General features: G+C 42.3%; 1 protein-coding gene across 8 annotated transcripts; it reads right to left on the reverse strand.

The window, feature by feature from the left end:
* Positions 1-26491: 26491 nt before the first annotated feature.
* On the reverse strand, positions 26492-107414 carry LOC141048683 (uncharacterized). 8 transcript variants are annotated; one of them, XM_073544521.1, is made up of 25 exons: positions 107227-107414; positions 86865-86953; positions 86359-86397; positions 84353-84459; positions 82656-82717; positions 81894-82045; positions 80979-81377; positions 79571-79653; positions 75035-75093; positions 72615-72760; positions 66645-66881; positions 64533-64691; positions 62344-62871; positions 59063-59800; positions 56619-56933; positions 53733-54473; positions 51004-51726; positions 47373-48110; positions 44637-44951; positions 43480-44220; positions 40236-40298; positions 34474-34611; positions 30444-30538; positions 29093-29161; positions 26492-27265 (listed from the first exon to the last, which is right to left on the reverse strand). In XM_073544521.1, the coding sequence occupies exons 2-24, from the start codon at positions 86896-86898 to the stop codon at positions 29126-29128; spliced, it is 6648 nt and encodes a 2215-aa protein (XP_073400622.1). In that variant the 5' UTR covers positions 86899-86953; positions 107227-107414; the 3' UTR covers positions 26492-27265; positions 29093-29125. The 8 variants fall into 8 exon arrangements, with proteins under 8 accessions (XP_073400622.1, XP_073400619.1, XP_073400621.1 ...); XM_073544518.1 differs by having other exon boundaries at positions 40143-40298; positions 79571-79650; positions 107227-107413; XM_073544520.1 differs by having other exon boundaries at positions 40143-40298; positions 64533-64649; positions 107227-107413.
* Between the last annotated feature and the right edge of the window lie 36765 nt (positions 107415-144179).

Raw genomic sequence — 144179 nt, forward strand, 5'->3', positions numbered from 1 at the left:
TTTCTACTGTTATTAGAGCAGCACTTGTCACTATTTCTGGAGCAGTAGTTGCTACTGTTTTTGACGTTGAAGGAGCCACAGTTGTTATCTCTCTTTTTGTAGTTACAGCAGTTTTCACTGTTTCTGGAGTTATTGGAACAGCTGTTTTCACTGCTTCTCTAGCTATGATAGCAGCATTTGTCACTATTTTTGTACTCTTGGGAGCAATGTTTGACACTGCTTGTGTAGCTTTCGGAGAGGATGTTTTCACTGTTTCTGTAGTTACTGGAGTAGCATTTGTTTTCTCTCTGCCTTTAGTTATGGGAGCATCAGCAGATGTTGTCACTGCTTCTGTTGTTATGGCAGCAGCAATTGTTACTATTTCTTTTGTTGTAGGAGCAATAGTCACTGTTTCCTTTGCTAAAGGTGCAGCAGTTGTCACTGTTTCTTTTGTTGGAGGAGCAGCAGTTGTTCTCCCTCTTTCTTTAGTTATGGCATCAGCAGTTGTCACTGTTTCTGGAGTTACTGGAACAGCTGTTGTCACTGTTTCTGGAGTTACTGGAACAGCAGTTGTCACTGTTTCTGGAGTTACTGGAACAGCTGTTGTCACTGTCTCTGGAATTATTGGAACAGCTGTTGTCACTGTTACCTTTGTTACAGGAGCAGCAGTTGTCACAGTTTCTTTTGTTACAGGAGTAGCAATTGTCACTGTTTCTGGAGTTAGTGGAGCAGCAGTTGTCACCACTTCTGTAGCTAGTAGAGAAGCAGTTTTTACTGTCTCTGTAGCTATGAGAGCAGTAGCAGGTATCATTGTTTCTTTAGTTTCAAGGCCAGTAGTTATCACTGTTTTTGTAATATTGGGAGCAGCAGTTGTATCTAGTTTTTTAGTTATGGGAATACCAGTTGTGATTGTTTTTGTAATTATGGAAGCTGAATTTGTAACTACTTCTTTAGTTTTGGCACTAGCACTCGTCATTGTTTCTGTAGATTTGGGAGGAGCAGTTTTCACTGATTCTGTAATTTTGCCAGCAGCAGATGTTGTCACTGCTTCCATATTTATGACAGCAGAAGTTGTCAGTGTTTCTGTAGTAATGGGAGCAGCAGTTCTCAGCGTTTTTCTACTTACTGGAGCTGCAGTTGTTACCAGTTCTGTTTTTATGAAAGTAGCGGTTGTCACTATTTTTGAACTATTGGGAACACTGGTTGTCGCCTCTTCTGTAGCTATTGGAGGAATAATTTTTACAGTTTCTGTAGTTGTGGGAGCAGCACTTGTCACTGTTTCTTTAGTTACGGGAGTAGTAGTTGTCACTGTTTCTGCAGTTATGGGATCATCAGATGTTGTCACTGCTTCTGTGGTTTTGGCACCAGTACTTGTTGCCATTATTCCTGTAGTTGTGAGAGCAGCACTTATTCTCTCTCTTTCTGTAATTATGGGAACAGCAGATGTTGTCTCTGTTTCTTTAAGTATGAAAGCAGCAGATGTCAATATTTCTGTAGTTATGGGAGCAGCAGTTGTCACTGCTTCTATAGTTGTGGGAGCAGCAGTTTTCATTGTTTCTGTAATAATGGGAGCAGCAGTTGTCACTGTTTCTTTTGTTACTGGAGTAGCAATTGTTATTGGATTTGTAGTTATGAGAGAAGCAGCTGTCACTGTTTTTCTAGTTATTGAAGCAACTGTATCTGCAGTTATAGGAGCCGCAGTGTTCACAGTTTTTCTAGTTATTGGACCTGTAGTTGTTACTGTTTTAGTTGTTATGGGATCCGCAGTTGTTATCTCTTTTTCTGTAGTTACAGCAATTGTCACTGTTTCTGGAGTTATTGGAACAGCTGTTTTCATTGCTTCTCTAGCTATGACAGCAGCAGCAGCATTGGGAGCAATGGTTGACACTGGTTCTCTAGTTATGGGAGCAGAAGTTGTTGTCTCTCTTCCTTTCGTTATGCAAGCAGCAGCAGTTGTTGTCAATATTTCCATTGTATTGGGAGCAGCAATTTTCACTGTTTTTGTAATTGTTTTTGTAGTTTTGGCACCAACATTTGCCATAGTTTCAATATTTATGGGAACAGCTGTTTTCACCACTTCTGTAGTTATGACACATTCAGCAGTTGTCACTGTTTCTTTTGTTGGAGGAGCAGTAGTTGTCACTGTTTCTTTTGTTGGAGGAGCAGCAGTTGTCACTGTTTCTTTTGTTGGAGGAGCAGCAGTTGTCACTGTGTCTTCTGTTGTAGGAGCAGCAGTTGTCACTGTTTCTTTTGTTGTAGGAGCAGCAGTTGTCACTGTGTCTTTTGTTGTAGGCGCAGCAGTTGTTCTCCCTCTTTCTTTAGTTATGGCATCAGCAGTTGAAACTGTTTGTTTAGTAGTGGGAACAGCAGTTGTCACTGTTTCTGTAGTTATTGGATCAGCTCTTGTCACTGCTTCTGTAGCTAGTAGAGACGCATTTGTGACTGTTTCTTTAGTTTCATGGGCAGTAGTTGTCACTGTTTTTGTAATATTGGGAGCAGCAGTTGTATCTGGTTTTGTAGTTGTGGGAATACCAGTTGTGCTTGTTTTTGTAGTTATGGGAGCAAAATTTGTAACTACTTCTATAGTTTTAGCACCAGCATTTGTCATTGTTTCTGTCCTTATGGGAGGAGCAGTTTTCACTCTTTCTGTAATCTTTCCAGCTGCAGATATTGTCACTGTTTCTGTAGTTGTGACTACAGCAGTTGTAACTGCTTCTGTAGTTTTGGCACCAGCACTTGTTATAGTCTCTATACTTATGGGAACAGCAGTTGTCACTTTTTCCGCAGTTATGGGAAGAGCTGTTTTCACTATTTCTGTGGTTATAGCAGTATCAGTATTTGTCACTGTTTCTGTTCCTATTGGAAAAGTATTTTTTACTGTATCTGTAGTTATGGGAACAACAGATGTCACTGTTTCTGTTGTATTAGGAGCAGCGGTTGTGCCAGTTTTTGTAGTTATGGGAACAGCAAATGTCACTTTTTCTTTTGTTTCGGGAGCAGCAGTTGTCACTGGTTTTGTAGTTATGGGGACAGCAGTTTTCTCTGTCTTTGTGGTTATTGGATCAGCACTTGTAACTGTTTCTATAGTTTTGGAAAAAGCACTTGTTGTCCTAGTTTCTGGACTTTGGGGAACAGCAGTTGTTGTCTCTCTTTCTGTAGTAATGGAAGCAGCAGCAGAAGTTGTCACTGCTTCTGTAGTTATGGGAGCAGCAGATATAATTGCTTCTGTAATTTTGGCACCAGCACTTGTCATTGTTTCTGTAGTTATGGGAACAGCCGTTTTCATTGTTTCTGTAGTAATGGGAGCAGCGGTTGTCATTGTTATAACTTCTGTAGTTTTGGCACCAGTTCTTATTGTTGTTTCATTACTTGTGGGAACAGCTGGTGTCACTGCTACTCTTGTTATGGCAGCGGCAGTTGTCGCTGGTTTTATATTTATGGCAGCAGTAGTTGTCTCTCTTTCTGTACTTATGGGAACAGCTGTTACATTTGTTCCTGTAGTTATTTCAGTTGGAGTTGTCGGTGTTTCAGGAGCTGTGGGTGCTGCTGTTTTCATTGTCTCTGTAGATATAAAATTGCATGTAAACATTCTGAATATTAACTATTGAATTATAGCATAAACCCATTAAAAGGAAACTATCACTAGATTCATGCTGCCCAAACCACGAGCGACACTTATCAGAGCCTTTGTGCACGATTGCAGCCAAATATATTTTTTCTCTAAACCAAATTTGTGTGTCAGCAAAAACATAAGTCAGTGATTATAAGAGGGATCTGATTAGTCCTTTGTGCCGACCTCTTCCTGGTTCAGTTTTTTTTAACAAGTCTCTCCCTATGTACACACACGAGAGAGACCTTTCAAGCTACTGGAGCATGGCACCGAGAAGCCAGACACGGCCTACATGGTGCTAATCAGGTTTCTCGCTATTGTCCTTGGCTGGCTTTTCAGACTATGTGTTTGCTATGTACTCTGAGGGCAGCATAATGTAGGGCAAATGAGCCTGATTCCAACTATGTGTTACTTACTGGGCTGTTTGCTGCAGTTTTGATGGAATCCCTGTTTTCTCTGTTGTAGACTTAGCAGTGCGTGGAATGCTGAGCTGTTTATAACCCCGCCCCCTCCCCTGATTGGTAGCTTTCTGTGTACACTGTCAGCAAGATGCCAATCAGTGGTAAGGGCTGGTTACACAGATTAGCCTGACTGCTGTGCACGTGAGACCTAGTCAGGCAATGATAATCTCCTACTGAAAAAAAAGTGATTGTATTGAAAACGCAGCACATATACCCAGTAAATGACACATCCCTGGAATCAGGATCTCTGCACCAACATCATGCTGTTTTCTGACTGGATAGAAAAAAACCTGATGACAAATTTCCTTGATGCTTTACTTGTGGGTGATGCAGAAGTAAGGGAAGGCCAGGACCGTAGTCGTGACCTGTACTCTGGTGGCAGCTGCACCCAGCCCTTCCCCTACATGAAATAATACTATGCTTCTCGGCATACCTGCATCTCCAGATACATCTTCACCCGGGCACTTCCCAGGCCATAACAGTCCCTCTTCTAGGTGACTCACATCAAGGGAGACACAGTCCGAGACAACTTTAACACTTTCATTACTTTGGATTTCGCACGTTACATCCACAGTTGGTACATTATAACATTTGCTTGCTTCCCAATCTTTCCCTTGCTTGCTGTCACTTCTGTGCTCTACACGCCCGGACCGTACTAGACTGCTTCCCAGTTCCTTCCAGGTCTGACCTAACTACAATGACATTTCCTTCAGCATGTTTCACCCCAGAACTGAATTCATCAGTCACTAAGCTTGGTGACCCCCGGTGAAGCATCTGTCTGTACCGGACTTGTCGAAGTGCCAACTCCTTTCATCTTCTTAGTCCAGCCAACTTCTGCCCTAAAAGCATTGGCCCGGGTGGTAAGACACCACATCTTCCTTTTCCTGTTCTGACCCACTGCTAAGACCTGCAGCGGCCGTGGGTAACGTGGGCAATAATGACTTAATGTTATGTGACTGCCAAGCTGTCCGGGCCTATAGTCCATGTGGACTCTTGGGCACCCTGGCCCCGTCTGACTAAACCTCCCTTCACCAACCTTACTCCCGGCAGCCCCTCCTACAATTAATCCTCTAAGAACCTACTACCAGGCCCCACTAGTATAACCCCACCTAGTGGCCCGCAACATAATTACAACTACCCAGACTATGGGGAAGCTATATACTAAGAGTGCCCTCTTCTAATGTCCCAATAAATGATGCACTAGCTTTCCCTAACTATACATACACAAATGACATATAATATACACGCACTATTGTCATACAAGAACATGATGCAATATATACAGTTATCATACAATGGTAACACATTTAAGTGGCAATACCATACGTAATGAGCGGTAATACATAATTATACATGTAGAGGTACCGCAGGCAATAATCATAAAAACACATTTGTAAATATTGAGGTCTGGAAGACAATCAGAGGGAAGGGAGGCATAGGAGACATCATATCCTACCCCCTTACACAGTTATTGAGATTTTTGTAGCAGATTGTTCTGTTGATGATCACACAGTTGTGATTTGTGATAAACTTCCTCTACTTGTAGTATTTGTTTGTGTATTTTTAGTAAGGTGAGTTTGTGCTGCTGTATTTGGCAACAATTTTGTGGATGGTGTTGCTCCTGAAGATGTGTTTGCAACAGGAGAAAAATGTATTCTTGTTGCAATTGTTACTTGCACTGCTGTAATTGTGGGTGATTTAGGCTGGGTTCACACGTAGCGTTTTTTTTGCGTTTTCGCGGCGATTTTAAATGTGCAATTTTGCCGCGAAAATGCAAAAAAAACAGCATCCCATGCAATCCTATGGGATTCCGCAATGCTGTGCTAATGCTGCGGATTTTCCCCCGGTGGAATCGCATCGCAGTAAAATACACAGCATGCTCATCAGTTTTGCGGAATCGCGGCGATTCTGCCCACATAGGAATGCATTGTTCTGCTTACTTTCCGCATGTGGCTGTGCCCACCATGCGAAAAGTAAGCAGAACATTTGCGGATGGTACCCACGGTCCAGAGGAGAGGAGACTGTCCTCCGGGCTGTGGGTACCATATCCCTGTAAAAAATAGCCTTCCCGCCTCTCTCCACGCTCTCGGCATCTTCCGGTCCCAGTAATCCTTTGCGAGAATGACCGCGATGACGTTGCGTTCTCGCGGGAGCGCGACGTCTCGCGGTCATTCGCGATGACGTCGCAGGAGCGTGACGTCTCGCGGTCATTTGTGCAAAGGATTACTGGGACTGGAAGATGCTGGGAGCGGGGAGAGATGTGGAAAGGCTGCGCGGGACGCCGGAAGGTGAGAATAACAATATTTTTTATTTTTTTTTAATTATTTTTTACATCCTATCTTTTACTACTGATGCTGCATAGGCAGCATCAGTAGTAAAAAGTTGGTCACACTCGTCAAACACTATGTTTGACGAGTGTGACCAACCTGTCAATCAGTTCTCCAAGCGATGCTACAAATCGCTTGGAAAACGCTAGCATTCTGCAAGCTAATTGTGCTTGCAAATCGCTAGTTTTTCCGCGGGAAAATCGCGGGAATTTAAAATGCGATTTTCCCGCGGAATGGAATTCCGGAATTCTCGCTGTAACTTCCGTGGGAATTCCGCTACGTGTGAACATACTGTATATGTTGATGTTGAAAATTCTGCATCGGATTTTATGGTTTTTGATGATTCTGCAGCCGTTGTCTGTTTTATGTTTGCACTAGTTACTAGTAGGTTTGGTGCTGTATTAGTTGGCAGTGATTTGTTAGTTGATCGTGCTCCCGAAGATGTGTTTGAAGAACCTTCTTTTGATTTCATAGTTGTTTGTGCGTCTAACATTGTGGGTAATGTAGTGGTTGATGGTGAAATTTCTGCAGCAGATTTTATGGATGATGATGATTCAGCCGTTGGCTGTTTGACATTTCCACTAGTTCTAGTGCTTGCTTTTGCTCAGGAGTTGCTGCTCTATGATGTGGTGATTGTAGGTGATTTTGAATATGTGTTTGAATTAGTTGAACCTTTTTTTATTTTAATAGTTTTTGATAGTTTAGTTGTCAGTGATGCTGTTACTAGGATTTCGGGAGCAAATCTTTTGTTTGGTGAAAATTCAGACATTGTTGTTTGTGATACTGTTCTAGTGGTTGTTGTATTTATTTGTAAAATTGTTATAAGATGTGATTGTGCTGCTGTAGTTGGCGATGATTTGGTTGTTGGTGGAATTCCTGATGATATATTTGTGTAAAAAATGAATAATTTTCACTTGTATCAAATTCCGTTGCTGTCGTTTTGATTTATTCAGTTGTTGATGTTTAGATTTTTGCAAAAGTTTTTGTGAATGATGATGATTTATCAGTTGTTTGTTTTAAGCTTCCACTAGCGGTTGTGCTTGTTGTTGCATTTCCTGTAGTAGGTGTTCTTCTTGCTGTAGTTGGTACTGATGTGGTTGTTCGTGGTGCTGCTGGTGAAATATTTGCAACAGTTGAGGAATTTTCATTTGAAACAAATTCTGTTGTGGTTGATTTAATTCTTGATTTTGAGATTTTTGCAGCAGATTTTGTGGTTGGTGTTAATTCATCAGCAGTTGTGTGTTTTATGTTTCCATTAGTTTCTTGAGTATTTTGTGTACTGGGAATTCTGTAGCTGATGTTGAGGTTGGTGATGATTTAGCAGTTGGGGTTGATTCTAGCTTTAATGCTTGCTTCTGTATTTGTTGTTGTTGCTACTGTAGAGGTGAAATATCTACAACAGGTGACAACATTTTCTCTTGTATGAATTCCTGTTGATCTAGCTGTGGTTAATTGAGTGATTGTTGTTGTGATTTCTGTATCAGAATGTTTGGTTGATAATTCAGCAGCAGTTGTCTGGTTTATGTTTCCACTAGTTCACTGTGTATTTGTTGTAGTTTCCGCTTCAGTAGATGTGGTTGTGTGTGATTCAGTTGTTGATGTTGAGATTTCTGTAGCAGAATGTGTCGTTGAGGATGACTCTGCATCAGTAGTCTGTTTTGTGCTTCCGCTAGTTGTGATATTAGCTTGTGTAGTTGTTATACGTGTTGATGTTGTTACAGTTGTCATTAATTTGGTGGTTGGTGGTGCTCCTGAAGATGTGCCTGCATCAGTTTAAGAGCTTTCAAGTGTTGCGGTAATTGTGGGTACTGCAGTAGGGATTTCTGCAGTAGATTTTGTAGCAAATGATGTTTCCATTGTTGTCGTCTGTTTTCCACTAGTTTTAGCACTTGCTTGCGTATCTGTCATAGTGAGTGTTGTAGCTACCATAGTTGACTATGATGTGTTGGTTGGTGTTAATTCTGAATACACATTTGCAAAAGATGAAGAATTTACTCTTGTTAGGCTGTGTGCACACAATGCGTTTTTTTGCAGAATCCCCTCGCGAGCATGATGTCATCTCAGGTCCTTCGTGCGAAGCATTACTGGGACCGGAAGATGCCGGGAGCGTGGCGGACAGGCGGGAAGGCTCCGGCGGCCTTCGGAAGGTGAGAATATCACTATTTTTTTAATTATTTTTAACATCCTATCTTTTACTACTGATACTGCATAGGCAGCATCAATAGTAAAAAGTTGGTCACACTTGTCAAGCGCTATGCTTGACAGGTGTGACCAACTTGTCAATCACAATTCTAAGCGATGCTTGGAATGTGCAAGCATTCCGCAAGAGAAAAACGCTTGTTTTTTGTGTTAAAAACGCATGTGAATTAGCATGCGTTTTACCCGCAGCGGGAGTTGCGGAAATGTTGTGGAAATTTCTGCAGCATTTCTGCAACGTGAGCACATAGCCTTAAAGTTTCTGATACGTTAGTTTTGGTAATGCAGTTGTTGACATTTCTGTAGTAGATCTTGTGTTTAGTTATGATTCTACAGTTTTTGTTTTTGTGATTTCTTCAGTCAACTTTGTGGTTGATGATTATTCGGCAGCAGTTGCCTGTTCTAAGTTTCCACCATTTCTAGTGTTTGCTTGTTTTTTTTTATTACAGCTGTGGTTGTTTTTGCTGCTGTTGGTAATAATTTGGAAGCAGTTGGTGCTCCTAAAGATGTGTTTGCAACAAATAAAGCATTTTGTACTGTTGCAAATGTTATTTGTGCTGTGGTTGGGTGTGACACATATGTTGCTGATGTGAAGATTTCCTGCAGTCTTTTTGTGTTTGTTGATTCAGTGATTGCTGTCTTTGTTGAGTTTCCATTAGTTATATTATTAGCTTGTGCATTTGTAGTAATAGGTGTTTGTGTTGTTGTCGATGATTTCTTGATTACTTGTGTTCTTGAAGATCTGGTATCAACAGTTGCAGAATTTTCTCTTGTGATTGTTTCTTTTGGTGTACTTTTAGGTGGCACAGTTGTTGATGTTGAGATTTCTGTGGCAGATTTTGTGGTTGATGATGGTTCAGTTGTTGTCTCATTTACGTTTCCATTAGTTTTAGTGCTTACTTGTGTGTATGATGTAATAAGTGACTTAGCTGGAGTTGGTGATGATCTTGTAGTTGCTGGTGTTTCTGAAGAGGTATTTACATCATTTAAATAATTAACCTTTGTGATAGTTTCTGTTGATGCAGTTGTGGCTGCTTCAGTTGTTTATGTTGAGATTTCTGCAGCAGATGTTGTGGTTGTTAGTGATTCAGCAGTATTATTATTCCCTTTTAATCTCCTACTAGTTGTAGTGCTCGATTATGTGTTTTCTGTAGTCGGTATTGTTGATGCAGCTCTTTGTGATGATCCGGTGGATAGTTGTGATTCTGAATATGTGATTGTAACAGGTAAAGAATTTTCTCTTGTTATAGGTTCTGATGCTTCAGTTGTGGGTGATGCAGTTGTTTTGATTTTTAAGCAGATATTGTGGTTGATAAAGATTCAGCAGCTGGTCTTTGTGATAAAGTTTTACTAGTTTTAGTATTAGCTTGTGTATTTGTTGTAAAATATGTTTGTGATGTCTATTTTGGTAATGCTTTTGTAGTTCATGATTCTTCTGAACATGTGTTTTCAAAATGTGAAGAATTTCCACTTGCTGAAATAGTTGTTTGTGCTGTTTTAGTTTGGGTGCTGATGAGATTGTCTGATCTGATTTTGTGTTTTGTGTTTCAGCAATTGTCTGTGTTACATTTGCAGTACTTGCTTGTGTACTTGATGTAATAGTTTTCTGTTTTAATGTAGTTCTTGATTATTGATCAGTTTGTGCTGTAATTGCAGGATAAGAATCAGTACAAGATAAGATATGAACTTTTTATACACAGTGACTCCACTATCAGAATAGTGAGTGCAGCTCTGGGGTATAATACAGGATGTAACGCAGGATCAGTAATGTAAGTATGTACACAGTGACTGCACCAGCAGAATAGTGAGTGCAGCTCTGGGGTATAATACAGGATGTAACTCAGGATCAGTAATGTAATGTATGTACACAGTGACTGCACCAGCAGAATAGTGAGTGCAGCTCTGGAGTATAATACAGGATGTAACTCAGGATCAGTAATGTAATGTATGTACACAGTGACTGCACCAGCAGAATAGTGAGTGCAGCTCTGGAGTATAATACAGGATGTAACTCAGGATCAGTAATGTAATGTATGTGCACAGTGACTGCACCAGCAGAATAGTGAGTGCAGCTCTGGAGTTTAGTACAGAATGTAACTCAGGATCAGTAATGTAATGTATGTGCACAGTGACTGCACCAGCAGAATAGTGAGTGCAGCTCTGGAGTATAGTATAGAATGTAACTCAGGATCAGTAATGTAATGTATGTACACAGTGACTGCACCAGCAGAATAGTGAGTGCAGCTCTGGAGTATAGTACAGAATGTAAATCAGGATCAGTAATGTAATTTATGTACACAGTGACTGCACCAGCAGAATAGTGAGTGCAGCTCTGGAGTATAATACAGGATGTAACTCAGGATCAGTAATGTAATGTATGTACACAGTGACTGCACCAGCAGAATAGTGAGTGCAACTCTGGAGTATAGTACAGGATGTAACTCAGGATCAGTAATGTAATGTATGTGCACAGTGACTGCACCAGCAGAATAGTGAGTGCAGCTCTGGAGTATAGTACAGAATGTAACTCAGGATCAGTAATGTAATGATGTATGTACACAGTGACTGCACCAGCAGAATAGTGAGTGCAGCTCTGGAGTATAGTACAGGATGTAACTCAGGATCAGTAATGTAATGTATGTACACAGTGACTGCACCAGCAGAATAGTGAGTGCAACTCTGGAGTATAATACAGGATGTAACTCAGGATCAGTAATGTAATGTATGTGCACAGTGACTGCACCAGCAGAATAGTGAGTGCAACTCTGGAGTATAGTACAGGATGTAACTCAGGATCAGTAATGTAATGTATGTGCACAGTGACTGCACCAGCAGAATAGTGAGTGCAGCTCTGGAGTATAGTACAGAATGTAACTCAGGATCAGTAATGTAATGATGTATGTACACAGTGACTGCACCAGCAGAATAGTGAGTGCAGCTCTGGAGTATAGTACAGGATGTAACTCAGGATCAGTAATGTAATGTATGTACACAGTGACTGCACCAGCAGAATAGTGAGTGCAACTCTGGAGTATAATACAGGATGTAACTCAGGATCAGTAATGTAATGTATGTGCACAGTGACTGCACCAGCAGAATAGTGAGTGCAGCTCTGGAGTATAGTACAGAATGTAACTCAGGATCAGTAATGTAATTTATGTACACAGTGACTGCACCAGCAGAATAGTGAGTACAGCTCTGGGGTATAATACAGGATGTAACTCAGGATCAGTAATGTAATGTATGTACACAGTGACTGCACCAGCAGAATAGTGAGTGCGGCTCTGGAGTATAGTACAGAATGTAACTCAGGATCAGTACAGGATCAGTACTATTATATATGCACATAGTGACGGTACAATAGATTTACTGTTAGGTTTTGTACATTATATATTGTCATTAATGTTCTCACTGTGAGATCTTCAGATTTGCTGCCAGATTACAGTCATGAGCAGACTAATCTCTTAAATTTAAAATCTGTCTTCATATTGGCTTCGCCTTTGATGTATTTACCATATTTCCTTACATCAAGAAATATTTTCATATTAATTAGCCATCAGTCTGTAATTATCTCTGTCTTACCTGCCAAAAGCATAAGACACAGCCATAGCCACAAACATCTGCTCCTGTCCATCTTGAGCCGCGGCCGCAGCCTCGGTCACTCTCTGCAAGCAAAGAAACACGTCCTTCATTATAGTGTATACAAGCGGACATTTTTAATTTATCGTAAAAAAAATCATTGCGGAAAGTAAGAAAAATGGCAAATGTGAAAAATGAAATGATTTATACTTAAGAAATCCATTCTTTGTTTATTAATTCACAAAGTCTCAGCGGCAGATGATTGAGTTATTGATATCTCATATGGTTTGATGCTCTTTTTGTTTATTACAGAGCTCCATATGATATATGATAAATCTTCCAGCAGCCATCGCCGACAGGAGCAAAGAATTCTTTTTGGATGTGAATGGGAGCTGTATAAGTCTGTTTACAAGGAGCTCCCCCTAGTGGTGGCTGCATGCAGATACAATGTTATTTTTTAAGCTCTGGATCAAAAAAACAGATCTCAGCTCTGATCTTTGTTGTCAGGTCTGCAGTGGTGGCGTCATGTCTGGATGTGACTACTATGGCCGTCTACCGTAGCATCACTGAAGAGCCCAGAGATTGTCCGAAAACCATTAAATGGAATAAGCGAGACTTCACTTTTCCTTACCCATAAAAAATAAGAACTGGGGAGCAGCAAAGGGAAAGTACATTATTATTATTAGCCATCATTTTGACGGAAATCAGTCATCTCCATCTATGAATCGTGCATTCCTGGCCGGTCCAAGGAAAAAAATCTCAGCATGCTCGAGTTGCATCTGATATTCAAATGGCGCTCAGCAATTCATGTCTACGGGTCCATGGAAATCATCGGTCTGCACTCGAATGACATCTGAGTGCAGTCCGATTTTCACGGACTGACAGAAAGGAGAATTTTATTTTTATTATTCACATTTGAGAATCGTATCACACTCTGATCAGAGCTTGATCGTGGTATAATTGGCATAATCGAACCAATTTTCCCAGATAAGAAAATAACGGTCATGTTACTCTAGCCTTAGGGTAGGTCATCAATATCAGATCAGTGGGGGTGCGACACCCGGCTCTCCTGATGTTCAGCTGTTCCCGATGCCAACTGCAGCCAGAATTACGCAGCTCCATCATCTGTATTGTGGCTGCGGCCAGGTAGTCACATGAATAGTCGTGGATCTGCAGTAATGTACGTTAGCCTGTGCACATCCCTGTAAATATAATTTGCACCATTTTTTAGGGTTACAGATATAAGCGCAGCTATAGGGGGCACAGATGAAGCGATCGCTCCTCGGCTCCACTGCCAGTGTTATAGACGACTCTTAGTAGTGGGGGCCCTGGTACAGATTCTGTATTGGGGTCCCGGAGCTTCATCTTACACACATGATTGTGACGTCCATACAGCCAGTCATTGTCAGGGAATTAATAGTGTTTAATCTTAAAGGGAACCTATCACCAGGCTTTTCCCATATAAAGTACTGTAATGCGCATGCGCGGGGAAAAAGCAAAGACAGCGCGCGCGTGCGCACTACAATACTTTGCTTTGCCCTCGACAGGGCAGAGCAACGTACGCCTGTGCAGGAGCGCGATGGAGCACACTGTGTGGATGACGCAGGATTTGTCATCTGCATGAAGCAAAAAGGAGGACGGCGATCGCAAGAAGAGAGGAGGCACCGGATCAAGACCAAAGACACCCATCGGACCGCGGCGTATGTGAGTATAATAAAAGGTCTTTTGTTTGTGGGGACACATATACAACATTCTACAATGCTGTATATGAGGGTGTACAGGTGCTGGCCCTACTTTATAGGGGAAAAGACTGGTGACAGGTTCGCTTTAAATAATATGAGGATTCAAACCCCATTGTAAACATGCAGGAAAGTCTCCTCCTGATATCACGCCTTCTCCTCCTGATATCATGCCTTCTCCTCCTGATATCACGCCTTCTCCTCCTGATATCACGCCTTCTCCTCCTGATATCACGCCTTCTCCTCCTGATATCACGCCTTCTCCTCCTGATATCACGCCTTCTCCTCCTGATATCATGCCTTCTCCTCCTGATATCACGCCTTCTCCTCCTGATATCACGCCTTCTCCTCCTGATATCACGCCTTCTCCTCCTGATATCACGCCTTCTCCTCCTGATATCATGCCTTCTCCTCCTGATATCACGCCTTCTCCTCCTGATATCACGCCTTCTCCTCCTGATATCACGCCTTCTCCTCCTGATATCATGCCTTCTCCTCCTGATATCATGCCTTCTCCTCCTGATATCACGCCTTCTCCTCCTGATATCACGCCTTCTCCTCCTGATATCACGCCTTCTCCTCCTGATATCACGCCTTCTCCTCCTGATATCACGCCTTCTCCTCCTGATATCACGCCTTCTCCTCCTGATATCACGCCTTCTCCTCCTGATATCACGCCTTCTCCTCCTGATATCATGCCTTCTCCTCCTGATATCACGCCTTCTCCTCCTGATATCACGCCTTCTCCTCCTGATATCACGCCTTCTCCTCCTGATATCACGCCTTCTCCTCCTGATATCACGCCTTCTCCTCCTGATATCACGCCTTCGCCTCCTGATATCACGCCTTCTCCTCCTGATATCACGCCTTCTCCTCCTGATATCACGCCTTCTCCTCCTGATATCACGCCTTCTTCTCCTGATATCACGCCTTCTCCTCCTGATATCACGCCTTAGCCTTTATCTTTCTCTGATGTTTCTGTAGTCGGTCAGTGAGTCACTTGTGTCTTCTCGATGATCTATATATTGTTTTATTACACACCCTTGTAATAAAGCGAGCAGCCCCTCTGGCGTTACAGCGATTTCCGACTTTTCCAGTACTTTCCTTTATTCTACTTATACAGTAAGTAAAGCATGAAAACATCAGGAGTGACTTCATGTAACTCCAATAATCCGCCTCCCAATACTGCACTCACAGGGTCCTGAAAAACTCAGAAATCGGGTCTTGCTTCACGAGGTCCCAATAATCGTGCATTGTAAACAGGCTGACGATCATCTGCAGAATGGGCAAACCGCTCGATCGATGGGTGAAATGATTCTTAAACTGTCATAAAAATCGTCATTCTCGACAGCACATCGACCTGTGCAAACAGGACATGTGCTGCCGAGAAAAAGAACAATCTATAACTGATTTATTACAGGTTACACTGCTGCCCCGCTGCTTTACTAAAAGTGTGTTTACTGGGAGAATATGATCTTTTTTCCTCTCAGGACCCACCGGCTTTCAGTTATGGGGGCATGCACAGAGCCATTACAGTCACCGCTCACTATACTATAAAAAAGCAGCTGGAAAATCATCCCGGCATTTTGACTAACAGTCAGCTCTGCAGCACCTCTGTGCACACCTCGCTGTCTACACTGTGCATAGGCAGAAAGCTGCCAATCATTGATGGGAGGCATGGTTCAACTACCTGGAATCAGGGTTTCTAGTCCTCTAGTGATAATCTCCAGCTGATAAAATAGTGATTTTATAGAAACTGCACCAAGCAGCCCAATAAGTGACACATCACTGGAATCAGAGTCTCTGTCTCTACATTACGCTGCCCTAAGATTAGGTGGCAAAAACCTGGTACAATTTCCCTTTAAGGGGCCCTCTACATACCAAAATACTTAGCTGGTTTTAGTTCTGTAGTTCTGTAGTTTGAAGTCAGATCTTTCCATTTTGAGTCCCCAAAAGTAATACCCATGTATGCCTCCTATAGATGAGCAAATTGCTTTGAGATAAATCGAATTTGCCTTGAATTTCATTAAAAAAAAAATGCCAGAATCTGATTTTTGTTTTTGCAATTTGATTTGCACAAATCCAGGAAAATGGCGGATGGATGCCTGCCAATTTGCTGGATTCAAAAGGGCTAGGTAGGTCTCACACATGTCTTCTTTGGTCCAGTGACCTCAGTGGTCTTCAATGCGCCAAATTTTACGTCTTTTGGCGTTTTTGTTGTCCCTTGTGCTGACTATGCTGCAATGTAATGACAACACGGGACATCATGGTGTCATAACGTTGTGGCCGGAGACGTTGAAGATGTCGGGTATCGGAAGTTGGTGACGGCGGCCCATCGGAGACTGCTCCGTTGACTGGACTGAAGAAGATGGCCTGACAGTAATGGGGCTGCGTGGCAGGACTGCTAAGAGCCAGGGGATTGTAGCTTTTGGTATTTTTATTATTTTTATTGTGCTGTAGGGTCTGGAGAGCCTTCAGGACTTAATAATGCACATTCGATGCAAATCTAATTTCTAGACCAAATTCAACCCGGCCACTGAATTTCAATTTCAACAGATTCGCTCAAAACCGCACTCTACCTATATTGGTCTAATGTTTGCCTTGTAGGGCCTGTTCATGTCCCTCAATCCACACACATAGGATGATTGGACATACCCTAATACTCCGCTACTAACCCCTACTGGTATGTCCTATGTCCATGAGTCTGTGGGTAGAGCAGGTCCAGGAGCCACAGCCTACCCCATAACCGGCAGGTGCCAGCAGTGTTACACAGCCGTCATCCATTTCTAATAGCTGGTGTTAGTCCCATAAATTCCTCTGCCAATCTATTATAGCGGCATTTAAGGCGTGCAGTCTGGGGGGCACCGTTCCCTGCATCCTTCGTCCAGCCTTGACATTATCGCAGGGTGCCGATATATTGCCATAACAGCAGTTGGCATGCTGTAAGGCCCCCCAATGGCTGCCATGTTGATGTTTCTGTAAAGCTCAGCCATTATTGTATTCCAGAATGTAAAATACTTTTTTTTTCTTCAAGTTTAGGAATTTTTTTTATCGCCTCTCAAAAAAACCCTTATACGGTAATTTTGGTGTCACCGTAATCCTACTGACATGGAGAATCATGTGTGAGGGTTCAGTTTTACCACTCAATGAGCGCCATAAAAACAAATAAAAAAACAAAGGAAGGATTGATTTTCTACATCACTTCGGTGCAGTTGTAATTATTTCCCGCTTTTCAGTCATGTACTGTATATGGTAAAATGAATGATGTCATTCAAAACTGCAGCTCGTCCCACAAAAAAAAAACAAGCACTTCTGCGGATACGTGGAGGTAAAATATAAAAAGTTAGTGCCCTTAAAAGAATGGGAGAGAAAAAAAATGATGACTGCCCGGTCTTGAAAGAGTTAAAGTAAGATCCATAGAGATCCCAATAAAACTGCATGTCCCGGTCACACAACATCAATGATGAGCCAAGAGGAAATAGCAACTGGTAGAAGCCAAATATCATGGAGAATAATGTATCGTAACTGGCAGAATAAATTCAGTTCAGGTTGAGAATAAAATTAATGATTTTTAAATATTTAATTTATTAATCTTTACAGTATTAGTAATTAAAATAATCATGTAGAACAAGACTGAATTGTAGAAATTCCAAAGAAATTGCTAGAATGTAGACGATCTGGGTCGTCTCTTGTTGGGGCTCAGGTCACTTACACAACCTTTTAGTCTATAAAGATGACGATAAACCTCATGACTGTCCCAGAGGAATCTCATAGCGTAAAAAGAGTCCAGATCGCACTGACCCCAATGGACTCTCCTCTGTCTCCTCCTAGCTCCTCTTTCCCCAGCTGACTTCTTTGTCTCTTCCAGACACCTTTGTCCACTCCAAACTTTTTTATTTACCTACTGACTCCACTAATCCCTACCGACTCCTCCTTAAAGGTCCCGTTACATTTAGCGATGCGACAGCGATCGCGACAGCGATACGACCCGGTCAGGATGGCTGGTGAATCACTAAATGGTCGCTAGTGAGCTGCCACACAGGCAGATCTCACCAGCGATGCAGCAGCGGTCGTTACCTGTCAGACGGCAGCGATGATGACGTCTTCTGCCTGCGTCTATGCGTCACTCATCAGCGCCAGCAGGATTCCAGCCAGAAGAAAACGGCCCAGGATGTTCTCGCGTGATCAGCGATATCCAGCAGGGGGCCGGTCGGAGGTAGGTGTCACATGTAGTGAGACCGCTAGCGATATCGCTGTCGCGTCACAAAATCGGTGACGCTTTAGCGATATCGCTATGTGTAAAAGGCCCTTAACGCCTCCATCTTATACAGATTCCCATATACCTCTAATCTCTTGTGACCCCTCAAAATTCACCAACAAGTAAAAGATTTGGGCATTTTTCTGATTTCTTACATCTGTAGTTTGGACATTCCTATACACATGGTCGGTCACTCCTGACAAAATTGCTGCGTTCAACCATTGTTCTCCTAATGTCTATGGCCAGCTTTAGTGTCTATGATTTACTGTACAGTTTGTCTCCAGCCATGGCCCCCCCCAAGACAATGTTTCCCAACAATGGTTTCCAGTTCATTGGATACCCCCAACAGCAAGAGCTGTACCTTTTACAGTAGAAGCGGATCATACCTGTATAGGGGCTAAGCTGTCACCCAGTCCGGGCCAGATATACAATCGTAGAATGCTTCACCTATCCCTACATCAAGGGTTTGGAGGTATTTTTAAGTAACAATGAAGGATTCCTTAGGAGTGAAAGTTTTTTCAAGTCTCCCAAATGGTAATAAGATTGTGAAAAGGTCGGTTTCACCTCCAGTTTTTTGCAACATTCAACTCATCCTTTCCTACAAAATGAAACCTATAAAACTTTACACTCCCAAACAACTTACATGTACTGTGCATTTATGGGATATTGTTTTCATTTTATTGTCAAAAAACCTACATAAATTAACCCCTCCCGACATGGCTAGTTTCCGTTAGTTCGTGTTTGGTTTTTCCTCCCCTTCTTCCATGAGCCATAACTTTTTTTTTATTTCTTCTTGACGAAAAGCTTGTGTTTTTGCAGCATTATCTTTGATTGACATCATCCATTCTCCCATGTGTTGTTTTGAAAAAGGGGGGGAAAAATGCGCCCTTCCACAATTGTTTTCCAGATTTTCTTTTTTAGAAAATTCATTGCGCGTTAAAAATGACAAGAAAATATGATTTTCCATGTCAGAATGATTGCGACTATAACAAACATGTTACACGTACATCCAAAGTGGGTAAAAGATTAATAGATAAAACTTGTAGCGTTTTATGTCATATAATAAGATATTTCAGCTTTTACAATTAGAAACTGCATCATGAGATTTTCTGAACGACACAGGGAAGCCATAGAGTCAGGAATTTAAAAATTCACATCTCTATTAAATACTTTTAGCCACCTGTTATTCCATGTGAGTTTTCATAATAAGCTGAGTACAGGAGGAATAACACTGACTATTCTGACCATTATATGGATTTTACCTTTCATTTTTCACTGGCTTTCTCCTTCTACAGGCGTTAGCTCTAATTTTCAGTTCTCTGTGCTGTTGGGTGGAGTCTAGCTGATATAATGTCTCCCATACACATCACACAAAGTCATGAAGGATTCCTGGTCTCCTGTAACTTTATAGCACATGTTCTGAAGCAGTAGTAGCATGGATGATATTATGCAGCAGTACTGAGCAGTGTAGCTGTGACTCCAGCTCTGGAATGAGATAAACTCTTCCTAGAATACAGCTACATCTCTTTGCTTCTCTCTCTCTCTCTGACCTCTTGGCTTTTCATCTCCATTCTCAAAATAGCCTTAGATAAGCAGCAATATAAACACCAATGAGAAACAGTGTAACAAGTCCGGTGTAAAAATTGAAATAGAAATCTTTATTGTAAACAGATGAGGCACAATAGAGCTAAAAAGTGACACAACAAAAATGGCAATGTATAGTGAGCCACAAATAATAAATATATGGATAAAGTAACCCATTGGCAGTGTGAAAACAAGTATTGTATAGGCAAAAATGATACATGGAAATGCCATCCAAATAAAGGGAACAATCCCTGGCTAGACCATCAAGAGTGGAAATGCTGCCTAGACATTGAGACATAGACGCCCCCTGAGGAAGGAACTTCTCCGAAACGCGCGTTGGGGTACGGCTGTGTATACTGAGCTGCATTTCCCATTATGTATGTGATCCTACTAACTCAATGTCTAGGCAGCATTTCCACTCTTGATGGTCTAGCCAGGGATTGTTCCCTTTATTTGGATGGCATTTCCATGTATCATTTTTGCCTATACAATACTTGTTTTCACACTGCCAATGGGTTACTTTATCCATATATTTATTATTTATTTGTGGCTCACTATACATTGCCATTTTTGTTGTGTCACTTTTTAGCTCTATTGTGCCTCATCTGTTTACAATAAAGATTTCTATTTCAATTTTTACACCGGACTTGTTACACTGTTTCTCATTGGTGTTTATATTGTATATATATATACAGTGTGTCCTGCACTGTCTCATGATGTGCTGGAATCTTGATGGTGGTCACCAGTACATTTAGCGTTAATATGTGGTTGACTAAGTTTTCCAGCTCATTTTGCTACCATTTGTTCTCATTAGATAAGCAGCAGTAAGGTGACCCTTTGAGATGATTTTAGCAGTTTTTTTTTTAAATGGATAATATGTTTAATATATGGGGGGTGGGTAGAAAAAGTGGATCATAAATGGAGAAAGATGCAGCTTTCCCTGCACCTATGATATTAAAAGGAATGGGAAAGAAATCAGTTTATATTTAATAATAAAGGAGTTTTCATATCACAGACATCTAAGGTAATTATGCAACATACCGCCCAACTCTAGGATTCTAGGAAGTTTCTATAAAGCCCCTAGGATTGAATGGAGAGGACACGACACATCATACATGGCCACATCACTCTTCACCAGCCAGGACGATGGTTAAGAGAATAGCCTTTTTGATATAGACATATAATTGTAACCTGCATTAAAAGGCACATTTGTGGCAAAACCATGAATGACTCTTATTGGATTAGCCCCTCAAAAAAAAAAATCCCTATAAAATGTTATAAAAAAAAGTCAATGCATCTTCCATTTTGGCCACTTACCTGTCTGTCTCTTAGAGTCGCCCAGAATAGTCCTCTCTCTTCAGGCACAGCCAATTGACCGACGATAAAGATGGCAGTGACTTTTATAAATGGGGGACGGACCAGGCGGTGACAGATATCAGCAGGCATGGGCAATATGTCCTCCTCCAGTGATAACACCGTGAGCATCGGATCGTGATCTCGCACCTCGGTACATCGTTAATTGTAATTTATATAGGAACGTAATAGAGAAGAATGTAAGGTATGACAGGTGCATTCAGGAACTGTAAAATCAAGGTCATCGTGTCACTGCTTCCTAATATACAGTATATACTGTATATATATAAATCAATTTTATTGCTTTAAAACCTCATATGCATTTTTTAAAATATTTCCATCCTCCAAGTGACTGTTTTTTCCCCTTCACATTGTGTCCTCTTCTGACCTATATTTTCTCTTTTTCTTCCTTTTTTTTTATTTAAAATAGAAAAACTTCCCAAAAACATTTATTACCTATCCACAGTAAGGTTCCTGGGGGTATCCACTAATGGGACCCCCCAGTGATTACCCACGTCCTCTTTCTGAAGGTCTTTAAAGCGAGCATGTGTGACCCCTTCGAACACACTTCCCAAAAGGAACTTTGTTTTATTGACACGTGAGGGTTCCAATGGCAGAATCTCCGCTCTGTTTGTCACCCACCCTTTGAATATAGGATAAATGACTTTTTTTGTGGGAAAATCTATTCAAAAGGTTTTCTGTCTGAACTGATTGAAGATATACATTTTTTTTCAGACTGTAATAATTCATGAATATGTTTAGTCACATTGGCTATTACACCAACAGTCTTCTTCAATGGAAGGGTCTTAAATGTGCTCTCCGGAAGAAAAACACTGCTTATAGTGACGTCATAGAGTGATGTCCCCCACTAAAGCGCCAGAACAGAGAGACACTCTACCGATGCCATTTTGGCAGACTTAAAGGAGTTGTCCACATTTATTTATTTATTTTTTTTGTTACAAAACTTGTCCAATATGGTAGTCAAATTTAAAAAAAAAAGTTTACTCTCGTACCGATACCCCACTGCGCATCCCCCGATTGGGAATCAGATCAGATGCTGAGTAACTTTTTTTATTATTTTTTATGTGGTCATCATGCTGGACATTTTTTTAAGGGGTTGTTAACAACCCATTTAACCCACTCTTGTATTGCATGGAAGACACCATTCATCTGGTTGCAAGATCCCCTGCAAAATCAGCCGGAAATCCTTTATGGTATCTGATGATGAAATACTGCTCTAGGGGAAATGCACCCCTGGCTGTGACTTCCCCTGGCAAAATCAGCTATTTTCTGGGGTGTGGCGACTGGACTGGGTAGTAGATTGCTCCAGGGTTTATAGTGTTTTCTCTTCAATTTATATGCAGAAGTTATTTTCAGGAAGGCTGAACTTGTCAAGGAAGAAGAAGGAATCAAAATTGTTGGGCGAATCATCAATAACCTTAAATACGCAGATGATACAACATTGATAGCAACAAATTATGGATTGTCTAGATGGAAAGCTTGAACATATGAATCCTACTCAACATAAAGAAGACAAAGCTATTGTTAGGAGTCAGGTTCCTGCGTCTGCTCTGCAGGAATCCAGACCCTTACATTCTGCAGTCTCTTGCTCTTTATCTACCGCAGAGGAGATTGCCTTGCAGCAAATCTCTCCAGGGGCTGAGTCTCTGTGTCCTCCTACTGAGCATGCTCATGAGACGGTTTCCCATTGGAGATCGGGAGTCATGTGCTCAGGTCCTGCTCCAGATCTCATTGGTCCATCTCGGAGATCTGGAAGCTCCCAGAAGGTCCCGGCTGCTATAAAAAGCACACATGGCCGTTCCGCCATGCGCTAGTATAGACTATACTGCTGTGTGTGAATGGTGACAGATGTGTGATTCAGGTGACTGACTTATTATGAAACCCCTTCCCTCTAATATTACACATGTGGTTAGGGACTTAGTTCAGTAGTCTGCGCCAGTCTGTGGCAAGCCTTAGGCCACTGTGCACACCGCACCTCTGCGCTAGCGTCCGACATAGCGCCTGCTTTGTAGCTGTGTCGTCCAGCGGCAGTGTCCTGCGCCGCGCTGCAGTTGTAGCCCTTCTTGGCGTTCGCAGTAGCGACGCCGCACACACGGTAGGTCTAGAGGGACGCAGCTCCTCTGTCTTAGTTCCTGCTCCTGTGACCTTATACCGTGTGTGCATTACCTGAGGCCTGTGACTCTAACAGGCTCAGCCTTTTTGTATGTTTTTGTTGCGGCGCCTCTGTGTGTGAACAGAGCCCACTCTGCGCACTTCGGGTGAAGTTGAACCCATGCACATTATATCGCCATATTGCTTGTCTGCCATTACTCAGCAGCGGTTGTAACACCTACTGCACGGTGGACCCCGAGCGGCGAACACACTTTATTATTATTTTTATTTAGTGCGTTCCGCCGTTCCTAACAGCTATTGACTATTGCCGGGTACGACCAGGACACATTTGAGATGAATGGCAACAAAATGGAAGTTGTAAAGACCTTCAGCCTACTTGGATAATAATCATTCAAGATGCAGCGACAACACGGTATGTCAATAGGAGAAAAGCTATGGTCAAATCAACAATAAAGCTACTGGACAAGGTCTTCAAATCGAGGAGCATTTCACTGGCGTCAAAGACACAGCTCTTACATAGTTTGGTCTTTTCAATGATTATATACAAATGGGAAACCTGGACAATAAAGAAACCGGACAGTAGAATCTACGCCTGCGAAATGTGGAGCTGGAGAAGGATGCTACCAATGCCATGGATGGCAGGAAGAACAAACAAATCAATTTTAGAACAAATCAAGCCAGACATGTCACTAGAAGCAAGGATCACCAAACTACGACTTGTCTTCTTTGGACACATCATACGGAGAGAGCGATCATTGTAGAAGGACATTATGGTCAGAAGAATAGAAGGAACAAGTCGAAGCGGAAGACCGGCAATCTAAAGGCTTGATACTTTCAAGATAATGGTGGAGAAGACCCTGGTGGACCTATCTAGGCTTGCACTAGATCAATCTACCTATACAGCGTTCATTCATCAAGTCGCCATGGCTTGAGATTGAGCCAAAGTCCATTAATTAATAATAACTATAGGGTTAAAGAGATTGTCTCTTCATGTTGGAAAACCAAGACTTCGCAACAACAAAAGAAAAATGTAAGATCAGCTCACCCATCCAGGAGTGCACAGGATCTAAATTCCAAAAGAAAACAGTCCACGTGAAAAGGGTGAGTAAATCCAACACTTCAAGTAAAATGCATAAAATTATTCAAGGAATAATTCATCCATAAAAATATAATTCCATAGAAAGTCCACATGAATAAATGGATAAGTAAAATATCCAAGGAGAAAGTCCCAAACGATGAAACATCCTTGGATATGATACTTATCCATTTATTCCTGTGGACTTTCTATAGAATCATATTTTTATCGATGAATTATTAGTTGAATAATGTTATACATTTTACTTGAAGTTCCGGATCAACTCCTCATTTTCACAAAAAAACAAGACTTTCTTAGACCAGCCAGCGTTTGACTGGCTTACAGGCAACCACTAATAAAAAATTTTTTAATTTTTTTTTTTTTTTTCAAAAATTGCCCCTTAGAAACTTTATTTTACATTCAGATACAATAGAGATTCCAAAAGATAAACCTTGTCCATTCTAAAAAGAATTGCATTCAATGTGACCAGCTTCCGTCGTGCGTGCATAACCTCTTACTCATGTAAAAGAAAATGTCTCACTCATATAAAAAGAAAATCTCCACATTAAGCCCTCTAACCTTCCTCATTCATAGCTCGGTTACAATGTTAACAAGCGTTTGTCATCAGCAGCATATTAATAGGAGAAATAAAATCCAAATGGATGGCTATTAGAGAAGAGGTGCTTATTACACCACACCAAGAAGAACGTGTTCTGCCAGATAACTTCTTTCAAGGATTTCACAAGCAAATGATGGGCCAGTAAACAAAATTTACAGCATTTTTTTTCACAATGCTATTTTTCCTAAAGAGCAAAAGATACAGAAGAAATCCAGTCAATTGGTATTTCTCTTAGGACCTTGTGGGGCTGTCACAGCTTTTCTGAACGTTCTATATTCCGGGCTTCCTGATCTAATGCCAGCCTTGCGTGATCGAGTTTTCCTCCAAACCAACCTGTTTGAGTTTATGAGATCATATGGAAGTCATAAAGGCACGGACCCCCCCTTAGTAAGCCAGGATGGAGGGCGGCTCTGCTCTGGGACACGTAAGCTGCTATGTGTTACATGGATCGCCATTCATCTGACTTGTCACCATGTAATAGCACATTTCCCTTTAGTCGCTGGCTGGGGCTTCTGACGTCAGGTGTGTGCCGCATCGGCTCATTTATATAAAAAAGGGTCTGTCTTTGAAGGATCAACCCATTCAAATATTAATTTAAAGGGAATCTTTCAAAATGGTCATCCCCCATCCAACTTTATATATGGTCATTCTATTGTATGCAAAATGAAGTCATCCGTCTATCCTTTATGCTGTGGTCAGCACGGCGGCTCAGTGGTTAGGTCTGTTGTCTTGCAGCGCTGGGGTCCTCGGTTGAAATCTCACCAAGGACAATATCTGCAAGAAGTTTATATGTTCTCCCCATGTTTGCGTGGGTTTCCTCCGGGTTCTCCTGCTATCTCCCACACTCCAAAGACATACTGATAGGGAATGTCGATTGTAAGGCCCAATGGGGACAGTGATGGCACTACTATATATAAGCAATGCATAATAATAATAATACAAATAACAATCCTTTGCTTATGTAATCTGTTGCTCCTTGGCTGAAAAATCACTTTTTTATGTCATATGCAAATTATACTTTAAGTGCTCTAGTCGTGATCAGAGCACTTCTGAAGCCTCTGACTCCATGGTTCTCTTCCCCATCTTCATTTGCTTAACTAACAGCTCAATGGCTAGTAGATAAGTCAGTTAAACAAAGGAAGTGGGAGCTGGACAAGGAAGAGAGCCAGGGGGAGGCAGTGGCTTGGAAAGTGCTCTGACCATGCCCAGAGCACTGAAGACTAATTTTCACTTGTGTAATAATTCACAGGTTGAATTGTTTATTATAGGCAATTGCAAGGCACAAACAAGGAAAAGCGAAGGCTTGTCAAAAGTTAAATTCCTTCTCTCGCCCTTGTGCAATGTGTTCCAATGGTCACACTGCTCTACTCTCCTCCAGAAGGAAGCAAGAAAGTGGTTGAACGAGCAATGTTTCCGAATGTAGGGCTGTCACGATGTAAACATACATCAGGAGGAGAATCCCTGGGTTTATTGGTATTGATATGACTGCTTTTGCCCAGTAATTGTAGCAACTGATTGATATGATAATAATATATGACTTCCATCTATTCTATAAAAATAAATTACAACAAATACGAATTTAAGGACCAGATCATTTATTGTCTGTATTCATCCTGCTTTTTGTTTTGTTTTCATTCGTTATCTCCGATATTGATAATCATTCTTCCGTCAGTTACTTCTAAAACAAAATATTTTCATTTCATAAAATTATGAATAATAAAACACTTGATACATTGTACCATAAACTATAACATTTCTATACATTAATAACACGGTGATTATGAAAAATCAGCGTTTTAGGTGACTTTATTTTCTTTTTGGTACTTTTCACTACTTTCAAAGATCTCTGCTTGATGATGAAACATCTTTATTATCTGTGTCTTTTTCACATGGTATTCATATTTACTGTTAAAATGTGGTATGTACGTTATATCAATTTGTTGCTGTCTTCTCCTTTATACATTTTGAACTTGCACCAACAGTTTGTTATTGGCTTTGTGTTAAACAGATGTCAGTGCACAGCCATGTCACAATTCGGCAGGGTAGAAATGATTTTTAAAAAATGTCACTTGAAAGTAAAAATACCCATTTTTTTAAGTTCCCTTTTGCCGGTTTCAGGCTCAATCAGGTTGTAGAGCGGGTAACAATGTTAAGTTATGTGATGACGGCGTTTGTCTTAAAATTTGATGGCCTGGTTTTACTCCCAAGGGGTCTTATTGCACACTAGCAGTGCGGTTATCTGGTTGCTTCTTTGATCCTTGGATTAGTTAGATCCTTTGCAATCCACATCTTAATTTAAGATATTGAATGGGTTTCAAACATGTGACTTCAATGGGTGAAGAATAGACGGATCTGTAAGACAATTGAAATATTTGCTCAGTGATTGTTTATCAAAGTCCAAATAATATCATAAATGCACACAGTGGCCAAATAAGAAACCATAGAGTGACCAAATAATACCCTAAACAGATAATACCACCACACAAACTCCAAACAATACCACCGTATTTTATTTAAAGGCCTTCAGCTAGATCTCGAGCCAAGGCAACTTGATGGATGAACACTCTGTAGATAGATCGATCTAATGCAAGCCTAGATAGGTCCACCAGGGTCTTCTCCGCCGTTATCTTCATTGTATTAAACCATTGGGTCGCTGGTCGTTCTCTTCAACTTGTTCCTTCTAATCTTCCAACCATGATGTCCTTGTCCAGTGATTTCTCTCTTCGTATGATGTGTCCAAAGTAGGCATGTCGTAGCTTGGTGATCCTTGTTTCGAGTGACATGTCTGGCTTAATTTGTTCCAAAATTGTATCAGCACATTTCAAAGGCGTAGATTCTTCTTCTGTCTTGTTTCTTTATCACCCAGGTTTCGCATCCACATGTTACTACAGAGAAGACCAACTATGTACCGGCCATGTGTTCATCGCCACGGAAGTGTTCCTCGTTTTGAAGACCTCATCCAGTGACTTCATTGTTGATTTGCCCATAGCGATTCTCTTATTAACTTCTGGTGTCATCGCTGCATCTTGAGCTATGAGATCGATATGAGTAGGTTGAAGCCTTTTTGTCGCCGTTCATCTCTAATGAATCCTAGTCATATCTGTCAGTAGTCAATATCTTTGTCTTCTTTGTGTTCATGCTCAAACTGTCCATCTTGACACTCAGTAGTTAGTCCGTCATTCCACCTACGCTTGTTGCCATCAGTGTTGTATCGTTTGCGTATTTAAATTGTTGATCATTCGTCCAGCAATTTTGATTCTTTCTTCTTTTTTGGAAAGTCCAGCCTTCCTGAAAGTAGCTGCTGCATATAAATTGAAGAGAATTGGTACCTTGTCTGACACCTCGCTCTTCGTTGAACCATGCCGTGTCGCCATGTTTCATCCGGAAATACTATTCAGTGGATAAACCATGCAATCACACAGTGCACACATAAAACCACCATACAGCACTTACAAGCTCTTTGCTATGGAGCATGCAAGTGCTGCTCTAAAGCTGGGCAGATCTCTGGATTCAGCTACTTTCAGTGCTTTCCTCAGAGACAAAACTCCCTCCACTTGAAGCATCAAAGAGCTCACAGTTCAGACTAGTAACTCAACTATGTCGCTGGTCAAAACTGTCTATCAGTCAGGAGGGCGCAGACACCTCCCCGGCTAGCAGGAAGCCTGGAGGTAGGGGAGAGGGCAGCATTGAGTCAACCCTTTAGGGTATGTGAATACGTTGTGAATTTGGCTGCTGATTTTCCAGCTGGGATTTTGCTGAATCCGCAGGTAAAACGACCTGCGTTTTACCTGCGAATTTAGTGCAGATTTACTGTGGATTTTCTCCAGATTTTGTGCAGATTTCACCTGCGTTTTTACACCTGCGGATTCCTATAATGGAAGAGGTGTAAAAACGCTGCAGATTCCGCACAAAGAATTGACATGCTGCGGAAAATAAACCGCAGCAAATCTGTGTGGAATTTTCCGCAGCATGTGCACAGCAGATTTGGGTTTACATGGTACTGTACACCGCATGGAAAACTGCTGCGGATCCGCAGGGCCAAATCCGCAACGTGTGCACACACCCTTAAACTTTCCTATCGATCTAAATGCCAACAGCCCTATACACAGTAGTACTTTCAATTTCCTCTCAATTGATATTTCTGGAAACACTACCAGATTTTTTATTTTTTATACTTACTCTCCAATACAGCTGTCTCATGATCCTGTAGAACTATGCAGCAGCACCAACCACACCGGTGAATGCGATCTGCAAAAGAGAAATATTTCTTAGCCATCTCACATAAGAAGTAGTATCTGTTACATCTTATCTTAGGCGCTCACTGAGAGCTACATCGTAGCTGTATAAATCTGTATGTAATCAGCGCTCCCTAGTGGTGGAGAGAGATTAGAGCGCTAAACATTATAGACCACGCTGAATCTTGAGCTAGAAAACTATAGGATCACTTTAAATATTTGATAAAATTTAAGAATGCAGCCATTAATAAATTATTACCCCTAACCATAGTTGTGCAAAATACTGTTAAAGTTTCTTAAAGGTCTGGAAATATTATTAAACGATGCAATAAGGTAATTTCTAGCAGAACATATCTAGCTGATTTGGTGACTTGGCTTCTTGGATATGACAATCATTGGCTTCCAAAGTAGCCAAAAATGTTCATTTTGCTGATCTCCAATCCATACTGAAAATCTGGAACTGCATGAATTTGTTTTTTAATGGTGCTTAAGATAGGACGATAAGCTCAGAAGAACATTTATTGTCCCAATGCTACCAGACTGACATTTTGAACGCGCGTCTTGATGAGGAATTTGCTGGAGTAGAAAGCGCCAAATGCATTCGGATGTGTGCGTGTGTTAATCAGTTTGGTGCATCTTTCAGCTTCCGTGCTCTACAAGAAGTGTTCACGAGTCTGGGAGGGAAGTACATTTTTATCCTAATTTATGCCACTTTTGGAGCGTAAATGACGTTGAATTCCCACACTGTGCTCGGCCACGTAATCTGGGAAAGTTTCAACAAACTTTCCAAAAGTTGGTGGAATAAAAACACCAGAAGTCGTCAATGCTTTGTGCGGGTACATAACTATGAAAAAGTTTGCAACATTTCGAACAGTTCTAGCCCCGAATTAGATCAGAACTGTTTGATGAATTGGACTTTTTTTTTTCCACATTTAGGATTTCTTGGGGATTTTGACCTTGATTCTCAGCATAAAATTCTTTCATACTCCAGTGACATTTTGCATCTCATGTAAGAAGATCGTGTGTTTCATACCCATTTACATGCAGCGTGAAACATGCAGCGTACTGTTTGTTTTCACCAGTGAAAAGATACGGATAAGCCTTATTGAATGACAATGGGTCTAAGCCTTGTATGGATCTGCTGAACGCGTAAATGTGGATTGTGAGGGCCGAAAATTCTATCAAATTGTAACATACTCCACAACTAATGGAGGAATAGTCTTTAATCATAAGATATTGGGATCCTGGAGCGTCTGTACGTCTGATGCATTGTGCACAGTTAGTAGTTTACTTACACAAACGATGACTAACGGACCCACGACCATTACTGCCGCAAACAATCCAATCAAAACCTTGGCATATACAGGAAACGTGATATCTTCAGAAAGTGCTAGAGTAATAATAAAAAGGAGTAAATTAAAGAAAGTCAAGATCAGTACAAGGCATAGACTGTGACTGCACCAGCAGAATAGTGAGTGCAGCTCTGGGGTATTATAATACAGGATGTAACTCAGGATCAGTACAGGATTAGTAATGTATGTACACAGTGACTGCACCAGCAGAATAGTGAGTGCAGCTCTGGAGTATAATACAGGATGTAACTCAGGATCAGTAATGTAATGTATGTACACAGTGACTGCACCAGCAGAATAGTGAGTGCAGCTCTGGGGTATAATACAGGATGTAACTCAGGATCAGTAATGTAATGTGTGTACACAGTGACTGCACCAGCAGAATAGTGAGTGCAGCTCTGGGGTATAATACAGGATGTAACTCAGGATCAGTAATGTAATGTATGTACACAGCGACTGCACCAGCAGAATAGTGAGTGCAGCTCTGGAGTATAATACAGGATGTAACTCAGGATCAGTAATGTAATGTGTGTACACAGTGACTGCACCAGCAGAATAGTGAGTGCAGCTCTGGGGTATAATACAGGATGTAACTCAGGATCAGTACAGGATTAATAATGTATGTACACAGTGACTGCACCAGCAGAATAGTGAGTGCAGCTCTGGAGTATAATACAGGATGTAACTCAGGATCAGTAATGTAATGTATGTACACAGTGACTGCACCAGCAGAATAGTGAGTGCAGCTCTGGGGTATAATACAGGATGTAACTCAGGATCAGTAATGTAATGTGTGTACACAGTGACTGCACCAGCAGAATAGTGAGTGCAGCCCTGGGGTATAATACAGGATGTAACTCAGGATCAGTAATGTAATGTATGTACACAGCGACTGCACCAGCAGAATAGTGAGTGCAGCTCTGGAGTATTATACAGGATGTAACTCAGGATCAGTAATGTAATGTGTGTACACAGTGACTGCACCAGCAGAATAGTGAGTGCAGCTCTGGGGTATAATACAGGATGTAACTCAGGATCAGTACAGGATTAATAATGTATGTACACAGTGACTGCACCAGCAGAATAGTGAGTGCAGCTCTGGAGTATAATACAGGATGTAACTCAGGATCAGTAATGTAATGTATGTACACAGCGACTGCACCAGCAGAATAGTGAGTGCAGCTCTGGAGTATTATACAGGATGTAACTCAGGATCAGTAATGTAATGTGTGTACACAGTGACTGCACCAGCAGAATAGTGAGTGCAGCTCTGGGGTATTATAATACAGGATGTAACTCAGGATCAGTACAGGATTAGTAATGTATGTACACAGTGACTGCACCAGCAGAATAGTGAGTGCAGCTCTGGAGTATAATACAGGATGTAACTCAGGATCAGTAATGTAATGTATGTACACAGTGACTGCACCAGCAGAATAGTGAGTGCAGCTCTGGGGTATAATACAGGATGTAACTCAGGATCAGTAATGTAATGTGTGTACACAGTGACTGCACCAGCAGAATAGTGAGTGCAGCTCTGGGGTATAATACAGGATGTAACTCAGGATCAGTAATGTAATGTATGTACACAGCGACTGCACCAGCAGAATAGTGAGTGCAGCTCTGGAGTATAATACAGGATGTAACTCAGGATCAGTAATGTAATGTGTGTACACAGTGACTGCACCAGCAGAATAGTGAGTGCAGCTCTGGGGTATAATACAGGATGTAACTCAGGATCAGTACAGGATTAATAATGTATGTACACAGTGACTGCACCAGCAGAATAGTGAGTGCAGCTCTGGAGTATAATACAGGATGTAACTCAGGATCAGTAATGTAATGTATGTACACAGTGACTGCACCAGCAGAATAGTGAGTGCAGCTCTGGGGTATAATACAGGATGTAACTCAGGATCAGTAATGTAATGTGTGTACACAGTGACTGCACCAGCAGAATAGTGAGTGCAGCCCTGGGGTATAATACAGGATGTAACTCAGGATCAGTAATGTAATGTATGTACACAGCGACTGCACCAGCAGAATAGTGAGTGCAGCTCTGGAGTATTATACAGGATGTAACTCAGGATCAGTAATGTAATGTGTGTACACAGTGACTGCACCAGCAGAATAGTGAGTGCAGCTCTGGGGTATAATACAGGATGTAACTCAGGATCAGTACAGGATTAATAATGTATGTACACAGTGACTGCACCAGCAGAATAGTGAGTGCAGCTCTGGAGTATAATACAGGATGTAACTCAGGATCAGTAATGTAATGTATGTACACAGTGACTGCACCAGCAGAATAGTGAGTGCAGCTCTGGGGTATAATACAGGATGTAACTCAGGATCAGTAATGTATGTACACAGTGACTGCACCAGCAGAATAGTGAGTGCAGCTCTGGGGTATAATACAGGATGTAACTCAGGATCAGTAATGTAATGTATGTACACAGTGACTGCACCAGCAGAATAGTGAGTGCAGCTCTGGGGTATAATACAGGATGTAACTCAGGATCAGTAATGTAATGTATGTACACAGTGACTGCACCAGCAGAATAGTGAGTGCAGCTCTGGGGTATAATACAGGATGTAACTCAGGATCAGTAATGTAATGCATGTACACAGTGACTGCACCAGCAGAATAATGAGTGCAGCTCTGGAGTATAATACAGGATGTAACTCAGGATCAGTAATGTAATGTATGTACACAGGACTGCACCAGCAGAATAGAGAGTGCAAACTGGGGTATAATACAGGATGTAACTCAGGATCAGTACAGGATTAGTAATGTATGTACACAGTGACTGCACCAGCAGAATAGTGAGTGCAGCTCTGGGGTATAATACAGGATGTAACTCAGGATCAGTAATGTAATGTGTGTACACAGTGACTGCACCAGCAGAATAGTGAGTGCAGCTCTGGAGTATAATACAGGATGTAACTCAGGATCAGTACAGGATTAGTAATGTATGTACACAGTGACTGTACCAGCAGAATAGTGAGTGCAGCTCTGGAGTATAATACAGGATGTAACTCAGGATCAGTAATGTAATGTATATACACAGTGACTGCACCAGCAGAATAGTGAGTGCTGAGCTCTGGGGTATAATACAGGATGTATCTCAGGATCAATACAGGATCAGTAATGTAATGTATGTACACAGTGACTGCACCAGCAGAATGTGAGTGCAGCTCTGGGGTATAATACAGGATGTAACTCAGGATCTGTAATGTAATGTGTGTACACAGTGACTGCACCAGCAGAATAGTGAGTGCAGCTCTGGGGTATAATACAGGATGTATCTCAGGATCAATACAGCATCAGTAATGTAATGTATGTACACAGTGACTGCATCAGCAGAATAGTGAGTGCAGCTCTGGGGTATAATACAGGATGTAACTCAGGATCAGTACAGGATTAGTAATGTAGTGACTGCACCAGCAGAATAGTGTGTGCAGCTCTGGAGTATAATACATGATGTAACTCATGATCAATGTAAAAAAACTGTATTTAAAAGGGTTGTGATATTGATTTCATATTAATGACCTATGCATGGTAGGGTTCCTAAATATCATAAGTATCCCTGCAGTGGATCCCCACCGATCAACAAGTTATTACGTCTACTGAGGTTATATGATAATAACTTATTTTCACTGGACAACTTACTTCAGCTTACATAACGAGGATGTTGCATAGTGTCAGTGTTACAGTCAGTGGTACATGGTATTATTGTTACATGTATACATTTTATTTTGTTCCTTTGCTTTGATATTGATGACATTTACTAGCAATAGAATCAAAGTTGAGAAACAACCCTTTAATTCTATGTGTAAACTGAACTTTAACCTGGAAATGTCAGTAATCTTATGTAACTAAAGTATGAAAAACGTAAATAAAAAGCTTGGTTTTATAGATCATCTCCTTTTTACAATAATAGTGTAATGATATTTTATCAGGGAGTGGCACCTGCTGCTGCTGCTGCTGCTGTTGTTGTTGTGATTCCTGCTGTTGTTGTTGTGCTTTCTGGTGTTTCGGTTGTTGTTGCTTTACTTCCTGTAGGTGATGTTACACTTGCAGTGCTCCTGGTGCTCACTGAATTTCCACCTGTAACAGTTGTAGTGGAAACATTAGAAATATTCTTCGCAGGTAAAGTGATTCAGTTCTGGTTTGTCTCTGAAATCATTTCCTTCTTCTTCTAAATTCCTTATTATTTCCTTTATGTTGTATAATTAGCATTTTCTATTACTGTATATGCAACTAGATTCCTGTATTAGACTGTGGTCCCACACAGCAGTTATCACCGTGGATGCCGTCATGTGAGACCATCGCTACGTGACACCCCAGTATTACATGCACACAGGCTCATATTGTTATTCCCCCTCCCAGGTGCTTGTTCACACAGGGATGCGCTTATATTCTTATATGGTATACAAGTCTCACTAATACACTTTTGGGTACATGAATACAAAGGTTCTTGATCTATGGAAAAATATTACATGATGTCAGTGTTGTATGAAATATTGTATCATGTCGTTAATCTATTAATGTTATCATAGTTACATCACATGTTTTATATGTTATTTATATTACATAATATCTGTGTTAAGCCGAGTTCACACAAGTGTATGCAAAATCCATCCATTTTATCAATTGTATCCGTATGTAAGTTTTGTACATGAAAAATTTAATAAAGATTAAATACAGGTTCCTATCTATAATTAAGGTGAGTCTGTGAAAAACGCATGGTATACGGATGGTAACCCAAATGTGATTTGTTTTTTATGCACCCACTTATATAAAATGGGAGAGTCTATTCCAGAATACAGATCAAAGTAGAGCAAGCTGCGATCTTTTACATGCAGACCATCAGTCCATGTGTAATAATGTTGAAGCAAGCTAAAAAATTGATTTGCATTTGTCCTCATGCTGTAAGTGTACTGTCAGGTCTACAAAAGGACAACACACAGACATTATAATACAGGAGGTAACTCAGGATCAGTAATGTAATGTATGCACACAGTGACTGCACCAGCAGAATAGTGAGTGCAGCTCTGGAGTATAATACAGGATGTAACTCAGGATCAGTAATGTAATGTATGTACACAGTGACTGCACCAGCAGAATAGTGAGTGCAGCTCTGGGGTATAATACAGGAGGTAACTCAGGATCAGTAATGTAATGTATGCACACAGTGACTGCACCAGCAGAATAGTGAGTGCAGCTCTGGAGTATAATACAGGAGGTAACTCAGGATCAGTAATGTAATGTATGTACACAGTGACTGCACCAGCAGAATAGTGAGTGCAGCTCTGGGGTATAATACAGGAGGTAACTCAGGATCAGTAATGTAATGTATGCACACAGTGACTGCACCAGCAGAATAGTGAGTGCAGCTCTGGAGTATAATACAGGAGGTAACTCAGGATCAGTAATGTAATGTATGCACACAGTGACTGCACCAGCAGAATAGTGAGTGCAGCTCTGGAGTATAATACAGGAGGTAACTCAGGATCAGTAATGTAATGTATGCACACAGTGACTGTACCAGCAGAATAGTGAGTGCAGCTCTGGAGTATAATACAGGATGTAACTCAGGATCAGTAATGTAATGTATGCACACAGTGACTGCACCAGCAGAATAGTGAGTGCAGCTCTGGAGTATAATACAGGAGGTAACTCAGGATCAGTAATGTAATGTATGCACACAGTGACTGCACCAGCAGAATAGTGAGTGCAGCTCTGGAGTATAATACAGGATGTAACTCAGGATCAGTAATGTATGCACACAGTGACTACACCAGCAGAATAGTGAGTGCAGCTCTGGGGTATAATACAGGATGTAACTCAGGATCAGTAATGTAATGTATGTACACAGTGACTGCACCAGCAGAATAGTGAGTGCAGCCAGTGGCGTAGCGTGGGGGGGGGGCGGGGGGGCGGTCCGCCCTAGGCGGCAAGTATGTGGGGGCGGCGCCGCGTGGCAGCAGCAGTTCCTCTTCTCTCCTCTGCCGTGGAAGAAGCGCGGACTCCGCGGAGGCACAGTGCAGGCGCAGCTCAGCCTCAGGCGCTTTCTACCTTGCTCTGCTGAACTCGGACTCGGAGCCCCGGCTGCTGTCCGCTCCTGAGCCGGTGCTGGGCGCACTCAGGTGAACGCCCATCCGCTCCTGGAGCCTGGACGTCGGAGGAGGTGTTGGCCGCGGGTCGGAGCTGCCCGAAGAACACGTGGCTGCTGAGCTGAGGTGACGCAGGAGCAGATCCCGGGACACAGGAGCCGGTGAGTGAGGGGGACGGCGGGAAGCGCTGCCCAGCCTGCCCGGGATATCTGTGAGGGCCCTGAGGGGAGACACTCAGACTGTGACACCTGCTGTGAGGGCCCTGAGGGGAGACACTCAGACTGTGACACCTGCTGTGGGGGCCCTGAGGGGAGACACTCAGACTGTGACACCTGCTGTGAGGGCCCTGAGGGGAGACACTCAGACTGTGACACCTGCTGTGGGGGCCCTGAGGGGAGACACTCAGACTGTGACACCTGCTGTGAGGGCCCTGAGGGGAGACACTCAGACTGTGACACCTGCTGTGAGGGCCCTGAGGGGAGACACTCAGACTGTGACACCTGCTGTGGGGGCCCTGAGGGGAGACACTCAGACTGTGACACCTGCTGTGAGGGCCCTGAGGGGAGACACTCAGACTGTGACACCTGCTGTGAGGGCCCTGAGGGGAGACACTCAGACTGTGACACCTGCTGTGGGGGCCCTGAGGGGAGACACTCAGACTGTGACACCTGCCACACCGGCTGTATTATACACCGGGGTCCATCAACCCCAAATGTTCTGCTTTGTGTGGTCGGATCAGTTACTCATTTTCCTTTTTCTGGTTGCTCCAATGCTGACACTAAGGCCTTGAGTCCTGGAGATTGGCGTCTTCTACTCCAGCTGTAATGTAGTCAGCGCTGGATACAAACGCCTCGAGAGCAGATATCAGCGTCCTAAAAAAATGCCACAACTTTTCAACTGCTCTGGACTCCACCGGTCACGTACGCGGCACGCCTGTCATATTCGCCAGTCATTTATGCCAGTCATGTGCACAATGTATGTACGCCAGTCATATACGCCAGTCATGTAAGCCAGTCAGGTAAGGTAAGCCAGTCATTTACGCAAGTCATGTATGCCAATCATTTATGTCAGTCTTGTAAGCCAGTTATGTAACCCAGTCATGTACGCGAGTCATGTATGCAAGTCATGGAGGGCAGTCATTTACGCCAGTCATGTACGGCACCAGTGAGCCTTTTATAGAAGCTATGTACACCTGTATACACCTCTGGAAGCCACCTATCGAAGCTATATACAAGTATACACCCCTGGGAACACCTATATATGCTATATACCCATATATAAGTCTAGAAATTTAGAAATAATAACAGAAGAGTTAGTAGCAGACTAAAAATTAGATCTTTGAGTGTAGTGTGGGCTCTTCGGATGCTTCCGGATTATCAACGACCAAAGGGGCGGCAAATTTTTCGACCGCCCCGGGCGCCACAAACAGTTGCTACGCCACTGAGTGCAGCTCTGGGGTATAATACAGGATGTAACTCAGGATCAGTAATGTAATGTATGTACACAGTGACTGCACCAGCAGAATAGTGAGTGCAGCCCTGGGGTATAATACAGGATGTAACTCCGGATCATTAATGTAATGTATGTACACAGTGACTGCACCAGCAGAATAATGAGTGCAGCTCTGGTGGATAATACAGGATGTAGCTCAGGATCAGTAATGTAATATATGTATACAGTGACTGCACCAGCAGAATAGTGAGTGCAGCTCTGGGGTATAATACAGGATGTAACTCAGGATTAGTAATGTAATGTATGTACGCAGTGACTGCACCAGCAGAATAATGAGTGCAGCTCTGGAGTTATAATACAGGATGTAACTCCGGATCAGTAATGTAATGTATGTACACAGTGACTGCACCAGCAGAATAATGAGTGCAGCTCTGGTGGATAATACAGGATGTAGCTCAGGATCAGTAATGTAATATATGTATACAGTGACTGCACCAGCAGAATAGTGAGTGCAGCTCTGGGGTATAATACAGGATGTAACTCAGAATTAGTAATGTAATGTATGTACGCAGTGACTGCACCAGCAGAATAATGAGTGCAGCTCTGGAGTTATAATACAGAATGTAACTCAGGATCAGTAATGTAATGTATGTACACAGTGACTGCACCAGCAGAATAATGAGTGCAGCTCTGGAGTATAATACAGAATGTAACTCAGGATGAGCAATGTAATGTATGTACACAGTGAGTGCAAGAGCGGAATATTGAGTGCAGCTCTGAAGTATAATACAGGATGTAACCTAGGATCAGTAATGTATGTACACAGTGACTGCACCAGCAGAATAGTGAGTGCAGCTCTGGAGTATAATACAGGATGTAACTCAGGATCAGTAATGTAATGTATGTACACAGTGACTGCACCAGCAGAATAGTGAGCGCAGCGCTGGAGTATGATACAGGATGTAACTCAGGATCAGTAATGTAATGTATGTACACAGTGACTGCACCAGCAGAATAGTGAGTGCAGCTCTGGGGTATAATACAGGATGTAACTCTGGCTCAGTAATGTAATGTATGTACACAGTGACTGCACCAGCAGAATAATGAGTGCAGCTCTGGAGTATAATAATGCATCTTACTCAGGATCAGTAATGTAATGTATGTACACAGTGACTGCACCAGCAGAATAATGAGTGCAGCTCTGGAGTATAATACAGGATGTAACTCAGGATGAGTAATGTAATGTATGTACACAGTGACTGCACCAGCAGAATAGTGAGTGCAGCCCTGGAGTATAATACAGGATGTAACTCAGGATCAGTAATGTAATGTATGTACACAGTGACTGCACCAGCAGAATAATGAGTGCAGCTCTGGAGTATAATACAGAATGTAACTCAGGATGAGTAATGTAATGTATGTACACAGTGACTGCACCAGCAGAATAGTGAGTGCAGCCCTGGAGTATAATACAGGATGTAACTCAGGGTCAGTACAGGATAAGTGATGTATGTACACATTAAGGCCAAAATATGCTGTATATTAAAGTTTAGAAAGTTGAATAAAATAATACATTGATATCTGTGATCGGATGTCGAGAATTCCAAATTTTTCTTAATTTGACATTGAGCTGCTAAGAGTATACTTGAAATGAAGGTGGCATTACCAGTGTGAGAAATGTAGCTCGGGAGAGCAGAATGTCAGTCATTACATTTCATTAAGTTCTGGAGGCAGATTCTCAGGGAGATCTATGCCCCGCCCATAGATCTTAACAGCTAATTTACATATTAAGACAAACGTGGCTTACTGTGTAATAAAACATCAGATCGCATATATCAAGATATCATTTTATTCCACTTTCTATGACCTACATGCCAATATAGACTGTTTATCAGGGTTGATCCTGCTGACAGATTTGCTTTACTTCTTTATGTGAACTATACATTTGTTTGGGATGAACTTACACTTGAATATGCCCATAATCTGAAGTATTGAAAGTATGTAAAATGTAGATACATATAGTCTCTTTTACAGTTAGAATGTAATTATATATTTTTCAGGGTGTGTCACCTGTTGTTGTTGTGATTCCTGCTGGTGTTGATATGTTTGCTGGTGTTACTGTTGTTGTTGCTACCACGGTTGGTCCGGTTTTCGTTGTTTTACCTTCTGTAGATGATGTTACACTTGCAGTGCTCCTGGTGGTCTCTGAACTTCCGCCAGGAACAGCTGAAGGGGAAACATTAGAATTATTCTTTGTAGATACATTGCTTGTGTTCTGGGTTTGTCTTCCATCTGTGAAATTATCTCAAGAAAATAAATTACTTGTTACTGCTTTCATTTTATGTAATCACAGTTTTCTGTTACATGTGACTATATTTCTGTATTAGACTGGGGTCCTGTATAGCAGTTGTCTCCTTGAAGGGTAAACTGAGGTACGGAATTTAAAGAATCCTTTCATTTTTCGCATTATTTTTTCTTGTAAGAAGACTGTCAGGCTTCTCAGACTTTTGAGTATTCGTCAATTAATTGGAACTGTGAGCAGAGATTGATTGGTAGCACAGGAATGGGAGTCAGTTTACAGTTCCAACACCAGAAGATGTAGTCTGTAGTCAGGACCAGATGTTAGATTTCAGAAACAGTTGATAAACCAGAATCAAAAGCGAAGAGTCCAAACCAGGAGATGGAAAAAAAAGTTTAGAACCAGATTACAAACCAATAGAATTAACCATTGTGAACCAGTCAGGAAGAGAAATACACCCAGGATTACACCAGAATCCAAACCAGGAGACAATTGAGGTCCAGATCACAGAACAATAACAGAACCAAGTTAGAACCAGAGTTAGATCCAGAGTCAGAACTAATAGATGTTATCAGAAGTCAAGAAAAATCTCGGTGCACAGTCAGGCTGTAGATAAGGCACGGAAATAGCTAGAAGAAAACAATGCTTCAGGACACTGCAGACTTAGGCTTCTTTCACACATCCGGCTTTGTGTCTCCGGCGCCATGCGTCGAAAAGCCGTAGGGGCGGATCCGGGATGTGCCGGAGACACCGGATGCCTGTGTGGCCGGATACGGTGGCGCCCACATTTAAAAGAGCAGCATGAGACTCACAGTCTTCGCGCATGCGCTGTGAGAAAACTGGTCCGGCGCTGTAAAAAAACGTTGCAGCGAACGGACCGGTTTTTCTCACAGCGCATGCGCGAAGAATGTGAGTCTCGCGCTGCTTCTTTAAATGTGGGTGCCACCGTATCTGGCCACACAGGCATCCGGTGTCTCCGGCACATCCCGGATCCGCCCCTACGGCTTTTCGACGCACGGCGCCGGAGACACAAAGCCGGATGTATGAAAGAAGCCTTTTGCAGACGCCGAACGGCTACTTCTTGCCGTATCCGGCAAAAACCGGATGCGCCGCATACCCATCCGGCACGGTGCGGCGACAATACACCTCTATGGGACAAAACCGGATCCAGTGCCGGATCCAGTTGTTCCAAATTTCGCCGCATCGTGCCGGATTCAAAAAGCCAGATGTGTGAAAGCAGCCTTAGAGAGGACCTGTCACCGGGTCAGAAGTGGCCAGTTTTTTGCTTAATTTTGAGTATTATTTTTCTCCTTAAAAACCCACCATTGGGTCCCAGAGTTATGGGCCTTTTTATTTAGCTCTAATTTTTCTGGTCAATTAGTATAACCATACAGAACAAAAACATCGTCAAATGTGCACATTTTTAATAGAACAAAAAACAAAGACTCCTCAGGGGAGCAGCAAAAATAAAATAAGTGCAAAGACTGGCCACTAATGACAGTGTTCACCTGCTCACATGTCCTCTTTGAGGAACAGTGATTTTTTTTTTGCGCTTTTGTTTCTTCCCCCTTCTTTTTCCAAGACCCGTAACTTTTATATTTTTTCAAATATATTTTTGGAAGGATGAGTTGTAATTTTTTTATACATTGTACTGAAAAAACTGGGAATTTTTTTTCGAGTGGGATGAAATTATGAGAAAAATGTAATTCCACCCTTGTTTTTTGGGTTTTGTTTTTACCACATTCATTGTACAGTGACAATGAGCTGAAAACACGATTCTCTGGGTCAGTACACTTGCAGCGATTCTAATTAAACGTCTATTTTTTTTTATTTACGTAATGGAAAAAAATTCTGAATATTGTTTTGTATCCGAGATCGGTAACGTTTTTATTTTTTTATTTATGGGACAGAGTGGGGTTTTTCGTTTTTGTGCGTTGATTTGACATTTTTAGTTTTACCAATTTTTCTGTACATTTGATTATTTGATTGTTTATGATTATGTTTTTTAAGGAGGTGAAATCACACAAAAAGGAGCAATTCTGTCATGTAAATTGCTTTTGTTGTTTACGACGTTTACAGATTAGGATAATGAATATTTTGATATCAAATATGTTTATTTTTTATTTTTCCCTTTTTATTTTTGTTTTCTATGTTTTTAAAATGGGGGTGACTTGAACTTTTAGATCTACATTTTTCTTACATTATTTTTTAAATTATCCCTTATGAACATATATAATCAGTCTGCCCTTTTTCATAAAATTAAATCATTCCTTGTTGAGGGCCATTAGTCCAGGCTTTAAATAAGACTAATATTAGATGAAATTAAGACAGAATTTCTCATAAAATAATCATGTATAATAATCTGTAGCCTGTCCCTTCTACCTACTTACACTGATTAGCATCTTCCTTAAACTGTTTTTTTTTTTTTTTATTAGATTTCGACACCTTTAGAGCGTCTTTATATTTTTTTTAAGTTAAATGCATTTTTTGGGGGATAAAATTATTTTTTGCAATTGGGTTTCAATAAATATTTCTAACCATTTGTCACATACCGGCTCTATAGATACAGAAACCGTCTGGCAGCAAAAAGTCATAGTTGTAGATCCATCAGTAAGCTTTTTCTGGTGGTAGTGTTTGTAACTCTTAACTTCATCCACAAAACTACTTTGACCTGATTTAGGACTACACCAAGAGTGAGCCTTGATGTGGATGAGAGTAGCGCACTGCAGCTTGCCGGTTGGTGATCCTTTAGTAGAATGTTTACACACAAGCCGAACCTTCCTCGGCTTCAGATGAGCGCTGAATGATCAGTACTAGATCTGTAATAGATCCCTCAATGAACATCGGCTGCCATTGTTCTCAGAAGAGCGAGTCTGTCTACACAAGAACGATGATATCTTGTGTAGCACAATTCTCCATTTCAATCAATGAATGAGTGTTTCGCTTGTTCGTCGAGTGACTGGCAGCCTGTTTAAAAAGTGCAATTATCATTAACGAGCATTCCTAGGACCTTTGCAAACTCTACCACCGAAACAAGCTCATTGACTAATTTACTTTTTTTGCAGCCAGCAGGGATTTTTACATTTCCAATTATATTAATATTCGCACCTCCCGTAGTCTTCCCAGATGCTGGAGAAACACTTGCTGTGGATTGAGTGTTTCCGGTCACATTTGGTTTAGTAGTCTTTCCTGATTCTGGTCTACCACTTGGGTTAGTAGACACACTACTTGAATCTCTTGTTGTCTCTCCTGATACTGTAGGAACACTTGCCCCAGATGTGGGTTTTGAGCTCCCACTTGGAATGGTAGATGCACTATTGCCTGATGATCTTGCAGTCTCTCGAGTTACTTGAGGGCTACTTGTGCCGGATTGAGTGTTTGTCATCACATTTGGATCAGTAGTCTTCTGTGATCCTGTAACACTACTTGGGTTAATAGATACAGAACTTGTTATCTCTACAGGAACTGAAGCACCACTTGTTCTAGATGGGGTTGTAAAGCTTAGGCCTGGACTAGTAGGTGGACCATGTGTAGATGTTGTAGTCTGCCCAGATGCTGGAGAAGCACTTGCTGTGGATTGAGTGTTTCTGGTCACATTTGGATTAGTGGTCTTTCCTGATTCTGTACTACCACTTGGGTTAGTAGACACACTACTTGAAGCTCTCGTTGTCTCTCCTGAGAGTGTTGGACCAGTTGTCCCAGATGTGGTTGTTGAGCTTACACTAACACTAGTGGAGGACCCACTATCTGGAGATGTTCTTGTGCTCGTCCCAGGTTCCTGAGTAGTTCTTGTTCCGGATGTGGTTGTTATTTCAGACCTAGGAATAGTTGTTGAACCTGTGACTGCAGCTGCGTTAGTTGGAAAATAGGAAGAAGACACGAGTTAAAATTTAATTAACTTGATTAAGTCTATCTGCAGTATATATGTGCTGGTATGTTCACTGTTAGGCAGTACATTTTATATACGGTATATATATATATATATATAAAGCTCTGCTGTACTTTAAAGATGTACAGAAGAATTGCAGTTTTCTGGAATAAAGGAGAATTGCAGACATTGTATTTTCAGCAAAAAATAAAAATAAAATAATATATATTCATCTTTTACATTTTAGACTGTTTAGTCTGCTTGATTATTATTAATGAGCGTTCTTAGGTCCGTTACAAACTCTTCCACCAAAATGAACTATTTGATGTATTACCTTTAACTATTCCTGCAGCCAGCAAGGATTTCTAAGGTTTTACAGTGGGATCATTATACGCACCTCCTGTTGTTTTCCCAGGTGTTGGGGAAGCACTTGCTGTGGATTGATTGTTTCCGGTCACATTTGGATTAGTGGTCTTCCCTGATTCTGTACTACCACTTGGGTTAGTAGACACACTACTTGAATCTCTTGTTGTCTCTTCTGGTAGTGTTGGACCAGTTGCCCCAGATGTGGTTGTTGAGCTTACACTAATGCTAGTGGAGGACCCACTATCTGAAGATGTTCTTGTGCTCGTTCCAGGTTCCTGAGTAGTTCTTGTACCGGATGTGGTTGTTATTTCAGACCTAAAAGTAGTTGTTGAACCAGTGATTGCAGCTGCGTTAGTTGGGAGAAAGGAAGAAGACACATGAGTTATAATTGAACGAAGTTGAGTAACTATTTGCAGTATATATGTGCTGCATTTTATGCTGTTAAGCAATGTTTTTTTTTAAAGCTCTGTTGTACTTTATAGATGTACAGAAGAATTTCAGTGATACGTTTCATGGAGTAAAAGAGGATTAAAGATGTTCCTTTTAGCCTCCGGTTATTGCACCATTGTTAAACATTTGCATTGCTTTTACTATTTTAACTTGTTAATTCCATGAAACCATCCTTTCAATTTCCCTCTATGGAAGGTGTGTCTCATTTGGTTTTACCATTAGATGAATTGGCATTAGACAAGGCTGTTCTAGACCCTGTACTTTGAACAGGTTGACACAAGTCCGGCAAAATTGACGTCCAGAACTTAAGGAATCCTATGATTTTATTTTTGCATTATATTTTTCCTGTAAGAAGTCTCCCACAGAAGTTTGAGTACTATCCGAATGGTTGTAACTGTTAGTAGAGATTGAGTGGTAGCAGCAAGAACCAAAGTCATCCTACAGTTCCAGAACCAGAAGATGTAGTCTGTAGTCAGGACCAGATGTTTGACTTCAGAACAGTGTAAACCCAGAATAAGAAGCAAAACCAGGAGGTTGTATCCAGTGTGGAACAATATTGAAACCCAACAGAATTTATCAGTGTCAAGAAGTGAGGATGAGAAATACACCCAGGAGAGAACCAAAATCCAAACCAGGAAAGAATTTAGGTCGAGATCATGGACAAATAACCGTATAAGAACCACTTAGAACCAGTATTAGATTTGAAGTCAGAACTAGTAGATGTTATCAGAAGTTGATACAGAAAATAACAGGCCCCAAAATGTTGCTGATTAGGGCTTTAGACCACAAAAAGTGTACAAAAAAACCCTAGTTACACAGTTAGGCTCTGCATAAGCCACCGAAAGAACTAGAAGAAAACAATGCTTCAGTATTTTCCAGACTTAGAGACAACTTGTCACTGGGTCAAAAGTTAACAGTTTTTTGCTGCTCCACTGAGTAGCACTGGTTGTTTTTTTTAAAGAATCCATCAATTGTTCCCAGACATATGGGTCTTTTTTTTAGTCTTTACTAAGGGTGCGTTAATTACAGTGTAACTATGCAGAGTGATAAAAATTGGGCGTGCTAAATAAAATAACCCAGATCTCCAGGTCTGAAAATGTTTAAGTTGTTAAAAAGCAGAATACAAAAGGGAGCAGCAAAAATAAAATAAGAGTAAAGGCCCCGTCACACACAGCGATATCGCCAGCGAGATCGCTGATTTTGTGATGCCACAGTGATCTCACCAGCGAGATCGCTGTGTGTGACGGGCATCAGCGACCGGCCCCCCTGCCGGGTATTGCTGATCGTGCTCCATCGTCCTCGGCCGTTTTTTGATCGTTGGTCTCCCACTGGCCAGCACACATCGCTGCGTGTGGCAGCGAGAGACCAGCGATCAGTGACGCTGGACGCTGGTTTCCAATGTAAACATTGGGTATCCAGGAGCCGCGCGGCTCTTAGATAACCGTGGTTTACATTGGAAACCAGCTTGCTCGCTAGTCCTGATGGCGGGAGGGGCTGTCTAACGATGTCCCAGCGATCCCATCCATGTCGGATCATTGGTGGGATCGCTGGGACATCCTTATGTGTAACGGGGCCTTAAAACTGGCCACTTTTGATAATTTTGATCTAATGGCAGGTCCTCTTTATGGTCTATTTACATGGGAAAGTAATTGGTGAACAGATGGACTTAACATTTATTTCTAATCCTTAGCCTATATGAACACGTACATATTCGATCAGCTCTCATTCAAGGACGTAAATCGGCGCTTGTAAGTGGATCTTTAGTCTAGGCTTTAAATATTACTAAACTTAGATGTACGAATTTTGAGCTAAAATCTATTTTTACAATTGTGTTTCATTAAACATTAGTAGTCATTTGGCTCCTACAGGCCCTATACTGTATATCACAGTACACGTCTGGCACAAGAAAATGGTAACTGTGAATCTATCAGTATACTTGTTCTGGTGGTGTTTGTTATCCTTAACTTTTATCTACAGAACTCCGATCTTTGATGTGGATACACGAGCCGCCCCGGAATCAGATGACCACTGAATAATCTGTGATAGATCTGTAATAAATCGCTCAGTGCACATCGGCTGTCACTTGGCAGCATGAAGATATTTTGTGCAGCACAACAATTGTTTCAACTGATGAATGAGGGGTTTGCTTGTTTGTCAGATTATTTGCAGTTCGTGTAGACTGCTCGATTATCGTGAACGAGCGTTCCTAGGATCTTTGCCAACTCTACCACCAAAACAAGCTCACTGATAAACTCACTTTAACTTGTTCTGCAACTAGCAGGGATTTTTAAGTTTACAATTGGATCATTATACGCACCTCCTGTAGTCTTCCCAGATGCTGGAGAAGCACTTACTGTGGATTGAGTATTTCCGGTCACATTTGGATTAGTAGTCTTTACTGATCCTGGACTACTACTTGGGTTAGTAGACACACTACTTGAAGCTCTTGTCGTCTCTCCTGATACTGTAGGAACACTTGCCCCAGATGTGGTTTTTACGCTCTCACTTGGAATGGTAGATGTACTACTACCTGGAGATCGTGTAATCGGCCGAGTTACTAGAGAATGACTTGTGCCGGATTGAGTGTTTACAGTCACATTTGGATCAGTAGTCTTCTGTGATCCAGTAACACTACTTGGGTTAATGGTCACAGAACTTGTTATCTCTTCAGGTACTGAAGCTCCACTTGTTCTAGATGGGGTTGTGAAGCTTAGACCTGGACTAGAAGATGCACCATGTGTAGATGTTGTAGTCTGTCCAGATGATGGAGAAGGACTTGCTGTGGATGGAGTGTTTCCGGTCACATTTGGATTAGTAGTCTTTCCTGATTCTGGACTACTCAGGTTAGTAGACACACTACTTAAAACTCTTGTTGTATCTCTTGGTAGTGTTGGTCCAGTTGCCCCAGATGTGGTTTTTGAGATTACACTAGCACTAGTGGAGGACCCACTATCTGAAGATGTTGTTGTGATCATTCCAGGTTCCTGAGTAGTTCTTGATCCGGGTGTGGTTGTTATTTCAGACCTATGAATAGTTGTTGAACCTGTGACTGCAGCTGCGTTAGTTGGGAGATAGGAAGACACATGAGTTATAATTGAATGAAGTTGAGTAAGTCTATCTGCAGTATATATGTGCTGCGTTTTATGCTGTTACCCAACGGTTTTTGTTTTTTTTAAAGCTCTGGTGAAATTTAAAGATATAAAGAAGAATTGCAGTGATACATTTTCTGTAGTAAAATAGAATTGAAGATGTTCTTTTTAGCTCTTGGTAATTGCAGCATTGTTAGACATTTGGATTGCTGTTACTATTTTAACTTGTTAGTTCCATTAAAACTTCCTACCATTTCCCTCTATTGAAGGTGCGTGTCATTTGGTTTTACTGTTAGAAGAATTGGGGTTAGTAAAGGCTGTTATGACTGGAACATTTTAGACCCTGTATCTTGATCAAATTGGCCAAGGGCCGGCAACATTGAGGTCCAGAATTTAAGGAATCTTTTGATTTTATGTATTTTATCTTTCCTGTAAGAAGCCTCTGCGGCTTCACAAACTTCTGAGTAATCTCCGAATGGTTCTAACTGTTAGTAGAGATTGAGTGGCAGCAACAAGATCCAAAGCCACCTTACAGTTCCAGAATCAGAAGATGTAGTCTGTAGTCAGGACCAGATGTTTGACTTCAGAAACAGTGTAAACCCAGGATAAGAAGCAAAACCAGGAGATTGAATTCAATGTGGAACCAGATTTCGACACAACAGAATTTGTCAACCAGTGAGGTTGAGAAATACACCCAGGAGAGAGCCAGAATCCAAACCAGGAAACAATTGAGGTCCAGATCATAGAGAAAGAACCGTATAAGAACCACTTAGAACCATGATTAGATTCAAAGTCTGAATGAGTAGATGTTATCAGAAGTTGATACAGGAAATAACAGACCCCAAAATGTGGCAGATTAAGGCCTAGTTTCACACTAGCGTTTTTTTGCGCAGCATTTTTGCGCAGTGCAAACGCATACAAAAAACGCATCATGCATTTTGTATGCGTTTGCTGCTTTTTTGCGCATATGTTTTGCCATTTTTTAGCCATTTTTACTGAAAACGCATGCGTTCCCATAGACTGTAATGTGTTTTTTTGCGCATTCCGTGCGCATGCGTTTTTTTGAGACAGGTCGGACGGACCAAAAATGCAAGAAGTTGCGTCCGGCGCGCTTGGGCGTACACTACAAAAAACGCATGCGCACGTAAAACGCTTACGAACGCATGCAAACGCTAGACCATGTGCACCCATGTTAAAGATAGGGGAAAAGGATGCATGCGCATGTATGCGCAAAAACGCAGCGCAAGAAAACACTAGTGTGAAACCAGCCTAGACCACAAAAAGTGTACAAAAAAACCCTAGGTACACAGTTAGGCTACATAAGCCACTGAGAGAACTAGAAGAAAGCAATGCTTCAGTATATTCCAGACTTAGAGACAACTTGTCACCGGGTCAAAAGCTAACAGTTTTTTTATTTTATTTCTGCTGCTCTACTGAGTAGCACTGGTTGTTTTTTTTTTTTTTAAAGAATCCATTAATCGTTCCCAGACATATGGGTCTTTTTTTTTTTTTTGGTCTTTACTAAGGGTGCGTTAATTACAGTGTAACTATGCAGAGTCATAAAAATTGGCCGTACTAAATAAAATGACCCAGGTCTCCAGGTCTGAAAATGTTTAAGTAGTTAAGAAACAGAATACAAAAGGGAGCAGCAAAAATAAAATAAGAGTAAAACTGGCCACTTTTAGTGATTTTGATCTAATAGTAGATCCTGTTTATGGTCTATTTACATGGGAAAATAATTGAACAAATTGACTTAAAGGCCCCATCTCACATAGCGAGATCGCTAGCGAGATTGCCGAAGAGTCACCGATATTGTGACGCAACAGCGACCTCGCCAGCGATCTCGTTATATGTGACACTTGGCAGCGACCAGGCATTGTCGCTGCTTGTGCTCGAATGTCCTGGGCCATTTTTTGATCGCTGGTGTCCCACTGGCCAGTGTGCATCGTGTATTTGACACCGACGAGCGACCTGGTTAGCGACTCAGAAATCATGGACGCAGGCGTGAGTCGTCAGAATCGCTGCTATGTGACAAGGTCCCAACGACCACCGAGGTCGTTATACAGAACGCTGGATCATTGCTGCATCGTTGGGTAAATCTGACTGTTTAGCAGCTCACTAGCGACCATTTAGCGACGTACCAACGATCCTTACCAGGTCGTATCGTTGTCGGGATCGCTGGTGCGTAGCTAAGTGTAACGGTACCCTAATACTTATTTCTAATCCTGAGCCTATATGAACACGTACATATTCGATCAGCTCTCGTTCAAGGATGTAAATCGGCCCCTGTAAGTGGATTTTTATTCCAGGCTTTAAATATGACTAAACTTAGACATATGTATTTTGAGCTAAAATGTATTTTTACAATTGTGTTTCATTAAAGATTAGTAGCCATTTGGCTCCAACAGGCTCTATATCTCACAGTACACGGCTTTCATCAGAATATGGTAACTGTGAATCTATCAGTATACTTGTTCTGGTGGTGATGTTTGTTTCTCTTAACTTTTATCTACCGACCTCCAAGCTTTGATGTGGACACACGAGCCGCCCCAGCTTCAGGTGAGCACTGAATAATCTGTGATAGATCTGTAATAGATCGCTCAGTGCACATCGGCTGCCACTTTTCTTGGCAGCATGAAGATATTTTGTGCAGCACAACAATTAATTCAACTGATGAACGAGGGTTTTTTGCTTGTTCATCAGATTATTTGCAGCTCGTGTAGACTGCTCGATTATCGTGAACGAGCGTTCCTAGGATCTTTGCAAACTCTACCACGAAAACAAGCTCACTGATAAACTCACTTTAGCTCATTCTGCAAATAGGGATTTTTATGCTTACAATTGGATCATTATACGCACCTCCTGTTGTCTTCCCAGATGCTGGAGAAGCAGTTCCTGTGGATTGAGTGTTTACCGTCACATTTGGATTAGTAGTCTTTACAGATCCTGGACTACCACTTGGGTTAGTAGACACACTACTTGGGGCTCTTGTCGTCTCTCCTGATACTGTAGGAACACTTGCCCCAGAAGTGGTTTTTATGCTCCCACTTGGAATGGTAGATGCACTACTACCTGGAGATCTTGTAGTCAGCCGAGTTACTAGAGAATGACTTGTGCCGGATTGAGTGTTTACAGTGACATTTGGATCAGTAGTCTTCTGTGATCCTGTAACACTACTTGGGTTAATAGTCACAGAACTTGTTATCTCTACAGGAACTGAAGCACCACTTGTCCTAGATGGGGTTGTGAAGCTTAGACCTGGACTAGATATTAAAGTCTGCCCAGATGCTGGAGAAACACTTGCTGTGTATTGAGTGTTTCCGGTCACATTTGGATTAGTGGTCTTTCCTGATTCTGTACTACCACTTGGGTTAGTAGACACACTACTTGGAGCTCTTGTTGTCTCTCCTGGTAGTGTTGGTCCAGTTGCCCCAGGTGTTGTTTTTGAGCTTACACTAGCACTAGTGGAGGACCCACTATCTGAAAATGTTCTTGTGCTTGTTCCAGGTTCCTGAGTAGTTCTTGTTCCGGATGTGGTTGTCATTTCAGACCTTGGAATAGCTGTTGAACCAGTGATTGTAGCTGCGTTAGTTGGGAGATAGGAAGAAGACACATGAGTTATAATTGAATGAAGTCGAGTAAGTCTATCTGAAGTATATATGGGCTGCATTTTAGGCTGTTAAGCAATGTTTTGTTTTTGTGTTTAAAGCTCTGCTGAACTTTGATACATTTTCTGGAGTAAAAGAGAATTGAAATTTTTCCTTTTAGCCTCCCATTATTGCTGCATTGTTAGACATTTGCATTTCTGTTATTATGTAAACTTGTTAGATCCATTAAAACGTCTTTCCATTTCCCCCCTATGGAAGCAGCGTCTCATTTGGTTTTACCATTAGATGAATTGGCATTAGAAAAGGCTGTTGGACCCTATACTTTGACCAAGGGCCAGAAAAATTTAGGTCCAGATTTTCAGGAATCCTATGTTTTGTTTTGTTTTGCATTATATTTTTCCTGTAAGAAGACTCCCAGGCTTCACAGACTTCTTCGTAATCTCCGAATGGTTGTAACTGTTAGTAGAGATCGAGTGGAAGCGGCAAGAACCAAACACCTTACAGTTCCAGAATTAGAAGATGTAGTCTGTAGTAAGGACCAGATCTTTGACCTCAGAAACAGTGGAAACCCAGGATAAGAAGCAAAACCAGGAGATTGATGCCAGTGTTGAACCAGATTTTAGAATTACGGTAACCAGTGTGAACCAGTCAGGATGAAAAACACACCCAAGAGAAAACCAGAATTCAAACCAGAAAACAACAGCAGTCCAGATCATAGACAAAGAACAGTATCGGAACCACTTAGAACCAGGATTAGCTCCAAAGTCAGAACTAGTAGATGTTATCAGATGTCAGTATCAGAAGTGGATAAAGGAAATTACAGCACCCAAAATGTGGCTGATTAGGGCTCTAGATCACAAAATATGTTCAAAAAACCCTAGGCCCATAGTTAAGCTCTAAATAAGCCACCAAAAGAGGTAGATGAAACAATGCTTCAGGACATTCCATATTTACAGACAACCTGTCACCTGGTCAAAATATGCCAGTTTCTGCTTTTATGTCATTTCTGCTGCTCCACTAAGTATTTTTTTTTTATAAATGAATCCATCAATCGTTCCCAGTTATATGGTGCTTTTTATTTTTTTTTTTTGTCTTTACGAAGGAGGTATTAATTACAGTGTTACTATGCAGAGCGATAAGATTTGTGCATACTAAATAAAATGATCCAAGTCTCCAGGTCTGAAAATGTTTTAAGTAATTAAAAAAACAGAATACAAAATGGAGCAGCAAGTATAAAATATCAGTAAAACTGGCCACTTGTGACCTGGGGGCAGGTCCTCTTTATGGTTTGTTCACATGGGAAAATATTTGTTGAACAAATGGACTTAACATTATTTCTAACCCTGAGCCTTTATGGACATATACGGTAAATATTCGATCAGCTCTCGCTCAAGGACGTAAATCGGCCACTACAAGTGAATCATTAAAGCTTTAAATATGACTAAACTTTCTGTAGATTTGTGTATTTTGAGCTAAAATGTATTTTTATGATTGTGGCTCCTACAGGCTCTATATATCACAGTATACGGCTGGCAGCAGAAAGTGGTAACTGTGAATCTATCAGTATACGTGTTCTGGTGATGATGTTTGTTACTCTTAACTTTTATCTACCAAACTCGGAGCTTTGATGTGGATACACGAGCCGCCCTGGCTTCAGATGAACACTGAATAATCTGTAATGGATCTGTAATAGATCGCTCAGTGCACATAAGCTGTCTCTTTTCTTGGCGACACATGTCCTATCTACACGAAAACAATAGTCTTTTGTGGAGCACAATAAAATAATTTCAACCGATGAGCGAGGGTTTTGCTCGTTCGTCAGATGATTGGCAGCCTGTTGAGACAGCTTCATTATCGTTAACATGCGTTCTTTGGACCGTTACAAATGCTACCACCAAAAAAGCTCACTGGCAGACTAACGTTAGCTCTTTCTGCAGCCAGCAGAGATTTTTACATTTACAATTAGATCATTATACACACCTCCTGTAGTCTTCCCAGATGCTGGAGAAGCACTTACTGTGGATTGAGTATTTCCGGTCACATTTGGATTAGTAGTCTTTACTGATCCTGGACTACTATTTGGGTTAGTAGACACACTACTTGAAGCTCTTGTCGTCTCTCCTGATACTGTAGGAACACTTGCCCCAGATGTGGTTTTTACGCTCTCACTTGGAATGGTAGATGTACTACTACCTGGAGATCGTGTAATCGGCCGAGTTACTAGAGAATGACTTGTGCCGGATTGAGTGTTTACAGTCACATTTGGATCAGTAGTCTTCTGTGATCCAGTAACACTACTTGGGTTAATAGTCACAGAACTTGTTATCTCTCCAGGTACTGAAGCACCACTTGTCCTAGATGGGGTTGTGAAGCTTAGACCTGGACTAGTAGATGGACCATGTTTAGATGTTATAGTCTGTCCAGATGATGGAGAAACACTTGCTGTGGATTGGGTGTTTCCGGTTACATTTGGATTAGTAGTCTTTCTTGATTCTGAAGTACCACTTCGGGTAGTAGACACACTACTTGTAGCTCTGGTTGTGTCTCCTGGTAGTGTTGGGCCAGTTGCCCCAGATGTGGTTTTTGAGCTTACACTAACACTAGTGGAGGACCCACTGTCTGAAGATGTTCTTGTGATCGTTCCAGGTTCCTGAGTAGTTCTTGTTCCGGATGTGGTTGTTATTTCAGACCTAGGAATAGTTGTTGAACCAGTGATTGCAGCTGCGTTAGTTGGGAGATAGGAAGAAGACACATGAGTTATAATTCACTGAAGTTGAGTAAGTCTATCTGCAGTATATATGTGCTTCATGTTACGCAGTTAAGCAACGTTTTTTTTTTTTAAAGCTCTGCTGTACTTTATAGATGTACAGAAGAATTGCAGTGATACGTTTTCTGGAGTAAAAGAGAATTGAAGTTGTTCCTTTTAGCCTCCGGTTATTGCTGCATTGTTAGACATTTGCATTGTTGTTACTATTTTAACTTGTTAGTTCCATTAAAACTTCCTTCCTTTTTCCTCTATGGAAGATGCGTCTTTGGTTATACCATTAGATAAATGCTGTTATGACTGGAGCATGTTAGACCCTGTACCTTGACCAGATTGACCAAATGCTGGCAAACTTGAGGTACAGAATTTAAGGCATCCATAAATTTTTTTGCATTATATTGTTCCTGTAAGAAGACTCCCTAGCTTCACAGACTTCTGAGTAATGTCCGAATGGTTGTAACTGTTAGTAGAAATTGCATGGCAGCAACAGGAACCAAAGTCACCCTACAGTTCCAGAACCAGAAGATGTAGTCTGTAGTCAGGACCAGATGTTTGACTTCAGAAACAGTGTAAACCCAGGATAAGAAGCAAACCCAGGAGATTGAATCCAGTGTGGAGCCAGATTTAGAATTAACCAGTGTGGACCAGTCAGGATGAGAAACACACCCAGTAGAGAACCAGAATCCAAACCAGAATACAATTGAGGTCCAGGTAATAGATAAAGAACAGTATCGGACCCAAGGTCGAACCAGAGTTAGATCCAAAGTCAGACCTAGTAGATGTTATAAGAAGTCAGTACCAGAAGTTGATACGGAATATAACTGGACCCAAAATGTGGGCATTTAGGTCTTTAGATCCAAAAAGTGTATAAGAAAAACCTAAGCACACAGTTAAGCTTTAGATAAACCACCAAAAAAGTTAGAAGAAAACGATGCTTCAGGACATTCCGGAATTAGTGAGGATCGGTCACCGGGTCAAAAGCTGACAGTTTTTGCTCTTATTTTATTTCTGTTGCTCCTCTGAGTATTTTTTTAAAGAGTCCTTCAATCATTTCCAGAGATATGGGCCTTTTTTTGGGTCTTTACCAAGGGGGTGTTGATTACAGTGCTAACTTTGAAAAGTGTGATAAAAATTTGGCATACTAGATAAAAAGACCCAAATCTTGGAATCTGAAAGTTTTTAAGCAGTTAAAAAAACAAAATACAAAGGGAGCAGCAAGAATAAAATAGGAGAAAAAATGGACATTTTTGACAAATTTGATCTGGTGGCAGGTCCTCTTTAAGGTTTATTTACATGGTCAATTAATTGGTGAACAAATGGACTTAACACTTATTTGTAATCATGAGCACATATATACATATGTGTAGTCGATCAGCTCTCGTTCATGGACTTAAATCGGCCCTTGTAAGTGGATTTCTAGTCCAGGCTTTATATATAACTGTAATTAGCTGAGGTTAAGACAGAATTGATCATCCAATAATCATGTATAAAAAACTTTAGCCTGTCCCCTATCTACATACACTGATTTGTATCTCTCTTAAACTTGTTATAGGATCTTTTCCTTTACTTAAATGTCTGTATTTTGGGCTATAATTCCTATATTTACAATTGAGTTTCATTAAACATTAGTAACCATTTGGCTCCTACAGGCTCGATATATCACAGTACACGGCTGGCAGCAGAAAGAGGTAACTATGATTCCATCAGTAAGCATGCTCCGGTGGCAGTGATTGTAACTCTTATCTTTCATCTAGTGAACTCCGGTCTTTGATGTGGATACACGAGCCGCCCCGGTATCAGATGAGCACCGAATAATCTGTAATAGATCTGTAGTAGATCGCTCAGTGCACATCGGCTGCCACTTTTCCAGGGAGCACAATGATCTGTTGTGGAGCACTAAAAAATAATTTCAACCGATGAATTAGCTTTTTGCTTGTTTGTCAGTTTATTTGCAGCTTGTTTAGACTGCTAAATTATTGTGAACGAGCGTTTCTAGGACATTTACAAACTCTACCACCAAAACGAGATCACTGAAGGATTCACGTTGACTCATTTTGCAACCGCAGGGATATTGAAGCTTACAATTAGATCATTATACGCACCTCCTGTAGTCTGCCCAGATGCTGGAGAAGCACTCGCTGTGGATTGGGTGTTTCCGGTTACATTTGGATTAGTAGTCTTTCTTGATTCTGAAGTACCACTTGGGTTAGTAGACACACTACTTGGAGCTCTTGTTGTTTCTCCTGGTAGTGTTGGACCACTAGTCCCAGATGTGGTTTTTGAGTCTACAGTAGCACTAGTGGAGGACCCACTCTCTGAAGATGTTCTTGTGCTCGTTCCAGGTTCCTGAGTAGTTCTTGTTCCTGATGTAGTTGTTATTTCAGAACTAGGAATAGTTGTTGAACCAGTGATTGCAGCTGCGTTAGTTGGGAGATAGGAAGAAGACACATGAGTTATAATTGAATGAAGTTGAGTACGTCTATCTGCAGTATATATGTGCTGCTTTGTTCACTGTTTGGCAGCATTTTTTTATAAAAGCTCTGATGTACTTTAAAGATGTACAGGAGTAAAGGAGAATTTTATTGTTTTGTTTTCTTGAGTAAAGGAGAATTGAAGACATGTCTTCATGTTACTATTTTAACTTGTTAGTTCCATTACAACCTCCTCCCATATCCCTCTAAGGAAGGTGCGTGTCATTTGGTTATACCTTTTTGTGGTTATTGCTGTTATGATACATATTAGATCCTGTATCTTGACCAGATTGACCAAGGCGGGCAAAATGGTTTTACAGCATTTAAGAAATTCTTTAGATTTTTTCACTCACATTAATTTGCTTCTTTGATAAGAATCTTGGGCTTCACAGACTTCTAAGTGATCTCTGAATTGTTGCAACTGTGAGCAGAGATTACATAGCAGAACAAGAACCAGAGTCAGCTTACAGTTCCAGAACCAGAAGACGTAGTTTGTAGTCAGGAGGACCCGATGTTAGACTCCAGGAACAGTGGGAAAACCAGCAAATGGAAACCAGAGTGGAACTAGATTTAGAATTAACCAATATGAACCAGTAAGGATGAGAAACACACCCAGGAGGGACCCACAATCCAAACCAGGAGACAAATGAAGTCCACGTCATAGATAAAGAACAGTATCAGAACCAAATTAGAACCAGGGTTCAATCTATAGTCAGAACTAGTAGATGTTATTAGAAGTCAGTACCAGAAGTTGATATAGGAAATAACAGGACCTCAAATGTACTATAAGTAATTAGGTCTTTAGATTGTAAAAAGTGTACAGGAAAAACCTTGGCGCACAGTTAGCTAGATAAGACACCAAAATAGCCAAGTAGCAGAAAATAATGTCTCAGGACATTCCAGGCTTAGAGATGACCTGTCACCAGGTCAGAAGTGGCTGGCACTTGTTCTTATTTTATTTGTGATGCTTCCGTAAGTATTATTTTTTGTCTAATAAATCCACCATAAGTTCCAGAGATATGGACCCTTTTTTATATAGTACTAATTTTTCTGATCTTCACTAAAAGGGTCTTGTTTACCGTTTAACTATGCAGGACAATAAAAATTGGGCTTTATAAATAATAGACCCATATCTCAAGATCTGCAAATTTTTAAGTAATAAAAGATCCCAGAATCCTAAGAGGAGAAGTATGCAATAAATTAACAGCAAAACCTGGCCACTTTTGATAATTTTGACCTGGCGGCATGTTCTCCTTAAGGTCTGTTTACATGGGCAAATTGGTGACTGAATGGACGTAGGTAGCACTTATTTCTAATCATCAGCTTATATAAAGAGATATATATAGTCAATCAGCTCTCGTTCATGGCTTTACATCTGCCCTTTTCAGTGGGAATTTAGTCCAGGCTTTAAATACAACTAAGATAATTGGTTGGGATTAAGATAAGAATACTGACCAAATAATCATGTATAATAAACTATAGCCTGCCCCCTCTATCTACATACACTGATTGGCTTCTCACTTAAAACTTTTTTGCACTTTTTTAACTTAAATGTATGTATTTTGGGCTAAAATTCATTTTTACAATGAGTTTCACTAATTAGTAGCCATTTGGCTCTTACAGGCTGTATATATCACAGTACTCGGCTGGCAGCAGAAAGAAGTAACCTAGCCATGAATCCATCAGTAAGCATGCTCCGGTGGTAGAGATTGTAACTCTTATCTTTCATCTAGTGAACTCCGATCTTTGATGTGGATACACGCACCGCCCCGGTATCAGATGAGCACTGAATAATCTGTAATAGATCTGTAATAGATCGCTCAGTGCACATCAGCTGTCACTATTCTTGGCATCACAAAGATCTATTGTGCAGCACAACAATTAAATTAATGAAGGAGGGTTTTGCTTCTTTGTCAGATTATTTGCAGCTCGTTTAGACTGATTGATTATTGTGAACAAGCTTTCCTAGGATCTTTGCAAACTCTACCACCAAAACGACTCATTGATAAACTCACTTTATCTCTTCCTGCAGCCAGCATGGATTTTTAAGCTTACAATTGGATCATTATACGCACCTCCTGTAGTCTGCCCAGATGCTGGAGAAGCACTCGCTGTGGATTGAGTATTTCCGGTCACATTTGGATTAGTAGTCTTTCCTGATCCTGGACTACCACTTGGGTTAGTAGACACACTACTTGGGGCTCTTGTTGTCTCTCCTGATACTGTAGGAACACTTGCCCCAGATGTGGTTTTTCCGCTCCCACTTGGAATGGTAGATGCACTACTGCCTGGAGATCTTGTAGTCGGCTGAGTTCCTAGAGAGCTACTTGTGCCGGATTGAGTGTTTGTCGTCACATTTGGATCAGTAGTCTTCTGTGATCCTGTAACACTACTTGGGTTAATAGTCAAAGAACTTGTCTCTCCAGGTACTGAAGCTTCACTTGTCCTAGATGAGGTTGTGAAGCTTAGACCTGGACTAGTAGATGAACCCTGTGTAGATGTTATAGTCTGCCCAGAGGCTGGAGAAGCACTTGCTGTGGATTGAGTGTTTCCGGTCACATTTGGATTAGTGGTCTTTCCTGATTCTGTACTACCACTTGGGTTAGTAGACACACTACTTGGAGCTCTTGTTGTCTCTACTGGTAGTGTTGGGCCAGTTGCCCCAGATGTGGTTGTTGAGCTTACACTAACACTAGTGGCGGACCCACTATCTGAAGATGTTCTTGTGCTCGTTCCAGGTTCCTGAGTAGTTCTTGTTCCGGATGTGGTTGTTATTTCAGACCTAGGAATAGTTGTTGAACCAGTGGTTGCAGCTGCGTTAGTTGGGAGATAGGAAGAAGACACATGAGTTATAATTGAATGAAGTTGAGTAAGTCTACCTGCAGTATATATGTGCTGCTTTGTTCACTGTTAGGCAGCATTTTTTAAAGCTCTGCTGTACTTTAAAGAAGTACAGGAGAATTGCAGTGGCAAATTTTCTGGAGCAATACAGAATTGAAGAAGTTCCTTTTAGCCTCCGGTTATTGCAGAATTGTTAGACATTTGTTTTGCCGCTACTATTTTATCTTGTATGTTCCGAGAAAACCTCCTTCCATTTTTCGTTATGGAAGATGCGTGCCAACTCAAGAAGCTTATTTGCTCAAAATTAGACCTTGCACCATGAGCATCAATGGGTTATATAGAGATAGAGAATCTAAGGAATGATTTGATGCTCATATTCCTTTCTGCAAGAAGATTCCCAGGTCACAGCCATGAAAATCATCTCTGAATGGATGCAACTGTAAGTAGAACTTGAGCAGTAGAACAGGAACCAGAGTCACCTCATAGGTCCCAGAACCAGGGGAAGAAGTCTGCAGACAGGACCAAATGTAATAGGAGCAAAACCAGGATCAGAATCTGAGAGGGGGAACCCAGTGCAGAACTAGATTTCAAACCAAAAGATGTGGCTAGCAGTGCAAACCTGTGAGAAGCAGAAATAGACCCAAGGGGAAACCAGAATCCAAACCAGGACACAATTGAGGTCCACATCATAGATAAAGTACAGTATAAGAATCAAATTAGAACCAGGGTTACAGAACTAGTAGACGTTATGAGAAGTGAAGACCAGAAGTTGATACAAGAAATACCAGGACCCCAAATGTAAGTAATTAGGTCTTTAAATCGGAAAAAGTATACAAGAAAAACCCGGCACACAAATAGGCTCTAGCTCTAGATAAGGTAACGAAATAACCAAGTAGCAGAAAATAATGTTTCAGGACATCCCAGACTTAAGGGCCCTTTACACATAGTGATATCGCTAGCAATATTGCTAAAGCGTCACCGATTTTGTGACGCAGCAGCGATATCGCTATGTGTAATACTTACCTCCGACCGGCTCCCCCACTGGTTATCGCTGATCGCGCAAGATCGGCCGGGTCCATTTCTCGTCGGCTGCTTCCTGCTGGGCTTCTTGCTGGCGCTGACGAGCGACGCGTGGATACGGGCGGGAGGACGTCATCATCGCCGCGTCTGAAAGGTAAGTAACGACCGCTGCTGCGTCGCTGCATCGCTGGTGAGATCTGCCTGTGTGGCAGCTCACTAGCGACCATTTAGCGATGCACCAGCGATCCTGACCGGGTCGTATCGTGGTCGGGATCGCTGGTGCATCGCTAAATGTAAAGGGGCCTTTTGAGATGACCTGTCACCAGGTTAAAAGTGGCCGATGCTTGTTCTTATTTTATTTCTGCTGCTTCCATAAGTATTATTTTTTGTCTAATAAATCCACCATAAGTTCCAGAGATATGGACCTTTTTTTATATAGTACTAATTTTTCTGATCATCACTAAAAGGGTCTTGTTAACCATTTAACTATGCAGGACACTAAAAATTGGGCTTAATAAATAATAGACTCTAGAACTGCAAATATTTACGTAGTAAAAGATCCCAGAATCCTAAGAGGAGAAGCATGCAATAAATTACCGTAACAGCAAAACCTGGCCACTTTAGGTAATTTTGACCTGGTGGCAGGTCGTCCTTATGGTCTGTTTACATGGGCAAATAATTGATGACTGAATGGATGTAGCACTTATTTCTAATTGTCAGGTTATATAATATGTATATATATATATATATATATATATATATATATGTATATATAATCGATCAGCTCTCGTTCATGGCTTTACATCTGTCCTTTTCAGCGGGCCTTTAGTCCAGCCTTTAAATACAACTAAAATTAGCTGGGATTAAGATAAGAATCCTGGCCAAATAATCACGTATAATAAACTATAGCCTGCCCCCTCTATCTACATACACTGATTGGAGACTCCCTTCAAACTTTTTAGCTTTTTTTCTTAACTGTATGTATTTTGGGCTAAAATTCATTTTGACATTGGGTTTCATTAAGCATTAGTAACCATTTGGCTCCTACAGGCTGTATATATCACAGTACTCGGCTGGCAGCAGAAAGAGGTAACTATGATTCCATCAGTAAGCATGCTCCGGTGGCAGTGATTGTAACTCTTATCTTTCATCTAGTGAACTCCGATCTTTGATGAGGATACACGAGCCGCCCCGGTATCAGATGAGCACCAACTAATCTGTGATAGATCTGTAATAGATCGCTCATCGACTGACAGTTTTCTTGGCAGCACGAAGATATTTTGCGCAGCACAACAATTAATTCAACTGATGAGAGAGGGCTTTGCTTGTTCATCAGATTATTTGCAGCTTGTTAAGACTGCTCGATTATCGTGAACGAGCGTTCCTAGGATGTTTACAAACTCTACCACCAAAACGAGCTCACTGATCAACCCACTTTAACTCTTCCTGCAGCCAGCATGGATTTTAAAGGTTACAATTGGATCATTATACGCACCTCCTGTAGTCTGCCCAGATGCTGGAGAAGCACTTGTTGTGGATTGAGTGTTTCCGGTCACATTTGGATTAGTAGTCTTTCCTGATCCTGGACTACTACTTGGGTTAGTAGACACACTACTTGGGGCTCTTGTTGTCTCTCCTGATACTGTAGGAACACTTGCCCCAGATGTGGTTTTTACGCTCCCACTTGGAATGGTAGATGTCCTATGACTTGGATAACTTGTAATCGGCTGAGTTCCTAGAGAACTACTTGTGCTGGATTGCGTGTTTGCACTGACATTTGGATCAGTAGTCTTCTGTGATCCTGTAACACTACTTGGGTTAATAGTCACAGAACTTGTTGTCTCTCCTGAGAGTGTTGGATGAGTTGTTGTCCCAGATGTGGTTTTTGAGCTTACACTAGCACTAGTGGAGGACCCACTATCTGAAGATGTTCTTGTGCTTGTTCCAGGTTCCTGAGTAGGTCTTGTTCCTGATGTAGTTGTTATTTCAGACCTAGGAATAGTTGTTGAACCAGTGATTGCAGCTGCGTTAGTTGGGAGATAGGAAGAAGACACATGAGTTATAATTGAATGAAGTTGAGTACGTCTACCTGCAGTATATATGTGCTGCTTTGTTCACTGTTAGGCAGCATTTTTTAGAGCTCTGCTGTACTTTAAAGATGTACAGGAGAATTGCAGTGGCACGTTTTCTGGAGTAATATAGGATTGAACATGTTCCTTTTAGCCTCCGGTTATTGCAGCATTGTTGGACATTTGCCTTGCCATTGCTGTTTCAGCTTGTATGTTCCAAGAAAACCTCCTTCCATTTCTCATTATGGAAGATGCGGGCCAAGTCAAGAAGCTTATTTGGTCAAACCATTAAAAGAATTGTGGTTAGTAAGTGCTGTTGTGATTGATTGGAATGAATTAGACTTCGCACCATGAGCAGATTAAGCATGACCGGGTTATATAGAGAGTCTAAGGAATAATTTGTTGCTCATATTAATTCCTTCCTGCAAGAAGATTCCCAGGTCACAGCCTTGAAAATCATCTCTGAATTAATACAACTGTAAGTAGAGCTTGAGCAGCTGAACAAGAACCGGAGTCGGCTGATAGGTCCCAGAACCAGGAGAAGAAGTCTGCAGATAGGACCAGATGTAACAGGAGCAAAATCAGGATCAGAATCTAAGAGGTGGAAACCAGTGCAGAACCAGATTTCACACCAATAGCTGTACATAGCAGTGCAAACCTGTGAAAATCAGAAATAAACCCAGGGGAAACCAGAATCCAAACCAGGAGACCTCTGAGATCCAGGTCATAGATAAGAAAAGGTACCAGAGCCAAGACAGGACCAGGGTTAGAATCAAAGTCAGAACCAGGAGAAGTGGCCAAGAGTCAGTACCAGAAGTATATGCAAGAAATATCAATACCCTAAATTTTAGTAATTAATGCCCAGTATTACAAAACACACAGTAAAGGTCTGGACAAGTCACCAAAGCACAAAGTAACAGAAAACAATGCTTCAATGACATTCCATAAGCTGCATTGACATTGAAATACTATCGTGAATGACCGTTCTTAACAATGCTCGTTTCACGATCATCTTTCTGGAATTATCTGCTAACCAAACTGACTAAACATTTATGTGCACCTTCTCCCCTACTTGGTTTCCATCTATTGTCGTTCTTCTCTGGCTCTATGAAGCCAGATCTGTCAATCCAAGAAGATGAGGGAGGAGACTGAGGGAAAACAAGTAGATGGAAAGGTGCACTGGACTGTTTGGTCACATCAAGGTTGCACCGAGCTCCAGTGCTTGATAATCACAGTCATTCTGTGCTGACAGTGCCTTTAAATGTTTGCTGCAGACACTTCCGCATCAAAAACCCAACTGTTGGCAGGAAAAAACGTTGCAAGAAAACACACATTTTTGACTATTTTTTTCCTACAGTAAAATGCTGTGTTTTTCGCAAGAAAACAAGGGGAAAAACAAAGGCAAATGCGACATATGCACATACCCTGACTTGTAGTTTACTTATTCATATGTTTTACCTTTTATATATCATGGATATCACGGCTCTGATATTAGCTACAGCACAACCTCTGGAGCTATGGTTGGGACACTTTAAGCTCACTTTTAGGTTCTTACCGCAGGAACAACAATAATTATTAATGATCACAGCTGTATAATAAGAAGATGTAGAATTACCACTTGAAGTAGAGGGGTTGGGGGCAGTAGAACTCCTTGGACCAGGTGTCACTTGTGGACTTGGAGTAGTGGTGGCTGAGGTCGTTGTCGGTAAACAGCCCGTACTACCACAGGATACTGTAGGTGTTAGTGTAGGTGTTACTTTGGATGTGGACATTCCTGCAAAATGGTCATACAGTTGTGGCCAAAAGTATTGACACCCCTGCAATTCTGTCAGATAATACTCAGTTTCTTCCTGAAAATGACTGAAAACACAAATTCTTTGGTATTATTATCTTCATTTAATTTGTCTTAAATGAAAAAACACAAAAAGAATTGTCCTAAAGCCAAATTGGATATAATTCCACACCAAACATAAAAAAGAGGGTGGACAAAAGTATTGGCACTGTTCGAAAAATCATGTGATGCTTCTCTAATTTGTGTAATTAACAGCACCTGTAACTTACCTGTGGCACCTAACAGGTGTTGGCAATAACTAAATCATCCTTGCAGCCAGTTGACATGGATTAAAGTTGACTCAACCTCTGTCCTGTGTCTTGTGTGTACCACATTGAGCATGGAGAAAAGAAAGAAGACCAAAGAACTGTCCGAGGACTTGAGAAACCATATTGTGAGGAAGTATGAGCAATCTCAAGGCTACACGTCCATCTCCAAAGACCTGAATGTTCCCGTGTCTACCGTGCGCAGTGTCATCAAGAAGTTTAAAGCCCATGGCCCTGTGGCTAACCTCCCTAGATGTGGACGGAAAAGAAAAATTGACAAGAGATTTCAACACAAGATTGTGCGGATGTTGGATAAAGAACCTCGACTAACATCCAAACAAGTTCAAGCTGCCCTGCAGTCCGAGGGTACAACAGTGTCAACCCGTACTATCCGTCGGCGTCTGAATGAAAAGGGACTGTATGGTAGGAGACCCAGGAAGACCCCACTTCTTACCCCGAGACATAAAAAAGCCAGGCTGGAGTTTGCCAAAACTTACCTGAAAAAGCCTAAAACGTTTTGGAAGAATGTTCTCTGGTCAGATGAGACAAAAGTAGAGCTTTTTGCGCAAAGGCATCAACATAGAGTTTACAGGAGAAAAAAAGAGGCATTCAAAGAAAAGAACACGGTCCCTACAGTCAAACATGGCGGAGGTTCCTTGATGTTTTGGGGTTGCTTTGCTGCCTCTGGCACTGGACTGCTTGACTGTGTGCATGGCATTATGAAGTCTGAAGACTACCAACAAATTTTGTAGCATAATGTAGGGCCCAGTGTGAGAAAGCTGGGTCTCCCTCAGAGGTCATGGGTCTTGCAGCAGGACAATGACCCAAAACACACTTCAAAAAGCACTAGAAAATGGTTTGAGAGAAAGCACTGGAGACTTCTAAGGTGGCCAGCAATGAGTCCAGACCTGAATCCCATAGAACACCTGTGGAGAGATCTAAAAATGGCAGTTTGGAGAAGGCACCCTTCAAATATCAGGGACCTGGAGCAGTTTGCCAAAGAAGAATGGTCTAAAATTCCAGCAGAGCATTGTAAGAAACTCATTGATGGTTACCGGAAGCGGTTGGTCACAGTTATTTTGGCTAAAGGTTGTGCAACCAAGTATTAGGCTGAGGGTGCCAATACTTTTGTCTGGCCCATTTTTGGAGTTTTGTGTGAAATGATCAATGTTTTGCTTTTTGCTTCATTCTCTTTTGTGTTTTTTCATATAAGACAAATTAAATGAAGATAATAATACCAAAGAATTTGTGTTTGCAATCATTTTCAGGAAGAAACTGAGTATTATCTGACAGAATTGCAGGGGTGTCAATACTTTTGGCCACAACTGTAGAATATCAGGTTTACTGAACTCAATCCGTCATCACTTGTAGTTTGCTTATTGATGTGTTTTACCTTTTCTCCATCATGGATATCTCACTATTATACAATAGTCCTATTCATAGCGGTGCCCAATGTTAGCAGGCAACTGGCGTCCATGAATAACCCCTATAGTACATGCACAGGCTCTGATGGCTAAAGCACAACCTCTGCAAGGATGATTGGGATTCATTTAGCTCACTTTTAGGTTATTAGCATAAAAACAATAATAATTATTAATGGTCCCCACTGTTGAATAAGATGTAGTATTACCACTTGATGGATTGGGTGAAGAAGTCCCTGGATCTGCTGTGATTTGTGTGCTTCCATTTGGATTAGGGGTGGTTGGAGATTTAGTGGTAAAACGAGGTGAACCACAGGTAATTGGAGTCGTTGTTGCTGTTATACGGGTTGTTCCTCTAGAAGTGGCTGTGGTACTTCTTACCGGAGCTGAAGTTTGTGACTTTGAAGCAGGAATTGTAGTTCCTGCAAGTTCACTTGGAATTGCATCTGCAAAATGGTCACAGAATATGAGGTTTAGTGATCTTAGTTCTTTTATAACTTGTGTTTTACACATTTTTTTATCTATCACGTATAGACAGGTATTTCAGGTGTTTGTGCGATGTTAGTTGAGTGCATCAGGTCTTAAATGATCAATGCTAATCTGATTTGATTGACCTAATCTGATCTCAGCTAATATTATCTCATGTCATGGAACAGTATGAAGGAAGGTGGCACCTGAAATCATTGGATTGCTGTTTTCATCACCTTGCACTATAGAAATAATGATCTATTAGTCATATAGGTCGCTTTTATGTACTTTTTGTCCAGATATGTTGGGATGTCATCCCTGCCACTTCCCATCTCCATGATTAATGTTCAGTTAAGTTTCTCCACTCTCTCATGACATTTCCTTTTTTCTTTGGTTCTGTTATAACAGTGGTCCTCAACTTTTCTAACCGTGAAAGCCACATCCAGCTCCCACCACCCCCTCACAGCAGTGTCAACCAAAGCCCCCATTACGAGTATAATAATAACCAAAGATTTTCCACAGAAATCACACCGAACCAGTACTTAGAGATCGAGGGGTTCAGGGCTACTCACAAAATTCACCATTTTGACATGCATTCTTCATACATGTTTGCTGGATCTAGAGCTAATACGCCAAGCTGGCCGACAGCCGCGAGCCGCAATTCATGGGACCGCGAGCCATGCATGGCTCCCAACCTACAGGTTGGGAACCCCTGTTTTATAGGTACAGATAAGCAGAAATTTCAAAGACCTAAATTCATCACATGACGGCCACCATTTGTACCCAATAGATATTATTGAAATATAATGGTGTTCACACAGTTTCCGTCATGGTGTCCATTTTTTACCAGAAAACATTGGCAGCATGCTGCCCTTTTTCTTCTGGCAGAAGTGACAGATTCATACACATTGAAAATCCATAATAAAAGGTTAAGATTATACAATAGGTAATCCCTGTCTACAGCCCGTTATTCTGATTAGCAGGCATCACTGTGAGCTGTAAAATGAGGATAATTACAGCCATAATAATCTCTACAAGTTTCTCCAGCTTAATAAAAATCATGGACACAACACATTTTTATGGACAAGAAAAGAGTTCCCAATTTACAGAATGTCCATGAGTTTCTGGATAGTTGGCAAGCCTGTTGGTGAGGTTCTCTATGAATAGGTGAGAACTTCCAACTTCCTATGGATAGGTCACTAATAGAGTTGAGCGATACCGTCCGATACTTCAAAGTATCGGATCGGAATGGATCGGCCGATCTTTAAAAAAAGTATCGGTATCGCCGATTCCGATACCGGAAGTCCCATTCAAGTCTATGGGACTTCCGGTATCGGAATAAGAAAAACCCTGTTTTTGCCTTGTACAGCCTCTCTGGGGTCTGTACGGGCCTTTCGGGGGGTCTGTGCAGGCTCCGGTGGTCTGTGCCGGCCTGCCGGGGGGGCTGTGCCGGCCTGCCGGTGGTCTGTGCAGGCTCCGGTGGGCTGTGCCGGCCTGCCGGGGGGCTGTGCCGGCCTGCCGGTGGTCTGTGCAGGCTCCGGGGGGCTGTGCCGGCCTGCCGGGGGGCTGTGCCGGCCTGCCGGTGGTCTGTGCAGGCTCCGGGGGGCTGTGCCGGCCTGCCGGGGGGCTGTGCCGGCCTGCCGGTGGTCTGTGCAGGCTTCGGGGGTCTGTGCAGGCATCGTCCGATGGGACTACAAGTCCCATCGGGCGATGCCTGCTACCATGACAGTGATTGACAAATTAGCCAATGATGGGACAGTAGTAGTCCCATCATCCGGCTAATGTGTTAAATGTAAAAAAAAAAAAAAAAACTACATACATACTACATGCATGCTACATACATACTACATGTTACATACATACTACATGCTACATACATACTACATATATACTACATACATGCTACATACATGCTACATACATGCTACATACATGCTACATACATACTACATACATACTACATGCATGCTACATACATACTACATACATACATACATACTACATGCATGCTACATACATACTACATACATACTACATACCACATACATACTACATACATACTACATACATACTACATGCTACATACATACTACATATATACTACATGCATGCTACATACATACTACATGCATGCTACATGCATGCTACATACATACTACATGCTACATACATACCACATACATACTACATACATACTACATACATACTACATACATACTACATGCTACATACATACCACATACATACTACATACATGCTACATGCTACATACATACTACATACATACTACATGCATGCTACATACATACTACATACATACTACATACATACTACATGCATGCTACATACATACTACATGCATGCTACATACATACTACATGCATGCTACATACATACTACATGCTACATACATACCACATACATACTACATACATACTACATACATGCTACATGCTACATACATACTACATATATACTACATGCATGCTACATACATACTACATATATACTACATGCATGCTACATACATACTGCATGCTACATGCATGCTACATACATACTACATACATACTACATGCTACATACATACCACATATATACTACATACATACAATACATTCATACAATACATACATAGACATACAGTACATATAACATAGAGTAACATACTTACCAATACTTGTCACATTGTTCCCCGAAGCCATTGTCTTTTCCGGAATAAATATTAACATAACAAACCACAAAAATACTCACCCACGATCCGAAGCAGTCCACGAGTGTGTCCCACGACGATCTTGGGTAGAGAACTGCAGCATCAGATGATGCTGCCGTTCTCTACGGGCTGCAGGAATCCAATGACGGAAGGTAGGTATCCTTCCGCACTGTATTCCTCCGCCACTTAAAAAAAAAAAAAGTCCCTAGTCTCACTTTATGCCATTGCTGTGTGGGAATTTCCCACGCAGCAATGGCATAAAGTGAGACTAGGGACTTTTTTTTTTTAAGTGGCGGAGGAATACAGTGCGGAAGGATACCTACCTTCCGTCATTGGATTCCTGCAGCCCGTAGAGAACGGCAGCATCATCTGATGCTGCCGTTCTCTACCCAAGATCGTCGTGGGACACACTCGTGGACTGCTTCGGATCGTGGGTGAGTATTTTTGTGGTTTGTTATGTTAATATTTATTCCGGAAAAGACAATGGCTTCGGGGAACAATGTGACAAGTATTGGTAAGTATGTTACTCTATGTTTTATGTACTGTATGTCTATGTATGTATTGTATGAATGTATTGTATGTATGTAGTATATATGTGGTATGTATGTAGCATGTAGTATGTATGTAGTATGTATGTAGCATGCATGTAGCATGCAGTATGTATGTAGCATGCATGTAGTATATATGTAGTATGTATGTAGCATGCATGTAGTATATATGTAGTATGTATGTAGCATGTAGCATGTATGTAGTATGTATGTAGTATGTATGTGGTATGTATGTAGCATGTAGTATGTATGTAGCATGCATGTAGTATGTATGTAGCATGCATGTAGTATGTATGTAGTATGTATGTAGCATGCATGTAGTATGTATGTAGTATGTATGTAGTATGTATGTAGCATGTAGCATGTATGTAGTATGTATGTGGTATGTATGTAGCATGTAGTATGTATGTAGTATGTATGTAGTATGTATGTAGTATGTATGTGGTATGTATGTAGCATGTAGTATGTATGTAGCATGTAGTATGTATGTAGTATGTATGTGGTATGTATGTAGCATGTAGTATGTATGTAGTATGTATGTAGCATGCATGTAGTATGTATGTATGTATGTATGTAGTATGTATGTAGCATGCATGTAGTATGTATGTAGTATGTATGTAGCATGTATGTAGCATGTATGTAGCATGTATGTAGTATATATGTAGTATGTATGTAGCATGTAGTATGTATGTAGCATGCATGTAGTATATATGTAGTATGTATGTAGCATGTAGTATGTATGTAGCATGCATGTAGTATGTATGTAGCATGTAGTATGTATGTAGCATGCATGTAGTATATATGTAGTATGTATGTAGCATGTAGTATGTATGTAGCATGCATGTAGTATATATGTAGTATGTATGTAGCATGTAGTATGTATGTAGTATGTATGTAGTATTTTTTTTTTTTTTTTTTAACATTTAACACATTAGCCGGATGATGGGACTACTACTGTCCCATCATTGGCTAATGTGTCAATCACTGTCATGGTAGCAGGCATCGCCAGATGGGACTTGTAGTCCCATCGGACGATGCTTGCACAGACCCCCGGACATCAGCACAGCCCCCCGGCGGGCCTGCACAGCCCCCCGGCAGGCCGGTACAGACCCCCACAGGGTGCACAGACCACCGGCAGGCCGGCACAGCCCCCCGGCAGGCCGGTACAGACCCCCACAGGGTGCACAGACCACCGGCAGGCCGGCACAGCCCCCCGGCAGGCCGGTACCGACCCCGGGCAGTCCACACAGCCCCCCGGCAGGCCGGCAGAGACCCCCGGAAGGCCCGAAATGACGGCGCATCATGATGCGCACACACCGTGCATCATGATGACGTCAGGCCGTCAATCAACTTTGAACTTCCGATTCCGATGCCGAATTCCGATATTGAAAAAATATCGGAAGTCGGTATCGGAATTCCGATACAGCAAGTATCGGCCGATACCCGATACTTGCGGTATCGGAATGCTCAACACTAGTCACTAACATCATTTGCCCGGACAACCCATTTAACGCCTTCCTTCCATCTGTTCTTAACTTTCTAAGGTTCCTTTACCCCCTTAGGTATGAGTCTGACCGTTATGTGATATTCAGCTTCTTTCCTCCTAATTAGATCTTGATCTTTCCTCACTTCTCTACTTATGTACGTTCCAATCACTCCATTCAAACACCTTTATTTTCTTTTTTACCATTATACAACTTTTACATTAAACAGCTTTTAGTTGGCAGAACAGATGGGAACCAGCTACATTCATCTACTATTTGGAAAAGTCTGGCCTGAATTGGTCTTTGACATGGGACCGATATGAAAACATAGGAAATGGTGTACAAAAAATGGCAGCATGGGCTCTCGACTCAATCAAAAAGCAATTTGCTATTTTTCTTCCACATTTACCATGATATATAATTCTATTTAAGTCACCCTTCCTGTACCTATTATGTCACAATAAAATAAAATTTTGGGGACTTGGAGCTAGTTGCACAACTTTACAAAATAAACATCTGGTGTCTGCTAAGTTTGGTGCCCACGTCTTATCTCATTTTCGGCCGTCTTTAGACATTTCTTGTTGGGATCCACATAAGATCTGATGTCTGTGGTTCGCAATAAACTTTAGACAGTTTCCAGATTCCGTAAAGAATTTTCTCGTTTGCTACCAATATCTTATGTCTGTGGCAGACATTAACAGGGGTATTCATCAGGAATATTTTCATCAGAAGGTTTAATCTGAAGACGTGAATCATGATATATATCATGGGGTTATTGGGTGACCAAGTGAGTCTAGAAACTGAAAAGGATCATGGAAGTGGCACATCCTGGGATAAGATGAGTACTGTGTGTAGCATATTCCGCAGATGATGCATATGTCCTGAATAAACTACCACAGGGGATTTCGCATTGTATATTGTTCATGTGTGGGTGTCCCATTTTGCAGATCTTTTGAGTTTACTTACCTCCAGAGCGAACGCTGAATAGATCCACCGAAAAGTCGCCAAGAGACATGTTGTGATCCTTTATATAGTTATAAAGCACATTTGCAATCTCCTGGTTTGAAATAGTTGGTTGGAACAAGAGAGCTTTCACATTCACCGATCCAGGGCTGTCAGAACAGAAACATGTAACCACTTGTGAATATCTGATGCCATTTACGTAATTATAGAGCTAAGAAATTAATGCTTTATTTACAGTACTGGAGTATGCAAACTTTTGCAATTATATTTAGATTTTGCTTAAATGATGCAAAGTAAAAAAAAAAAGGAATCAACCTTTTAAATTGTCTTGATAGAAAGATATTTCCACGTACAACTCCTCTGCAGACCAATGCACATGGCAATTAAACCCTGTGAGTGGTCAGATTCTAGTGTTTCGTTCACTCCTCTACCTCCTCTGTGCAGAGAAAATTTGTGTCCCCAGAGAACGGAGTATACACCAAGCCAGAGACGGATTACATGTGTTGTCCACTTTCAAAGAATATTGCTCAGGGAAGCAAAATACAAATACACTGAGCTTTTACTCACTGTCCTGGGATCCCGTATTCTGTCTCATTGCTGCACTGGTCTTTGTTGATCGGCTGCAGCGGTAATGTCTCATCGATAGTGCTACAGCCGGTCACTGAGTTTGTACTGCCAATGTACTATAGACATCACTTGCAACTAAGCTCAGTGATCGGCTGCAGCGTTATCTATGTCACACCGCTGCAGTTGTTCAATAAAGAGCAGAACAGCCGCAAAGGATAGCGCTGAACTTTGGAAGTGCTTGAAAGGCGAAAATCCATCAAAGAGATGAACACCCCAGAACCCAAATAAGGATGCCATTTAAAATCCATATTTGTTGAAATTTCTAATAAAAATCATCATCAACAAGAAGCGCATCACTGAAAAAAAGGAGATGAGTCTCAGAAAGCTCTGAGTAAGGCAGGGTTTTCCATTATATGACATTATGTGATTGGCGGTCATTTATTTAGAAAGGCCGACCACTAATCTACACGCACATAACCATTCTCTACGCCTAGAACGTCATCTTATTGGAGGATAACAATGATTTTTAAAATCTGATTAAAATATTCTCACCAAGCTCACGAGTGTAATCGTTCATCACGTGTTCGCCGGCTTGTTGAGATGGGCCAATAATCAGGAGCAAGTGTCCCTATGTCCCCGATTATTGGCTCGTCTGCTCTTGGTCAGAAACGCGTCAGGGATTTATTTCTGCTAGAAAAGAGCGAATCCGAACATACAAGTTCGGCATTCATACTGGACCTTTCCTGTCTTTTGCTAAATGCTGAACACGGACTGTCCCTGGCTTTTGCAATGTTCGTAGTTCCGGGGGAAGTGGGAGAGAGAGTTCGGATCCCTATTGTTTTCAGTGAGGTTCGGGTTCTGGTTCAAGTTCAGGTTCTGATACCCAAAACAAGCTTTGGACTAAAGTGCAGGTTGGGTACCAGACCCCAAACTTCCACCGTCTGCTCATCCCTATCCCTAATCTCTGCTTTTTTCAGGATAATCATCTTGATCATTTTTTAACAAGGAGTTTCAATAAATAAGGAATTTAAATGACTTCTTTCTGGATGTTGAAGTGTTCATCTGTCCATCCCACTATAACGGGTGTAGCCAAACAACCTGTAAAAGTTACTTTATCTGCCCGTATAATGAAAAATATTGATACAATATTTGCTTGTAAAATGCTTAAGAAATTCCATCACACCCTCAGTAATTGTGTCCCATTTTTGACTGGAGTTTCCTTGTAAAAGTTTATTTTTTGGCTCAGTTTGTTGTGGAATAACCTCATAGTAAATTCTGATCATCTGACATACATCTTGATAATTAGAAATTAGCGTCACATATCTACTGCTCCCCAGTGATATTTAGTTGAACCTGAGTTAATTCATTGCGGAACAATCACAGGATGCATTAAATGTTGAGACATGGACACATTACCGCTGATACTAAGGTATATCCGATGTCCCTTGACATACCAGGTCCTGCATTGTCCATGGACACCACAAACACCACTAGGTGACATCACATTTACAAAGGTTGTAGACTGTGAGCTCTTGTGCGGTTTTACACCTTGTAGTCTAATTTTCTAAAAAAAGCAGTTTTCTCAAGATAGAAAGTTATACGACGATCCTGAGAATGTGGATCAGCAGAGTTTCCTCTGAATGGATCATGCGCTTCACAGAGAATAAATGGAGTGGACATCCTCAACCCGCAGTCCACACAGACAGGGCCCTGATGTCGTGGCTGCTGGGGTTGGACCTTCAGCGGCGAGTAGGCTATCCCATTTCCTATGGATGGCGGATAACTTGTTATCTTGAGAAAACCCCTTTAGGTGTTTTAAGTTAAGTTTTCTCAACATAACACATCTGTAAACCTACCTCAGTGACACAACTTGTGCCTTATGGAAGTCCTTAGTGGAATTGTAGACCACATTAAGCTGTAAAGACAAAAAAAACCAAGAAGAGGAAAGAGTTTTTAATGGAAGGGTCAGGATAAACAGACATAACTAACCTATGAGAGAGTTTGTTTTTATTGTGCTGCTGTTAATAGAGTCACAGGAGAATAAGCAACATAGTCTTTCAGGCCTCATGACATCTGTAAGCTTTACATATAGTTAATACAGATCTAATTATCACTTGCAGCATGATAATGATGGTACAGAGTTCAAGAAATGCCATAGAGGCCATAATTTTGATCCACACAGAATTCTTTAATTCTGACTGCCTGAAGACACCACTAGTTGGAGCTCACATGGCAGCCACTACTCTGGGAGATCACATCATATAGATTTATACAGCCACCACCAGGGGGAGATCACTGCATACAGATTTATTCAGACACCACTAGAGGGAGCTCACTACATACATATTTATTCAGACACCACTAGAGGGAGCTCACTACATACAGATGTATTCAGCCACCACTAGGGGGAGCTCACTACATACAGATTTATGAATATGAGTATGGGAATCTCATTACATACACATTTAGACAGTCACCACTAAGAGAAGACAGCAAGTATTGAGATCATGCTTTCCTTTGATTACAAGTATGTTCACTTTCAAAACTAAATAAACAAGAAATTTGTAATATAAAGATTTTTAACAATAGTGTTGCAGGAAAGTGTGCAAAGTAAAACATTTTCCCTTAATAAAGTGCCGCCAGAAAAATAACCCCTTCATTGCCTGTTTTGGTGGCAATCCCATTAGTCAGAATCTCCATCAATCATAAAGAGATGGTATCTGTGTCCTAGTGATATGCTAGTAATGTATACAATACAAACAACTCTAAAAGGGATGTCTATTGCTAAAACTTTTTTTTTTTTGGAAACATACTCCTCATATTCACCTTCCATCACCACCATGGCTCCAGTGCAGGCTACTCCGGAGATCTGTACCTACAATCTCTGCAGCATTTGGATGTCATAGGACCACTGAAACCTGTAATTGGATGCATCTTTCAGGTGACTTGAAGAATTCTAGTGCCTCTGATGACTTGCTCTCTATGTGTCTGACTGTTGTAGAAAATCACAGACTTTAAAGGTCTTGTTGATATTCTGATGGTGCGCTTTTCTAGTCACCTGACTGCTGCAACCAATCACAGACTTTAGCGGTCTTATTGATATTCTGATGGTGCACTGTGCTATAATTATAAAAACCTGAGGCTAAATAAGTAATTTTAAGTATGCAGAGTTCAGATATGCTTTATCTTTATCTTTATATCTTTATTTGTCAGTCACACAGAGTTTTCAACGTTTCGGCCGATCAAGCCTTTGTCAAGAGTATTTATCTAAACAGAATACAACCATAATATAGAATTAGACATCTTGTCTACCATGAACATAAAATAAAGTTGGTACAGTATCACTGACATATGTACTGGATATCAAAAGCAATAAAGAAAAGAGAGACATTTCATATATAATAAAATAAATTTTTTTTAAACAAATGAATACAGGAGATTAATTCCCCTCCTTGGAGTAAGGACTCCATCATCAGAATAAATCCTCATAGTAAATCAAAACACGTTCACTCTGTAGATGAGGAAAAGGTAAAGAGAACAATTACATACATAGCATGCATCCTAATGCAGTTAAAGGTACCCCGAGAAAATTGTGCAACACAAAAGAATATAAGTACCTATCTTTGGTTCGGATTCCTTCACTGGGTGGCTTCTTCCTTTTCCTTTTTTCTCTTTTCTTCCCCCCCCCCCTTTCTTTTCCATTTTTCCTCCTCTTACTTTGTCTCTATTATTGTTCTTACATATACAATATGTCTCTTTAGACTGGATGTAGATTTAACATATAACACAACACCTTATTATATAATTGTAGCTATATTCCTTCCATGTTTCTTTTCGACAATTAGTAATCATTCCTGTCACTTTTATTCCCTTTGGTACACTTCCTGCTTTAGATGAACTTATGCCCCACTTCCGTCAGTTTTGACGGTCTGCGCATGCGCAATGTAATACCGCGCTATAGTGACACACTTCCTTTCGATTTATCAAGCCTATGCCCCACTTCCGTCCTATTAGACGGTCTGCGCATGCTCGACTTAATATCGCGCTACAGTGACACACTTCCTCTTAATTCACACTGCCTATGCCCCACATCCGTCCTATTAGACGGTCTGTGCATGCGCGAAATGGGAGCAGTGAATCGGCACAGCTGCTGCACATTTCTGCGATTAGTAGGATATTTATTTTAGTTTAGACACACATACACGCTTCACAGACAGCGGCGCAGACCCATAATACCGCTTTTCTCACTCTAGGTTTGTAAAGTTCAGCGATATATTGCTATAGATCTTTACTATTTGCTCTTTATTAGACTGTGTCTTTCACCTTTTTCACTTTTTTCTTCTTTTTTTCTTACCTTATAGCTTCTGAAACCTCAATACATCAGCACACAGGTACTTATATTCTTTTGTGTTGCACAATTTTCTCGGGGTACCTTTAATGGCATTAGGATGCATGCTATGTATGTAATCGTTCTCTTTACCTTTTCCTCATCTACAGAGTGAACGTCTTTTGATTTACTATGAGGATTTATTCTGATGATGGAGTCCTTACTCCAAGGAGGGGAATTAGTCTCCTGTATTCATTTGTTTAAAAATTTTTTTATTTTGTTATATATGAAATGTCTCTCTTTTCTTTATTACTTTTGATATCCAGTACATATGTCAGTGATACTGTACCGACTTTATTTTATGTTCATGGTAGACAAGATGTCTAATTTTATATTATGGTTGTATTCTGTTTAGATAAATACCCTTGACAAAGGCTTGATCGGCCGAAACGTTGGGAACTCTGTGTGACTGACAAATAAAGAAATTTGCATATCTGAAATCTGCATACTTAAAATTACTTATTTAGCCTCAGGTTTTTATAATTATTGTCTTATTTTCCTGGGAGGTTTGGTTGTCTTTTCCCATATATTTCCTATACAGTGCACTGTGCTAGTCACCGGACTGCTGCAGCCAATCACAGGCTTTGGCGGTCCTGCTGACATTCAGACAGCGCATATATCTGGAGCTCCTCCTGTAGGATCCATAGGGGTGACAGATGTTAAGTATACTTCTGTTACTTTGAAAACATTAATTCCTAGAAAGAATATTTTTTAGCGCAGGACAACCCCTTTAATATCTCCTCCTGGTCCCACTGTCAGAAGACTATAGCCATAGCCATCTACTTCCTTTCACAGAGTCTTGGCTGTAGCAGTCTGTAATCTCAGAGGTGTCCCCAAAGTTACAAATAATGTGAGCCTCCCTTGTTGTAAATTCGCTTTCTGGCCACCCTCTGGTTATTACTGAAGGTAGTGGAGCTGGTCTGATTGACAGAGGGGTTGTGAGTTCTCTTTTTGGGCTCCCTCTGGTGGTTACTGGAGGTAATGGAGCTGATCTGATTGACAGAGGATTGCCACCTGATAATGAGGAGGACGATTGGAGATCTGGGGTTTCAGATTGGGATTTAAGACAGCCGACTCCCTCTATCCCTGCTGGTGATTTTCTTCCTGTTCCTCCTGAGGTCTGAGGTCTCCTGCTCTGTCCCTGCATGTTCATCTAAGTGGTTCATTTGCTATTCTGTTTGCATTTGATCTGGTTTTGTCTATCTCTGTTTTGTGTGGGTCAGCCAGCTCCGGATGGGGCTATGCTGAATCACCGCCCATATGTTACTGCTTGTGCCAGTTTGTTTTGTCCCTTGTTAGTTTGTTCTCTTTTTGTTCTGCTTTCAGAATATACCAGAGTGCTGATATAGTGGGGGGCGAAGGCGTGTGACCTCAGTATTTTTGTGCATCAGATGTGTTGGACTTTTGGCAGGGTTTTTTTGTGTGATTGCAGACAGTGTCTTTCCTTTCCTGTCCTGTCTAGTCAGTCTGGGCCCCATCATTTGCTCAGTCTATTTTCCTGCCTGCGTTTGTGTTTTCATCTTGTCTCACCGACAATACATGTGTGGGGGCTATCTATTCCTTTGGGGTCTGCTCTGGGGCAGTTTAGATTTCCCCTTTCTTGCTTTAGGCTTAGTTAGCTCTCCTGCTGTGATGAGGCGTCTAGGATCATCGTAGGCACGCTCCACGGCTGCTGCTAGTTGTGTGGATAGGATCAGGGGTCTGCAATCTGCTTAGTTACCAACCTCTCTGATTTTCTGTGGCTTAGCGTGGGCCTGCTCTCCTCCTCGGTGACCCATTCATAACACTCCCTGCTGCTTGGCAGATTGCAATTGGCACATTTCCATACAGTAATATTTATTATTACATTTATTAAAGGAATCACTATTAATTCAGGGCAGTGCAAAAGACTCTACTGTAAACCTACAGCACTGCTCTGATTCATTAAAATTGTGGGTTTTTAAACATTTTTTTTACCTGGTGAAACAAATCATAACAAATAATACTTTTTGTGAAAAGTACTTGCCTGCTGTTCAACGTTGGCTGTAAAGTCTTTCATGTCATCGCTCATGTTTACATTCGTAACTCTGAACTCGATTTCAACACCTACTGAATATGAACTAGATGTTATTACCATAGCTGATAAAAGGTCTTTGGACTTGTCCCAACTGATGTTATTACTGATGCCTTGATCATCGGTTGTGACTTTGTGATTGGTTGGGGTGGGGTGGGCTGGGCTATTATTTTATTTGTGGGTTGTTGGGTTGAGTAGGACTGTTGCCTTTCTTGGCAGTTTCTGACCTGTTGGGATAAGCTGGACTGTGGCTTTATTTGTAGGTGTTTGACCAGTTGGGCTCAGCTGATGTATCCGTTTGTAATGCTAATGCCAACCTCCCTGCGTGCTCCCTCTCCCTCCTCCCGGCAGGGACGCAGACATACTCACCACCCCAGCTGTGCTGCGGTATCCCCTGCTTTGCTTCCTGCTGCTCTGATCTTGCATGCACTGTGCAGGTCTCCGTTGGCGAGCTTAGTGAGCAAGCACTTCCTGATTCTTAAAGGGGCAGAGAACGCACTTTAAAAATGCAGCCATCTAATAGCTGCGAGGCATCAAGTATATAAAGCACGCTCTCCTGTTGGGAGGTGCCTAAGCAACCCCTGTAGTTTTCTTACTCTGAGTGTGCAACTAGTATGTTACCAAGTCCTAGATTTTGAGTTATTTAGTGTTTGGCCTCTGAACCTGATACCACATCGGCGGTCCCTGAACCTGAAAATGCATCGGCGGTTTATTCCTTGGGTTTGGGCTGGACTGTTTCTTTATTTGTGGGTTGTTGGCAGGTCAGGATGGGCTGGACTGTTGCTTTATTTGTGGATTGTTGACCCCTTGGTTTGGGCTGGACTGTTACTTTATTTGTGGGTTGTTGACCCCTTGGGTTGGGCAAGACTGTTGCTTTATTTGTGGGTTGTTGACCTCTTGGGTTGGGATGGATTGTTGGTTTATTTGTGGGTTGTTGACCTCTTGGGTTGGGCTGGACTGTTGCTTTATTTGTGGGTTGTTGACCTCTTGGGTTGGGATGGATTGTTGGTTTATTTGTGGGTTGTTGACCTCTTGGGTTGGGCTGGACTGTTGCTTTATTTGTGGGTTGTTGACCTCTTGGGTTGGGCTAGACTGTTGCTTTATTTGTGGGTTGTTGACCTCTTGGGTTGGGCTAGACTGTTGCTTTATTTGTGGGTTGTTGGCTGCTCAGGTTAGGCGGCACTGCTGCTTTATTTGTGGGTTATTGGCTGGTTGGGTTGGGCTGGACTGTTTTGGGCAGTTGTGGTCAGTGGCTTTTGCTTTATTTGTGGCTTGTTGGAAAGTTGGGTTGGGCTGGGTTGTTACTAAAGTTTTTAGTTTTTTGGCTGGTTGGGGGTGTGTGCTGCTGGATTATTTGTACCTGGTTGGACGGTTGACCCAGTTGTTGACGCTGTTCCACTGACTGTGTTCACTCCAGTAGATGTACTGTATCTTGTGCTCGGTGTACTGGTCGATCTCACACTGCTGGGCATAGCTGTTGAAACAGATCTTGTGGTGGGTTGAGATTCTGTGCTATATCTTGGAGTACTTGATCTAGCTGTTGTACTGGTCGTGGTCCAGACATTTACTGTGCTCTCAGTGCTGTGTGTGCTTGTTGTGGTCCCACTGGTTGTGGGTCTGCTTGTTGTGGTGGGTTCAATGACTGATTTTCTTGAGCTAGCTCTGGCTACGGTTGGTGGACAGCATGGGTAAGGCCTCTTAGGTTTGCGTCCAGGATCATCAGTTGCATTTTTTGTTGTTATTGTTGGAGTAGTTGGAACTGAATTGAAATAATGAACATTTCAAAAAAATAAATAAATAAAACAAATCAATCATTCATAAAAAAAAGCAACAAAAACTTTACGTTGTTCTAAATAACTAGAAAAACATAAAAAAAAATATTTTTCAAGGCAAGAAATTTGGGTATGATCTCAATACAATAGACTTTTGTTTCTCTTTAGTTCTACTGCATCCATTAGAGCAGAAAAGCAGTGACCCCAATATAGGTGCACACGCTATTGAAGATTTAGGTTTCCTGAATACCACTTCCAGACTCATGATAGGACCAGGCTGCTGTCCTTTCAATCCTTCATGCTTTATACTGCAGCTTTGCTTGTTCGTATTTCCTGCCCTGTATAATCTCAAACTCAGGAGGAAGTTTGCAAGTAGGATGATTATATATTGCAAATAACTGAACTATTATAAACCAATTAGCTAAATTAGTAGAAAATTATTAGTAATAGTAATAATAATCTTATTTGTTATTATGTGACCCCGTGTCTTGTTCGTTACTTACCTGTAGTAGTTGTTGTAATGAACACGACATCAATGTCTCCCAGTTTGCTTGATCTTTCCAAAACCAACTTATCAAATACACTCTGCATTTCCAAATCCGTGTGGTTGTTGGTTGGGAATATTGCCAAACAGTTAGCAGTGACAAGGACTTTACTGTGATAAAAAAGACATGAAAATTAGAAAAATTAATAAATCCTAATAATATATTTCTGTATGATTGACATTAAAAGTATAGAAAAATTCCATCATCTCCCATACTGGCAGACTATCCATGAACTACTTAAAGGGATTGTCCACTAGTTTATTATACTCCTACCGGACTGGTGCCATTCCAACGATGTTGGAGCTGTGTCTCCCCACGCTCAAGTGACATTGTTATGGACCATCTGACAGAACTGTGAAGGCTGAAGCCTGCTTGAATGGCATCAGTCAGGGAGGTGACTGTATGTATTGTTTGTTTGTTTTTTATCTATATGGGGAGTTCAGTATTTCTACACAAAATCCCTGTCAAAAGCCTCTCACCCAGCCATGTCAGTTCCCTGCCTTGCACTGATGAGGGGCAAACATCCCCAAAACACATGTCTGCAAATGGAGTTTCTGATTGATGTCCTAAGTCATGTGATAATGCCCTTTAAAAGGTTTATAGGGTTGAAGGGCCCTTTAAATAGGTGTCTCTAGAGTTCCTGGCTGCTTCTTCTCTGAAGAGTCTATAGACACTAAATCACATAATGATTAATTTCCAGATTGCAGATCTTTCACTTACGTGAAGGAAGATATGAACACGTCCTGACAGTCGGGCAGCACAGTGCGTATTAGTGGTGAAGCCTGCGAGAGGAAATGTACAAAGTTTATAATCTAGGAATAAACATTTTGGCTTTTTAAAACCCTAAAACCTTCCCAAAATTGGGTAGTACGATGATAGAGTGGTTGTCTGGATAAGAACACGCTTCTGCATATACTCTGTACGCTTCCTTATGGAGGGGCTGTCATTTTTCTCACTCCTGTATTGACTCTGGAGGACCCAGCATGTACACAGACAGTGCCTTGATTTCACTGAGTAACGGGTAATATTTTGTTTACCCTTTGGGGGAACGGCAGGATAAGGGAACACTTGATGAAAACTCCCCCCCCAAGTAATTAAGGACTCTAAGACAGAAACCCTACAAACCTCATGTTAGACAGAGGAGTACATTGGGGACAGTTGGTGTCTGCCAGGTACAAGCTCCTTCCCTTCCATATTTTTGCTTCTAAAGTGAAACAATTATGCAGAAATAATGGTGTAGAAGGAAACCTTAGGCATCTCCTTGGTTTGTGCGAACTTTGTGCACGGGAAAGATTTTGTCCCTTGAACTGATTATAGTTATCCCCTTAAGTCAAGAAGTATATTCACAAATACATTCAAATAGGCTCGGACTGGCCCACAGGAGAGCTGGAGGATCCTCCGGTGGGCCCCCCCATGCAGGAATACGTTTTCCACTCCACTTATATGAGAAGTAGTTGGCTCAATACATTTGTTTCACTATGTACAAACAATGGGCATCATCTCAACCTTCATTTAGCAAACTTCCCCGCTTGTTATTATATAGAAACATTGGCAAGTTTGTGACTGAGGGTAGTGTGATATTTGCATGTACCTGAACAGTGGGCCACCAGAGTAAATGTGACTGGCGGGCCCTTGTCAACCCAAATAGTGGCAGATCTGCAGTACCCGACAGTGGCCGCTACAAAGTGGACAGAGCTTGGCTTTTCAGCTCCACAACTGCTAGATCCTGCTACTGGCAGCACTGAGAACAGCTGATCGGTGGGGGGGTACCGGATATCAGACCCCCACCAATCTGATATTGATGGCCTGTCCATAGAATAGTGATGATAATGTGGATACTTTTACGCTTATTTTGTGGCTATACTTCCATTAAAAAAGAGCCCCTGTATAGCTCCATCGACGAAAAAAATCATTAAGTTACAGGTCTCTGAAAATAGCAAGGCAAAGCAAATTTTTCTCTTTTTAAAACATTTTGATTTTCTTTTAACTGATAAAATGTAAAAAATGGTATTACTATAATCTTACTGACCTGGTTAATCATAATGCCAAATATTTTTTTTTTTTTACATCCTGAATGCCGTAAAATTAAAAAAAAAACACAAAAAAAAATCAATTGGACAGTTGGGCTTTTTCACCATTTTGCAGTACTTTTCCCATTTCCAGTAAATTAAATGGTAAAATTAGTGGTTTTACTCAAAACTACAACACATCTTGACTTCAAGTCCTCATACGGCTATGTTGATGGAATCATTAAAAAAAAAATATGCTTCTTGAAAGAAGAAGAAAAAACAAAAGCGAAAAAAAAAACCCAGAAAATATTTCTTGAATGGGTTGAAAAAAGTTGTTAACTTCTGACTGTAAATAAGAATGTTTCCAGCCACTTACAGCAAGCATAGGAAGAAAGGACAATAACTTACCAGATCCCTTATCTTCTTGCCTAGTCCTTCGGTCTGTGAGGGGGGTACATCAGCCAGATCTGACGTATACTCCAAGTTCATCACAATTTCAAAGGAATAACTTATTCCTGTAAAAGAGAAATAATAACTTGATTCAATTGGCAGATGAATGGTATACCTGGAGATTTTCTTGAGTTTCCAGCAAGTGATGGATTAAAATCGCTCACTAAAAAGACCAGAAACTAATGGGAGATTGGCATACACCGTCCTAATTGTACAGCATGTATTGTTACAATCTCCAGCACTATATCACAGATAGTAATGAGATTGTGACGTGATCAATCTTATGTGAGTGAATGGCAACCCATGGATATTAATGTCATAAGAGACTGTCTGTTTTTAGTCATGCTGGCAGAGTTGAGCTGTTTTCTCCCAGAGTGGAGAACACGTTTACAATCCAGGAGGAGGAGAAGAAGTGGAAGTGGCTCATAAGTGGAGAAAAAAAGCTGAATTCTCTGATATATGTCTCTTATTTTTGCATGTACCATTTATTTATGCAAAGTTTGTTGAATGTTCAGTTCCCATTTTAATAAAAAGCAATATAGCTGCAGTCTCGAATACAAGCCTTTTGGAAAAAAGATTTCTGGGGTTTTGCTTACGCATTAACTCAAATACAACTTAATAAAATGGATTAAAACGTATGCTTCCATGTCCTATATGTATATTTATTTATTGCAAATATGATTGTTATTTATCATAGGAATGATTGTCCCTTGACTGATTTAATATGACATTGTGCTGTTAGATTTAACAAAAATAAAAAAATGCTTCTGTGTCTATATTAGTGTTATGATCATCACCCTATGTTCTTTTTTATAATAATAAAATATATATTTTTATATTCAGGACTTATGGTCAATGTGTTCTTTTGTGTTGTGCTCTGTTCAGTGATTTGACTGTCCTAACAATTATAATTATATAGTCTGTGGGGATATCAGCTGTGGATACCACTTGGTCTGGTTATATCACTGTGTGATTGCTGTTTTCCCCCACTTTCCTTTTATGTGTGGTGTTCTCTTTTTTTAATACTCTCACAGTATGTCCAAACCATATCAGAGTGTCACACATGTTCAGCTACGTCCATAAAAAAAAAATAGTTAAAAGAAAATTACAATTGAAATATTACTATTTTGGGTGAAAAATGAAACCTTATATGACCATATCTCTATATTGGGAGTCTTCATGCTGCACCTGATTCTTCCACTTGATGTCACTGGTGTCTTTAGAATTCTGAGGCTTCCAGGGATCGCACAGAGCTGAAATCACTCTGTACAAGCAATGCGGAAGCGAATATTTTTCCGTGATTGTGAATACAATTTCCATATCGGTAGATTGGTGATTGATGATGACTCACGTGAGTTTACCATACACCCACGTGATCTGCTATAATCTGCTGTATCATATCACGATCACAGAGGGCAATTAGAGCATAAACGTTAGAACGTCTTACATGTGGACCTTGTTGACGTTTGGATTCAATGCAATTATGCTTTATGACCTGTCAATTACACAGACTCCTAGGACAACATGTCAGTACGTATCAACCAATGTCCCGAGTTTCCAATTCAGAAATTTGGTGCTGTAGGATTATCCCTGAAGAACGCTCCGATTTTCCGTGATTCCTTTTTTAATCTTATTTCTGTCAAGTACACATGTTCTAAAAATCAGATTATAGAGGGACGATCAGTCGGGACCTCATCTGATCTCTTGCATATGGCTGCCTTTAAGTGAGGGCATAAATCTATTCCTGTTTCTCTCTCGGATATCAGTGGAGACGGACAATACATATAGAGTTCTAATAAAGCCCAATTTGTGCCAGGTCCATGGCTCCTCATTTTCAAGATCATTGAGGTTTAAGCTGATGATTCCAATATTTTAACATTCCCACCTAATGCTTATAGTCAACAGTTTACACATTTGACGTATGTTTACATGGTGTCTATTAACAAACTTTATCCTTTACTCACCGGAGGGAGTAGTCTGACCGCTTACCATCAGAACGAACCCTTCAATCAAAGGAAAATGAGGGATTAATATAGGATACAAATATAAACATATTATATCTAAACTCAAAGAGACAAAGCAAATTGTGAGTTTGTAATTTAGGGTTAAATGGATTTCGTATTTGCATAAATAAAACTTAATTCTTCTATTGATGGAAAAGTTCTGAAACTTTCCGGTAAATTTTGTATCAATTCCTTCCCATTTTCAAGATATGTATTTGCTGTCAATGAATAAGAACATTTTGTACATAGTCAGCCCTGTTCTCTGCTGAGAAGTAGATACAATTGTATCCAGAGGTAAACACATCAGCAAAGGCTGCATAAATCCTTTATTTTCCCTACAATGTTATTTGCTACAATGTATCAATCTGAAGTTCAGGTTGTTTGCAGAACATTGTAGTATAACACTGAGAGAATTACATATTGGAGCCACTCTCCCTGTCTCTGTTCTTATTATTGGGATTACTTACCTGCCAGGAAAAGCAGAGGGGTCCCTAGAGCCATTGTGCAGTTTATTCTGGGGCTTTGGTATAAGTCCCAATGTCTGAGCCTTAGAAACCTGCAATACAGAAGTGATTATAGTCACAGGTTCAAACTAATAGTCACAAAGAAGTGGGCTCTGTTGTATGAAATGGGGGTTACTCTCCATAAAATGAGGATTGTTGTGTATCTTAGTAACTATAGTGGATATTCTGCAGACTGTAAGCCCCCAAGGGCAGGCTCCGCTCCCCTTCTGTCCCAGGGTTCCTCTCTGGCCATTGTTAGTTTGTTCATTATAATGTATATAGATTTTTTATTTTGTGTGTAAACCCTTTTTCACATGTACAGCACCATGAAATCAATGATACTCTAAATATAAGTAATAATAATGATCATTGTCTACCTGTTCCACCTGATTTACACTGCAGCGCTGACTGTGCATATTGGAACAAGTTCTATAAAGCACAAGCTGAGCAGAAAGTCACTGAATGGAGAGAATGATTTCAAACACAAAATTGGACTTTCAGTGTTTGTTTTGTGAAGCTTAATTTTATTTCTATATATATATTTTTTTTTATAGAAAACTATTGTCAGGACAGACACAGCGATATAAGGAGTTGTCTGCCTTTGATTTCGAAGTTGGATCTATAAAACAGTGCAAAAGTGGTTATTATGATCAGTAATAGATGATCTGTCACTTTGGATAGGTTGTCATTGTTCTTAGCTCACAGGTCCGGGTGACACAGGACAATTTGCTGCCGAGAACCATGATTTTTAAGCAATTAAATTCAGCATAACCGCTGGGTCTCCTCACAGTTTACAACTAATTACTTAGTTTCCCAGAATATTGTAAAGTGACTGTTCTAAAAAGAAGGATCTCTCCAAAGAGGAAAACCCATTTTTGGTTATGTTGCCATTTGCTGCTGATTTTATTAATGAAAATTCTACAACTGCCCAATTTATCAGAAACGCCTCCATTCAGAAACAATATTCAGTGGCAGAAATTTCTGGAACAAAATCTGCAGTATGGAAATTCACCCTTAATAAAAGTACTTTTTAATAGCAGATATAGTGAGAGTTTATGTGGTCCAGTTCACATATCAGATCCCGAATGCATTTTTTTAAATTATAAATAGTGGGAAAGGAATAGAGACATTGAAATAAAAAAACATAAAGTGTTCAAATGTGAAGAGGCATAAAAAATATTTTTTTAAGGCAAAATTAACTGTTTCATTCACCAATTTAAAAAAAATATAGAAAACGGTGGTAATTCACATCTTTTGAGGGGTGAAGGAGTCTTAGCCTTAGGATATCCTTTCATATTTGTAACACAGAGTGATCCCAGTTATTTCGTCATTACTAGTTCCTTTACTCGTTCTTGATGATATAATGCCGTTTTGAGTCATTTCAATGAGCCGTCATTAGCACAGCTGATACATCATATCCTATGAAATTATATTGTTTGTTCGTTATGGAAATGAGCGAGGCAAAAGTTGAAAATATGTTGATTATAATTATGTACATAATAAAGGCAGGCTCGTAAAACCGGTCTATAAGTTATGATAGATCAATCAACATTTATTTTTTTAGCTCCGGGACTTTTAAGTTACACAGTGATTGTGACTGCGGCGGAAAGATTAAAAGCAAAACTAGGACAACCAGGGCGAGAACTTCGTAATTTACAGACAGATCTTGCAAAGGTTAAATTGACTTAGATATCGCAGAACTGGGATATCTCGGCACAAAAATGTGTAATTCTATGCCTACAGATCTAATAAGGGTTACCTTGACTCAAATACCACAGCCCTGGATATTGTGACATCTAACCCAACAATGGACATTGAAGATAACTTTCTCTGACAAGTTGCATTGTGACTCATATTCTTTGTCATATCTGTACAATCAGTGGCAGTCCACCAAAGGTTAAAAACCTGGGTACACGTGCTGAGGGATGAGCATGGAACAATCTGTAATAGCTGAATCAGTGCCATTGTTCTTGTCAGTGCAAGTACGATGTGCTGCCAAGAGTGACAATTTTTAAGCAGGCTTAAAAATTATTTCACAATATGAATAAAGAGTAGTGATGAGCGAGTATACTCGTTGCTCGGGTTTTTCCGAGCATGCTCTGGTGGTCTCCGAGTATTCCGGCGTGCTCGGGGATTTAGATTTTGCTGCCTCAGCTGCATGATTTGCGACTGCTAGACAGCTTGAATACATGTGTGGAATGCCTATTTGTTAGGGAATTCCCACATGTATTCAGCCTGTCTACAGGTCACAAATCATGCAGCTGAGACAAGGAAAGCTAAATCTCAGAGCACCAAAATACTCGGAGATCACCCGAGCATGCTCGGGTAGACCCGAGCAACGGTGCTACTCGCCCATCACTAATAAAGAGTTTTACTAATGTATCAGGTGGTCACTGAAATATTATCATGAAACAATCATTCCTAGAAACACTCATTCATGATCATATTTCAGTGTCAGTGCTACCTTCTGGACTCATAATTTGCAGTTGGTGGTACACTTGAAACACCTGTCATGTTGTTATCCATTGTAATTTAGTGACAACAAACCCCATGACTTAGGAAAGTCTGACTGACGGCTTCACTGTAATGACCCCTCCCAAAACCCACACTTACCCCTTCTTAACTTAAATAAGACACGACTGCGTGACATTGGATGTAAAAGGACACAGCAGCCCCGTTTATTAACACCAAACAAGCAATAACATTTTATCCATAAACGTAGAAATATTCCATAAACATAACCACCAGCAAAAGGAGGGGGGGTAAATGAAGAGTCCATTGTACATGATTGCAACACCAGCTCCACCACGTGCCCTCAGCCGCACCACACCGGCTCGAGGACACCCAGCCGAGTGTTGCAAAACCCATTGTACATGATTGCAACACCAGCTCCACCACGTGCCCTCAGCCGCACCACACCGGCTCGAGGACACCCAGCCGAGTGTTGCCCAACCAATGTCCTGCTGGGACCCAGCCCAGCAGGGACCCACGTTAACATGCCCCGCTGTGACCGAGCACAGCAGGGTCCCACGTTAACATGTCCCGCTGTGACCCAGCACAGCTGGGACCCACCTTAACCAAGTATACCATTGCACCACCAGGGGTAACCCGCTCCTGCACTGGGTTCACCCCCCTGCTCTTTGTGCAATCCACCGACTTCAAATACCCCCCTCCTTTCCGCCGACTGCTGCGACAACGTCAAACCTCTTCTTCTCTTCACCATGTCGATCTCCAGAAGATCCTAAAATTAGGGCGGGAGGGCGGGATGATTCCGGACGTCTGCAAGGTAAGGAATGACCATCCCCCCACAGTTCTGCCCTATATATCCCTCCCACTACTGACCACTCCCTGCCAACTCACATTGCACAAAAAGCCCCATAGCTCCAACCCACACCTTCCCCACAAGCACAAAGCACTACTGACCACTCCCTGCCAACTCACATTGCACCATAAGCCCCATAGCTCCAACCCACACCTTCCCCACAAACACAAAAGCACTACACCTTACCCTTCACTAACCCTCAGGCCTAGCATCCCTCCTTAGTCATGTGCGCCCTCCCTGTAGCCCCTTTGGGGCAGGCGTCCGGGCTTGCCTTGACTTAGGAAAGTCTGACTGACGGCTTCACTGTAATGACCCCTCCCAAAACCCACACTTACCCCTTCTTAACTTAAATAAGACACAACTGCGTGACATTGGATGTAAAAGGCCACAGCAGCCCCGTTTATTAACACCAAACAAGCAATAACATTTTATCCATAAACGTAGAAATATTCCATAAACATAACCACCAGCAAAAGGAGGGGGGGTAAATGAAGAGTCCATTGTACATGATTGCAACACCAGCTCCACCACGTGCCCTCAGCCGCACCACACCGGCTCGAGGACACCCAGCCGAGTGTTGCAAAACCCATTGTACATGATTGCAACACCAGCTCCACCACGTGCCCTCAGCCGCACCACACCGGCTCGAGGACACCCAGCCGAGTGTTGCCCAACCAATGTCCTGCTGGGACCCAGCCCAGCAGGGACCCACGTTAACATGCCCCGCTGTGACCGAGCACAGCAGGGTCCCACGTTAACATGTCCCGCTGTGACCCAGCACAGCTGGGACTCACCTTAACCAAGTATACCATTGCACCACCAGGGGTAACCCGCTCCTGCACTGGGTTCACCCCCCCGCTCTTTGTGCAATCCACCGACTTCAAATACCCCCCTCCTTTCCGCCACCACGAGCACGTATGACACCTTGTACGTGCGAGTACCACCACCAAAAACCCAACCCGAGCCGACTCTGCGGCTCGAGTAACCAATGTTTCTGTACCAAGACCAATCAATCAAAACTGATCCCCATTAGACCTCACAATGCCAACCTACACCAAAATACCAGTACAACAAGGTCAGCCACACCCAAGACCTGCAACTAGCCAACTGCATCGTCCAATCCTATGCACCGCCTGCGCGACCAGTCCCCAACCTGAGCCGCCGCCTCTGCCTCGTTGAGACCGCAACATTGCAGGCGCCTCCGAAAATTATACTTCACCTAATAATTAATCAAAGCCAACCATTATTGCCGTGAACAAAAGAACCTACATTGGTTCCCCAAACCTCCGATAGATTCTTGAAAATGTGCCCAGTAAAACCCACTATGTAGTCATTCCAAACAGGAGCCCCTATGGACACCAACATGAGCACGGCTCCCAGGCAGAAAATTGCACTCCACCTGATAATAATCAAAGCCAACCATTATAGACGTAACAACAGAACCTACACTGGTTCCCCAACCTCCGACAGATTCTTGAAAAACGTGCCCCACTATGTAGTCATGAACAACAACACGAGCATGGCTCCCAGGCAGGAGCATTCAGGCCCGATGTCTCAGATCAAACTCCTTGACGCCCCAGCGACCAAGTCTCCACCACACACGTGCAGTACCAAAACGCTGTTGGTCCCGTCAACCCTGCGTGATAGCATGTATCCTAAAATATCCACCCAACTAGAAAACATAAACCAATCCACCCCGTAATCACCACGACCCGGAACGAATTAATTGTGTGCATCACCCATGCACTTCGAACCCAGAATCACAACACTATTGTTGCCACCCTCTTACCAAAAGTGAGATGTACTCCGCACCCATTCCCCACTGAACTGCGGATTCGACACTACTCACAAAAGAAAGAAAAGCGACTCCACACCACCTGAAGTCCAGGAAAACTCAGACACACATCACGTCTCCCGAAAACCCCAGACACCATAAACCCGGGCCATCCGTCAAAACATTGCACTCACCGGTGCCCGATGCTTGTCCACCACTCAGCCTTAAAGCACCGCAAAAAGCACCCCCAAACGGAGCACAGCCCCAGACGATTACCAGGTCCTTAGAATCATTAAAAGTCAATGCACATCGCACTAGCTTCCCCTGCCACAGCATACCACCAGCCTGACATTAATGAAAGTAATGTTATAGCTGCAACCTGCTCACCCACTACCTAAAGTACACCTCCCCCGCAGCAGCGCTGCACCACAACCGTGTCCCCATAATACCAGCCGGTCCTGACAAGTGCGCATAACGGAATAAATGACATAGCCATGTATTGCCGGACGGGCTACACCCACGCGGGAGACCATTCACACGGCCATCGAAACAACATGTCCTGCCTCATGCTCTATACAGAATTCCTGACAAATGGAACAACACCCGCTGGATAAACAAACCGTTCACCAACCAGGACCCCCGAGACCAGTAAAGCGCACGCTGGGTTACCCAACTCAAATGTTGCATCATCCTTGCGCAACACTTCACCCTGGCCCCCCCGTCCGGGGGCACCCAAAAAGAAAAGACTCTAAGGAGAGCTGTATACCCAGAAGGCAAAGCAGGACCAGCTGCACCCACAATAAACCTCCTAGCCCATTGTAACGAAAAACTATCCACTCTGTATAATAAACTCCTACGTAGCTGCAATCAACGGCTGTAACAAATACCACCCGATACAGTCTGCCAAAAGCTCAATCGGCAACCCTAAAGAACCGCAGTGAGAACCCACCAGTCCTTACGTACAAAAGTTGTTAAAACTGCCCCAGGGCAGCCACGACCAGCAAATTACCGTAAGAACGCCATATGACTGCAGATCATGCAAAAACCCCCAGTGGATCGTAGCCCCACGTATTCAATAACCAAAATCAACCCCCCAAAACAGCAGCGCGATATACACGGGAACCTAATAACGACCCCCGACCTGACACGATGTACTCGTTAACCTAACCTGACTTAGACATAGGGCCCCAGGTGAATCAAACACTTTGACTTATCCAAACACATGATAACCGCAACAACGCCCTGAGCATGAAGAAACCCAAAGTAGTCAAGGGTTGGACCATGAACAGAAATAAGCACACCACCTTCCCTAATACCAGATACTAGTCCCAGGTTGGACCATGAACAGAAAATAAGCACTGCACCATCCCTAATACTAGATAATCCCCGACTACCACACAGAAACCAAACCACGGACCTCAACAACCGGACATTGACCAACCATAACCCCAGCTCCACGCCATATCTACGTACCCCCAGAAATTAACCAGGAAAACAAATCCGGTAAAAGGTCAACTCCAAGCCCCCCGGGGGAAATGTCATCCATTGCTGCCAGAAAGGCAGGTTCCCGAAAGATCTGCCGTCCCAAGCATCTCGACCTCACCAGAACGTCTTCCGCAACAAACCAAAATGCCCCTAGTGAACATGAAAACCCTTAGTACACTCAAAACCCCTATTGGAGAACCGAACCCGGCATATAAATAAAACACACCCTAATGAAAACTCGACCACCTACCCTCTCACCTCTGACCAGCAATAGAACACACCCTACTGTAACGTGAAAGATTAAGCCGCCCGATGCACTACCCAAACAGATCACCACATCAGTGAACTGCCATCCAACCCTTATCAAATACTAGGCGCGGCGATAAAACTGCTCACCACATCAGTGAACTACCATCAAACCCTCATCAAATACTAGGCGCGGCGATAAAACTGCTCACCACATCAGTGAACTACCATCAAACCCTTATCAAATACTTGGCGCGGCGATAATCCTCCAGCCCAAAGACCCCATGCCTATAACAATAAACCATAAAACTGGCATGGATATGGCTATCCACCACCGCTCTGCCAATATCCGTATCACCACCTGAATTACTCACAAACCGCCATGGAATCACCACCAGTCATACACAAACACCCAGAGAATGCAAGCACAATTATACTAACCAAAATAAAATGATGTCGTCACCTATAGATATACCCACTATCATAAAAGCAAACTAGCATGAAATTAAAAAATACCTCCCAACACTCATGAAGTGCACAAAACAGCCTCCTGGACCACAAAGCAACCATTCCCTCACAGATTCGAACGCTGTCCACATGGACCAGCCGCGCATCTTTCCGAACCCCCAGACAAACACCCGAAACCATACGTAGCAACACCCTTCCCAACCAATATAATCTAGACATTAATAAAGGTTTAAGTGAGCCTTACTTACTAGGCTGACTCCGCGGAACCCCACGGAACAGCCGTCACGTGTCCTCCGCGTCGAGCACCGCAACTGCGATCTTCTCCATGGATCTACGCCGACTGCAGCCCTCCTGGGCCGCAGCGCCAGCGCCCAGACCGACTGTCCGTCCGGGAACGCATGGCAAAAAGTCACTGGCTCGGAGCCTCAAACAGGGGGGGGAGGTTGGCGCTCCAGCCGCAGGCAACACCTCCTGAATCTGGCACCCAATGCCGGGGGAACGCGACGCCGGACCACATGACCTGTGGCCCCTGGCAGCTGAAGGGTGGCCACATGACCGAGCCACCGCCCGCTTCCCCCCAGCGCCGCGAGAAAGGAAATGAGGCCGGTGAAGTCACACACCACCTCGCCACCGGGCTCCTTGCCGCGTCACGTCACCGCCGTCCACCGATGCCGATGACCGCGCCGGGTCAGGTGACCACGCCGGGTAACGTGGCCGCGACGTGCGCGTCACCACTGTGTGACGCGATCCGAAATGGAGGGGAGGCCGGCCACGTCACTCACCGCCCCGTTACCTTGCTGCCTGCTTCTCGACTTCTGGCTCCGGCCCCGCGATGTCTCCTGCAACAGGTCTGCTAATGGGGCTCATCCTCCGCTGCAAACTTAACTCCGGGCTGAGGTGCTCAGGAGGCCGTGATCGTCGCTGCCGCTTCGGAGGCAGAGGGGTCCCATCTTCTCCGCCGTCGCCATCACCAGACCATCGCTGCAGCTGTTCCTTCATCCACTGCTGGCCGCGCTGCTCCATCATCCTCTTCATCTGTGCCACGAGGTATTCCATCTTCTGGATCCAAAGATTCAAGCTGAAGTCCCAGAAGTTCCAGGTGCAAAAATTAAAGATGTGTCTGACAGGATATCAGGACTCTTCAGACCTACAGATGACTACCCATTCCTGCTACTACATGTGGGGACAAATGACACCGCAAGAAACGACCTGGAAACCATCTGCAGAGACTTTGAAGACTTAGGCAAGAAAGTGAAAGAACTGGGAGCGCAGGTGGTCTTCTCTTCCATCCTCCCAGTGGATGGCCATGGAACAAGGAGGTGGAATAAGATTCTGCAGGTGAACAACTGGCTACGTCGATGGTGCCGTCAGCAACGATTTGGATTTCTGGATCACGGAGTGAACTACTTATACGATGGACTACTTGCTAGAGATGGGGTGCACCTTACGAAGACTGGAAAGCATGTATTTGGAAGTCGCCTTGCTACACTTGTAAGGAGAGCTTTAAACTAGAACAACATGGGAAGGGAAGCAAAAGACCAGAAAATGCCATACACCTGACAAATACTATTGAGAACTCTGCTAATAGAAGTGGAAAGGAAGAACAAAGACGAAAGAATCTAATTAATAAAAATATTGGAGAAAGAGAAACCAATCACAAACTAAAATGTTTCTATACTAATGCACAAAGCATGGGCAACAAACAAGGAGAATTGGAACTACTAACACAGGAAAAGAAATATGATGTCATTGGAATCACTGAAACTTGGTGGGACGATACACATGATTGGAATACAAGACTAGAAGGATACAACTTATTTGCAAGAAACAGACTTGATAAACGAGGAGGAGGTGTTGCATTGTATGTTAGAAACGCGTATATCTGCACAGAGATTGAAGCTTCAGAGACTGGGAGTTCTGTGGAAACTGTTTGGGTAAGAATACAAGGACAGAACAATGGAAAGGACACCATTGTAGGCATTTACTACAGGCCGCCTGTGCAAGCTGAAGATATGGATGAACTCTTTATGCATCAAATGGCCAAGTTCTCCAAAAAATATGACATAGTTGTCATGGGAGATTTCAACTATCCAGACATTTGTTGGGAATCTCTCTCAGGCAAAACTAACAGGTCAAGGAAATTCTTATCCTCTCTTGCTGACAACTTTATCTTCCAAAAGGTAGGGGAGAAAACAAGGGGAACTGCTACCTTGGATCTAATCCTTATAAACAGGGAGGAAATGGTTGAGGAGGTAAAAGTGGCTGGAACCCTAGGAGGTAGCGACCATGCTATTTTAGAATTTTGGATAACTAGAGGCGGAAGACCTGTGAAGACTCAGACGTCAAGGTTAGATTTCAGAAAGGCAGATTTTAAGGGATTCAGAAAGATAATTGGAGGGATCCAATGGCTGGATATCCTTAAAGACAAAAATGTCCAGGAAGGATGGGAAATCTTGAAAAATGAAATTCTCAAAGCACAGTTGTTAACAATTCCGAAAAGAGGGAAGAATAGGAAGCATTTAAGGAAACCAGGATGGGTGAACACAGAACTTAAGCACATGCTAAAAAGGAAGAAAAAAATGTTTATAAAATGGAAAGAGGGAGGCATATCTAAAGAAGAATATAATGCTGTCTGCAAAATCTGCAGGGCACAAATCAGATTAGCTAAAGCTGAAAATGAATTGAGGCTTGCAAGAGATGTCAAAAACAATAATAAAGGATTTTGGGGATATGTCAAAAGTAAAAGAAAAGTCAAAGATGCTATAGGATTTTTACAGGATGAAAATGATGAAATGGTAAGACAGGATGTTGAGAAGGCTGAACTTTTAAATTCCTATTTTGCATCTGTTTTCTCTCAGAAAGGAATTGTAACACCAACTGTTATTCACTGTCCTATTAAGGGAATAGAAGAATCCAGGATATCTATAAACAGAAAGATAGTGAGGAAACACTTAGCTAACCTAAATGAATTCAAGTCTCCAGGTCCAGATGAATTACACCCCAGAGTACTGAAGGAGATAGCAGAAGAAATTTCTGAACCACTCTCCATAATCTTTGAAAATTCTTGGAGAACAGGAGAAGTGCCAGAAGACTGGAGAAGAGCTAATGTTGTTCCTATCTTCAAAAAGGGGAAGAAGGTGGACCCAGGCAACTATAGGCCGGTGAGTCTGACTTCTATACCAGGAAAGATCTTTGAACAAATTATTAAACAACATGTAAGTCAATACCTGGATAAGAATGAAGTGATCAAACAGAGTCAGCATGGGTTTGTAACTAATAAGTCATGTCAGACTAACTTAATTTCCTTCTATGACGGTATCACTGATTGGGTGGATCAAGGAAATGCTGTAGATATAGTATATCTTGACTTCAGCAAAGCATTTGACAAAGTCTCTCATACAATCCTTATTGAAAAAATGACTAAGTATGGAATGGACAAGGCAACTGTTAGGTGGATTCATAGCTGGCTTAGTGATCGGACCCAAAGAGTGGTCGTAAATGGCTGCACATCCAGTTGGAAGAATGTCTCAAGTGGGGTACCACAGGGCTCTGTCCTGGGCCCTGTATTGTTCAACATCTTTATCAACGATTTAGATGAAGGAATTGAGGGTAAACTGATTAAATTTGCTGATGACACAAAGCTAGGAGGGATAGCTAATACTAGAGAAGAGAGAGAGAGGATTCAAAAAGATTTAAATAAACTGGAGAAGTGGGCAGTAACTAACAGAATGGTTTTTAACAGGGAGAAATTCAAAGTACTACATCTGGGCAATAAAAATGAAAAAAGCATATATATAATGGGAGGAATAGGGCTAAGTGACAGCACATGTGAAAAAGACTTGGGTATACTAATAGATCACAGACTGAATATGAGTCAACAGTGTGATGCAGCAGCAAAAAAGGCAAATGCAGTTCTAGGATGTATTAACAGAAGCATACAGTCTAGATCACGTGAAGTCATTATTTCCCTCTACTCCTCTTTGGTCAGACCTCATCTGGAATATTGTGTCCAGTTTTGGGCACCACATTTTAAAAAAGACATCAACAAACTGGAGCAAGTTCAGAAAAGAGCGACCAGAATGGTGACCGGTCTGCAAACCCTGTCTTATGAGGAAAGGTTGCAGGATTTGGGAATGTTTAGTTTGCTAAAGAGAAGACTGAGAGGAGACTTAATTGCTGTCTACAAATATCTAAAGGGCTGTCACATTGTAGAAGGATCAACTTTATTCTCATTTGCACAAGGAAAGACTAGAAGCAATGGGATGAAACTGAATGGGAGGAGACACAGATTAGATATTAGAAAAAACTTTTTGACAGTTAGAGTGATCAATGAGTGGAACAGGCTGCCACGAGAAGTGGTGAGTTCTCCTTCAATGGAAGTCTTCAAACAGAGGCTGGACAGACATCTGACTGGGATGATTTAGCGAATCCTGCTTTGAGCAGGGGGTTGGACCAGATGGCCCAGGAGGTCCCTTCCAACTCTACGATTCTATGATTCTATGATTCTATGTGAGGAGCTGACGATTCCGGACGTCTGCAAGGTAAGGAATGACCATCCCCCCACAGTTCTGCCCTATATATCCCTCCCACTACTGGCCACTCCCTGCCAACTCACATTGCACAATAAGCCCCATAGCTCCAACCCACACCTTCCCCACAAGCACAAAGCACTACTGACCACTCCCTGCCAACTCACATTGCACCATAAGCCCCATAGCTCCAACCCACACCTTCCCCACAAACACAAAAGCACTACACCTTACCCTTCACTAACCCTCAGGCCTAGCATCCCTCCTTAGTCATGTGCGCCCTCCCTGTAGCCCCTTTGGGGCAGGCGTCCGGGCTTGCCTTTAGCTCGATATCCAACAAAGTTACAAAATCAATGCTGACCTTTTTCTTTTCAGTTGATGCCTACGGGAGTTTGGGGCTGTGATCAAAGCAACTTTTGGAATGTCGACTGAGGTGGCTAAAGTTTACAGTAACCGAACCATCTCAGTGATCATTGTACTGGAAATTCAAAAAGTCTTAAATATAGGACCCACTAAATGTGTCAAAGTTAGATATCTATGATACTTCATTTACTGTAGGATCTTTCCAAGTCCTACATTTGCTATTATTTTGGATAGTCAAGGAGGTTCACTTAAAGAATGACCGTGCTTGCTATTCCCCATGCATTCTGACTTATACATCCAATAAATGACTGAAGGGTAGATAAGTCTAGGGGGCAAGTGTGAATATTCTTCCCATGTCCTTGTGATCCATCCCTGGATCTTTGTTAGAGTCTGTAGAGCTGGTGTTGCCACACGAGGATTACATCAAACAGTGTCCTCAACATGTTACTTATCAGGGAATATATGCGACATAAAGGAGGAGGGAGTGAGTAACCACGGAAAGAAAAATAAATATATCATACAAATATAATTTTATTAGTACAAGAAAATAAAAAAAAGTATTAAAATTATGTTTGACAGTACACTAAAGAAAGTTCACGACAAACATATCAGAAAAGGGTTATCAAATAACTAATAGTGTCCTATTCTCTATCAAATGAGTATATACCTATAAGATACGTGCCTTAAGAAAGTCAAGGGTGAAACGTACGTCGAAGTCCTGGGGTCTTGATTCATGTATTGTCCTCCTCTCTTTGTGGTATGTCTTCTAACTGATATATTCAGTGCACTTAGATATTTATTACTCTATTTAGTATTGATGTATTAAAACTACCTTACATCTGCTGTATCTTATATATACAGTATATATACTCATTTTATAGAGTATATACTGTATATATAAGATACAGCAGATGTAAGGTAATTTTAATACATCAATACTAAATATAGAGAATACAGCACTATTACTTATTTGATACCCCTTTTCTGATACGATTGTCGTGAACTTTCTTTATTGTATTGCCCCACTATTCTAATATGTTTTATTTATATATTTTTCTTTTTGTAGTTAGTCACTCCCTCTTCCTTTGTGTTTTATATTATTATTCTATGTGAATACCTACCTAGTTTAATGACACATATGCTCGCTCATTTCGTGGTTGGAGATGAGTGAACGCGATCTTAAAAGTCCGGCGTTTGTCCTGGACAGTTACAGTCCGGTGCTAAACGCTGAACACAGACTTTCCCCCGACGTCCGTAGCAATGTTCAGAGTTCCTGGAGAAGTTCGGAGAGAGTGGAAGAATATTTTCTAGATCGAAAGCTTAGGTCCACTATGGTGTTCAAATTCTGGTTGAAGTAGTTCAGGTACAGTTCTGGTACCTGAACTTCTGAATAAAGTTCATGTCTGGTACCAGAACCCGATCTTCCACGGGTTTGCTCATCCCTAATCATGGTGTATTTCTTGTCAGGAAATATGTAGAACTTTATAATTGACAACTATTGATAAACTTGTTTTTCTTTTTTTACTGGAGATTCTACTGTATGTCTACAGGAAAAACATTGCAGACTTTTTTCCAATAATAGCGCCATACCTGCCCATGGCTTGTGCCTGGTATGAGACTAAGTTGTGCTAGCCACATCCAACTTTTCTTTTAATGCTCTATCTAGAAGGAATCTGCAATGTTTTTCTCATCCTTTACTATTTATGCACGTCCACGTTCTTTAATTGGTTTTGATTCACCCATTATTAGAATCATCAGGTAGATATAAGTGACATGTCGTCAGCATAGTGCATCATGGAGAACCAGTCTATCCCCGTGCTCTAATTTCTGGCTAATCCATCCTCTCAGGATTGCAGTCCAAAACCGGCTGATGGGATAATGACTCTTGCATTACATTATCATACATTTAAATGTTATGAATATTGAGCTGAACACTTAATATTCAGATCATCACGTATTGATGACCATGCCATGTAATCTGTAGTTTTCGTACAGTTTGACTCTATTCACATGCCGCGCTTCTGGACAATACAATATAAGCAAACCCGTAGTCGATGGGTAGGTGTAGTTTGTTTTTAGCATTGTGTTGCTTTTCATTTTTTACTAACTGGTTACTAGAAGATGCTTGAGAAATTTAAATCAGTTTTTTGGGGGTTTTGCATACAACAAAAATGGATTACAGACAAATGGTAGAAGTAACACACTGATCAAAAATGGATGAAAATCAGATTCAAGAAACCGAAAATGGTCCAATTTCAGGGAACAGGAAAAAAATGGATGCTTGACTCATCTTTAGGCCTGGTGAACATATGACAATTATGAGTCCTTATGGATTAGAGTTATTAAAGAGGTTGTCCACTACTTTTACGCTGATGGCCTATCCTTAGGATAGGTCATCAATATCTGATCGGCACCCGGCACTCCCGCCGATCACTTGTTATTGGTTGGCAGCGTCCGCTGGCTGGAAGTACTTACTTGGCAGCTGGTTATTTACTTTAGTGGATGAGGGTTGGTATTGCATATACGCCTCTTATTCAAAACAATAGGAGGTGTAGCACCCTGCAGCAGCCACTACAAGTAGACAGCCAGCTCCACAAGCAGGTACTTCGGGCCGGTGGCCTGTGTCGCCACCATCTATAACAGATAATCAGCGGGGGTGCCGGGTGTTGGACTTCGGCCGATCAGACATTGACGACGACCTTTCCTTGAGGATAGGCCATCAATGTAAAACTAGTGAACAACCTTTTTAAGTTTTGGCAAACTCAGATCAGCTCGAAATTACAGATAACAAGACTGCAAACATGACTTCAGTTTGAGCATGCTGAGGTGATACAGGAGGGCTACTTTTAAAGGACTTTACTAAGGATGAGGCAGATAACCCTGGAGTCCATGAACTTTGTGGTTACAAAGCAGAAACAAGTCTTTTCACACATAACTGAGACACTGAGCTTGGCCATGACTACAATAACGGGAACAGTCTGAAGGCTTGGTGGTTATCAAAATAGAAGGTACATAACTTTACAGTTACACTGCTAGGAGGCTCAAAGCTTGGTGCTTATACTACTAGAAAGCATCTAACTTGGTGATTATAGTACTAGAAGGCATCTACTTTGGTGTTTATACTACATTCATCTAACTTTGTAGTTATAGTACTAGAAGGCATCTAACCCAGTGGTTATAGTATTAGAAGGCATCTAAGTTGGTGGTTATAGTACAAGAAGGCATTTAACCTGGTGGTTATAGTATTAGAAGGCATCTAAGTTGGTGGTTATAGTACAAGAAGGCATTTAACCTGGTGGTTATAGTATTAGAAGGCATCTAACTTGGTGGTTATAGTACTAGAAAGCACCTTAGTGGAAATAGTACTAGACGGCATTTAACTTGGTGGTTATAGTACTAGAAGGCATCTAACACGGTGGTTATAGTATTAGAAGGCATCTAAGTTGGTGGTTATAGTACTAGGTTATATCAGTAATTCAGTTTAGAACACAGTTGATTCTCTAATTCTTTACCGTTCTCCCCATTAAGGACTCTGCTCATCTCACTATCTCCAGCTTAAAAATACCTGGAGACTTACCACAAAATGTGCCAACACCTAAAAATTGTGCCCAAATTACACGAATTAAAGGGCCATCACCCACAACATGTATTAATAACTCAGGTTGGCGAGTTAATTCACTAGACCAACTCAACAATACAGTTCAGGTCTTCTATAAAGGAGTCTGATGATGCTTTTCAGCTGTATAAAAAAAATCCTACAAAGAAGCCACGACTCTAGCCCATCCTGCCAACCCAAATATATAGTTGTCATATGCTGAAGTTACCATACTTTCTCTCTATTAAATTATTATTTTATAGGAATGTTCTTACTTGAATCATGACCTATCAATTATATATATATATAAAAAAATTTATGAAGGTGAGAGTTCAACTGTTGGGAAGTACCAACAATCTAACAATAGTGAGTAAACTCTCATCTACCATAAAGGTTTTTTTCGGTCACTTTTCAAAGAGTAGTCAAAGTTGCATCTTTAATGTGTAACATTACTTACACTTGGGCAGTTTTGAAAAATTTGAAAACCCTAATAAAAAACTAATTTCTTTGTTTTAGGCAGCTGTTCAGACATATTTTCGTATATCAATGCAGTCGCTGCTTGTTTGGGGTGCTGCCACCACATCCCTGCCATTGCACTTCCCACAGTCATTCACATGTGTTGTGGATTATTATTTTTTTTACCCTTCAGGTTATTGACAGATGAACAGCACATGGTCAAGTGTAGAATTTACGATTCTTTCAAAAAGCAGCAGGTCCTCCACACCAATTATTTCACTACCACCAACTATGACTGTTGTATGATGTTTCTACTGGAATTTGCTTTACACCAGACATTATGATATATTTTCAAGGGTTTTTTGTTGTCTTTAATTATATATAAAATTATTACAGCAGCTTCCATTTCCCACTTTGTCTGCAATTGGTTTCCTTTTGCTGCTTTGCATTAAATCACATTTTTCCCTGTCTCTTTTTGCATGTTTTGTCTACTTTTTTAGAATATTACTAGTGAGATAATGGATAAGTTTCAGTATTATTGATCCATATATTACATAATTTATACATCATGGCTTTCACTGTGCTTCTTTGGAGCCCTAGAGAAAAGTTATGATTACAGTCACTTTATGCAGTGGTATGTAAAAGTTTGGGCACCCCTGGTCAAAATTATTGCTATTGTGAACATTTAAGCAAGTCGAAGGTGAAATGATCAATAAAAGGCCTAAAGTTAAAGATGACAAATTTACTTTGTATTTTAGGCAAAAAATATATACTGTATATTTTCATATTCTACATTTTCAAATTACAAAAAGGAAACTGGGCAGGTGCAAAAGTTTAGGCACCCTGCATCGTTTACAGCTTGTAAAAACTTTTTATAACCAGACAAGAGTCTTTCAATTCTTGTTTGAGGATTTTCATCCGTTCTTCCTTGGAAAATTCTTCCAGTCCTGTCAGATTCCTGGATCATCTTGCATTCTCTGCTATTTTGAGGTTACAGATTTTCAATGATGTTAAGATCATGGGACTGTGAGGGCCATTGGAAAACCTTCAGCTTGCGCCTTTTGAGGTCGTCTACTGTGGATGTTGATGTGTATTTGGGATCATTATCCATTTGTAGAAGCCATCTTTTTCCTCTTTTCAACTTCAGTTTTTTACAGATGGTGTTATGTTTGCATCAAGAATTTGTCAAAGTTTCCTTCAATCCATTCTTCCCTCTACCCGAGAAATGTTTCCCGTGTCACTAGCTGCAACACAACCCCAAACCATGATTGATCAACCTCCATGCTTAATGATTGGTGAGATGCTCATTTCCTGAAATTCTGTGCCCTTTTTTCACCACACACACCTTTGGTCATTGTGGCCAAAGACTTCTATTTTAACCTCATCGGTTCACAGGACTTGGTTCCAAAATGCATCAGCTTGTTTAGATGTTCTTTTGCATACTTCTGACTCTGAATTTGATGGTAAGGACACAGGTTTTCATCTGATTACTCTGCTATGAAGACCATATTTGTGCAGGTGCCTCTGACCAGTAGAACAATGTACCACAACTGCAGAGTCTGCTAAATCATTACGAATGTTTTTTTGCAGTTAAGCCGTGTTTTTGAGTTGCCTCTCCAGCAATCCTGTGAGCAGCTCTCACTGAAATTTTGCTTGGTCTTCCAGACCTTATCTTGACTTTCACTATTCCTGATAACTGCCATTTCTTAATTACATTTAGAACTGAGGAAAGAGCAACTTGAAAACGCTTTCCTATTTTCTTATAGCCTCCTGCTTTGTGGTCCTCCACCATTTTCATTTTCAGAGTGCTAGGCAGCTGCCTAAAAGAACCCATGGCTGCTGTTTTTTGGCAAAAAGATATAGGAGGCTGGGTTTTTATAAAGCTTGGAAATTTGCATGACCTGGCCTTTCCTAACGATGATAGTGAACAAGCCTAACCATAACAGGCCAATTAAGGTCTGAAACAGTGGACAAAGTTATTTGAGCACACAAATCTCCCAAACCTTTGCATCGGCCTATTTTCATTTTTGTAATTTTAAAATGAAAAAAAATGACAGTTTTTTTGTGCTTAAAATACAAAGGAAATATGTCATCTTTAACTTCAGGTAGAGATAATTTCATCTTCAACTTCCTTAACTGTTCACAATAACAGTACTTTTGACCATGGGTGCCCAAACTTTTACATGCCATTGTAGTTATTTGTTGAAGGAAATGAATTAACAGTACATTTCGCTAAAACAATAGGGTACATCACTAGAGGTAGGCAGCCCATACAGCTGATGGTGGGCCCTTGAGGAGCACCAATCCCTAGCTAGATATCTCGTTTCCTGTGAACCTTAATAGAACAGTATTGGGGAATGGTTTTCAACAAGGGTTAAGCCCCCGTCTCACATAGCGAGATCGCTAGCGAGATTGCTGTTGCGTCACCGATTTTGTGACGCAACAGCGATCTCGCCTGCGATCTCGCTATGTGTGACACATAGCGGCGATCGGGCCACTGCTGCGATGTCGCTGATCGTGCTCAAATGTCCTGGGCCATTTTTTGATTGCTGGTGTCCCGCTGGCCAGCATGCATCGCTGTTTGACAGGGACAACGACGAATGACCTCAATACTACAGGTCTGAGAGACAGGGTCCCAACGACCGTTGTATCGTTCTGTATTGTTGCTGCGTCGCTGTTCAGATCTGACTGTTTGACATCTCACCAGCGACCTCGTAGCTACGCACCAGCGATCCCTACCAGGTCGCATCGTTGTCAGGATCGCTGGTGTGGGACGGTACCCTTAGGAAGGAGGATCACGTGTAATTTCATCTTACTAGATGGGTCATAACTGAAGAGCACGAAAAAGAACATAATCAGGAGCAATAATGTACGATTCTCCATAGACTTGATATTCTGTAACTCACTAAGCTCTTATTATGTTCTCCAATCACACCCTTCAGAATGAATAAGTGCTGCTCTGCAAGAAAGTCACTGATAATTCCACTAGTAACCTACATAGTTATCATCGTACTACCTGATGTCACCTTCACTAAGCGTACCGCTATACCATGACCGGTTACATATAGTGATCCCATGCAGTGATACAGAATGTTCTGTTGCATTTATAAGAATTCACCCAAGACGTGATGAGTTATGCAAATAAGGCTGAATCATTGCATAATGTAACGCTCTAATACTTCCTGAAAGATTTTGTGTTTCAATTCTTCACTGTAAGATCTCTGCTTCCCTTACGTTAATATGTAGATTATCGTTCACATCCAGAAGGTGAAATCCTTTTGATGTGTTTCTACAATTGTATCCAGCCTATGTCATTATTGTGTAGACAGAACACAATGGTAACAAATCTGTCAGCTATTAGAAGGATCACTTTTCATCTTTTAGGTGTAAACTACAAAGCAGCCATCAGAGTCAGCAGGCAGGGATTTTGCAAAGAGTGAAGAATTGAAACACAAAGTACATTAAAGATGGCAGGAAGAGAAAGAGGTAAAGGGAAAGTTAGCTAGTTGTCCATTGTCTTTTATAGGTTAAGTTGTGGGAGTGTGGAGTTTACAACAAATGCAAACCAAGTACTTGATGCCTAGAGGAGAAGCAAACTAGTCGACCTGTCCTGGCCAAGGTCTGAAGAGCAGAATAATGAAAATAATGATCTACATACACAATAGACTACAATCAGCCGAACCCCAGCAGGATAGTCAAACAGCCTAAAATGTATGAGGGCCTCATGACTTTTCCCCAACTAATAATGTTGGACGGGATAAGGATCAGGCAGTTTCATTATCAGATTTTTTTTGATATTGAGGTGATAGGCCGCTGCCAGAGCCGTTTGTCAGCAGCTTTCTCTTTTTTTCTCCAAATATTTATCTCTATTGGAGAATCAAGAGAGACATTTGTTGGCTGAATGAGAGCTCGGATAACGGCAGAAATATTTGTATGGCGAGCTCAAATCTTGGACCCTGATGGAGACTCTCGCCCATGACTACTTGTTACCCCTGGTTAGCTGCAAACCAACCACAAACCTTGCATGAGCGACGGCTTAAGCTGCACCATGTCATTGTCTTTGTGGTATCAGCCATTGTGGCACTCACCTGTCCTGTGTCCTCTTGCCCAGAATTATCCTCTCAGACCCAGCACAGCAGACTGACAGACATGGCTGATGGTAATGACTCTTATAGGCAGGTTCGGGAGAGATGCCACTGTGGAATGGTTGCACATTCTCCTTCAATGATAACACAAGGTAACTAGAAGGATGATAGACTCACAAGGAGCGCAGCATAACTGCTGGCAGAGGAATGTAAGGTATGATGTCTGACTCATGCACTATCACATACACTTGATCAGAAGGAACAATAATCTAAAGATGGGAGTGGTACTCTTCATCAGTCATTTCTTACTTATCTCTGTCTCTTGGAAAGACTGCCATTACAGTTGCGGCATGGGATGTCACCCAGCTTTCTTGAAGTCTTAGGTGGTAAATCTGCATTGTTATACATAAATACGGAAACAAGATATATATATATAACACTTTAAACTGAAAATATTTGCCTTTGGGTTCTTTTCGTTTCTTTTGGCTGACCAACCCTGTGGGGATATATTGTGATGGGAGAAGTATCGGTTGTTGTCATCAATATTTCTTACTGTTTTGAACTGTAATCTGGCTGTTGTGTATCTGGACTTTTCAAAAGTGTTTAATCCTTCAAGCTTGGTATATAAAATGACAGTGAACCATCTGGTCAGATTTCATGATGAGGCAGTGATAGCGGTCATAGCCCCTGATGAAATTAATTAATGGTCACAGTGTAGGGTTGTCAACTTGACGTTTTATTATTTCTGGACAGCTTATGAAAAAAATCACGGATGGACAATAGTTTTTATGTACACATTGGAAAACCATAATAAATCACTATTATTATAAGGGATACATGTCTACAGCCCGTAATTCTGATATGAAGATATCAGGTGCATTCACTGGAAACTGATAATTATAGTCCAAATAATCTGTATAAGTTTCTTCAGCTTCAAGGACGCCTCGTTTTTTTTACAGACAGGGCAAAAAATGCCTTATTTTTATGGACTATCCAGGAACATCTGGATGGTCGGCAACCCTGGTACGTAGGCACAATTCACAATGGTTACACCTCAGAGCTTGGTAGTTATACTACTATACCCGGAGCTTGTGGCTGCAGAGTATCATGGACAGTGTCTTACACTTTATTAGCAGGTAGTTCTTGCCAATAACAAACTCAGCCCTGCCATTCTGTGTTTCCAGGCAACTATCATGGCACACCTTGTACTGTCTCTCTATATAGGTCACACCTTGTTCCGAAAATACACTTTCTCTTCTTGCTGGTATCGTAATATTTGAGTGACATCTCTTTTTCAGTCTCAATCCATGGCGTTGCTGATCATAGTCACAGCTCTTCTCACTGTCTCAGACCACAGTCTGGAGCACTACCTTTGGTCATGCTCTCTCGTCACTAGAGATGTCAGGGTAAGCAGATGTCAACTGCTCTAAGTCAATTTAATAAATAATAATTATGTAAATCTGTATTTACTAGCAAGGACCTGGTCTTCATCAGTGATTTAATTACAAAGGAAATGTATTTATAAGAAAGGTTACAAGTAAAATGGATAGATAAAGATAAGCGAAAAAGAGGCATATTCGAAGACCCCTATGAATATGAGATGAAGAGAGATGTGACCTACTGGAAAATGGCGCATTATTTACAGTCATATGTTAAAGTTTGGGCACCCCTATTAATGTTAACCTTTTTTCTTTATAACAATTTTGGTTTTTGCAACAGCTATTTCAGTTTCATATATCTAATAACTGATGGACTCAGTTATATTTCTGGATTCAAATGAGGTTTATTGTACTAATATAAAATGTGCAATCTGCATTTAAACAAAATTTGACCGGTGCAAAAGTATGGGCACCTCAACATAAAAGTGACATTAATATTTCGTAGATCCTCCTTTTGCAAAAATAGCAGCCTCTAGTTATTTATATATGAGTTCCTGGATCCTGGATGAAGGTATTTGTGACCATTCCTGTTTAGAAAACAATTCCAGTTCAGTTAAGTTTGATGGTCGCCGAGCATGGACAGCCCGCTTCAAATCATCCCACAGATGTTCAATGATATTCAGGTCTGGGGACTGGGATGGCCATTCCAGAACATTGTAATTGTTCCTCTGCATGAATGCCTAAGTAGATTTGGAGCGGTGTTTTGGATCATTGTCTTGCTGAAATATCCATCCCCTGCGTAACTTCAACTTCGTCACTGATTCTTGCACATTATTGTCAAGAATCTGCTGATACTGATAATGATTTTTCCAGAAAAAAGAGACTTCCTGTTTCTCCATAGAGCAGTGAAAAGAGAAGAATTAGCTGGGTAGAAAGGCAAAATGACCAATTGTAAGTACACAGTGCTATATAGTATGATGATTGCAATATATTAAGAGGATAAAAACTTCTTTAAAGACAGATACAAAGTAATCACAATTAGATTATTAGGCCAGATTCATACATTGCTCTAGGATTGCCAACTTGACTTTTTATTTTTTTAACAGCTAAATAAAGAGTCACAGACAGGCAATATTTTTACGGACACATTCGAAAACTATAATAAAAATTATGAATATAAGTGATAATGTCCACAACCCATAATTCTGATATGAAGACATAAGCTAGGGCAGCATGAGGACTCAGTGGTTAGCATTTTTGCCTTGCAGCGCTGGAGTCCTGGATTAGAATCCCACCAGGAACAACATCTGCAAGGAGTTTGTATGTTCTCCCCATGCTTGCGTGGGTTTCCTCCAGGTACTCCGTTTTCCTTCCACACTCCAGAGACATACTGATACGGAATGTACGCGTAGATTGTGAGCCCTAATGGGGACAGCGATGACAATGTCTATAGAATATAATGGCTCTATATAAATGAGTAAAACACATAAATAAGCTGCATTCACTGTAGACTGTAAAATAATGATAACTACAGTAAAAAAAAACTGTATAAGTTTCTTCAGCTTATTTTTCCAGACTGTCCTGGAATTTCCAGACAGTTGGTGACCCTGAATAGATCGAAAATTTGCGGTTTGAGTAAAGACTGCAATATCCAGATCGGCTTCAGGCCTACTTACCCAAAGTCAAAAGCTTCAGATATGTCTATACAACTACTGAGTTTGGTCAAGAGACCCGAGTACCCAGACCATGAATGTCCGCAGTGTGACTGCAGCCCTGCATTTGTTACAGATAGCGATCGGAGGGGTTCCAGAAATATCAGCTGTTCAACTGGTTGTCCTCTACTTTAGCACTGATGACCTAGCCTTAGGATCTGGACAACACCGTACCACCCACAGACCAATGGCATGTGTGAGAAGATGAACCAGGTAGTGATTGACCTACTGAAGATCTTGCCTTTGGAGGAGAGGAATCTGTGGTCATACAAGTTACAGAATTCCTGGAACACTTCTGCCTCAAAGGCGGGACCTTGATCTGTAAGCACTTGCTCAGGGTATCCATGTGGTCTACAGAAGTGCTGTTGGAATGCTCTGGCTGCAGTCCTGGCTGTTTGATCCTTGACAGGCACAACTACAAGGAATCTTGAGTAGTGATCCACGATGGTAAGAGCATAGATGTAGCCTGAGCGGCTTGGGACCAGCTTCACATGGTCCAGGGCGACCAACTCAAGTGGCTGTTTGGTTATTATTGGCTGTAGAGGAGCTCTCTGGCTGTTTTGATCCTTTCTGCGCAGGTTACATTGTCCACACTCCCGGCACCACTTTTCAATGGCTTTCCTCATACCAGCCCAGTAGAATCTCTCCCTGTTATGATGAGTCACCGCAGGAGGAAAAACCAAAATACCAGCTAAGTCCAGAAAAACCAGAGAGGTTGGCAGCTATCGGATTGCAGACCCCTGAACCTATCCACAACAACTAGCAGTAGCAGTGGGGGGTTCCTACGGTGCCCTAGACCCCTCGATCACAGCCGGAGAACTATATAGCCTAAAGACAGAAAGGGGAAAAACTAAACTGACTCATTCTCACTAAATACATCATAAAAGTCCGCCAAATAATCAGGAACATCATGCGACTGAGGAGAGGTGGAAAACACCGGAGCCTCACTAAAGGCACACCGACAACCCCAACTCACCACAGACACAGATTTCCAATCCAAAACTGGATTATGAATTTGCAACCAGGGAAACCCCAGAACAATGGTATCATGCAGATTATGCAACACCAAAAATCTGCAATTTTCTTGATGGTCTGGGGCGACCCGCATTACCACCTGGGTCCAAAACTGAGGTTTATTTTTTGCCAAAGGAGTAGCATCAATCCCCCTCAAAGGGATAGGCGTCCGCAGAGGTGTCATCGGAAATACACAACGTTTAGCAAAATCCAAGTCCATTAGGTTTAGAGCTGCTCCCGAATCCACAAAAGCCTTGGAGGAAAATGTGGACAGGGAGCAGATCAGAATAATAGCCAGAAGAAACTTAGGTTGAACACCACCAACAGAAAACGTGTGTGCAAAGCGTTTCTCTCGTTTAGGACAGACAGAAATAATATGCGAGGCATCTCCACAGAAAAAACACAACTTATTACGCCTTCTGAACTCCTGACGCTGCTCTCTGGACAAAACTCTATCACATTGCATAGGTTCAGACATTTGTTCAACAAGTGGCAACACTTCTCGTGCAGTTTTGCGTTTGCGCAAATGCCGATCAATCTGAATGGCTAATGACATAGAATCGTCAAGACCAGAGGGAACAGGAAATCCCACCATAGTATCTTTTACGGCTTCTGACAAACCCTTCCGAAAGAGAGCAGCCAGGGCATTATCATTCCAGGTAGTAAGCACCGCCCACTTTCGGAATTTTTGACAGTACGATTCTGCAGAATCTTGACCCTGGTTCAATGCCAGCAGGGTCTTTTCAGCCTGATCAATGGTATTAGGTTCGTCATACAACAACCCCAAGGCTTGAAAAAATGCATTCACATTATTCAGAATAGGATCATCAGGTTTCAAAGAAAACGCCCAATCCTGGGGATCGCCGCGCAGCAAAGAGATGACAATTTTAACCTGCTGCGCGGAGTTCCCCGATGAGTTAGGCTTCAAGGCAAAAAATATTTTACAATTATTCTTGAAATTCAAGAATTTAGACCGATCCCCCAAAAATACATCAGGAGAAGGAATCTTTGGTTCAGCAGCATGTGAATGAGCAAGATAGGCGGAAATTCCCCGCACTTCAGCAGCGAGCTGCTCCACACGATCAGACAATTGCTTCATCTCCATTGAGAGAAAAATTCCCCCTACGGCCTCAGAGATATAGAGGAAAAAATATGCACACAAAAAAAAAAAAAAATTCTGACACTTTTCTTTTTTTTTTTTTTACAATTCTCTCCTGCTATTGAGTACCCTAGGATCTGCGGTATGGCTGGTGATTCTGTTATGATGAGTCACCGCAGGAGGAATAGCAGCTAAGTCCAGAAAAACCAGAGAGGTTGGCAGCTATCGGATTGCAGACCCCTGAACCTATCCACAACAACTAGCAGTAGCCGTGGGGGGTTCCTACGGTGCCCTAGACCCCTCGATCACAGCCGGAGAACTATATAGCCTAAAGACAGAAAGGGGAAAACTAAACTGCCCCAGAGCAGACCCCAAAGCAATAGGCAGCCCCCAACATAAAATGACGGTTAAGCAAGATGAAAACACTAACACAGATAGAAAGATAGGTTGAGCAAATGATGGGGCCCAAGCTAACTACATAGGACAGGATAGGAAAGCTGCTGTCTGCCATCCGCAAAAACCCTATCAAAATGAGTCAACCGACTGATAGGAAAAACAGGCCCTGAAGTCGCTAGGCTTCAAAAATGTTGTGAAGAAGAAACGGAGAGTGGTGGTCATGGGGGATTCCCTGTTGAGAGGAACAGAGGCCGCTATCTGCAGACCGGATATAACTTCAAGAGAAATGTGCTGTCTTCCAGGTGCAAAAATTAAAGATGTGTCTGACAGGATATCAGGACTCTTCAGACCTACAGATGACTACCCATTCCTGCTACTACATGTGGGGACAAATTACACCGCAAGAAACAACCTGGAAACCATCTGCAGAGACTTTGAAGACTTAGGCAAGAAAGTGAAAGAACTGGGAGCGCAGGTGGTCTTCTCTTCCATCCTCCCAGTGGATGGCCATGGAACAAGGAGGTGGAATAAGATTCTGCAGGTGAACAACTGGCTACGTCGATGGTGCCGTCAGCAACGATTTGGATTTCTGGATCACGGAGTGAACTACTTATACGATGGACTACTTGCTAGAGATGGGGTGCACCTTACGAAGACTGGAAAGCAGGTATTTGGAAGTCGCCTTGCTACACTTGTAAGGAGAGCTTTAAACTAGAACAACATGGGAAGGGAAGCAAAAGACCAGAAAAAGCCATACACCTGACAAATGCTATTGAGAACTCTGCTATTAGAAGTGGAAAGGAAGAACAAAGACGAAAGAATCTAATTAATAAAAATATTGGAGAAAGAGAAACCATTCACAAACTAAAATGTTTCTATACTAATGCACAAAGCATGGGCAACAAATAAGGAGAATTGGAACTACTAACACAGGAAAAGAAATATTATATCATTGGAATCACTGAAACTTGATGGGACAATACACATGATTGGAATACAAGACTAGAAGGATACAACTTATTTGCAAGAAACAGACTTGATAAACGAGGAGGGGGTGTCGCATTGTATGTTAGAAATGCGTATATCTGCACAGAGATTGAAGCTTCAGAGACTGGGAGTTCTGTGGAAACTGTTTGGGTAAGAATACAAGGACAGAACAATGGAAAGGACACCATTGTAGGCATTTACTACAGGCCGCCTGTGCAAGCTGAAGATATGGATGAACTCTTTATGCATCAAATGGCCAAGTTCTCCAAAAAATATGACATAGTTGTCATGGGAGATTTCAACTATCCAGACATTTGTTGGGAATCTCTCTCAGGCAAAACTAACAGGTCAAGGAAATTCTTATCCTCTCTTGCTGACAACTTTATCTTCCAAAAGGTAAAGGAGAAAACAAGGGGAACTGCTACCTTGGATCTAATCCTTATAAACAGGGAGGAAATGGTTGAGGAGGTAAAAGTGGCTGGGACCCTAGGAGGTAGCGACCATGCTATTTTAGAATTTTGGATAACTAGAGGCGGAAGACCTGTGAAGACTCAGACGTCAAGGTTAGATTTCAGAAAGGCAGATTTTAAGGGATTCAGAAAGAGAATTGGAGGGATCCAATGGCTGGATATCCTTAAAGACAAAAATGTCCAGGAAGGATGGGAAATTTTGAAAAATGAAATTCTCAAAGCACAGTTGTTAACAATTCCGAAAAGAGGGAAGAATAGGAAGCATTTAAGGAAACCAGGATGGATGAACACAGAACTTAAGCACATGCTAAAAAGGAAGAAAAAAATGTTTATAAAATGGAAAGAGGGAGGCATATCTAAAGAAGAATATAATGCTGTCTGCAGAACCTGCAGGGCACAAATCAGATTAGCTAAAGCTGAAAATGAATTGAGGCTTGCAAGAGATGTCAAAAGCAATAATGAAGGATTTTGGGGATATGTCAAAAGTAAAAGAAAAGTCAAAGATGCTATAGGATTTTTACAGGATGAAAATGATGAAATGGTAAGACAGGATGTTGAGAAGGCTGAACTTTTAAATTCCTATTTTGCATCTGTTTTCTCTCAGAAAGGAAATGTAACATCAACTGTTATTCACTGTCCTATTAAGGGAATAGAAGAATCCAGGATATCTATAAACAGAAAGATAGTGAGGAAACACTTAGCTAACCTAAATGAATTCAAGTCTCCAGGTCCAGATGAATTACACCCCAGAGTACTGAAGGAGATAGCAGAAGAAATTTCTGAACCACTCTCCATAATCTTTGAAAATTCTTGGAGAACAGGAGAAGTGCCAGAAGACTGGAGAAGAGCAAATGTTGTTCCTATCTTCAAAAAGGGGAAGAAGGTGGACCCAGGCAACTATAGGCCGGTGAGTCTGACTTCTATACCAGGAAAGATCTTTGAACAAATTATTAAACAACATGTATGTCAATACCTGGATAAGAATGAAGTGATTAAACAGAGTCAGCATGGGTTTGTAACTAATAAGTCATGTCAGACTAATTTAATTTCCTTCTATGACGGTATTACTGATTGGGTGGATCAAGGAAATGCTGTAGATATAGTATATCTTGACTTCAGCAAAGCATTTGACAAAGTCTCTCATACAATCCTTATTGAAAAAATGACTAAGTATGGAATGGACAAGGCAACTGTTAGGTGGATTCATAACTGGCTTAGTGATCGGACCCAAAGAGTGGTCGTAAATGGCTGCACATCCAGTTGGAAGAATGTCTCAAGTGGGGTACCACAGGGCTCTGTCCTGGGCCCTGTATTGTTCAACATCTTTATCAACGATTTAGATGAAGGAATTGAGGGTAAACTGATTAAATTTGCTGATGACACAAAGCTAGGAGGGATAGCTAATACTAGAGAAGAGAGAGAGAGGATTCAAAAAGATATAAATAAACTGGAGAAGTGGGCAGCAACTAACAGAATGGTTTTTAACAGGGAGAAATGCAAAGTACTACATCTGGGCAATAAAAATGAAAAAAGCATATATAGAATGGGAGGAATAGGGCTAAGTGACAGCACATGTGAAAAAGACTTGGGTATACTAATAGATCACAGACTGAATATGAGTCAACAGTGTGATGCAGCAGCAAAAAAGGCAAATGCAATTCTAGGATGTATTAACAGAAGCATACAGTCTAGATCACGTGAAGTAATTATTTCCCTCTACTCCTCTTTGGTCAGACCTCATCTGGAATATTGTGTCCAATTTTGGGCACCACATTTTAAAAAAGACATCAACAAACTGGAGCAAGTTCAGAAAAGAGCGACCAGAATGGTGACCGGTCTGCAAACCCTGTATTATGAGGAAAGGTTGCAGGATTTGGGAATGTTTAGTTTGCAAAAGAGAAGACTGAGAGGAGACTTAATAGCTGTCTACAAATATCTAAAGGGCTGTCACATTGTAGAAGGATCAACTTTATTCTCATTTGCACAAGGAAAGACTAGAAGCAATGGGATGAAGCTGAATGGGAGGAGACACAGATTAGATGTTAGAAAAAACTTTTTGACAGTTAGAGTGATCAATGAGTGGAACAGGCTGCCACGAGAAGTGGTGAGTTCTCCTTCAATGGAAGTCTTCAAACAGAGGCTGGACAGACATCTAACTGGGATGATTTAGCGAATCCTGCTTTGAGCAGGGGGTTGGACCAGATGGCCCAGGAGGTCCCTTCCAACTCCACGATTCTATGATTCTATGATTCTATGACTATATCAGCACTCAGGTATATTCTGAAGACAGAGCAAAATATCAACAGATCAGAGACAAAAATGGAATTCAGCTCACCCCAGCCGGGGATGGCAGAACTCCCAAAAAACAAGGCAAAGCAAGAACAAAACTGAAGAGTACAAAGCAGAGCAGAAAAACTTAGCTTTGAGATGCAGGAATCAGACTGGTCTCCAAGAATCCAGCAGGAAAATCACCAGCCAGGAAGACAGGCGTCGGCAGCCTTATATCCAGTCCTCAATTCCAGCCACCCAGTCATCATCTAGCTGCCCAGGTGTTTGGTAATCAGTCTCACTACCTTCCTTCACTAGAGGAGGGAGTTCATCAGACCTCAATAGTGAAGGGAAAAATGAACTCACAGCATCTCCCAGAGCAATGCTTCCAACTTCTTCCATCTGCTGTGGCCAGCTCCATTGTGGTATGCTTCCAAGACCATTGATTCCTCTCTCTTTGGGACTACTACCTGCTAGACCAGCTCATGAGTGCAGGCATTAATACTCCTCCGACCCAGCTTTCCTTCATAAATGAACAGCTGACCTATTTCCTTCCACAACTGCTGGGTTTCTTCAGGAGCATCCGACTCTGGGCGTGAGTCAGCTTGTGACAGTAACTCCTTCACCAGGTGGACTGCGGGGTCATTATCCTGAGTTTCTGCCCAGTCATGATGGGGCAAGGGATTTAGGGTGACCTCTTTCAAGCCAGACCATCTGTTTCTCACTCCTTGAGCACGTTGGGCCGCAAGTGGCCTGTGGAAGGGAGGCAACTCTTATTTCCTCAAGAGCCTCAGGGTCTTCTCCTGCATCTGGCAGATTAGGCATTCTGGACAGCACATCAGCATTGGCATTCTTGTGCCCTGCTCGGTACTTGATGGTGAATTCATAGTTAGACAGCCGAGTCATCCATCGCTGCCCCAGTGCACCTAGTTTTGCAGTTTCCAAGTGAGTCAACGGGTTGTTGTCCATGAAGATGGTAAACTTGGCTGAAGCTAGGTAATGCTTACATCTTTCAGTCACAGCCCAGACTATGGCGAGGAACTCCAGCTTGAAGGAACTGTAGTTGTCAGGGTTCCTTTCAGTGGGACGAAGCTTCCTGCTGGCGTAGGAGATCACTCTTTGCCATTCTGTACCTGTGACAGTACTGCTCCCAGTCCCACGTTGCTGGCATCAGTATACAACACAAATGGTTTGTCATAATCTGGGTAGGCCAGAACTTCATCTCCTGTGAGAGCCATCTTCAGTCGGGTGAAGGACCTCTCCAGTTCCTCATTCTATTCAAATGTGGAATTCTTCTGTTTGGCTTTCTTGGATTGCCCCACCAGAAGATTTTGCATAGGGGTGGCTATTTCAGTGAAGCCTTTGATGAATCTTCGGTAGTAGCCTACCAGTCCGAGGAATTGGCGTACTTCATGGAGGTTACTGGGCTTTGGCCAGTCCCAGATGACTTTGTCAGGATCTGGTTCCACACCTTCTGCACTCACTACATGACCAAGGTACTGTACCTTGGGCTTCAGGAGGTGGCATTTGGAAGGCTTCACTTTCAGGCCAAAGTTGGACAAGGCTTCAAACACTTCAGCCAGGTGCTCCAGATGGTCTTCATAGGTCTTGGAGAAAACAATGACATCATCAAGGTACAAGAGGACTGTCTTAAAGTTCATGTGTCCCAGGCAGCACTCCATCAGCCGTTGAAATGTTCCTGGGGCAGTGCAGAGCCCGAATGGCATATAGTTGAACTCACAGAGACCCATTGGTGTGGTAAATGCTGTTTTCTCCTTGTCTGCCTCTGCCACGGGAACCTGCCAATACCCACTAGTGAGATCTAAGGTGGAAAAGTAGTTAGCAGTTTTAAGCGCAGCTAATGACTCCTCAATCCTAGGTAATGGGTAGGCATCTTTATGTGTAATGCTGTTAATTTTCCTGTAATCAACACATATTCTCATGGTACCATCCTTTTTCTTTACAAAAACGATGGGAGCTGCCCATGGGCTACAACTGTCTCTGATAACCCATGCTTCCTTCATCTCTCTCAGCATACCTTTAGCACATTGGTATTCTGTTGGGGGTATAGGCCGGTATCTTTCTTTTATGGGTGGATGATCTCCAGTGGGGATATGATGTTGAACCCTTTTGCCTTCCTGAAATCTAGGGGGTGTTTACTGAATACCCGCTCATACTCCTGGGTCACCCTGTAAACCCCATTTTTTTGGTATGAAGGTGTAGAGTCAGTCCCCACCTGCAGTTGCTGGCACCACTCCTCCAGCTGCTTTACAGAGCCATTGTCCTCCACCTGGTCGGAAGAGACCAAGGGCTCTGCTGCCTGCATTGCATTATTACTGACAGTGAGCAGCTTAGCAACTGTGGCATACCGAGGTATTGTGGCCTCTTCCTCCCCACAATTCAAAAGGCGTACAGGTACTCTCCCTTTTCATACATCAACCACCCCTCTGGCTGTCAGGACAGTGGGCCTGCTATCAGAGTATACTGGTTCTACAAATGCCTGGTAATCCTTTCCTCTGAGACCTATAGCTGCCCGACACCAAATCAACATTTCACATCTGGGGGGTATTGCAATGGGAAAAGCATCACTCACTCTGACACTGCCAATTTCTCCACCAGAGATCTACCTGCTGTCTTTGCATCAGGGCCTTGATCTCCTTCTGCAGGACTCGTTGTTCACTGGAACCAGCAGTCTCAGCCACCTGTTGCAACAAGACAATAACCTCGGAAAGACAATTTTCAATTACATTTGTACCAAGAGTCATCATGGGATTACATTCTCGTCGATCAATATCCACTACTATCAGACCTTGAGATTTCAACTCCACCCTCCCCACTTTAACAGTAATTTCTTTACATCCCACTTGTGGTAAAGACTGACCATTACTGGCAACTACTGTTAGTTCATCACTGGGGCCACGGGTGAGCTCAGAGTCAGCCCAATACCGCTTGTAGAGGATATAGGGCATAGTGGTCACCTGGGAGCCAGTGTCCAGCAAAGCGTTCATAGGGATGCCGTCAATCACCACTGGAAGGATCGGTCTCCCTCCAACATACTTGGCTCGCCAGTTCCTTGGGCCTTGTGGTCCTACTCCTGGGGGTTGGCCCTCTGCCCCAGGGGTTACTCGTTTAAAGGACAGAATCTTGCAAGATGACGACAGATGGGACGTCCGTCCTGGTCATAGCGGTCGTTGTTCCTCCCTCGGAGTGGCGGGGTTCTCCTTTTCCGGAGCCACGGAACATCCTCTGGACTGGAAGCAAGCTGGATCTTCTCCTTGGAGGACACCTGCAGGGACTGCACGGTTTTAGTAAGTGCAGCCATACCTTTGGTCAACTCCTGGACTTGAAGACGCAGTTCTTCAGTTGGATCTTTATCCAGAGTCTGTGCATCAGCCTCCACTGGGATGGAAGGGAAAGATGTTGCTTCCTGGTGGTAGGTGATCGCCGGGCGCCTAGGGGGCGCTGAACGGTTGACAGTTGGTTCCTGCAGTACCCGATTAGCCCTGTCCTTGAAATCAGCAAAGTCCAGGTCAGAGTCTTGTAGGGTTATGATGCGCAGCTGTGCTCTGTGGGTACTGGATAGGAGTCCTTCAATGAACTGCTCCTTTAACAGTTTGTCTTCCTCTTTCACACTGTCAGGATCAATTTGCTTGATGGCTCGCAGCGCCTCCTGCAGGTTAAGAGCATAGTCTCTTATACTGTCCTGCACTTTCTGTTTACATCCAAAGAACCTCATCTTGATTTCAGCTGTGGTGCGAGTATCAAAGGTGTTTTTTAGCTTGGCCAAAACCTTTTTAACAGTCTCTTTATCAGTGGCCTGCCAGGCTTTTACTTCTCTCTGTGCTGCACCTGTTAGCTGCCCAATCAGGATGTTCACCTTCTGGCTTTCAGATAGAGGATACACCTCAAACAAACTGCACAGTCTCTCTTTAAATTCACTCAGGGTATGTGACTCACCCGAGTACTGCGGTAGCCAGGCCGCTCCCGGTATGTAGGGCATGGACAGCGGCATTATGGGGACCGCTGCGGTGGGCACTACTTCTCGTGGCGCTGAGGGGTTTGCGGGAGCGCCCGCCGCTGCATTGGCGTTGTCCTCAGACATTTTCTCTCCCCCCTAGTTAACGTGAGCCAGGCCGCGGGGTTGCGCTGGCTTACTGGATGCCGCTACTCGGCTCGATCAGGGGACGCCGGAACTGCAGGACTCAGCTTTTCACTTCCCATGCGTTCTTCTCCTTTTGCGCTTCTCGGCTGGCTCTGCCCACGAAGGCCTGCCCCCTTTTCTTCCCACGCGCGCCAATCAGCGGGATAATGGCGGCAATGGCGCCAATTTCGCACAGTCTATAGCGCCAAACACAGTCTCTGGCACACAGGACCCGGTGACACTGGGCTCCGTGATCCTGTTCATGACGCCAAAAGGGGTCGCCCTCCCAGGGCTGTGGGGTACTCGGTTCCGGGCCAGTCTCTCAGAGGGGATTGTCACAGCAGCGGTGACCCAGTCCGTGGCCCTGGGCACCCATGTAAAAGGGATTGAGTTGGGAATAAAGTTTATAAGTGATTCGTGACGCCGCCAGTGGAGTTCGGCAAGGGAGGTGTTAAGCTGACGCTGCAGACAGATCCTCTGGGACAGATGGTGTAGTGCAGCAATGATGTTGTAGCCCTCCACAGGTAGTGCTGTTGGTCCCAGGGCAGTGTAGCGGAATGTTTAGGAAGAGGGTGCAGTGTTTGGCACAGAGATGTAGCAGTGCTGAGGATGTTGCAGGAAGGAGGCAAGGACACAACAGGGTGCAGTTTCTTTACCTTTACTTGGCAAACGCAGTCCAGGGTCCTTGTTACACATGGCACAGGAGCAGGCTAGCCTGGAAGCAACTCAGGGATCTCTCTATCAGATGGGTTGTGTAGTCTCCTTCCTAGCGCTGGCTTGAGGCACATCCAGTACTATGTTACACTGAAGCTCCTCCTTATCTCGTGTCTTACCTCCTTCTTACCTCATATGGCAGACAGCTGTAGCCCTCTATCTCTCTTGGCTCACCCATCGCTGTGGTGCCTCCGAGTCTTAGGTGGGAATAGAGAATTTACAGCTTCCTATTCCTCTGGTTTCTGTTGCAGGACCTTCAGTATCCATACAACCGTGGAGACCAGGCTCCAGATCATGTGCTCTCACTGGGAGGGAGCTCTCTATCCTCAGCTCAACCTCCAGCGTCTCTCCACGTGTCTACACACGTTGCCCTCCTCACACTAACTACTATTTCCCTTCCTGGCCCTCAGAGCGCGCTCCTCCCCCAATCCTGGTTCAGAGCTCCCTCTGCTGGCCTGGAGTGGGAACGTGTTGCATGTAAATGATTAACTGTTAGAGAGACCCTTCATTGCTTCCAAGCATGACATCACCCTCCCTGGAGGAAGGCAATGCCATTGTGGCGACCATACTCCAGGGGGCGCCACATAGATTTCATACATGTCCAACATTCACTGATCAAACCAGGTAAGGGTCACCTAACTCAAACTCCACAACCTCATAGGCATATATGAAGCTATCGGTCCCGACATCGCCGTCTGTACTTGGGCTGTGAATGTCGGATATGTGAAACTGGCCTGATATAATGGCATATGGCTGTGCTTGCCATCTGTCACATAATGTAGGATATTTTGTTGGTACATGCGTTATATGAAGCTCTAAAATGTGATGTGAACAAAGCCCTATGTGTGTAATGTATGCATAGGTGAAATTTTTATGAATGTTGGAGGTAGTCATTTTTGTATTGGGGTGTAAACACAAACATGATAAATATGATGTAGAAAGCATTAAATAGGGACATATACAGTATATACTAGATGTGGGCCCGATGCTATCGCATCGGGAGGTCAATGTGTGTGTGTGGGGGGGTGTGTTCCGCCGCTGCCTGCCCACCCACCTCCATGCAGTCACAGTCGGCAGGAAAGACGGTGGTTTGCGGCCTATGCTGGAGATTAGGTGTGGCGCCACCAGAGGGTGCCCGCACCCCATCTCCAGCACAGTCTTCAAGCCACAGTGTTTCCTGCCGGCTGTGACTGCACGGAGGTGGGTGGGCAGGCAGCGGCGGGATCTGGCACGTGTAGTCAGGCGGCTGTGGGTTCTAACGGGGGTCCGGCGGTGAGTCCTGGCGGCGATCCTTTCGCGGGTCCTGGCGGGGGTCCGGCGGCAGGTCCTGGTGGGGGTCCAGTGGCAGGTCCAGCAGCAGCGGCGGGGGGGTCCGGCGTGGGTGTCCCGGCGGCCTGGTACCATCAGCGGGTGCCATATTGGAATATCCATCACCTGGATATTCCAATATGGTGGTCGGCATACTTCTGGTGCGGCGCGGTGGATTGTGGGATTCGAGGAGGTCCGGACTGAAGTGAATAACGGACAATTTTAGGTAAGTATATAATAAGATGTGTGTGTGAGTGTCCAGGCAGCAATAACAGGGCCTGGTCATCCATAGCAACCAATCACAGCACAGCTTTCACTTTTCCTCAGCTGAACTGGAAGCTGATGTGTGGTTGCTATGGGGCAGGGTTCCCCAACTCCAGTCCTCAAGGCCCAGCAACAGGTCATGTTTTCAGGATTTCCTTTGTATTGCACAGGTGAAGCAATTATCACCTGAGCAATACTAAGGAAATCCTGAACACATGAGCTGTTGCTGGGCCTTGAGGACTGGAGTTGGGGAACCCTGCTATGGGGGATCAGTCTGCGTTGGTCAGTGAGGCCTCCGCTGCACAGTGAGTCTTTCCTGTGACAACATTCCTTGTATATCATTTAATTTTGTGACTAAAAAAATATACTCAGCTTATAAATGTTTCCATTTAAAATCCAGAGGTGCTGAGGTCAATCTTTTTGTATGAAAAAATAAACAGATTAGACCCCATAAGAGACTGGGAGCCATCGCCATCTTGTGAACTTACGTCTGTGGGACACAATAACACCGGACATGAGGAGACGCAGACGCCATTATCATTCACCTCAATTTTAGGGTAAATTATAGTAAATATCAGACAAAAAAGTGCAAAACGACGCCAGTTTCTAGACAAGTAAGGCTTCTGTAACACAATTCGATTTTTTTAACACCATAGTGGTGGTCCACAGCCCTTTATAAAACTCCCCCCATACTATAGCAGATCAGGAGGTTACTACTGTATATCGACACTTATATGTATAGACCCAGACATTGCCTAAAAGCCTAAAGGCTGTGACTTCAGTTTTTTATATTGGTATAACCTTTTAGAAGGGACGTAGTTGAAGTGTACCACTACCTATAATAAAAATTACAGACTTCTCCATTCTTTATAGGTGAGAAAACTTGCAAAATCGGCAGTGTATCAAATACTTATTTTCCCTACTGTATATAATTATTTAAACCATACAATAGACATCAGAAAATAACAAATCGTTTCTGCCTGTAACCCAGTGCACACTGCAATCTGTCTGACTGATGAAGGTCATTGTAGGACCGAAACGTCATCTTTATTTTTGGATTGCCTGCACACAATAAAATTATCTGCTTACAACATTTACCTGAGTGCCAAGTTTTCTACACGCTTTACATGGGATAGGATCCTACATGGGCACCATCCACAGAAGTGCCGTAATTACCAATTTTGTTGCAGCTCCAAAGAAGTCTGTCCGCCTCTTATGGGATGTGCTGGTGATGGCACGTACGTGATGACATCATTGTGTACTCGCCGGGATGATAGTAGCAGTGAAGCTGCAGGGGATCATATGAGAGGCAAGTATGAAAAACGTTTTCTTTTTTTTTTCTAATAAATTTAATTAAATGTCTGTGTGGGAGCAAATGATGATGAATTGAGGGTGGGAGATGGGGACAGCAAATAATGATGGATTGAAGGTGGGGGACAGCAAATAATGATGGATTGGGGGTGGGGGACAGGAAATAATGATGGATTGAGGATGGGGATGGGGAACCAAATGGGGGACTGAAAATAATGATGGATTGGGGGTGGGAGACGGGGGGACAGCAAATAATGACGGAGCTCCTGTGTATAATGTCAAAGGTGATCCCTGTATTGCCTGTACACTGACAATATATACAGAGTTCCTGGCTATAGTGTCACTGGTGATCACTGTATGTGATTTGGTGTTCGATGGGAACTGTTAATGTGTGATTGGTGAGGATGTGGTGCAGAAGTGGAGTTTTTCCAAAGTGGGTGGTTGGACTGTGGAAGGGTGGAGGTGGAGTTGGGGTGGAGCCTGGGTGGAGTCTAAAGTCCAATATGGGGCCCTCAAATTCCTGGTGGCAGCCCTGGGTATTTTAGCATCTGATCTATTAATTTGATTTGTCTGGCAGAAACCTTCCTCCTTATGCCTTTATCTGCATGAACCTGTTTGTGCTCTGTAAAGAGAGCACGGCACTTAGGAATAGTTTGATTGTTGGTGCTCAAGTCAGGTATCCAACCCATCAATCAAAAATGACCAAAATCTTGGCACTCAATATGTGAAATATTCAGACGCTTTTATTTTGTGCATCCAGACAGAAAGGTTTAAACGTTTTCGGTCCAGCATAGGACCTTCATCAGAAAAATCTCGTTTACTGAAATAAATCCTTGCAATGGTAGCCAAAAGAAGGACAAAGTAGAGAGTCTGGATGGCCAGTGAAAATGTTAAATGGCTGGCGTCTGGAAAGCGTATGTGGACTGTGCCGTCCAAAATTAGAACAGGCAGCTGTACAGCGTAGGGCTTCAGAAAAGGGACCTCCAGGGTCACTAAAATAAGGAGTGAAGACAGCGCTGATAGCAGTGGGTACACCACCTCTAGAATTGAATTGCGCTGGTGAAGCCTTGGTCCGTGGTTTGGCTGCCCTGTGTGGAAGACGTCTTCCACACAGGGCAGCCAGACCACGGACCAGAGAATTTTCTGATGAAGGTCCTATGATGGACCGAAAATGTTTAAACCTTTCTGTCTGGATGCATGAAATAAAAGTGTCTGAATATTTCACATATTGAGTGCCAAGATTTTTGTCATTTTTGTTTGTGCTCTATGTCTTCACAGTACGATGATCACGCTTAAGTTTTTGTGAAATATTCAATGTTTTCATATATTAACCAATGCATTGCACTATTTGACACTTTTTAGCAACAGAGATCTTTTTTCTTTCCCATATTGCTTGAAATCTGTGGCCTGCTTAATAATGTGTAATATACTTATTAAGTCGTTTTCCTTTAATTGAGCTCACATGGCAAACTAATTATCCCACGTGTTTGAGATTGATACAGACACAAACGATCCGTAAGTTTGAAAAAAAAAATTAAATCTTTATGACACTTAAATCCAATTTGCATAGTAATAAGGAACCTGGCGAAGTCCTTATCACCAGGATGTAAGCTGCATAGAGACTGCCCTCTGTCGGCTATAGGCAGCGTGTCTGGGTTGGAGCAGTGCTATGTACTGTAAGTTAGTGACTCTGACATGTGTAATAGCAGCATTGCTGTGATTTCCTCCATAATCTATTATAACAGGACGTTCACTCTGTGATTGAATATTTGGTTTTCACACATCATGAACATTTATTGTTTTTTTATATTGTGATTGCTGTTAATAAAAATGGGAAAGAATCCGAGCTGCAGGGCAGAAATCACACCCAGCAGCACGTTGACTCAGCCACTTATCCTAAGGTGCAATGTTGTATGCTAAATACAAATTCTGCCCCCTGCTGGCCAACCAATGTGAAACATCAAGTGCAAAAATGGTTCTAATGGTTACTTTTTTTAATTTGCGCCTTATTCATTATTTAATTTGCTAATTTTTTAACTTTACTTTGTTTGCTGTGTTTTACTTTTTTTGTTCAACACTGTGGCCATGGTTTTCCTTATCCATATGTTTTAGCCTTATTCATCATTTGCCACTTTTCAAAATGTCACAAAATTTTTGCACAGTTGGACCCTAGTGTAATACACTGTAGCCTAATTTTAGTTTTGCACAGTTGAAGACTAATGTGCAACATTTTAAAGGATCATGAGACTATTTGCTCCGGAAATGCAGAAAAAGAGTAAAATAAAAAATAAAGCATCTTTGATTTAGTACAAAATACATTAAACCTGTGTGCTTTTTTAACCATTTTGTGCAAAAACAGTAACAGATATCTCAAGACAACACAGAAAACGCATTAAAAAAATCTGAAAATTAATCAAAGCCGCAGTTTTTTAATGTGTGGTTCATTGTTTGGATATATGGATGGATGACTGTTTACAATTTGTTTTTTATTTCAGGATAGTAAAGTAAAGAAAGATTGTTTGAAAAGAAGTCTACAGATGAGATGGGACAGCAGAATTATCTGCATCTGATAAATGAATAGTTGTGCTTAGTTTTACTTATCAATTCCTGGAAAAAAGGAAAGTGAGCAAGCTCATTTTCATTTTTTAGTATGTTAATTGACATGAAACACATAGCAGCAGATTTTGCCAGTGGTTATGGTGGAAGTGATGGGATTAAGCCAGCTGACAATGAGTTGAACTAGAAGTAGACAGTAGATATTTGGTTGGATTCAATTCAATTCATTTGTCTATAGAAACAGACCTCCTGTTCCGCCGAACAGTTAAAAAAAGTTCAGGTTCGGGTACCAGAACAGGAACCAAACCTGGACCCCAATCACTTGAATGGGGGGCTCGAACACCCAGTGTTTGCCACGCTGTCATGTGCATGACAGCGCGGCAAACACTGCTTCTGATCGGCTGTAAAATCATCACTTCCAGTCAGACAGCCGTGGTTCCCATGCTGTCAAATTGTCGACAGCATGAGCACACAGCTTTGATCGGAGGTAAAAAATTTACCTCTGGTCACTGGCGTCAGCTGATGTGACTACTACTCCCATCAGCCAACGCCTGCTGCCACTAATAACTTGCTTCCACTTATTGGCTTTTCCCTGTGGTGATTTCTCTGTACATGTAATAAACATAGACACTTTTGCAACTTGGCAAAATTTATTGAGTGCGGCTGTTCCTTCCCTTGTTGACTAATAACAGTGAAAGCAGGCAGAGGCTGATGGGAGTATTCATTAGCCAGCGCCTGCACTCTATATAAATAAACAAAAAATGGTGTGGATTCCCCTGTATTTTTGATAATCAGCCAGACAAGACTGACAACTGTGAGCAACCCTCAGCTGTCAGCGTTAGCAAGGTTGGTTATCAAGAATAGAGGGGTCCCCACACTGTTTTTGTAAATATTTAAATAAATTATTTAAAAAAACAGCTTGGCGTTCCCCCCATTTTTGCCAATCAGCCTTGCTAAAGCAGAGAGCTGGGGGCAGGTATTCTCAGGCTGGTAAGGGGCCATGGATATTTCCCCTCCCCAACCTAAAAATAGCAGTCGTCAGCGGCCCCACAAAAGGCACATCTATTAGATGCGCTAATTCTGTTGCTTTGCCTTGCTCTTCCCACTTGTTCTGTAATGGTGGCAAGCAGGGTTCACATTTGTGGGGTTGATGTCACCTTGTATTGTGAGACTTTTTCTCACTGTGTTAGCAGTGATCTCACCAGAGGGAGGTCACCAAAGGTCATTGGCCCAGCTGGGCATGCAGCCTCAGTGACCGAGGTCACTGCTGCTTACTGATGCTGTGCTCGCAGCAGCTCATTCATCAGTGGTTCTCAGCCTGGATGGTTGCATCTTGGCAGAAAACTAGGTTGAAAACTAGTAATGCCCAGACATGGATTTTGCCCTGGCACAGAATTTCAGACAGGTGAGGGATATTGTTGTTTTTTATTTTTATTTTATTACAGGAGCTGAGGGATTTATTGGAATGGGTGTTAGGTGAGTATAAATGTGTTTGTTATTTTTTAAATAAAAAAGGAAAAGTGTGTTTTGCTTTTAGTTCAAATAAAAGACTTTATTTCCAGTACAACTATAGGATTAGTAATGGATAGGTGTGTGGCGCCCCTGAGGGTTCAGTCGCCACAGAGGTACTGCACCTCCTCCTGAGGTGTGGTGCCCTACTATCCAGGTAAGGTGGAGACACCTGACCACACTCCAACACCTGCATCCCACACAACATAGTAGTGTAGCAAAGCACCCTTTGGTGGCTCCCTGCTTGGAACACGAAGTGTGCTGGGAGGCGGGTGGAGTTTAATTTGCACTAAAAGAGCGGGAAGAGGATAGGATTTAGTTAGTGAGTCACAGGAGTCTGACGAGGTCAGTATGTGAAAGGAGATCCACTGAGTGGGATGGATGAAGGAAGTGCTGCAGCCGTCCTCAGTGATCTGAGTCCGCTGGCACAAGAAAGGAACATTGATAGAAAGCCTGACTCTCCATAAGAAGGGAAGAATTAGTACGGAACGTGAGGAGAAGAGAACCAAGGATCAGGGTTAGAGGAGGACCCTTCCCAAGTTCTAAGCGCAAGGCCGGGGTCCGGTCCCCGAGGTTGTATGGATACTAATGGTCCTGCAGCAGACACTGGAGGAATAGAAGTAGTGACCACTTTATTCCCACACCAGACTTGGGGGCACAACAGCAACGTGTGTGAGCTGGGACTAGGTAGAAGGAGTCCCCGAAGCAGGCTACAGCTGTCTGCCGTACAAGTAGAATTCTTAGGAACATCTGACAGGAGGAACTCCAGAGTAACTCAGTGCTGTGAGTACTTCACTAAAAGGCGCTAAGAGGGAGACGTTCAGAAAAGGCACATATGTTGGCGGAGTGTTGGAAAGGAGTACTTCATCTTGCCTGGAAGTTGGCTGAGCTCCTGACCCGGAGGACACGGCACGGATGCGGGCACCTGTACCACAACAGACTCTGAGTAAAGCTTTGGCACTACATGCCCTGGTGTCCTTCACTTATTCCTGCATCAACCTGCCCGACACTGCTACATCCCTCCTGCGCCCGACACTACACCATCTAAGTGTCACTTCACCTACACTGCCCTGGGACTACAGCCCTGCCTGTGGGGGCTATAACATCATTGCTGCACCACACCATCTGTCCCAGAGGAGCTGTTTGCAGCGTCGGCTTAACATCTTCCTTGCCAAACACCACAGGTGGCGTCACGAATCACTTATAAACTTTCACCAGCATAAGCACACTGAAACAACCCCTTTTGCAATGGAGCCCCAGGGCCACGGACCGGGTCACTGCTACCGTGACAACTCCCGTTGAGAAGATCAACCGGCCCGGTACCGAGTACCCAACAGCCCTGGCGTGTGAGGGCGCTCCAGGTGTCTTATAGACGCCTCTCCATTACTAAGCCATGGGCTTCATGTCATCAGACAATACAAAGGTGACATCAACCCCACAAATATGAACCCCATTTGCCACCGCTACAGGGAAAGTGGGAAGAGTAGGGCAAAGCACCAGAATTGGTGCATCTAATAGATATGCCTTTTCTGGGGCTTCTGTGGGCTGCTATTTTTAGGCTGGGGAGGTAATATCCATGGTCCCTTACCAGCCTAAGAATACCAGCCACCAGCTGTCTGCTTTAGCAAGGCTGGTTGTCAAAAATGGGGGGGACATCACACCTTTTTTTAAATTATTTATTTATATAATTAAAAAAACAGTGTGGGGACCCCTCTATTCTTGATAACCAGCCTTGCTGAAATTGACAGTTGAGGGTTGCATTCCGCAGCTGTCAGTTATATCTTACTATTTATCAAAAATACAGGGGAACCCACGCTGTTTTTAAAAAAGAAAATATTTATTTAGAGCGCAAGATAATGAATACTCCCATGAGCCGCCGCCTGCTCTCACTGTTATTAGTGGCAGCAGGCATCGGCTGATGGAAGTAGTAGTCCCATCAGCTGATGACACTGACCGGACTTAAACTTTTTACCTCCGATCACAGCTGCAGGGTCACCCTGTCATTTGACAGTGTGGGAACCGCAGCTGTATAACTGGCGGTAACGATTTTACAGCCGATCAGAAGCAGTGTTTGCCACGCTGTCATGCACAGGCCAAACCGGAACAGTAACACAGATTTCCTGGAGTAGGTGTTCAGTACGGACGCCAAACTTTTCTGCTCAGGTTCGCCCATCTCTGCTCCAGATTGCCCCTTTCCCTATGTTTACCATTGAGAGGAGCTAGGATTTAATTGGTTGGGTTTTTGCTAGTGATAATAAAATCTTTCTGAAAATTGATTTCCTCAACTTTGCCAAACTAGCCCAAGAAATTTGATTTGCAGTAAATTGGTTCACTCCAAATCAAAAGTACTCCAAAACCACATGTCTGAGGTCTTCTGGACTGTATCCAACCTTTTTATAGCTTTTTAAACCAACCACAGCTAAAGCATATGGCCATGGTAAACAGATGGTAATCAGTGTTGATCAACAATCTTTTTTATAGCACACTGCAATGTCTGGCTTTTTAAAATTAAAAAGGTGAACCAAAAAAATCCCTTTTTATTATTATTATTATTATTATTATACATTTATATAGCGCCATTTATTCCATGACGCTTTACATGTGAAAAGGGGAAATATAGACAAGTATAATAAAAGTGTAAGACAAGGGACACACAAGTACATAAGGAGAGGGGACCCTGCCCACGAGGGCTCACAGTCTACAGGGATGGGTGAGGATACAGTAGGAGAGGGTAGAGCAGGTCATGCGGTGGTTCAGTAGACCGAGGATCTTTGCAGGCTGTAGGCTTGTCGGAACAGGTGGGTCTTCAGGTTCTTCTTGAAGGTTTCCGTTGATGGTGAGAGTCTGATGTGTTGCAGCAGAGAGTTCCAGAGTATGGGGGAAGCACGGGAGAAGTCTTGTATGCAGTTGTGGGAAGAAGAGATAAGGGGGGAGGCAAATGCTTTCGCTTTGGTTTGTCTTGCGCCGGTCCAAGAATTTCACCTCTAGGTGATAGATATCTGCTGTGCCAGTGTTTATAAAACTCTTAGCATAGGCTACTGCAGATCCACCATGAGTTATAAGTTGCAAACTTGGAGTGTGAAGTGGATGTAAATCCGTGCTGCCAGAGGTCCAATATGTGATAGGAAACCAAGAGTGTTTTGATGCATTTTTTGTCAACACGTTTCGAAGTATTCATAGTTCTTCATGATGATCATTGTGGTTTGTCCTGATGAAGAAGTATGAATACTTTGAAACGCATTGACAAAAACCACATCAAAGCACTCTTTGTCTCATATTGCATATTGGACCTCTAGCAATGCGGATTTACTTCCACTTTTCCCTTCAAGTTTGCATCCTATACTCAACGACCCACACCCCTCAACTGCAGAGCAGCCAGAAATGTATGGAGCATATATTCTTTCACTCCACTGTTTTTTGTGAATTAATATTTCTTCTCCCAATGCTGAGGGGGTGAGAATGATTTAACTGGTCTGATGTCAGAAGTGAGATGTGAGCCAGTCAGACCTTTGCCCCATGCTGCATTCACTGGCTCACAACATGAAGTCTCATAGAGAGAGAGAGAAGTGAGAAAACTGCATCTGCATCCCCTCCTCTCCCCTCATCTAATTACTGTATTACGTCATATACTGTAGATTTTTCAATGACTGAGGACGATGGGAAACATCAGACTTCTGGAAGGTAAAGAAGACAACCCTTTCCCATGATACAATATATTATAAAGTTATAAATATTTACATTTGTTAATGATTTATGCAAAAAATGTTCTGCAATTAGAATAATTATAAAAATGGAAATATGAGAAAGTTTCCTCTATCAAATCTTAAAAATGGGATCACTAAAATACACCAGAGCGATGACACTTCACCTTATCCTTATATTTTTCCTTCGGATACAAAACATGTGTATATCTTCATGTTACATCTTGTAAGATAATATTTGGCTTGATGACTAGCACAATATCTAATGTTTATATTATCCGCCTCAGCCTAGTGTTGCTTTATTGGACTAATTATAGTTTATAGACAGAATTTATTACTTGCCTGTATACCTGTAGTAAAACAGCATTGTGCTGCAGCCGCCTGCTCTTAATTACAGGCTTTTTTCCATCTGAAACAATCATGATATATTCATATAATTGGAATACTCCATTGATATGAATTGATAGCCTGGAGTTAGAATAAGTGCAAATGAGAGCTGCAAAACTGATAAACGACATGGATGATTTTAGTTATGTGAAAAAATTACAAGAATTACATTTATTTAGTCTTGAGAAGAGATGAATCAGGGGGTACATGATTAAGGCTAGTTTCACATTAGCGTTTACGGCCGCCGCTAAGCCCCGCCCCCTGCCACGCCTCCGCCGGTAGTTCGCCTACGGACGCAGGACGCTGCATGCGTCCTGCGTCCCCTATCTTTAGCACTGGGGACGCAGGCCGTGCGCAGGTATGCTTTTGGCGGCGCATGTGTCCTTTTGACGCTGCGCCGACCAGCGCCAAACACAACAGGTTGCAATTTGGTGCGCTCGGCGCAGCGTCAAAAGGATGCATGCGCCACCAAATACATACCTGCGCACGGCCTGCGTCCCCAGTGCTAAAGATAGGGTACGCAGGACGCATGCAGCGTCATGCGTCCGTAGGCGGAGCTACCGGCGGAGGTGTGGCAGGGGGCGGGGCTTAGCGGCGGCCGTGCGCAGCCCGACGCTGCGGCCGTAAACGCTAATGTGAAACTAGCCTAACTTGTACAAAAGTATGGTCAAAAACTGTTTCATGTTAAACCCTTAATTAAAATAGAAGAAGGCACTTCCTCCAACAGGACAAAGAAAGGTTCAGTTTTTGGAGGAGTCAACGTTTCTTTACCAGGAAACTATTATGCTGGAGTCAGACTATGGCATCTGAGATATGCAAACGACCCTTGGCTCCTGCTCTCCTGCGAGCAGGAGCTGAGTGTCATGCTACTGAGCTGTGATCCTCTCACACAGTTGCGTAGGAGGCGGAGAAATTAATTTCTTCATCTCCTCCACTGCCAGGGTTGGTGTATATCGCACTGCATTTAGATGATATCCGAGTGCTGTGTGTTGTGTCACTCGCACCCATAGACTTACCGTGTATAGGTGCGAGTGAGCTGAGTCTCGCTGCCAATCGCAGCATGCTGCGATTGTTCTCCCATGCCAATTCGGCATGAGAAAATTATCACAGATGTGAGCTGGCCCATAGAGTAAAGGCCCCTTTACACGCAATGATATTGTGAACGATATCGTTGCAACGTCACCAGCTTGGTGACGTTGCAGGGATGTCGAAACAACATTGTTGCGTGTGAAACGTAGCAGCGATCAACGATCAGTTGGCTGATCGTTAATTGTTGCCTAATGGGCTGGGCCATAAATCTATAGTTGGTCTCCTGCTGGGCAGCACAAATCGCTGCGTGTGACAGCAAGAGACCAACGATCAGCGAGCTCCCAGCGCCGTACAGCAGACGCTGGGAGCTGGTATCCAGGGTAAACAGCGGGTAACTAAGAGCCGCACGGATACCAGCATGATCGTTTACCCTGGATACCAGCATGATCGCTGGTCCTGATCGCTGGTGAGTCTGCCTATGTGACAGCTCACCAGTGATCAGCTAACTATGTCCCAGCGATCCCATCCACGTCGGATCATTGGTGGGATCGCTGGGACATTGAAGCGTGTAACGGGGCTTTAACACTGGGCCGAGTGCTATGCGATGGTTTATTGCATAGCAATCGGCTGTATTGTACACTAGTGTGACTCCAGCATTAATCTGAGGAACAGCCAATGACTCGCCCCTAGAGGCCGTGGGGTACTCGGTGCCGGGCCCGTTGACTTCAATGGGAGATGTCACAGTGGCAGTGACCCGTTCCGTGGCCTCAGGCGGTCAATGTAAAAAGGGGTAGAGTGATGGGGATATAAGTGTTGAGATGATTTGTGATGCCACCTGTGGTTTCTGGTCAGTTTGAACAGCACTGCAGGGTTGCTTCTCTGGGGCAGATGGTGTGGTGCAGCAATGATGTTGAAGCTCCCCACAGGTGGAGCTGTAGTCCCAGGGCAGTGTAGGTGAGGTTGGCAAGTGGGGAGATGGTGTAAAGAAGTAGATGTAGCAGAGCCGGGTGTAAGGCGCAAGAATAAGTGGAGGACATAAGGGCATGTAGTTCCAAGGCTTTACTCACAGTCTGGTGCACACAGATGCCCGCTTCGGTGTCGTGTCCTCCAGGTAAGGGGCTCAGCCAACTCCCAGGCAAGGTGAAGTACACCTTTCCAGCACTTCTCCAACATGTGCCTTCTCTGAACGTCTCCACACTAGCGCCTAATCTGAAGTACTTGTAGTTGCGTATTAAACTCAAGTTCCTCCTTCTTGATGTTACTTAGAACTCTACTTGTATGGCAGACAGCTGTAGCCTGCTTCGGGGACTCCTTGCTATCATGTCCCGGCTCACCCACGTTGCTGTTGTGCCCCCAAGTCTTAGATGGGAATAAAGTGGTGATGACTTCTATTCCTCCGGTTTCTGCTGCAGGAACATCAGTATCCATACAACCTCGGGGACCGGACCCCGGCCATTCGCTTCAAGCTTGAGGAAGGGCTCTGCTCTGACCCTGGTCCTTAGTTCTCTTCTCCTTACGTTCCACACTAATCTTTCTTCCCTCTGAAGAATCATGCTTTCTATGGCTCTTCCCTGTGCCAGCAGCTCCAGGTCAAAGGAGTCTACTGCAGCACTTCCTTCACTCCATCCCTCTCAGGGGATATTCTCTCACAGACTGACCTTTCCTAATATTCTCCCGCTCTCTTGAGCAGTCTAAGCTCCACCCACCTCCCAGCACTCTTCGTGTTCCAAGCAGGGAGCCACCAAGGTTGCTCTGCTACACTACTGGTGTGCGTGTGGGATGTGAGTGTTGGAGTGTGGTCAGGTGTCTCCACCTTACCTGGGTAGTGGGGTACCACACCTCAGGAGGAGGTGCAGCACCTCTGTGGCGACTGAACCCTCAGGTGCGCCACACCAACCTCAGGAGCCAGTCACAGTGGGAACAGTTAATGGTTTAATCCCTTCATGACCTTGAGATTTTCCATTTTTGTTTTTTGTTTCCCTTCTTCCCCGAGCCATAACGTTTTATTTTTCCGTCAATGTGGCCATATGAGGGCTTGATTTTTTGAGGGACGAGTTGTAATTTATATAGTGTATCAGAAAACAGGAAAAAAGTTCCAAGTGCAGTGAAATTGCAAAAAAGTTCAATTCCATAATTGTTTTTGTTCACTAAATTCTAAAACTGACCTGCCATTATGATTCTCCAGGTCATTATAAGTTTGCAGATACCAAACATGTGTAGGTTCTTTTTTTATTTAGGTGGTGAAAAAAAATCCAAAGTTTGTAAAAAAAAAAAAAAGACACCATTTTCGGAGACCTGTAGCGTCTCCATTTTTTGGGATCCGGGGCTGGGTAAGATCTTATTTTTGTGCACCGAGCTGATATTTTTATTTATACCATTTTGTGGTAGATAACAGAATTTTTTATGCTTTTGACTGATTGTAATTTTTTAATTTTTTTTTTATTTACAAGGCCACAGATTATATATCAAAATGAGGAAAACCATTACATATATTTATATATACAAATATCAAGTTTCTAAAATTAAATCCTAAAAAAAGAGAAATCATTCAATAAATAGATATATAAGATAAATAAATGAAGTGCTTATGGGTGTGCTTGTGTTATTCATTATGTGCAGCAGACAGGTATGATATTGTATGTAGAAATGAACCATTGTCCTGTTTGTGATATGATGCCATGTGTGTGATATCTGACCATCCATTGTCAAGGACAAAATCATTTTAGATATTAGTGCAAATGTGCAGAGCTGTGAAAAACAACTCCTAGAATGGCCTGATAATCACCGACTGTATGGGAATTGTTTCTCTTTTCTGTTGTATTGCTAGTTTTCAGGTTTTTCGATGTATCAGGATCTCTGCATCATTTGTTGTTCTTTCACTACTGTTGCAATGTTCTTTCAGAAAGATTGGACGTCTTTTGTTGCACTTTGTCCCTTTTTTTCTGGTTTATTCAATGATCAGTGAATTGGGCATCCACATCTCTGCACGACAAAAAAAGATTACACCACTGAATGACTACAAGGCTGATATAAGAATAACTTCCAGCTGTCCTGTATTTTGGGGATATAGCCACATAATATTTGTCAAACTGACTGAGGCAGATTTATCCCACTGTGTGAGTTTCTGAGATATTTAAAGTGAACCTGTCAGCAGGATTTTGCTCAGTAAGCTACAGACACTCTCAGGTTGGCGCTATTATACTGATTAAAATGATTCCTTGGTTGATAAAATCCGTCTTGTGGTTGTTGTTTAATCTGTATTTGTAGTTTACAGTTAATGAGATTCTCGTGCTCTGAGGTGGGCCTGTGGGTGGGGCTGTGGGCAGAGCTTTATGTTGTGCTCTGCTTACATATTCATCTGTATTGGCGTAGGACAGGTCAATGATCTGTGGTCCAATAGATGCTACTGTTCAAATCCTGTGGTGGTTGTTCTAGTTCCTGTCGTTTTTGTTTCAGGTCTTGTGGTTGTTGTAGGTCCTGTGGTTGTTGTTGTTGTAGGTAATGTCATCCAAGTTGTTGCAGGTCCTGTGTTTATTATTGTTGCAGGTCCTGTGGTTGTTGTATGTTCTGTCACTCATGTTGTTGATCTTGCAGGTACAGTGGTTGTTGTTGCAGTTCCTGTGGTTGTTGTTGCAGGTCCTGTTGTTGTTGTAGGTCCTTTGGTTGCTGCTGTAGGTCCTGTGGTTGTTGTTTCTGCTTGTCTTGTGCTTGTTGTTGCTGCAGGTCCGGCAGTTGTTGTTGTTTTAGGTCCTGCAGTTGTTGAAGGTTCTGGCATCCTTATTGTTATTGCAGATTCTGTGGTTGTTAATGCAGTTCCTGTGATTGTTGTCCTAGGTCCTATAGTTGTTGCTGTTTCTGCAGGACCTGTGGTTGTTGTTGCTGTTACAAGTCCTGTTGTTCTAGGGCCTGTCATTGTGGTTGTGGCAGGTCCTGTGGCAGTTGTTGTTACAGGTCCTGTGGTTGTTGTAGCTGATGGTCCTGTGTTTGTTGTAGATACTGTCATCCTTGTTGTTGTTATTGAATGATCTATGGTTGTTGATGCTGTTCCTGTGGTTGTTGTCATAGGTCCTATGGTTTTTGTAGATCCTGTAGTTGTTGTTTCTACAGATCTTGTGACTGCTGTTGTTATAAGTCCTGTGGTTGTTGTTGTTGTTACAGATCCTGTCATTGCAGGTCCTGTGGTTGCCGTTGTTTCAGGTCCTGTGGTTGATGTTGTTGTAGGGTGAGACATTGTTGCAAGTCCTGTGGTTGTTGTTGAAGTTCCTGGGGTTGCTGTAGGTCCTATTACTGTTGTTGTTGCAGGTCCTTTGGTTGTTGTTGCAGGTCCTTTGGTTGCTGTCGTTGTTGCAGGTCCTGTGGTGTTGCAGGTCCTGTGGTCATTGTTGTAGGTCCTATGGTTGTTATTGCAGGTATTGTGGTTGTTGTTGCAGGTTCTGTGGTTATTGTTGTTGCAGGTCCTGTGGTCTGTGTTAATTGTTGCAAGTCTTACAGTCATTGTTGCAGGTGCAGGAGTTGTTGATAGTGGAGTAGTTGATTGATATGTACTTGGTACTGGAGTAGTTATGGTTTCATCTGCATGAATGGCTAAAAATATTTACAAGTTTTAACTATCAATACTAATATATACTGTTACTAATATTCTATGTATTATTTGCTTTACTACTCTACACAAGGTTAGAACAGGATTGGCTATCATAAGATCAGCACAGTGCAGCAGCCTCAGACTTCAGGCTTTTGTGATGCTGCACCTTAGGCATCAGGTGCTGATTGAAAACCAACTACAATTAAGTGTAAACCTTAGATGACGCAGTCGCTATCGTGTGTTTAACAGAAGCAAGGAGCTCACTTTGACAGACTAGTCTATCAGCCTTTCACTACGCCATCATTTTTGTCCACCACCGACACGCAACAATGCTTTGAGATACCATGGATTTCAAAACTTAATCTGTCTAAGACGGTCATCCACTTCAAGTGCAGCAGCCACTTCAAGTGTCGGCACGGTCCATGATTTGAAAATGTTAGCATGTTCATGGGGTGCTGATGAGGTGTCATGGCTTCCGGAGGACTACCTAAAGGGAACCTATCAGCAAGTCCATTTTAGCGCAATCTGATGTTATCTAAGCAAAGTCACTGTATAGTCCTGTAAATGCATACCTTTGTTGTAGAAAATCGATTTTTCATGTTATCAAAATCCCTTGATGAATTTTTATGCTAATAAAAGGCAAGTATGGGGTTTGAAGACTGAATTTCCTGCTCTCCTCGCAGGGAGTTAATAAACAATGAACAAGTATTAAAGGAATAGTAGGAATTAATGCGACAGTCTGAGGTTTAAACAGCACTTATCGTGACACCTGCTGGTCCTCCTTGATATGCAGTTCAATGGGGGTTGTAGTACCAGCAACGGCCGGCGTAGAGTCCTCAAATGGGGTCCTCTGGCAATGGTCCAGCTTCTGGCAGCAGCGGGCGGTCTCCGGTTTTACCCGCTGAGCCCCTAGTCCATAAGCCTGAGCAGACAAAGTGAGAGAAGCTGCAGGAGTCCTTGTAACAAACGTGGGCTGATGCGCGCTGGTCAGCAGAGGGAAACGCACCTCAGTGTCCTGTAGCCGGCCCACACTTCTCCGTACGAGCGCTGCCCAACGTTTTTCTGGGCACATGGTGCTCTTGTCAGTCACAGTCCCGCTGGAGTGTGCGGGTAAGCCTGGTTGCGGCCCGTCTCGGCTCTGCTGCACTGGAAGCGGATCGCGCTGCTCACCCTGCTGCAGTCTCCTTGATGGCGGGAAACCCTCTGCCGCTTTCGTGCTTTCAGCTCTGCTTCTGGCTTAAACACGCCCCCTCTTCCCGGGTCATGGGACCTGTCCAGTCCTCTATTCCTTCCCCCGGGCAACATGGGACACAGCCTCAACAGTTAGGGACCCAGCTCAATGCAGGTACCCACAGCTCGGTCTTCCTACTGCACCAGCAGAATAGTGAGTGCAGCTCTGGAGTATAATACAGGTTATAACTCAGGATCACTATAGGATAAGTAATGTGATGTATGTACAGAGTGATGACTGCACCAGTAGAATAGTGAGTGCAGCTCCAGAGTACAATACTGGATGTAACTCTGGAACACTATAGGATAAGTAATGTACAGTGCCTTGAAAAAGAAGTTAAATTTAATGAATGTGAGCATGATTTTGTGACTTATCAGAATATTCACTGCCTTGAAAAATTATTCGTACTTGTGAACTTTTCCACATTTTTTCACGTTACACACAAACTTAAATGTTTTTTGGATTTTATGTGATATACCAACACAAAGTATCAAGTATTTGTGAAGTGTAAAGGAAATTTGATAAAGATCTGGTTGCAGATCGAAATGCGTTGCTTTAACCCCTTATATTCACACTGGTATTGGAGAACTAGCGCACCTAGTTTCCTGATATGGATTAATAAAGTTTCAAGATATTAAAGGAGCTGGAACTTTCACCTTTTCTTTTAAATGAAATTATACATTTTTTTTAATTATTTAAAAGAATAAATCTTAAAATTGTGACATGCATTTGTTATCAGCCCTCTGAATAAAAACTTCGTAGGACCATTTTTTTCTGCAATTACTGCTGCAGTCTTTAGGGGTCTGCCTTTAGCAGCTTACACATGTTCAGGTAACATTTCTGCCCATTCATCTTTGCACACTTATTCTCGCTCAGTGAGATTGGATGGAGGCATTTGTGATCAGCAATTTTCAAGTCGTGCCACAGATTCTCAATGAGATTTCGGACTCGACTATGACTGAGTTGTTTACACACATTAATATACTATTCTCTAAAGTTAACCATTCCATTGTAGCTTTTTCAGTATGTTTAGGGCTGTTGTCCTGCTGAAAGGTGAACTTAAACTCCAGTCTCAAGTCTTTTGCAGCCACTAACAGGTTTTCCTCCAGGATTGCCCTATATTTAGCTCCATCCATCTCATCAACTCTGACAACCTTACGTGCCCCTGCTGAAGGAAAGCATCCCTACAGCATGATGCTACCACCACCATGCTTGACGTTGAGGATGGTGTTTTCAGGGTGATGTGCAGTGTTTGTTTTACACAACACATAGCGTTTTGCATTTAGCTAAAAAATGTCTGCATTGGTCTCATGTGACCAGAGCACCTTCTTCCACATGCTAGTTGTGTCCACTACATGGCTTTTTGCAAACTGCAATTGGTACTTCATATGACTTGCTTTCCAAAATGGCTCTCTTCTTGCTACTCTTCCACTTAAGCCATATTTGTATTTGTGGAGTATATGACTAATTGTTGTCCTGTGGACAGATTCTTCCACTTGAGCTGTAGATCTCTGTAGCTCCTCCAGAGTGACCATGGGCCCCTTGGCTGCTTCTCTAATTAGTGCTCTCCTTGAGTGGGATGTCAGTTTAGGTGGATGGCTTGGTAGGTTTGTAATTGTGCCATACTACTTCCATTTTTGCATGATGGATTGAAGCTTGCACCGTGAGATGTTCAGAGCTTGGGTTAATTTTGTATAACCTAATCTTGCTTTACTCTGTTCCACATCTGTTATCTCTGACCTGTCTGGTGTGTTCCTTGGTTTTCATGATGCTGTTTGATCCCTAATGTTCTTAAACAAACCTCTGAGGCCTTCACAAAATAGCTGTAGTTATAGTGAGAATACATTTTCACCTAGGTGGACCCAATTTACTAATTATGTGACTTCTGGAGGCAATTGGCCACTCAGAATTTTATTTAGGCGTATCAGCCTATATGAAGCTGAAAACAAATGCACTACACAATTTTCAGATTTATACTTTTAAAAAAGATAGAAAACCATGTATCATTTCATGTACATTTTACAAATACTTGCTAGTTTGTGTTGGTATCACATAAAATCCCAATAAAATACATTTAAGTTTGTGGGTGTAGTGTGAAAAAAATGTGGAAAAGTTTATAGGGTATGAATACTATTTCAAGGTACTGTATATTCACAATAAGTCCACTAGAAAAAAAAACTTCAGTGAACTTACTTACAATGTAACTCATTTGTTTATGCAATTGCAGTTCCTAAAACTGTCTATTAGTACTAAATAACCATGATTGTGCCAAAATCAAAAACCAAAATAATCGTCAACATTAACAGAAATACACACTTGAAATAGATCACTCTGTTTTGTAATGACTCTATAGAATATATGAGCTTCACTTTTTGTATCAAAGAACTGAAATAAATTTACTTTTTGATGATATTCTAATTTAGTGAGAAGCACTTGTAATACAGCGGGGTTATGCATGCTCTAGGACACAAGGTTCTGGACACGTGTCTTACTTTCATTGCTCCATCAAGTCATTTGAAGTTAATGTAATCAATAACTAAAAAACACCCATTACAAAAACATCTGTTGCATTCTCTCCACCACAGTGTCAACGCCTGGGCAGGCAGAAGGCTCCACCTGCCCTGAAGAAAATTGAGGGTGAAAACCAAAGTTACAAAAAAAAGGTGACATCAAAGTGGCAGAACTAGCTCTATTATTTAAAGCAAATTCGGCCAAGGGCAAAAATGAAACCCAATCATCCTGATCGGCAGAAATAAAACATCTCAAATACGACTCCAAAGTCTGGTTTGTTCTCTCCGTCTGCCCATTGGTCTGAGGGTGAAACGCAGAGGAGAAGGACAACTGAATTCCCAGCTTGGAACAGAAAGTCCTCCAAAATCTAGACACAAACTGAACTCCTCTGTAAGATACAATGTTCTCAGGAATCCCGTGCAAGCGAACCACCTGTTGCAAAAACAAGGGCACCAACTCAGAGGAAGATGGCAACTTAGGGAGTGGTACAAGATGGACCATCTTAGAGAATCTATCACAAATCACCCAAATAACAGTCATTCTCTGAGAGACAGGCATATCAGAGATAAAATCCATTGAAATATGGGTCCATGGCCTCCTGGGCACCGGCAAAGGCATCAACAAGCCACTAGAGCGAGAACAAGGTTTAGACCAGGAGCAAGCCCCACAGGACTGCACAAAATTCCTGACATCACGAGACAAGGCGGGCCACCAAAAAGATTGACTCACCAGATCTCTAGTACCAAAAATACCTGGATGACCAGACAATGCAGAGCAATGAACTTCAGACATCACTCTCTTCCTCCACTGGTCAGGAACATACAACTTTCCACTAGGACAACGCTCAGGTTTGTCCTCCTGAAACTCTTCCAGAGCACGTCTCAAATCGGGCGAGATGGCAGAAAGAACTACCCCCTCGCCTAAGATGGTAGCAGGCTTAGTCACAACAGGAGAATCAGCAAGGAAACTCCTAGAGAGGGCGTCTGCCTTGACATTCTTAGTGCCCGGAAGAAAAGAGACCACAAAATCAAAACGTGTGAAAAACAAGGCCCACCTAGCCTGTCTAGGATTCAAGCGCTTGGCCGACTCCAGGTAAATCAAATTCTTGTGGTCAGTAAGGACCACGACTTGGTGTTTGGCTCCCTCCAACCAATGTCTCCACTCCTCAAATGCCCATTTCATGGCCAACAGTTCCCGATTCCCCACATCATAGTTACGTTCGGATGGGGAGAACTTTCGGGAAAAGAAAGCACAAGGATTCATTTTAGATGTCACAGGATCTTTTTGGGACAACACCGCTCCTGCACCAATCTCAGAAGCGTCCACCTCCACCAGAAACGGGAGTGAGACATCAGGTTGCCGCAAAACCGGAGCAGAAGTGAACCTTTGCTTCAGCTCCTGAAAGGAAGAAACAGCCTCCGGAGACCAATTCAGCACATCAGCACCCTTCCTAGTCAAATCCGTCAATGGCTTGGCAATACCAGAAAAATTAGCTATAAATTTCTGATAAAAATTAGCAAAACCCAAAAACTTCTGGAGGGCCTTCAAAGAAGTGGGCTGAACCCAATCATAAATGGCCAGTACCTTGGCCGGGTCCATTTCAATAGTTGACGGAGACAAAATAAATCCCAAAAATGAAATCCTCTGTACCCCAAAAAGGCATTTCGATCCCTTGACATACAGGGAATTCTCCCTCAAAATCCGGAACACAGTCCGAACATGTTCCACATGAGAGTCCCAATTCTTGGAGAAGATCAAAATATCATCCAGATAGATAATCAAAAATTTATCCACAAAGTCTCGGAATATATCGTTCATGAAGCACTATAAGACAGAAGGGGCATTAGTGAGCCCAAAAGGCATCACCAGGTACTCAAAATGTCCCTATGGAGTATTAAACGCCATCTTCCATTCATCCCCATGCTTAATGCGAATAAGATTATATGCTCCCCTGAGGTCAAGCTTGGTAAACCAGCAAGCACCTTTAACTCTGGAGAATAGATCAGAAATCAGGGGTAACGGATACTGATATTTAACAGTAATTTTGTTGAGGGCACGATAGTCAATACAAGGCCTTAATGAACCATCCTTTTTAGCCACGAGAAAAAACCCAGCACCCAAGGGTGAAGAGGATGGTCTAATATGACCCTTCTCCAACGCCTCCTTAATATAGGATCGCATAGCCTCGTGCTCGGGTACAGATAAATTGAAAAGCCGACCCTTGGGGAATTTACACCCCGGGTTCAGCTCAATAGCACAGTCATAACTCCTATGAGGAGGCAAAGACGCAGACTCATTCTCACTAAATACATCATAAAAGTCCGCCAAATAATCAGGAACATCATGCGACTGAGGAGAGGTGGAAAACACCGGAGCCTCACTAAAGG

This window comes from Dendrobates tinctorius, unplaced genomic scaffold (assembly GCF_039654945.1).
Source record: "Dendrobates tinctorius isolate UK_male_01 unplaced genomic scaffold, ASM3965494v1 ptg000138l, whole genome shotgun sequence".
NCBI classification, from domain to species: Eukaryota; Metazoa; Chordata; class Amphibia; order Anura; family Dendrobatidae; genus Dendrobates; species Dendrobates tinctorius.

Coding starts and splice junctions, on each gene's coding strand:
- LOC141048683 (XM_073544517.1), bottom strand. CDS start 86,898: ATGGCTCTAGGGACCCCTCTGCTTTTCCTGGCAG. Junction 72,761..75,034: donor GCACAAGTTGTGTCACTGAG/GTAGGTTTACAG, acceptor CTGTTCTGACAG/CCCTGGATCGGTGAATGTGA. Junction 56,934..59,062: donor ATCTGGGCAGACTACAGGAG/GTGCGTATAATG, acceptor CAACTAACGCAG/CTGCAATCACTGGTTCAACA.